The sequence below is a fragment of the Ixodes scapularis genome, unplaced genomic scaffold (assembly GCF_016920785.2).
Source record: "Ixodes scapularis isolate PalLabHiFi unplaced genomic scaffold, ASM1692078v2 PGA_scaffold39__5_contigs__length_11793443, whole genome shotgun sequence".
Classification (NCBI taxonomy): Eukaryota; Metazoa; Arthropoda; class Arachnida; order Ixodida; family Ixodidae; genus Ixodes; species Ixodes scapularis.
Window position 1 is genome coordinate 10,176,939 of NW_024609867.1, and position 121,896 is coordinate 10,298,834.

The 121,896-nt window shown below is 44.1% G+C and overlaps 1 protein-coding gene across 1 annotated transcript; it reads left to right on the top strand.

Annotated features, from left to right (window-relative positions):
- The first annotated feature begins 18,613 nt into the window (after positions 1-18,613).
- Positions 18,614-115,529, top strand: LOC115328068 (parathyroid hormone/parathyroid hormone-related peptide receptor). The gene is made up of 12 exons (XM_040210554.1): positions 18,614-18,766; positions 18,873-19,521; positions 38,346-38,459; positions 48,910-49,034; positions 72,705-72,799; positions 76,991-77,129; positions 99,729-99,885; positions 100,305-100,365; positions 100,451-100,520; positions 104,762-104,853; positions 110,660-110,801; positions 115,479-115,529. The coding sequence occupies exons 1-12, from the start codon at positions 18,614-18,616 to the stop codon at positions 115,527-115,529; spliced, it is 1,848 nt and encodes a 615-aa protein (XP_040066488.1).
- Positions 115,530-121,896: the final 6,367 nt, after the last annotated feature.

The window sequence follows — 121,896 nt, forward strand, 5'->3', positions numbered from 1 at the left end:
CAGAATCATTCATCGCCGTCTACCCACTGTTATTGTTGTTAATAGCCGATGCACACGACGGACAGATCCGCGGACGGATTGATCACGTGATGACATATCCGCGCTTCATCCGTCTTCCAAGCGCATCCACACGAGGGAGACGACGAGCAGACGCCAGCGAGGACGGACCGATCCAGCTCGCCACCCCACAGTGCCGCGAAACTCCAACATCGCACCGTGGCACTGTTAATTGTCCAAGAGAGAAATCGATGTTTGCTACCGCGATTGAGAGTCGTACGCTGCTGTTACGCACAGATCGAGACAAAACACCGGGGCAGGCTTCGCACCAAGCGCCACTAACTTTACTAACCCAAAGCATGACAGTGACCCAGGCATGGGCCTGCTCGAGAAAGCCTCGGCGTAGACGCGACGAAGTTCTGGGCTCGCGGAGGGGCGTTGGGAGATGCCTTCACAGACTCCGCGCTCGTGCACAACACTCAAGCACACCACAGTCACAACTTACAAGAGAGGTCTTGCTCGGTGAGATCCTGATCGGACGTGCAAGAATTACCGCGGCGTGCTAGGCAAAGCTTGACGGGAGCTTCTTGACACGGACCCGGAGGAGTACCGAAACCTGCGTCGCGTCAGCCAGACAAGTTTATGGAGTTTCTTTCACTCTTGGAACCAAGAATTGCGCGTCAAAATGAACCAACTACGCACAAAACACAACAATGCGCCATTTTGTTTTGAACGCCCAGAAGCAAAAAACCAAGAGAACAATGTACCGTTGCCAGACTGAACGCTTTCCAAGTCAATCTGCCGCCAAACGTCCGCGAGTGAAAAGGGCGCTCCACTTTATCAGTCCGCGCCTCCGCGGACGAGGCGCGGATCGCAGGAATCGGTGACGTGCCGGTCACGTGGTACACTATCCGCGGACGAAAATCGCGATTCCGTCCGTTGTGTGAATCGGCTATAAGTGGTATGTGGGACGCGGTCTCGACACGCATTAGCTCGCATCTGCGAAATATTAGAGACCGAGCTTGCGACCACAGGCCAGTAGCTCAGAATTTTTTCGTCTGAGCGATAAGCGTTAAGAATGTGTAAACGGCGAGCGTTTTGCCGGCATGCATGTTTTCTCAAAACATTGTTTTTTTTTTTAAGAGCGAAGCTCTTGAACGCCCGTTTCCGGCTTGGGCGGCGTCGCCGTCGGCGTCGGCGTTGCCGTTGTCGTCGCTGTCCGCCTAACCCCGCGTTGTATTATGGGACGTTTCTCATAACGAGGTCACACGTGACGTCATATGTGACGGCACGAAAGTCACGAGTGACGTCACGAAGATCGCTCGTGAAGGTCACGCGCTTCAGGAGGCCTTTACTAGTGAGGTCACTAGCGTCACGAGTGACGTCACGAGGGAGGAAGGGGGGGAGGAGTGGAGGAGAATGTAGGGAGGAGGAGGAGGGAAGAAAGAGGAGGCTGGAGGAGGGGAGGGAGAGGAGAAGGGGTGGAGGAGAAGGAGGGGCAGACTTTTCTCTCCGTAGCATCCCCTCCTCCTCAAGAGTTACGCTCTAACTTGGCGTTGCAGGTAGTTGTAAACGTCTTTCATTTTTTGTCTTTTTTTTCAAACGCAGAACCAGCCACCATTTCCGATGCAGACGCTGAGTGGGCTTGAGCGCGCCAAGCGCAACTGCCGGGTTAACGACAGCACCACCATCGACATTGGATTCAGCAACGAGGCCAGGCAGAACCTGCATGACATGGAGCTCAATTCCACAGGTTTTTATTTACTCTGGTGCTGACTAGTACCTTGTCGCATGTGTTCCAGAATGTGCTAAATTCGATAAAATTACTAAATTAGGGCTTCCGTTGATAATAGTAGGACAAGATTATTTGCTAAGATTCGCGTTTGTAATCCAAATGGTCTCTGAAAATTGAGATAGACAAGTAGTGTTCACCATAAAGAACATTGCTGCCGGTGAAGTTTGTCATTGAACAAGGATAAGCATGGACGGAGTAATACTTTGGGAATGTAAGGAAAATGAGGATCTAACAAAAAAATTAGGTAACAGGAAAATGTGATTTACGTAATGACAATAAGTGTGCTATTGTGTACACATCAAATGAGTTCATTTTTTCTGCTCTTAAAAGGTTCCCAGAGAAATAGCTTGTTGCTGCATCACCATTCGCTGCACAACCTTGACTGCAGGAACGGCGCAGGTGACGGTATTTAGAAAGTCAGTCTTTCTTTGTGTGGAATATAAGGGTTGACACTTCATTTCGTGGACGTGCTCAAACTTCTTGATATGGCGGATAGAGCTCTGAAAGTTTGTTTTTAATTGAAGAAAAGGCTAATCATAAATAGATGTTAAGAAGAAAAGACGACTGACACTACTGTCATTAGTAGCCAACAAACATGAATTGCTCATTCACTCATTATTATTTACTATCATGTATCTAAGAAAATTATTTTATCTTTTCTTTTTGCTGCCTCCTCATATCAAACATATCATAATATTGCTAAGAGTCGCATGCCTGCTTGGTTCTTGTTCCGTTTTGGTTACCTCGCTCGCTCATGTTTATGGTCTGCTGCGCTTTTATCGTTTACCGGCGACTTGATCCATTAACTAAAGTTTTCATTGGAAATTCACTATTTGTGCATCTTTACTAGTTCCGATTTTTTGCAGGAAGATATTGACAATTTAATCTCGCTGAATGGAACTCTATGACCGAGTCTAGCTTTGGAGTTTTCCAACCGCTAGTAAAAGTTATAGAAATACGCTTGCTGCAGCTTAGTGAATTTATACAATAGAAACTAGAATTCATGACCACAATGATCATACTTGTTTTCACTCCTTACATTATATTTATCGCGAACGCCTTGAAGTTTGAGGGCTGCCGTCGGGACCTTGGTGGAAGAGGCGAAGAATTTTGGAACAGGGCCAGACAAAGGGTCGAAATTTCACCGAGGTTCACGCATCTCCCGCCGGTGCATTGTCGCATTAGGGCTTGTCGCCCAAGCTCGGTCGCGCGCTCTTTGCCCTGAAAACGTGTGGCCAAACGCGGGCGGTTTCACGTTTGCTCGTCGTGCTGCGCCATCTCACGGCGTTTGTCAGAAATGGGAGCGAGTCCTCGACGTACTTGCTCGGTGGCGGGGCGGCGCGGCTCAGACACCTCTCTCTTTCTCCACCAATGGTCTCTGCAAGACGTTGCATGCCACGACGGAAGTGACTAGCACCGACCTTTTATGGGAGGGTTGTCAAAATATGGGCTCTTATAAAATGCACTTTTCTTCCCACCATACTTCGAATATTGTAAACATTGGACAAGGGCAATGCTAGGCAACCTCAGTGTATTTATTGACAAAAAAATCAAACGAAAATGGGACTGCCAGCATATAAAGTTACTATACGTCCTAAGAAAAAAAAAAGTAAGATAGCAACATACCAAAAAAAAAAGTGAAAGCCGTTTTCAACTCCCTGTAACAACGAATTAGAGCGCAGCTCTTGAGGAGGACGAGGGAAGGGTACTGAGGGGAGGGTATAGCCCTCCTCCTCCTCCTCCTTCTCCCCCTCCTCCCCTCATCCGTCCATCTCCTTGTCACGAGGTACGCAAGGCTCGTTCAAATAATCATTTATGTAAAGAAAAAGAATACGAGACCCAATTGAATCCAGGCAATTTGTATTGAGAAGAAAATGAAAAAGGGTGTCTAATAAAAAAGGAACATGAAGATAAACCGAATCGAGGGATATGTACACAAAGCAATATTCACTTGAGTTCCGGTCTTTTCCGTTGGCGGAAGATGCTCAAGGGGTTGCGGATGTAGTTGCCGGGTTCTGGATCGTGGTTACCAAGTTCTCGATGATGGTAACGGGAGCCTGGATTCCGGACGCCGAAATTCCCAATGGCGATCGCTGGGCTAACCCGGACCTGGTCGGCACCACGCTGATGGAGGCTTTGGCCACGGCGAAGGGATCTCGGGATCGGGTTTCTTGGTGTCCTCTCACCGACGGAGCTCCGGCAGCCTTCCTGTTGCCTTGCTTCAGCCCGCAACTCGCTGACTGGTTCTGGTTTGGGTCATGGCACCCAAGCGCCCAGGCCCGGCAGTTCGTCGCGATGGCTGCACTCCGACGACCGTTCGACGACCTCTCCCATTTCTTTTTTTCTTTTTTCTCCCCCCTCGCGCAGCTCTCAGCTTTTTCTTCTTCTTTCATGAATCGACCATGACAATAGCCCCCACCAAAGTTTTTTCTTTCCCCCCTTTACCAGACACACACCAACGAAACAAAAGAAAGAAAAAGACATAGACATGAGTCGATTCTGCACACCAACCGCGGGCTGGCGTCCAGTTGAAGGGTCGTCGGTGTATCCATTTTGCCCACGACAAAACGTTCAAAACGAGATCATTCCTCTCATCCTTCTGCAATCAGAACTAAGAGCCACGGTAAACCAATCAATTCCACATCAAATACGGCTTAAGTAATCCCCTCCGACATTTTCGGACCCCTTAATGTAGTGAACTATAAACTCGTACTCTTGCAAAAGTAGACTCCACCGCAAAATTCTACTATTTGACGTTTTCATTTTGCGAAGATACTGTAGGGGCTGGTGATCCGTTTGAACGATAAATTCTTTGCCATACAAATAGATGTGGAATTTTTGAATGGCCCAGAGCAGTGCTAGCGCTTCCCGTTCGATGGTAGGATAGTTCATTTCCCTTGGCATCAACTTTCTGCTGGCACAAGCAACAGGACGTAGGAGTGTTGAATGTTTCTGCATCAACATAGCGCCCAAGCAGCTATCTGACGCGACTGTACGAAGGATGAATGTCTTTGTCAGGTCAGGAGCCTTGAGAATTGGTCCTTTTGAAAGCTCTCGCTTCAGTTCCTGGAAGGCAAGCTCTTGTTTACTGGTCCAACGGACGTTGTTGGGTTCCTTCTTTTTTGTCAACTCGACGAGAGGCAGAGCCTTCTGTGCGTAATTGGGAATGAACTGACGGTAGTAACCGGCCAGCCCCAAAAATGACCTAACTTGTTTCTTGGTTGTGGGTCGCCTGTATCCCACAATTTTTTCTACGGTTTCTGGTACTGGCGCAAGCTCACCATCCCCTACTCGATGTCCAAGAAATGTGACGTACCTCATCCCGATCTCACATTTGCTAGGCTTTATGGTCAACTCTGCACGTTCTATTCGTCGCAAAACTAGCTCAAGCACGGAGGCGTGTTCTTCCCAGGTGCTGGACGCAATCAGGACATCATCGATGTAGTGTTGCACACCATCCATTCCGCGCAGCACCTCTCTCATTAACCGTGTGAAGGTTGCTGACGCAGTTTTTATACCAAAAGGCATGCACCTAATTTGGTATAAGCCCGAAGAGGTGCAGAAGGCAGTCTTCTCTTTTGAGTCTTCTGATAGCGGGATTTGCCAATATCCTTTTGAAAGATCCAATTTCGAGAAATAGGTCTTTTTTTCCTATTTCTGAAAAGACAACATCGACCCTAGGAATCGGTTCGGCATCTGAGACCAGGATGTCGTTAAGTCGACGAAAGTCGATACATACACGGTAGGTTTTGTCCTGCTTCTTAACAAGCACCAATGGTGAACAGTATGGAGATGTTGACTTTTCTATTACGCCCAGCTTCAGCATCTCGCCTACCTCCTCTTCGATCACGCGCTCCATCGCGAAAGGAATCGGGTACTGTGGTGTATGCACCGGTTCCTGCGCGGTCAGCTGCAGCTTACGTTTCAAGATATCTGTTTGGCCCGGCACATCCGTAAATATTTTTGAATATTTCGCTAGGATGTCCATAACGTCGCTCCTTTGCTTCTGGCTAAGATCGTCGGCTAGCGCGACTTCACTTACTCCCTGCTTACTTCTCAGGTCAAGGCACGGAAGCTGCTGATCAGCCGACGTATCCTCTACAGCTATAATTGAGGACACTTGCTCCTTTGTCTGACTTGTCGTCTCACGTTCCTCGTACCGCTTTAGCATATTTATGTGGAATGTTCTAGTGGTATGCCCAAGGTCTACCTCGTAGTCAACCTCGTTCCTTTTACCCACGACGATGAAAGGGCCTTTTCAATGCATTAGAAGCTTGTTCTTTTTCGTCGGGATCAGGAGTAGGACGCGATCTCCTACCTTCAGAGCCCTCCTTGCAGTCCTTCTGTCATACAACTTCTTCTGGTCCTTCCTTGCCGAGGATAAGCTTTGGTGGGCAAGCTCTAGCGTTCGCTCAAGTCGACTGCGCAGGTCAAACACGTAGTGGTAAGTCGTCTTAAGATTAGTTCCCAACTCGTCTCTCGTCCAAATCTCCTTCAGCAGGGTCAACGGTCCCCGAACATGACGTCCGTAGATTAGATCAAACGGAGAAACCCCAGACTGGCTTGCGGCACTTCGCGGTATGCGAATAGGAGTGGCGCTAAGTATCGATCCCAAGATCGTGGCTTCTCCTGGCACATCTTGGAGAGCATTTGTCGCAGGGTGCCATTATATCTTTCTACTAATCCGTGGCACATAGGATGATAAGGTTTAGTATGCAATTTCTGGATAGACAATAACTGTGTCAGCTCCTTCATCAATCCAGATGTGAAGGTAGCACCTCGATCAGACAAAATCTGCCTCGGCAGCCCTACTCGAGAAAAAATCACTAATAATCCTTCTGCGACAGTGCGAGAATCGCACGATGGTAGCGCTACGGCATCAGGGTACCTAGTGGCGAAATCTACCATCGTCAGGATGTAGCGATTTCCATTTTCTGAGGTAGATGAGAGGGGACCTATAAGGTCTATGGCCACCCTCTCGAAAGGGGTGTCAATAATGGGCATTCGGCCCAGTGGCGCTTTCTTTAGTCTTCCTTTCGGTGCAGCCCTTTGGCACGCATCACATGACTTCACAAATCTCTTAACATCGGCCTGTATCCCTGGCCAGTAAAACGCTTCTAACACTCGGTCAGTAGTTCGTTTTATACCCTGATGTCCGGCCAACGCACTGTCGTGTGCTATCTCGAGGACGTAGGTTCGCAGTGTCTTTGGTACCACCACTTGTTTGAAACTCTTTCCACCCTTCTGTTCATAGCGACGGCATAAAACTCCCTTAGAGAAATAAAAGCTGATTTTAGAACCGTCCTTCGTGCTTTGCACTTGCCCAACTTTGGTTCGGCACGCCTCCAAGGTGTCATCTTCTTTCTGCCGCCTTTTGAGTTCTGTAGAGTCGATGTCAATTCTAGTTTCTTTGCTAGTAGTTGGAGTCACCTTCGTTGCTTTCACTCTATTCGCCGCTGCTATTTCACTAGCGTGCGGAACCGCATCTTCCCTCTCTTTTGACGATTCTTTTCCTCCTCCGGGCATTTGGTTCCTCTCGGTGTCCCATTCGTAGCTTGGTTTGTCAGCCCCTCGTGCTCCCTCAACAATTCCGATAATTACGTCGTAAAGGGGTGCTTCCATGCATTTTACGAGCAAGTCTCCCGTAAAATATGGAGAGCGTAGGCTTATCCTGGCTTCCGGCAAGCTTAAAATCGTTCCATCCACAAGGCACACCACCCCCATTTTTCCAGTGAGCTGGGAATCTGGTATCACGCTGCGTCGGGTAATAACCGTGTTGCTACCGGTGTCACGTAGCACGCTAACCACTTGTCCGTTCAATCGGCCGCTCAAAACAGGCATATTTTCCACCTCCCTAGTCGCCCGGGTTTCTTGCACGACGTTCACCATCTCTCCTTCGTAGCCGTTCTGCTCGGCGTTTAAGTCCTCTACTAAGTTATATGGCATCGCCTTCTGCAAAGGAGGGGGTTCTACAAAGCACATGACGCTCGGCTTATCTTGCCGTTTTCGAGGACAGCTTTTTGTTTCATGTCCCTCTCGTTGGCATGTTGTACAAACCGGAATTTTATGCCTGAATCCACTTCGACACTGTGGAGCCTTATGACCTACGCGCCCACACAAAAAACACTTTGGCCTCATAGGCGGTGGCTGATCTCCGTGATTTCTACTTGGTGAAAATGCTCTCGTCTTCGTGTCGTCCTCAAGAAAGGAAAGGCTTCTCAATTTCTGCGCTTCAAGAAAGCGATCCGCAGTCTCCACCATCGACGCAAGCGTCTGACGATTCCTTTCCTTCAGGAAGGTGGCTACCCTCGCGTGACATTGCGAAATAAATTGCTCTTCCAGCACCCTATCCCGAAGGGCTTCATAGGTAGCAGGAGTCTCGCCAACCTCCATCCACCGGTCGAAATACCCCTGCAGCCGAGCTGCGTACTGTTTAGCTGTCTCTCCTTCCTCGGGCTTAGGTTTTCGGAAGTTTTCCCGGTAACCCTCCGTTGTGAATCTAAACCTCTCGAGAAGCGCTTTCTTAGTCGCTTCATAGTTCATAGAATCCTGGGGCGATAGTCTCCCATACACCTTGAGTGCTTCCCCAGTAAGACACATACTCAGTGCTGTTGCCCATTTAGGTAGTGGCCACTCCTCCCCGCGGGCAATGCACTCGAATCTTTTAAGGTACGCATCAAAATCGTCCCTCCGGTCATCAAATGGGGAAATCAGCTTGCGAGGGCAAAGACTACTCGAGCTAACTCTCTCGCCACCGTTTCCATTCGAATCGGTTACCGCGGTTGCAGACGCTCCGCTCTCGGCTAACCTTATGCGAAGCTGAAGTGTTCGCTCCTCAATCTCCGCCCTTTCTCTCAAGGCAACTCTTTCGACAGCTCTTTCCTTTCTCTCCAGGTCCTTTTCTTTTCGTTCTCGGGCTTGGTGTTCTTCAACCCATTTCCTCAAGCCCTCTCCCTGCAACCCCAGTTGTTTTCCGACGTCAAGCATCTCTCTGTAATCCATTTTCTACTGACGTCTGACCAGTTCACGGAATACTTGTAAGACACAAGCTGCCCAACTTCAATAGGTCTCGTCCTGTCGCGGACGCCAATATTTGTCACGAGGTACGCAAGGCTCGTTCAAATAATCATTTATGTAAAGAAAAAGAATACGAGACCCAATTGAATCCAGGCAATTTGTATTGAGAAGAAAATGAAAAAGAGTGTCTTATAAAAAAGGAACATGAAGATAAACCGAATCGAGGGATATGTACACAAAGCAATATTCACTTGAGTTCCGGTCTTTTCCGTTGGCGGAAGATGCTCAAGGGGTTGCGGATGTAGTTGCCGGGTTCGGGATCGTGGTTACCAAGTGCTCGATGATGGTAACGGGAGCCTGGATTCCGGACGCCGAAATTCCCAATGGCGATCGCTGGGCTAACCCGGACCTGGTCGGCACCACGCTGATGGAGGCTTTGGCCACGGCAAAGGGATCTCGGGATCGGGTTTCTTGGTGTCCTCTCACCGACGGAGCTCCGGCAGCCTTCCTGTTTCCTTGCTTCAGCCCGCAACTCGCTGACTGGTTCTGGTTTGGGTCATGGCACCCAAGCGCCCAGGCCCGGCAGTTCGTCGCGATGGCTGCACTCCGACGACCGTTCGACGACCTCTCCCACTTCTTTTTTTCTTTTTTCTCCCCCCTCGCGCAGCTCTCAGCTTTTTCTTCTTCTTTCATGAATCGACCATGACACTCCTCCTCCTCCCCTCCTCCTCCCCTCCTTCTCCTTCACCTCCTCCTCCTGCCCTCATCCTTCAACCTCCACCCGTCATCTCCTCCTCCTCTTCCCTCCTAATTAATTAATACATAATTAATTAATAAATAATTAATTAATTCTATTTTGGTGGACAGGCATCGCGTCGGGCTACGGCACGAAAGGTCTCTGTTTCGAAGCTGGCCAAGCTTCCTTGGGGGGTGGGTCACTTGACTCGGGGGGCGGGGGGGGGGGGGGTCACGTGACCCCCCCCCCCCCCCCCTTAGCGAGGTCACGGGGCCTTCCCCCTCCCCGAAGTCACCGAAGGTACCCGAGGTCCTCCCGAAAGAACCCAAGGTCCTCCCGAGGTCCTTGGGGAGGGGGGGGGGGGGGGCTTGTGGTTAGGTCGACGTTGGCGGCGACACCGATGCTGGAAACGGGCGCCTAAGACCTGCGCCCTAAAAAAATAGACGAAAGAAGGGAAAGGTGTATAAAACATTTATAAGCAGCAAAATAACACATTCATACTCCCGTTAATGCAACGTGCGTACGATGGCGGCGTATCCTGCTTTAAAATTAAAACATATTGCGGTGATGTATTTAAGAAAGTCGGGAATTCTCCTCGATGACCTCCAGAATGTAACGTATAAGTATAGCATTATGGCATTGCTATCCAGGAAGTGTTCCTCTACCGCAGGTGCTTTTATTACGGATCAGTGCCTTCTGAGGCCTCTCACGTACTCCAAGGTTATGTAAACTGAAGCACATGTGTATATCTTATTGAAAGCCTGCGACAAGACAGTAGCGCAACGGTACGTCTACTAGATGAAGCACTTCACATAAACCACGGCCGGACTGCCATAGACATGTTTTGCAGCAGCCAACCGTAGTTTATCATCAATGTCCACTTATCGAATCACAGCGCTCTGCAGAAGGTTTGGGGGCACAGTCGGCGCTATATTTGTTTACACATGACCCGGAAATTCAGAACACAGGTCATCTTCATGTACTGGCGTAAAGCGCAGCAATCATTTCTATCTCAGCACATCTACTCCATCGGCCAGCGAGCAAAGAGCAATCCGACAATAAGAGGAACGAAAAGTACTTGTCACGTAGATTTTATCAATTAGCAGCACTGGTGAATGTCGTTCCATGACAATTTCGGAAGCGTCTGAAGACATACAAAAGCTTCGTTGGAAGCATCTTCAAGCGAAGATAAGCAGAGAAAGATGCTACTGTATATTTCTGAAAAAAACATTAGGGCGCAAACCAGCTGGCGGTGGTTAAACATTTGACTAAAACTCTCGAGACTGAGACGAGAACGGACGGAAACACACAAAGTCTCAAACACAGCTGAAATTTATTCGAAAACGAAAGGGCTGATATAGGCAACAAATCTTATACAAAATACAACAGACGAGAAAGAAAGAGCGAGAACAAAAGGGGAATGCCGTGCCACAAGCAGTGACCTCCTTTATACACTAAAAATGCATTTTGTTTCAAAATTGTCTACACCGGCAGTGCCCCCAAGAACCGAAAAAGAAAGACGTTTCAAGGATCACTCAAAAGGTACAGTTTTCTGGCGAAAGCCTGAACATTGGAAAAAGACGGGAGGAGCGAACTAAACGACCAGGCATAAAACACAACGCGAACTGATCTTGATAATAAAATAGGACAATAGCAACCAAAACCTACTAGGCCGCAACGAAAGACTTGACCTAACATGCCAAGGCATCAAATTTGTAGGTACCTTCTCTGTTCCTTGTCCAAAGTGAGGAATGGCTTATTTACCACATTCCCATGGTTCACGATCATTATAAATTCTTTTATCAGACGTTTCAGACATCTTTTTTTCTTTTAGGCCTATTGTGGCTCAGTCCCAATTAGGCAGATTAGGCATTCGACTACATGTTTTGACACTTCCCAATTAGGCATTCGACTACATGTTTTCACACTTCCATATGTGAGTGTTTGTTTTTGACACAACGTTTGTGTTCAGTGAGACGATCGTTTATACCGCGCTTGGTCTGTCCTATGTAAGACAGACCAAGCGCGTCCAACTTGGTCCTGTATACCGCTACTCCCTACACAAAACTGACTTCTGTTTTCCTGTATTACTTGCTGCAACTAGCTCTGGCGGAAGCAAACGGACTCGTTCGATTCAGTCTCTTCCATATCTGCTCCGAATGGATGTAAAATTATGCACACTTTGGTGAAAAAAAAAAAAAAATGGAAGGACTACACTCAGTGTGGGTTTAAGAAGACTTTGGCGCTTTTTCTTCACAGAGAAGAGAGAAGAGGAGCAACAACTGATTTAAAACGTAATTATGAGGGTACCCAGTGGCTTCAAAACTGTCAGAGAGGCACTTGAAAGCAGACCCATTAAGGTGGGAACATGACCTTTTCAGAGCACAGTTGCCTTGACTTCGAATAATACCAGCCTTTGCATGTTTTGAGTGACAAAAGTGAAATGGTAGGAGAGGTTTTTTGGTTGGCTTGCCGTATTCCCAGCAAAAACTGGACGAATGTTTCAGCTGTAGATCTAAAAATTGTAACCTGCCCCCCTTCGGTCTATCTAATGATAGACCGCAGGGGGCTAGCTTAACTTCGAATCGGTACTGCAGACGTCCCATTCTCGGGGTTTCCAGTGAAATGTTTAACCGGTATATATTTTGCCGGCGTTGCCGCTCACAACTGCGGAACCCACCATGATACTTGAACTCCGAGCAACACTCGAGGGTCAAATGACGGAAAACACATCCAGAGTACCGCTGAACGTGGGTAGGTTTCGAATGTCAAGGCACCAAATCTTTTTTCCCGAGCTAGATCGAGAAACAGGGCCATGGAAATTCGGCGCAGACCCAGTGAAGACGCCGCAGGCGCATTCCGAGAAAACGAGGGAGAGGAGGAGACCGAGAAGGCCGAGCATCTGCTTGAAATGATGAGTGGGTAGACCTAACCCCAGTGAAAAAGCTATTTACATTGGAAATGTCTTGTGTCCAGCAAACACAAAGGAATAATAATAATAATAATAATACCTTATTTCCCCAGTGGCCCAGAACAACCGTGAGGTTTCGGTATGGTGGCACGAATGTCTACGATTGGATAAAAGAAAAGAGATTCTGCAGTACCTCATGGAGACACCTGTCCCATACATGGTACAGTGCATAGTCAAGATTGCGCTTGAACGTGGTACAATCACTGAAAACGACCAAAGTTGGCGAGTCAACATTGTTCGAAGAGACTTGCATGAGGGTCAATGGTGAGAATGTTTCTTGAAAGTGAGGGTAAAACAAAAAACAACGTCTACAAGATCGAGCACGTGCATGAAAATTCACTGAGCCTAAAGATCAGCGTCAATGTGACCGTTAATTACTTTATGTAAAAATAAAATGTCACGAGAGCGCCTTCGCTTCAATAAAGTCGGTAAACCTAGTTTCTTAAGAATGTCGTCGTAGTCATAATAGAACTTTCTACCAAAATACGTATCCTAGAAAAGGCGAATAAAACGTTTCTGCGCATTTTCTAGCCGTGACGCATCAGTGGCAGTCGGCGAATTCTATGCGACACTACCAAACTCCAGTTTTGCACGTACCAGACATAAGAACAGTCGGACAAGGCATAAATGATTCTTAAAGTCGCATGATAAGCGGTATAGCAAACCCATCATTCGGAAAGAAGAGGCAACAATCTTTGAAACATGATAAGAAAAGGAATGTCTAGTGTCAAAATAGATCCCAAGGTCGCGAATTTCGGTTACTTGTGGGATGGTAGCTGATTTAAGAACATAAGAGTAAGATAATATATCGCGTTTATTAGACATTAATAAGATTTTTGTTTTTTCATTGTTAAGCACCAACAAGTTTGCGGAGCACCTTTCAGATATGCGTAAAATGTCATGTTGCAATACACTGCAATCGTCAAATGATCTTATATTCGTGAATATCTTGATGTCATGAGCAAACAGAACCAGGTGTGAATTATTTATCACTTTTTAAGGTCGTTGATGAATACGAAGAACAGTAGGGGGCCCGACGTTAGATCCCTGGGGGACCCCAGACGTCGGGATGAAAGTGATGGAATAGCTATTTGCAATTCTCAAAATGCTACGACGATCAGTTAAGTAAGTCTTAAACCAGTTCAAAAGCGTCGGCGATACTCCATACAATAAGAGCTTCAGCAATAGTAAATCATGATTAACTTTGTCGAAGGCTTTTGTCATTTCAAATAAACAGTATCGACCTGGCCTCAAGAAAGAACTATAGGAACTGAGTAACCAAGAAATGAACAAAAGTTAGTTTCCACGAAGCGTGCCTTTAAAAAACCATGTTGAGCACTACTAAATTTCCGTCTAAAATAATACGAAACACGAGTGTAGATGACCATCTCAAATACCTTCGAAAAGGCACACAGCAACAATATCGGTTGGTAGTTATTTACGTTATAAACATCACCAATTTATACACTGCATGGTATGACAACATACGTTTTTCAAGGTGATGGAAAAACACCACTTTTCAACGAGAGGTTAAATACGTGATTTAAGATGGGGGCTATTAGGTGTGCACACCCCTTGATAATAAAATTCGGTATCATATCCATTCGCACTGAAAACTTCGACTTTAGTTTTAATATCACTTCTCGATCTTCTACTGTGTCAATAGAAGTGATTGTCAGAAAATCGTGGTAACCAGTATTGTCAGAAGGGGTATAACTCGAGAAGGAATCTGAGGAGTAGCATCCACCAAACTGATCCCGAAAACAATTGGCTACGTCTAGAGGAGACAATACACATCCGGTGTCGCCCCGCGGTCATATACTGTCGCTTCTTGTTTTTGTATGCTGCTTTACAAATTTCCAGAAGTCGTCAAGCTTTCGGTGTAGACAGCTTTCAATTCTTTGCTTATAAAGCTGTTTGTCATACTTGAATAACTTTTTAACTATCGTCCGGTAGATACCGAACTTTGTGTATCATAAATCGACACCGCTTTGCTGATAAAGTCTATGGAAGTGCCTTTTTCTGTATAGTAAGGCGATATGGTATAGTAAGGCGATATCTCAAATGGACGACCGTATTTTTGGAAAAAGAAGTCGAGATTGAACCAGGCCGATGAGGCGCGTGATCGTCAAGGTACTGAGTTTCCTACTCTCTTCACTCCGCTCCCTCAAGGCCGCGAGACGGAAAAGACGCGAGGCCGTTCCCTCTCCTTCTCGGAGAAACACGACGTCAACATTCCTGCCAAATTCGCCTATTTTTTTTTTTTTTTTAAGTACGGTCATCCGTTCGAGATATCGCTGTATGAGTGATGCTTTGGTGTTTGTAGCATCCCGTTGCGTGCTTTAACCGCGTGTTTTGGTGAATCCAGATTTCGGTTCAGCATCCCTTTATGAACGCGAGCCATTTTCTGGGGAGTTAGTGGATTCCGACTCAAAAGAACATACTCCTTTAAGCTTTCCAAAGAACTGGTGATATATGCAACCCTCAGGCCAGACTTGAGGGTTGTTAATCAAGTCAAGTGAAACATTGTCTACAGAAACGTGAAATGAAGAATAGGACTGAAACTTTGTTTTTACCTTCGTGCAACAGATATATCTGCTGCCCAGCAATGGTTCAATCAGAGCGTTAACATCGGCCACAGTCGTGGTCGGGCCACGTCGCGACACAAATAGGGATCTTCAAGCAGGGGCATGGGAAACAGAGGTCACATTTGAAGCTTTTGCGGTTCCCACTGACGGCTTCTGACGGCGTCGGGGAACGACCATGATGAAGCCATCGTTTTCTGTCAAATTGTCGCCCCGTTGTCGTTCGCTGACACCGGCAGAGTCGAGACCCCCCATGTCTTGCCCGTTGGGGCTATCCTTGGCACGCTGAACCGTCGCGGTTGCTGTGCCTCGCGAAGCACGGTGTGCTGCATCATGCGTTCCCGTTGTTGACAGCTTCTGTTGCCCAGCAGATAACGATGGAGTTGCTGTGGCATAGTTCCAGTGCTGCACTGAAGCTTGCGGCACACGCCCAAGAAGCTGTTTTTTCAAGAATCGACACTTGCGAACGGAGGCTGTTCTTGTCCGCCCGTAAACACTTCACCTCGGCCGTTAAAACGTCTAACTTGACCACAATCTTGTCAAAAACACTTGCCAGTACACGTGGGACGACCAGCGGTTCGCCGACGATGCTATTTTCCGGAGATGAATCATCTTCGCTCTCGGAATCAGACCTATCTGGTACAGCTTGCGTGGAGGTATCTTCCGATGCAGCCCGGTTTCGCCGAGTGCAAGCACTGCATTTGTATGCGCTGGAACCTGATGACACGAGCACGTTGTATTCCTCAAGGCCTATGTTCCCTAGTAAAAAAAATCATTTGTATGAGAAATTTCTTGTGTCCAAGAAACACATATGAATCATACAAGATATATAAGAACATATAGGAACATATAAGAACCATATAAGAATTATATGAGAACTATATAAGAATTATATAAGATATATAAGAACCACATAGGAAACTTATAAGAAACTTCCCACTAGTTTCTTATATGGTGCTTGTATGTTCTCATGTATCTTATATAGATCTTATATAGCTCTTATATGGTTCTTATAAGGTTCTTATATGTTCTTATATATCTTGTATGATTCATATGTGTTTATTGGACACAGAAATTTCTCATACAAATGAGAATTTTCAATAGGGTTGATGCAAGCACAATGATATATTGCGTTTGCAGCCGCCACGAGAAGCTATAAATTTCTGCTTGCTGATTATGAGGGTGGAGAAATTTCCACACGCAACCTTCTTTGGCGCCATTTTGAAAAAAAGATGGCCCGAATTATGCGAGGTATATGAGAACCATACAAGAACCATGTAAAACCTATATAAGAACAATTTAAGAAACGTATAAGACACTTCCCGAAAGTTTCTCATATGTGTGCTTGTATGTTCTTATATAGTATCTTATATAGTTCTTATGTAGTTCTTATATGGTTCGTATATGTTTTTATATATCTTTGTCGTGCTACAACAGAAAAAATGAAGCAGAAGAGGAAAACGTCCGAGGAAGCAGGCCGGAGGAGAAGGGGGCGAAAAGAGGAAGGAGAGGGGTTCTTGTTCGGCGGTAACCCGACCAGGTGGAAGCACACCCGGCAACGTCCCGAGGGTGTTGCTGTCGGGTGAAACATCAGCTTGGCGGTGCGCAACCAAAGTGGCAACATCGGGCATGAACGAGGCATTCGGCAGCGATCCGAAGTAGCCGCTGGTGGAAAAGATTATCGACTTCGGCGGTGTCCCGGAGCAGAACATCCCCGACCAACCTTAAGGAACACCCATTAAGGAACGTCACTGGGAACGACTTCGGCGGTGTCCCGGAGCAGAGCATCCCAGACCATCAACAAGGAACAACACTCACCAACAACCAAGCGCTGCTGAAAACAAGACAGCACCAAGACCTTCAGCCACACAAGGACGGACTGAAAGTGAGACAATTTCTGACCTGTATATTTGTGTATAGCTAAAACGTTTCTTATTTTTTGTTAATGTTTTTTAATATATATATATATATATATATATATATATATATATATATATATATATATATATATATATATATATATATATATATATATTGATCAAACGTCACGGTGTGACTGAATTCCTCCTTCGGCGGTTTGACCTGAACCTATAACATCACAATTTGGCGAGCTTGCCAGGATACAAACCGCAGAGTGAGAAAACCAGTTGTACCGGTGAACAGTTCCCAACAAGTTTGAAATGGATTTTGAAAAGATAATGGCTTTGGGAAGCTCCCTCGGACCAACAAAAGAGGAAGCGTTGCATCTTCTGGAGGGGGAACGAAAGCGTGAGAGAAAGGAGAGAGTGCACGCTAGAGAAGATTCCAAACTCGAACATCAGAGGAAACAGCAGAAGGCTGAGAGGGAGAGAGAGGACGCCAGACTGAAAGCGGCACATGAGATCGCTATGACAGAGCTTAAGATCAAGCTCGCGGAAACAGAACGCGCCAGTGGAGCGACAAGAGACGGAGGGAGCGAAAGTCAGTCAAGAGGACAAGGGTGCTTGAAGCAATTGATGCCGCCCTTTGACGAGAAACGCGATGACTTAGATGCCTACCTGCATAGACTTGAGAGGATTGCGGTAGGACAAGGATGAGCGAAGGAGGAATGGGCGACGTCCCTTAGTCTTTGCCTGGTGGGTGAAGCTTTAACCGCATTGAGGAGGATGACAGCAGCTGACTCCCTAGACTATGAGAAGGTTAAGATCACCTTGCTCCAACGATTCAGACTAACTGCAGACGGTTTTAGAGAAAAGTTCAGACGAAGCAAGCCGGAGGAGGCAGAAACTGGACGACAATTCTCTACCAGATTGAGTGATTATTTTGATAGGTGGCTCGAAATGGCGCAGACAGAGAAGACGTTTGAGGCAGTGAGGGACAGGGTGATTGCCAAACAGTTCCTTAGTTGCTGTCATCCTAAGCTGGCCATTTTTCTAAAAGAACGTAACGTGAACGCAGCGCAAGAAATGGCAGAGCTAGCTGACCAGTACCTGGAAGCCCAGGGAAAATGCAATCTGGGTGCTATGAAAGATGGGGGTTGTACAATAGTGAGACCAGACTGCGAAAATAGTAAGGGTACTGGACAAACGGGAGGAGCCCGGAGACCATCGCCTAGATGCTTTCTGTGCAGTAAGGTTGGGCATAAGGCAAGTGATTGCAGAAGCGGATATAGACAAAATCAGGCAGGAGTACGATGCTGGGAGTGCGGCAAAATGGGACACAAAGCTGGACAGTGCGCCAATCACTCACAGAACAAAGCAGCGTGTGTCCTGGACAAAAGACAGAAGGCATCAAAGAGGGACAACAAAGAACAGCAGGGAGCGATAACAAATACAAGATTTGAACATGTTACTGACGCTGACTTAGTACACAATATCGACATAATGATGCCGGTGGTCAAAGGGAGGTTACATGATATTAAGATATCAGTGCTTAGGGATAGTGAAACCAACACAGTACTAGTAAGAAAGAGACTGGCACGAAGTGAGGAGTTCACAGGAACGTCCACTGGGGTTATCCTGGTTGATGGCATTATGAGGGTTATGCCTGAAGCGATAATCAACATAGATACACCTAATTACACGGGGGAAGTACGTGCCGAATGCGTAGACGAACCGCTGTATGACCTCATACTGGGTAACATCCCAGGGGCTAGAAAACTGGACTGCCCGGATCCAGGGTGGGGCGCAAGTACGAAGAAAATACGTCACCAGGGAGATGAAGTGTTTGGCGAAACGCCTTGCAGCATGAGCAAAAAGAACGGGCAAAAGTGAAGAGAAACAATGGCCCCAGCTCAAGGCGCCGGTTATAGAGCTGCTAGAAGTCACAGCTCTTCAATTAACGGGGCAGCAAAAGTCGGATGAGAGTCTGCAGAGGTGTTTTAAAAGTCTGAATAAACGAGTGCGGAAATGGAGATGTGACGTAGCAACGGAATACGTCGTGAAGGATGATTTGTTGCTCCGTCGAGTCGAATTCAGCGACGGGGACGTGAGACACCAACTCATTGTACCAACGGTATTTAGAAAGACTGTAATGGAATTGGCTCAGGATGGAATAATGTCGGGCCATCAGGGGGTAAAGAGCACGGTCGCTAGGGTAGCGGAAGAATTGTTTTGGCCTGGTATGCAAGGTGACGTGAAACGTTACATACGGTATTGTGATGTGTGCCAACGCACTATACCAAAAGGCCCCGTGAAAAAAGCTCCAATGATGAGTATGCCCATAATTGAAGAACCCTTCCACCGGGTAGCGATATATATCATTGGACCAATAACCCCGAAGTCCAGCAAAGGAAACCAATATATCTTGACAATGGTTGATGTAGCCACGAGGTACCCGGACGCTGTGGCATTGAAAACCATTGATACACCGCAGGTGGCAGAAGCTCTAGTCGAGATGTTCTCCCGGTACGGAGTACCTAAGGAGATTCTGAGTGATCGAGGTACGAACTTTACTTCCAATATTGTGAAAGAGATACGACGGCTATTATCCTTTCGGCAGTTGTTAACTACGCCATATCACGCAATGTGTAATGGTCTCGTAGAGAGATTTAATGGTACCATCAAGCAAATGATGAAGAGAATGAGCCAAGAACGGCCCACGGACTAGGATAGGTATATCCCAGCACTCCTCTTTGCCTTTAGAGGAGTACCACAAGCGTTGCTAGGATTCGCACCATTTGAGATGTTGTACGGGCGAAATGTGAGAGGTCCTTTGACCATCCTTAAGGAGCTGTGGTCCAATAAAAGCTTAAACCAGGAGTTAAAAACATCATACGGATACATGATCGAACTCAAGGACAAACTGAAGAAAATATGTGAAGTGGCGCATGAGATCATGGCAGAGGCGCAAACAAAACAGAAAAGGTTCTACGACCGGAAGAGCCAGGCTCGAAGGTTCGAGCCAGGCGACAGAGTGCTCATACTGCTACCCAGTGACTACAACAAAATAACCATGCAGTGGAAGGGACCGTACGAAGTTGCGAGGCGAAAAGGCGATTTAAACTACGAACTGCTGGTTGGCGACAAAAGAAAAACGTTTCGCATAAACATGTTACATACATATGTAGGTCGCGAAACTAGGAATGAAAGTTGAGGTTGAAGACTTAGGGGAGATCACGACGCCCAGTCTAAAAAGGCAACAGGGTGCGCAGGATGTGGTCATCAATCCTAAATTAAGTCAAAAGCAAAAGAAATCTTGCTGACGCGATCGGGGAGTTTGAAGGTATATTCTCTGACGTACCGGGCAGAACAAATGGATTGCAATGCAAACTTCGATTGATGACAGAAGAGCCGTTGTTTGTAAGGCAGTATCCGTTGCCTTTTGCCACCCAGGGTGAAGTGGAAGAAGAAGTGGAAGAGATGCTAAGATTAGGCATCATCGAACGATCCACGTCCGCCTTCAACGCACCCATAATAATGGTAAAAAAGCCTCATATCTCTAATAGGGTTTGTGTTGACTTTCGGCGATTGAACGCAGTCGTAATGGCTGACGCTGAACCTATACCGAGGTCGGACGTAGTGTTTTCAAGAGTCGGGCAAAAAAAATATTTTTCTAAATTGGATCTAGCAAAGGGGTATTGGCAGATACCGATGGAAGAATCAGCCAAAGAAAAGACTGCCTTCTTTACAAGAACGGGCCTTTACCAATTCCGGTTTATGCCTTTCGGACTGAAGACGGCTGCTGCAGTGTTTACCAAGTTGATGAGGTCCGTCCTGGAGGGGGTGCCCAATGTGCATCATTACATTGACGACATTTTGGTGGCCACTGACTCGTGGGAAGACCACTGCGAAACATTACGGCAAATTTTTTAATGTCTCAAGAGGGATCATCTCACGGTTAAGCCAAACAAATGTGAGGTTGGGTTTGACGCGATAACATTTTTAGGTCACAAGCTTGGTATGGGCCAAATCGCACCGAAGAGGGAAATAATAGAAGATTCAAACAAGCATCGGTGCCAAAGACAAAAAAACAGGTGCGAGCCTTTCTAGGTCTTACAGGGTATTATAGAGAGTTTATACCCCGTTATGCAGAGGTAGCAGCCCCACTTACTAACCTCACAAGGAAGGGACAAAGTAACACAGTAGAATGGTGCTCTAAACATGACACAAGCTTCAAAGAGCTTAAAAGAAGGCTGGCAGAACAACCCATTTTGTTAGCGCCCGATGTGTCTAAGCAATTTGTCCTGCGTACGGATGCATCAGACGAAGCTTTGGGAGCAGTGCTGTTGCAAGAGCAAGAGGGCATGCTGCACCCAGTGTTATATGGCAGTAGAAAACTTAGCGCGAGCGAAAAGAACTTTGCGGCTATAGAACGTGAGTGCTTCGCACTCGTGTGGGCAATTGGTAAATATGCTATTTACCTGTACTGAAAGGAATTCGTAGTTGAGACGGACCATCAACCGCTAGAATATTTGAATAAGACGAAACTCAACAACGCGAGGGTAATGAGGTGGAGTTTATCTCTGCAAGAGTTTACATTTAGGATTAAGTATATAAAAGGCAAAGACAATATCGGGGCGGACTACTTGAGCAGAGTTTGATCGACACAAAGGGGTAGGGTGGAATTTTTTGTTTTATATATGGTAATATTTATACGCATGATGGAAGTATACCGTGATACAGTAACGGGTAGAAGTGCTTTAGCTGCGGCAGTGAAATGCAGCTGATGTTCTGGTGTACCTGAAATTGTGAACTGGGTGCGGGCCAGATATAAAACGTTCAGGGTGTGAAAGTGATGCGCAAACTGATGAATCAACACAGGGACGTAAACAAAAAAAAAGGGGGGATGATGCATCAACGTGGTGTAGAAATTTAGTACGACTAAATTCTAGAGGAGGGGGTAAAGGTCGTGCTACGACAGAAAAAATGGAGCAGAAGAGGAAAACGTCGAGGAAGCAGGCCGGAGGAGAGGGGGGCGAAAAAGAGGAAGAAGAGGGGTTCTTGTTCGGCGGTAACCCGACCAGGTGGAAGCACACCCGGCAACGTCCCGAGGGTGCTACTGTCGGGTGAAACATCAGCTTGGCGGTGTGCAACCAAATCGGCAACATCCGGCATGAACGAGGCATTCGGCAGCGATCCGAAGTAGCCGCTGGTGGGAAAGATTATCGACTTCGGCGGTGTCCCGGAGCAGAACATCCCAGACCAGCCTCAAGGAACACCCAAGGAACATGACTGGGAACGACCTCGGCGGTGCCCGGCGCAGAGCATCCCCGACCATCAACAAGGAACAACACTCACCAACAACCAAGCGCTGCTGAAAACAAGACAGCACCAAGACCTTCAGCCACACAAGGACGGACTGAAAGTGAGACAATTTCTGACCTGTATATTTGTGTATAGCTAAAGCGTTTCTTATTTTTTGTTAATTTTTTTAATATATATATATATCTTGATCAAACCTCACGGTGTGACTGAATTCCTCCTTCGGCGGTTTGACCTGAACCTATAACATCACAATCTTGTATGATTCATCCGTGTTTATTGGACACAGAAATCTCTCATACAAATGAGATTTGTCAATAGGAAAGGCTAGCTGCCTTTATCTCCAATGCAATCTTCGAACGGGTTGGAGTGCGGAATGGCCAACTCCTGATGTTCGGCTCCGGAATTCGAACATGTTCGACGAGTGCAGTGGAGACAAAGGCAGCTAAAGCTTCAGGTTGACCCACTACCCACGTAGCACGAATTTCGGTCAAGAAGTGGGCAATGGCTGCCGATGGTCTTTTGGCCAATGGTCAAATAGCGGCCATTCAATGGCCAGTGTTTGTCCGATGGCTGGTAGAAAGTGGCCATTGGTAAATGACCAGAGAAAGGCCAGTCATCGCCCAATGGCTGGCCACCGTCTGGCCACTGGCCAGAGGACCATTGCCAGCCATCGGCCAATGATTGGCGAAATTTGTGCTGCTTGGGCTCGGCGTTCTCTCTCTCTTTGACGACCTCGTCGCGCTCTCAACTTCTCCCCTCCCTCATTCTGTCGGCGCCTAGACTGGAGCGGGCAGCACTTCACTATACGGCGTAACGTGGACGCTGCCAACCATCTGGCAAGGGGGAGTGGGGCTCCCGCTATGGTATCGCACGCTACCAGTACCGCATCACACGCGGTGAGAATTGAGGCTCTCAGGCAGTGGATCTCCAGAATCAACCAGGTGGAGCCAGCATTCTCTGCAGGTTAACACCCCCTTCAAATTTCGAAGGCTCGGAGTGATCAAGTTATTTCGTCTTTGTGAGTCACCAGCACGAAGCTACCCTTCGCTGTATTCCAGTCTCCTCGGCACGCGTCTTTTTTTTTTTTTTAGTGGAGCATTTAGGCGCCCGTTTCGTCCTTGAGCGGCAACGCCGTCGCCGTCGCCATTGGCGCAACCGCGCGTTGCATCACGGGACGTTTCTCATAATGACGTCACACGCGACGCCAGGAGGGTCATGAGTGACGTCACGAGGGAGGAGGAGAAAGAAGGAGGAGGGAGAAGAGGACGAGGGGAGGACGAGGAAAGGAGGGAGGGGGAGGGGGAGAGAAGAGGAAGGAGAGGGGGAGGAGGAGCATACCCTCCTCTTCGTACCCTCGCCTCCTCTTCCTCAGGAGCTGCACTCTGATTCGGCATTACAGGGAGGTAAACGACTTTCATTTTTTGTTGTATATCTTTAGATGATTGCGGTATTTAGAAAAATGACGCATTCTGTATTCTCTATGAAGAAATCAGCCTAGAAATCATTTCGTTAGAAATTGCGCTTCTCTTTGCCATACCAAAAATATACCGACTAATATTGCGTCGTTGGTAGAGTGGTATGATGGTCTTTATGACCATCCATACCAGCTATGGTATGAATGGTGCTGGGCTCGTTTTAGTTTATTCTGGTTTGCGAATGTTATCATGATTTTGCTATTATCTCACATGCCGTCTCGTGACCCACCGGCCTGCAAACGTAATTATTAATTCTAGATTTATTACTTCATGTTCTAAGGAGTTTTAATATACCTATATATCTAGAGGTTGTAACACATATGAGTTTATTTTTATCACCAATTGGCAATGCCCGACGACATTACTCAACCCTATAGGCGATACCTTCTAGGTAAGGCAAACTATATACTTACACAAATTACCGCTACAGGGATCCCGTAATCATATGCTGATGGTGGGCGATAGTTCGTACCACAGCGGGGCTGCGTCTGCGCTTCCTCGAGCATGCCTAATTTATTCAGATTGCATTTTTGTCTTCAAGTTTCTTTGTCTGTAGAATTCGCATAGCACGATATTTTACAAGACGCATGCAGGGTATGAAGGCGATGGAAAAAATAAATGGCGAATGGCCGTAAAAAGCACGAACAAGAATGACGCCGGTGAAGGAAGAGACGCGTTTGGAGGGAGAAAAAACGCCCCTACAATTTCCTTCAACATAATGCCGAGTGGAGCCAGAAGCTCTTGAAAACAAAAACGCAAATGCACATGCTGAAAATGCAATAAAAGCTTTTAGTATAACGTAGAAATGTTAACGCACGTTAGAGATGCATTTAGCGCTTGCGCTTGCATACAAGATGCAAGGCAGTTTTAGAATTGAGTTTCCCCTCCGTGTAGCAAAACCCAAGAATCTAACGCTTAAAACGCAACCAAGATGCCATAAGAATTTTAGTTCGAACAGAAAATACAATTACTAGAAAAATAAAGGTTTTCGCCCCGACCAACATTTTGGACTCGTAATATAGAGTGTCGGAAATAATGAGGCACAATCTAAAATGGGAGCCTTGTTAGTTTAAACGCTTTATATATGAGAATGAAACACCAGCTGTGACCGGGTCGTGTCCGCTTGCGTCGCCTCGGCAAGAGAAGTCTCGTATACTGAACTCGCCATGAAGCATTCGCGCGTTGCAAGCAGCGACTTGCCGTGATCGTTGCCACTCTTGGCGGGTCTTCCAACCACCTTGTGACGTGCATATCCCGTAGCACCGCAACGTCGTCCTGAATTGACACTCGCAGTTGGAAGGGCGCCGCCCACGTCTCGCTCACGACGGGCGCCGAGGCAGCTGCTATCCTGGGAGCCGACATTTTCTAACTGCGCTTGTTTGTCATTACAAAACTCCTCGAGCATCTCGAATCCTCTTCGGAGCAACGCAGAGCATTTTTGCGTATGCAAGCAATAAAAAAATGAAAGGCGTGTAGAAAACATTGCAATGCCGAATTAGAGCGCAGCTCCTGAGGTGGAGGACGGGAGGTTATGCCCCTTCTTCCAATCCGTACCCTCCCCTCCTCTTCTCCCGCCCCCCTCCCATTTAGGCCGAAGTTTTCGCTAAATTTCCAGCTAAATTTAGCGAAAATGTTCCCTCTAAGTTTATCGGGGAAACTTAAACCGCTAAAGATAGCGAAGAAATTTTTCGGTTAAATTTAGCGGGAAAATTTTTCAATATTTTTGGCGGAAATATTTGCCCGCTAAATTTAGCGGAAACTTTTTCCAGCATTATTTAGCGGGGAAATGTCCCATAATGCACCGCGCGGTTACGCCCACGCCGACGCCGATCAACGTGGACACGGGCTCTTAAGAGCTGCGTTCTAAAAAAAAAAAATAGCACATCGAAAAAAAAAAAAAGTATGGCGTTCGTCAAGCACAGACCTCGGTTAGTGTTCTGCGCATGCGAAACAGGAATGACGCTACTCTCGGCGTACGCTATTCTAAATATGGACCCTACTGACTTGCAGCGTTGCTAGCACCCGGACTTAAAGCAAAATAAAGTATTGTGGGGGATCTTGATTCTCTGCTGCACATGTGCAAACTTTGAAGCCACGCTCATGGGACAATAACAACAAAGCGTGCTGCGCTAGGCTAGGCTGCCGTAGCCGAACACCGCGTCCACTTTCGTCTGGGCGTTGTTTTCTTCGGCCCGTGTGAACAAATCAAAATGCGCCGTGCTTTTGACCAGCACCTGCTCGGAAGAAAGGCCGAAGTGAGTCAAACTCGTGTCCTCTGACGACAATTTTTGGGAGATATCCGGCCTATCGTAGTGTAGACAGTGTCAACACCATCTTAATTCACGTAAAGAATTAAGTCTACGAGACTTGTGTCGGGTAAGAGTGCTCCATTTAATTTGAATCCCTCGGCCAATAATGGAATTGAGTTGTTGTTTCAATATTTCGTGCAAACCTCCCATATGCAGAATGCATTAGGGATATATCCGTAATTCCGAGCAGCGTTACAACTTGACGACTTACGGCGTCACGCTATGATATCACGTGGCGTAACGTAGCTCGGTGGCAACGTTCGTACATTACCACAGTTGGGGAACTCCCTCGGAAGGGGTGCCTTCTCTTCCCTCCCCTCCGCCCCCCCCCCCCCCCCCCCCCCCCCCCCCCGCCCCGTCACTTCAGTCCGCTTCCCGTCCTTCGAAGCGCCATCTTAATTTTCGTTTACAAAATTTGTGCGTCATACAGTACGGGGGAACGCCATTTAGAGGCTGCGATTTGAAACATACGTATTCCATAATACGCTGCACTTGAAATAGCAGACGTGTGGCGCGTCGAACGACGGGAGGCGAGTCGAAATCAGAGAGGGGGAGACACTGCTCGTGCATGTAGCGTCTATGAGCTGCTGCGTAACTGAGATAATCTAACAACGTTGCTCGGTGGGACCTACCCTGACGTCACGCGACATGGTCACTAAACTGGACATCACGTTGCACCGAAACTTAATTCCGAACGTCACTCTAACTTTGGAGGTCTGAAAGGAATACGAGGCGTCCAGATACGAGGCTGATCGCGAAACCATCGCCCAGCAACGAATCAGATTCACCGCTAAGACGGGTTTGATTGCTGGCTGCACACGCTAACCTGAATGCACAAAGAGATCACATGAATTACGCGGAGTGGAGGGATACCCGGGGTGTTTATTCGTTCGAAATGCGTGCGGTCAAATAACACAAGTGACGACAAAGGGGAGGAGGTTCTTAAAGGGGCCACGAAATGAGTGTTCAACGTCGTCCTTCATAGCTTGAATCCTCAACTCAAAAACGAAATGAGAAATCGCGTGGTCGTGACGAGCTTGGGCACCTGAGGTGACGACTCCAAGCTCCCACTGTGCTTTTTGAGCAAACCATGAAGCTTGTCATTTTCAAGTGGCGATAAGTATCGTCACGGCACTCATTGGCCACGAACGCGAATTCAAATATTCGTTGACGGATTGATTGTCGACGAGCGCATACGTCCGAGTCACGCAGTGCTCGTTTCCAATGCGTGAGCTAGGTTCGGCTGACACGTGCTTGGGCACCGCGAACGTATCACAGTGAAATGGCGGAGAGCTTTCGATGGAAGAGGGGCACGAAATGACTCGCGATATCTTTAGTTTTGTACAAGAAAGCAGCCTTTAGGCTTTCTACGCTTTTTCACTAGCTTTATATTGGCGCAATAAACGATATGCGATTAGTAACGTCCCAGTTTATCCAAGCCGAAAATTCATTTCATGTTCGCGCCTTTCTGAGGGTCTGGTCGGATGTTGCTCCGCATAGCGCTCCGCCGCAGGTCCGAGCAGTTTCAAGTTCTACAGAACAGTCCCCGAGAGCGGCCTGTAGACGCGCTCTTTTTCTCTTGCTCCCTCGCTGGTGGCTAAAACCTAGCACTCAGGGAGGCGGACATACCAGGGTAAAGTTTCTTATGCCATCAGAGGGATCACAGTAGGGCGGAAAAGCTGGGGGAGTACTGTCTACTCCCCCAACTCTTCTTTCAGGGAAATCAAGATATGGTCTCCCTGAAATCGCTCCCATCGGAAGACAGATCATGCCGCCCTAACGGTGGATCTAGAAAAGGGAGCCAATGTGAGTCCCCAACTTCCAATAATGTTGTAGACACCGTGTAGTGACGTATCTAAACTCCACGACTTCACAACGTGAGTCATGTAACCTAATATCACGTGACACCGCGACTCGGCACCGTGATGTCATCAGACCTGGCGTGGCCTAATGCAAGCTTCGTAACCGAGTGGTCAGTTCAACCTTAGTGGCTCTGACCACGTGATCGATATAGTGGCGCGTCGCTACATTTAGTTCACTTGCTCGTCGCTTCCGTCGGCACAGTTGCGTCTATGACGACGGTCACACTGCAAAACCAAAACGTGGGTAGAAAATCACGGAGAGGGAGGGATCAAAACGCGCGAGGGCGCCAGAGCGCTCAGCTCTTTCTAAATCGATTAGTGGGTAGATGCAAAGCTCGCTATCGTTGTCTCAACTCATTCTTTGAACGCGTTCGAGGGCGAACACCGAATTGCGGACGTCGCTGTTAGGCGCTCGAAGGCCTTTGAAGAGTGAGTAGAGAGAGACAAAGGCAGCTAGCTTTGTGTCTAACCACAAACCATTCCAACCAGAGATTGGGGTTCTTACGTCCGCGGGTGCTCTCTTCTGCAATTCTCCCTCAGTTTTCTTTAACTTTTCTTTAACTTTCACCATCTCATGCGTCCTTGACTGGAATTAAAAGAAAGCAGGCCTAACATTGTGCCCGCAGCTCTTGTGTCAATCGACCCGATAAAACGACTGATTTGGTGAGAGCTATAAAACTTTGAAGCGTGTGGCGGCACTGCGAACATTAAGGCGTGCTAAAATAACGATGCTCAACAACGGAACTACAGCCATTTCGAAAAGTGAATTACGCGAAAAGCTTACGATAAGCAGCGCTGATCTTACAGGACTCAATGCAGGGATAGGAGAATTCAGTGCTGAAATTACTTTTGCGGATTAATACCTGACGCAGGCTGAGTAGCGTGGGGTCATCTATAGGGTGTTAGATTTAGATAGGAATTATTTAAGTGACTCTCCTTAACGTAAACCGCGGAGCTTATTCACCAGATATAGTTAACAATAGTTTTCAGAGAAAAAAATAACAATATCAATGAACTTTTGATACTTTGAGTCTCGAACTTCAGATGAGAAAAGAGGAAGTGATCTCAGTTTCGGAAGCAGTTCTGGGTAACGTTTACGGCAATTATGAGCTGACGTAAAAGCGAACAATAATCCACAGTTACGGGACTTGCGGCTATCGAGACCTGCTAGATATTGCGATATTCTTCATATTGCCAAAAGACAATTCATTCGCAGGCAAAGAATTAAAATGCAGATTTCTGATATATTACAGTGTCCCGCATACCCTAAGCAAAGTTCTGACATCGAATAGCCGTCCAGTAATATCGACGACTTGTAAAAGATTATATCAGCTTCAGGAACACTTCGCAGGGCGTTTCTGTCAAACGTGAATGTGACATGAGTTTTTTTAGAGCGCAGCTCTTAGGCGCCCGTTTCCAGCTTGAGCAGTGTCGCCGTCGGCGTCGCCGTCAGCGTAACCGCGCGGTGCATTATGGGTAAATTTCCCCGCTAAATCTAGCGGAACAATTTCCCCGCTAAATCTAGCGGGAAAATATATCGCTAAATTTAGCGCAAATGTTTCCCCGCTAAATTTAGCCGACAAATTTCCCCGGTAAATCTAGCGGAAAACTTTCCCCGCTAAATTTAGCAGAGAAATTAGCGGTAAAATTTCCCCGCTACATCTACCTGGGAAAAAGCTGAAACATTTCCCCTCTAAAGCTAGCAGAAAATTTTCCCCGCTAAATCTAGCGGAAGACTTCCCCCGCTAAATCTAGAGGAAAAATTTCCCCGCTAAATCTAGCGGAAAATTTTCCCGCTATATCTAGCGGAAAATGTTTCTTGGGGGTCACGTGACCCCTACGTGGACCCCCCTACCCCGAGGTCACGTGACCCCACCAAGGTCACGTGACCTCGAGGGGGGTCACGTGACCCCTCCCTCATGTCACGTGACCCTCAGTAACCTTCTCTTCTCCTCAGGAGCTGCGCTCTAATTCAGAGTTACAGGGAGTTGTAAACGGCTTTCACTTTTTTTTGTTTAACTAGAGTTGAATGCTTTACGTCTGCCGTAAATGTGGACTACCAGCTTTTTTTTTCAAAATAAGAGGTTCCCTACACTTTTTTTATAGAAAACTAGACATCTTTCTGTTCTATTTTAGTATGTGTGCATCAAACTAGAACCACTCTGTAGATCATCTAAATATATCTAAGCTTGCTTTACATGAAACATCAGTTATTCAAAATAAAGAAACTCAATAATCTCCCCATGAGTGAATAACAGCCGGGGATATTTTTTTTTTTCTAAATAACTTTGCTGTTTTTTTTCATTCTTCCTCCACTTTCTTGATCCATGGGAGTAATTTACGATTTGTAAACAATATTTATCGAATCCACGGAAATACTGCAGTATTTCTACAATCATCTCCAAGAAGTTTATCGTCTCGTGTGACACAGAATGCGTAAAAAATTGAACGAATAGCAAAACCAAGTGAAAAGCGAACGAAACTACATTGCAAAAAATGTTTTGAATATTTTTTTCTAATGAATGTGTCACCAAATAAGTAAAATGGGCATGGATGAATGCACAATAGTTTTTGTTATGGCTGTTTAAAAATTGAGGCATGCGAAAATGCATTAACTCTGGCCCACCCGCACCGACCAAAAAATGCATTTCATTGTAGCGGGACAAACTACGACCTTTCATTCATTATTAAGATGAAACAGGGTCGAGGAAAAAGAGCCTTCTAAGCTGTCCCTGAAAGAGGAATAACATTCAGGGCAGTCCACAAAAGACGCCAACATAACTCTCAACGATGAAACGCTGCAGACCACGTAATGCAGCAGCCGTACTCATCCCCCCCTCCCCTCCTCTTTCCTTTACATCAAATGGAAGGGCCATTGTGCAACGCAGCAAATTGCGCGTGACTCGACCCTCGGCAGCTTTGTGCGGTATACAAATGCCGCAGTTTCCTCGTTGACTCACGACCAGAGACAGTTATTCTTTTCGCGAAAGTTTTAAGTTTTCCGAGCAAAACTGTTCTTACGAATGCCTCTGGGAGGCGGTGCCAACGCTCTTTGCAGCACTCATATAAGCGAGGCTTTTAAGAGCTTTTGAGATTTTGCAGAACAATACTCTGCACACGAAGCGCATCCCCAAAACTCCTACCGCTTTAAAGAGAGCCGTGCCAACCTTCCTTAGATTCTCTAAACTGGAAATTAATTTAGGAAGCAAAGGTTTGTCAGGCATGGAAGGACAGCTTGTTGTAACGGTGCAGACAAGGGAATGAAACCAACCGAGTGGTTTACACCTATAGCCGTGTTACTTAGGCCTTTTAGCAGTACAGTGTACATTTTTTTGTAAGCGAAACACAATCCATCCGCTCTGGCAAATACAAAATATAAAAAAATAGAGGACGAAGTGTTGATGAATTATTCAGTGTCTCCTGTTTTGTAGAGGCGTTCTTTTTCTTTCTCGACTTTTCGAGAAAAAAACTGTTCAGTTGCCTGGCTTGGCTTAAAACTCTCCTTTCTCAGAGCAGACACTATTCCGCAAAGTAATCTTTTCTGAAATGTGTATTTTCAGATTTCAGTCCCGTATGTATGTTTTCAATTAGTTTCTAGAATTATATTTACATCAAACGAACAGTTAAAAAAAGTATGGATCCCAACATTAAAGCAAGCAAGGCGATCTTCGTCTTTATATAAAAAGTGAAGACATGAATATGTAAGTACATTATATTTTTCGCTTTGCTCCTCAGCCACGCTGTGTTCATCTGAAAAAAAAGAACAGATTACAACCTAAAAAAGTGGTGGAGAATGGAGAGGACCAGTTAAAACCATACAAATTGTCACGTCTAATATTATACTGTTCATGGCGTTTTATTTTTATTTAAACAATTTTATTTTTAAAAGAATACGTGGAAAATACATTATTGCAGCATATGCAGGTGACTTTTACGGCCAGGGGGACATGATATAGAGGAATAATAATGACTACAAGTCGAAAAATTAACTAACCTGGTTAATTCACTTTTAATAAAGGGAACTAAACCTATGGTTTCAATAAAAAAATAGCTTGCTGAGCGTCATCGAAAAACAATAAACAGTTAAATACAGAACGATTTAGAGAGCGTGGAAAGCACGGTGTTGCTGATCAGAGTTTATGCATTGCATTCAGCGTGTTTCTAATTGGAACCACATATTTATTTTCACTAATCAAAAAGTTAATGTTCAAGTTTTCAGTATTATCCACCTTATCGCAAGGATTGTTTTGCTATAGTATATACCTCTCTCCGTACAACTCACCTGCGCATGCCGCATCAGTCTATCCTTCATTTTTTTTTATTTAATAAATCCGTTAGCATTAAATCAAACATCCTTTATAGAAATGAAAATATCCCCTCAGCATTTTAGCATGTTTTGAAATGTACCGCTAGATTACATAAAGACACGGCTTTGAGTTGCCATGTCAAGCAAAGGTCGCTTCGCCTGCTGCCACGGTAACTTCTGATCCTGTATGGACGTGATAGGTTTTTAGATGCTAATTTATACTCCAACGAAACACTCGCGCGCTTCAAAAGCACGGCGACGTATCATCGGCGAAAGCCAGACCTTCCACAGTTTGACCTAAAGGCCTATGTAACGCAATACAGGCAATCAGTTACAAGAGAACGTAAATGTGTGAATCAGCACCAAGATGAATTGCGGGGTTGCTTTACCGAGCCGGTGCCCTGATCTGCAAGGCTGCGCTGGCATTGCTTGATGCAGTCGACAAGAAAGCACGCGTTTGTCGTAAAACATTGTGTATCCTCCTTAACAGGGCGAGACTTTGTGGCAGCATCGAACAACTTTGTCGAGAAAGAAGTCGAATTTCCCAATAGCATGCCTAGGCAACGTAGCGTGCCTGACAGTTCACAACTCCGCGCTAACGTGCCGAACACGTCGAAAAATACTTGAGCAGCCATAAGGTTTGGCTGAATGATCATGAATGATTAACTGCGTTAATGGGCCTTGAAGGGGCATTAAAGCTCCTGTTTCATGGCGGCCATCTTGACTAAGCCATTTGTTGAACCATTAGATGACGGCACAAATCCATGTGGCCGAAAAAAAGCGTGGTATGGCTCATGGCACCGAAGTTTCTCCTCCGTTTTTAGTTTCCTAATTTCTGCCACTCTCTATCCACGTTGCACATTCACCGCGTGCTCTCGCCCATGTCACGCGGTGTCAAAGCAGCCCAATGTGCACAAGCTGCTAAGGAAGATCAGCTAGCTCAGCCAGCTCATCTATCGGAAGATTTCAAGCTGGGTAACTTTCATTCTTTGAAATGAGCTTCTGATGAGCTCCAAAGTTATTGCCACACGCGTTCGCAAATAAATATCTGCCAGTGATTAAAGATCTTTCAGCTTGCCTGCTCCACATTAAGTGCACTAAAAGATATATATTTTCGGCACAAAGGTTTCGGAGACTCGTTTTTTAAGACAATTGTTGACAAGGACCGTCGACTAGGCACATAGGAAAACTCGCCGATCGATCTATCTGATAAATATAATAATAATATCAAAGCGACTGTTTGTTGCAGAATATTGATTTGCAGGAAGGTTGGTTCTTATTGGTTGAAGTAAAGTGCCTATAAAAAATATGCTTACAAAGAACGGTATGTCTCGCAGTGCTGACTAAGGTATAGTTTTGTTGTTATAGTAGACAGTTTCGAAAACTTTGATAGCTACACTTGATACTCCGTTGCTCCTTTGCGCAAGCATACCCTATTGTTATCAGACTGCCCAAAAAATAGAACGTGTAATAAAACTTCCTAGTGGCGGCGGGGATTTTAGAAATGATGTGATGTATTTCTTGCGCAGGTGAACGGAAAGACACCGTTCTTTTCCTGAAAGAAAACTGTTCATTTTGACTGTTAGTTGGCGCTGCTCGTAAACTATAGTATCGTGTATAACGAAGTAAATATTTATACTCCATGTCGCTGTAAGTCATTTCGCAGTCGACGCCGCAAGCCCATGACGCCAACCAAGTAGCACCAAAAACGCTACGTCACGGAGCTCCTCTTTTAATGCGCATATCAGAACCGGCTACACTAACCAATCGGAGTGCATGCGCGATGAACTTGTGCATTTGAAGTGCATGTTATCGCTTGCGTCCCTTGTATCTTTTGACCGCAACTTGACATCCTATAGCAAAAACTATTTTCAAGAAACAGGTTGAAAATTCGACTTTTTTTTTACATTAACAGTTGGATGGGGATTGAAACGTGACTGGGTGCCACAGAACACAGCAATTTTTCAATGCGCTACAGATATGTTATTGGAGTTCCTGGTTAACAGTTCAACTTACAATAAAATAAAACATTCCATACACTGAGGTATAAAAGTGTGCGTAAAGTTCAAGAATAATACGACAACCTAAAGTATATGATGATCTAGCGAACACTATTTTCTCTTAGCATAATTGAATCATCCCCCTTTCTTAGACATCAACGCCTTGCGCCCATGCACTAAAATAAGAATGTCCTTAAGAATATTTAGATGACAGACATAAAGCATCAATAATCCGTAATTAAGCTTTTGTGCGCGTCTATATTTTTCTTTACTCGGCTCTATAAAGTTTCTTTTCATTGAATCACATAAAACATAGTTCCATTATTGTATCAATTTCGAATTTTCTCGACAAAAAATTAAAATCTTCCTGAGGACTGTAACTGTCAAGTATCATTGAGCACAACTCGAAATTTAATGCTTTCTTCTAAACTTTTTTTTTTCCGGAATGACACAACTTGTTGGCAATTCTCCTAAAGTCACTAGATCGTGGTAAACAAGCACGAAGGTGTTCATATTGTCGTCATCTTGGTCCACTATATAGCCGCTTTCTTCTTGAGCTCTCTATCTTTAGTTCTGGGGAGCCCATTCAAATACGCATGAGAGGTTGTTTTATAAAGGCATTTCTGGAATACCGAGATTTTGTTTCCATACTGGCAAAATAACCGCATAATCACGCCACCAGTACATGCGGTTTGCAGCATATAAGAATACTTTTCCTGTAGTGAAATGAGCACGAAAACAAAATAATAGTGAAAGATCTGTGGGCATAAACCAGATTATTTCATTAATTGCATATACACTACAGAGGACGCTTACATTTACGTAAGCGGTTTCGGTACTATGACAAGCCATCAGAACCTTGGCGCCCCTTGTTCAGAATGATCCTTTCGAAGCTTCAATAGGACCCGCTGCCGATTGCCATGGCGACGTATACCGTTAAGGCAATCAGCTTGAGACGTTTTGGTCGTCCGTATGTCGCTACCTATTTGCGTCCTGCCGGTAGGCGGGGAAGGCAATTGCGCTTTTTTCACGGGATCCAGTGACTAAACTTCCCAAGCTAGAACTTTCCACCATACGATTATAACAGGTGACATGATAAGAATGCTGCATAATCTTGAGTGCTCACAAAGGCATGGGCGTGAGCGCTCCAAGGCAAGCACCCTGAGTGCAGTATGCAATACACTTTGGATACTTCGAGCAGCCTAAAAATGGGGTACATACGTACTTAGCATCGTCCAAGATATCTTCATTTAGGAGCAGCAAGTTTACAAACAACAATAACCGCATGCACATGTTACACATGCAGAGAAAAGCAGTAGAGAGGTAATTAATCACGCATAAGGGAGGAATCATAGCCCTGATCATTTCTCCACCGCCTCTGGTACTCGACAGTTCAAAAATATTCATTTGCAGCTGAACCACCTTCATGATTACGAAGGATACACGTTAATTGCTTTGGTATCCTCAATATTTCGTTTAATGCGTAATATATATATACGTTGAACGAATGTCTACGTTCAAGGAATACTGTAGCTAAACCAGAAATGTTACCCCGCATTACCGTCGCATTCTTTTTTGAACTTTCATAAATAAAGTGAATTTACTGCAACAGCACCTTATTTTACAATGAAGTTTGTATTAGGTCCAAATAAGGGTGCTGAAAGTATAAGTACACGTGTGTACAACTCAATGAAGCAGAATTTTAGCTTTTTCTAGGTGTAAAAGAGTTGTAGTGTATGGCTTTCGAAAGTGTCGTATGCGCGAGTTGTCGTGCGTACGAAACGGTTCACTGTGCAAGGTTAACTTCATCTGCACACTGTCGAAAATTGTGAGTTAAATAGAACTTAAATGGTCGGTTTAAGAAAATGAGAACAGGAAGCGCAGCATAATCGGTATGTTGGAAGCAGCGCCACTTTGCATTCCAAGAATAGAATAGATTAAACTAAAGCAGAAATTTCCGGATTTAGCATTCTCTTTCCTCTGCAGAGGTAAATGGAATGAGGAGACTTTATTACTTTGAAATATTTTTGCCTGCTCGATTTTCTTTTGAACCTAGTTTTGGAAGAATTACCTGGTGTTTGCTGTTGCGGCGCTGCTGCCAGCCAGCACAGAGATGACACCATGGTAATATTGACACATGAGACATGAAGCGTGGGACCGTTCTCGGACACTAAGACACGCAAGCATTCTCCAGACCTCACTTTTTTGCCTACCATAACAAGCTTAAATTACGAAACCGCATTCGCCGAGTAAACTGAGTTGGTTTTGAGGCAAATTTGACGTACACTGCTACTCTCAAGAAAAGATGCCGACGACGCGACACTAACCCTAAGTGCCTTTCGTGCAATCACAGAACACACTGCTTCCGCAATCTGTAGGTCACGGTGATCGTCATGAAAGCAGGTTGACACCTTTATATTGTTTTCATGGACACATATATATTCTCGTGTGCCTCTTTTTAGTGACTATGATTGCTAATATTAATAAATAATAACACTAATACATTCAATTTATAAGCCACACGCATTTACCTGAGGCATTAATTGATCAATAAACCCTGCAAGCATTTAGGCTTGTAGAGCTAAAAAAACATCGCCAATGATTATGTCCGTGCTACGCTCGACGATTTCCTAAACTTTAGGGACCATCAATTCTTCGGCCTCCCTCCGCGTGTCTCTACAAAACTTCAAACATGTTTTCATTATTTTTTAATTTAAATCTAAATGAGGCAACAGAGGGCCAATCACGATGAAAGGTAGCTAGAAACATCAGTTCATTTATAAAACCCGCTTCATTAGATGCCTTTAATTCTATAGTACGTTTGTAATGCAGATGCGCGAAAAACAGTAAAGTCTAATAGGCTGCTAAGTATTATTTATTTGAAAATGAAGAAAATCCCTCGCACACTTCTTCAAATACCTCCTTAGTTTCAAACTTTGAACAGACATTTTATTGTACTTCAATTATCTGTTATCAATTAGGAAACGCCATTACTTGAAGCATTAAAAAATATGTGGGTTTGAAATTTTCGTGGATATAAAAAGGGCCAACAACTACATCTGTAACAAATTTAAAAGTCTAGTTTATATTACCAAAAAGATACTCGGCTAAAAATATATCGCTTTTTAGCAATATTGGGGGGAGGTGTGCAGTACGAAGTGAATCAAACTTGTGAAAAGCCCCCTCCACATCTTCTTTCATTTCCTTCTTAACGAAAAATCATAATCAAATTGTTGTTTGCTCTGATGATCCCTTCAAGAAATGGAAACTGGCGCATCAAAGTTCCATTTCCTCTGATACGACATAAATTATATTACAGGAAAGAGGTTTACATTACTTTTAAAATAAAACCACTCCTTCAAGAAATGCATTCAGAATGATAATGCGAAGATGCAAAAAGCAATAGGGACGTGGCCTTAAATCAACTTTGTCATGGTCTTATTATGGTGCAAATTCAACGTCAAGCATCAAACAAAACAAAACAAAAAACCGGAAACCAGAACAAACATCGCGAAACGCCCCCTTTTTCTGGAGAATTCATGTGATATATTCTCACCATGAAGAGTTGTGAATGGCATGAATGATACACAATATTTAAGTACACAAATAATTGGATTTATCTGACAGTTTTGAGACTGTGCATGCTTTCACTTAAAAAAGTGATAATGTATATTTTAAATTTTAAAAAAAGAATTTTGATAGAAGATATATTTGATAAAGTACGTTACAAATAATATGCATAAGGAAAAATCGAGAAAACCCGAGGTAAATGAAATGATATATTTGTCTGAAAACCAAATTATGCTTTTATACCCTGACTAACGTTATGACAGAAAGGAGGCTAATATATCTAGAAAGTTATATTTAAAAAAAATGACGAAGCAGACCCAAAATGTACTAATCGATTGGAAGACTAGAGGTTTCTAAACTGTGATGTTCATTGTTGTTGTTTTTTTTAACACCCTTTTTCCTGAAATAATTGACACTCGTTTTGTGTTTAAAACAGTAGAGGCAGGGTGTGCAGTTGGTGCTGCGCCAATTTTTTATTAGTTAAATTTTTGTGAGACAGTCCGCCGTGACAATCACAGTCTTGTACTTGGTTCCTCAGGTGGTGACTTCTGTCCTCGGGTCTGGGACGGCATCCTATGCTGGGAGAGTGCACCGGCCAACACGACCGCACGCGCGCCATGTCCGGAATACCTCGACGGTTTCGACACCACCCGTAAGTAGCTGGTACTGAAAGCATTCCTGCGCGTAGGCCGTCGGTTTTGAATTCGAGAGAAGCTGATTCTTTCATCCGATAAAATTCGCATGTTATCCTTTCAGACTTCCCCAACACTTTCAAAACTTACACTGCTTGACAATGTTAGCACCATCAAGAGATGAGTACTTTTCTGGATTTCTGGTTTCTGTACGCAACTTTCTGGGTGCAGAAGGTTGCTTCGTATGCCATTCGATCCACCGAGTGCCCGCTCCCCTTGGCAAGGAGCAGTGAAAACCTCTTACCTGCTTTTCTGAGTATTCGGCGAAGTAACTACGATTTTTCAGTTCAAATTTTCTCTTTCCACTAATCCCACTGAAGACAATAAAGCAGCGTATGCAGCCGTCCCTGTTTATGGTGTGGTTCTGCCTCAACATGTCTGTAAACGGAACACAAAAGCTTCTTGTTTTCCTTTCACAGATCCCCTTCCCCCTTTCACCACAGACGCCACCAACCGTCTGCCTTTGCGTTGGGATAGTTAGAAAATCAAATTGGCTTAGAAAAGCGGGATGAATCACGTTTGTCTTTTAAGACTTAAACTAGGTGGCCCAAGCTACCGCCCGTTCCAAAGAGTGTAGCCATTAACATCCAACATCCCTCCGTCCATCCACATGAACAATGTCATTACGATGCAGAAGGGAAAAAAATATCAGATGGGTTCTAGCGTTCGTTGAAATACGTTTGTTGCTGGTGAAGTGTGCGTGCCCTTGCAAAGAAGAGAAAAATCGACCAGGACACCAGGACAGTCGGAAGGTCTATCATGAGTGGACATACAGGCACTTCTTCATTGAGAATGCATCGAGAAGGCATCAAAGTGCATGTGCCTTGTGTGTCGCGAGCCCCTCGCCGTTCCTGAAGAATACAACGGCCGTCGCCACTGCTACCGCAGTCCGCTGCCAAAATGTGAAACATGTCACACAAATTTTTTTTAGTTGTGCACCCGAGATTTACAGGCAGAAAAAAAAAGAAAGCAACCAGATTCTATGATGGCTTCTTCGCGATAACATTGTCCATCGCCGTATTTGGGAATAGTAGAGGTCGGATCATAATTGCATACAATGTTATACTTTTTGCAGAAAAAAAAAGTAAGTCGGCAATCCAGTAAAGGTGAGCGATACAAAAAATTGTACTCCCTTCAATCTCCTGTGAGCAAAATACATGCTTGGAGGCCTCACGTGGTGAAGTCTCGTTGTCATGATAAGGCAGGTCCCGCCGCTCTCACGTGCTCCCCGTACTCAAACGCTTCGTTTATGACATTTCTTAGAATGGATGCTTGGGCGAGTTGGATATTCATATTGTCGGAGAAGCGCAAAAGTAAACTCCCTCAGGCTGAAAATGCACGCACACCAGAAAAACGGTTACTCACGTCGCGCTGACTTACAACTCAAATTGTATTTTCGTCTTCTTTCTTTTTTCTTTTACCCGTATTAAACTTCTTCGTTCTCTTTTGTACAAACAAATATCAATGTCTATCGCACATTACCTTCGAGAGTCAAGATATAACAGTTCTTTTTCATAAGCGTTATGGATGGACTGCGGCAAACAGTACATAGAACAAACTGGAAGATGTATAAATGACAGATTAAGGGAACATAAGTACAACGCCTGATTAGCGAACTCAGGACTTTTCTCTATATTTAGCGGAAAAAATTTTCAGCTAAATTTAGCGGGAAAAATTTTCTGCTACATGTAGCGGGAAACTTTTTTCGCTAAGATTGGCGGCGAATTTTTCCCGCTAAATTTAGCGGAGAAACTTAACTCGCTAACTTTTGCGGGGAAACTTTACCCGCGATATTTAGAGGGAAGATGTTCACACTAATTTTAGCGGAGATATTAACGTCACTTGACTTAAACACGAATTCAGTTTCCCCGCTAAATTTCGCGGGAACATTTTCGCTAAATTTTCCCGCTAGATTCACCGGGAAAATTTTCGCTAAATTTTCCCGCTAGATTCAGCGGGAAAATTTAGCGGGAATATTTCCCCCCTAAATTTAGCGGGAAAATTTTCGCTACATTTGGCGGGAAGTTTTGCTTAAATTTGCCGCCGAATGGGAAGTAGCAGGAGAGGAGGAGGGGAGGGTACGGAGGAGCATACCCTCACCTCCGTACCCTACCCGCCTCCTCCTCAAGAACTGCGCTCTAATTCGGCATTACAGAGAATTGTAAACGTCTTTCGTGCCTTGTTTACACAAAAAAAACAGCGAAATTGCTCTGATTTCATTTAATGTTAAAACGAAAAAAGCGCACACCATATTTCCAAAACAGTAAAATTCGAAAATGCACAACCATAGGTATAGAGTATATGGGCTGCATAAAAAATATAACTTGTTCACCTGAGTAAGTAAAATAAATATTTCCGAAGCAAAACGCGAACAGGAAACATTTTCGCTTTAAACATGAACCCCTTCCACTATCCTTTATCCTTCAAGAATTTGCTTCGTGCAGAATGTCCACTGTGGCCTACAAAAGGTTAGTACTTCATAGACACTGATTGCCTAAGAAGCGCAGTGTGGGGTAATTCTCGGAAATAGAATTACCGCTCAAATGCCAATCAGAGTGACTCATTGCACAATAAGAACGTCAACTAAGAAATGATATAATGAGCGTTAACATAATAATCGAAGCACTGTCTTCCTTAAGCTGTCAGTGAGCATTGTCGGCCATGCTGACAGCAGTATTGAAGACAAGGAGATTCATAAATGCTAATTTGTTAAAGTCAAACTAAGCATAACTTAATATTTCTTCTTAATAGACTGAGAGCCTTTTTTCATAAACGTTGACGTAACTTGTCGATATGTGCTTATATACTGTGAAATGTATGGGGGTCATTCCTTGTCAAACGTCCCATACGTTGCGCTCGAGCCTTTCCGATTTTTAAAAAATCTTCATGGTCTTTAGCCGCGATGCCCGTAGCCATGCCCTGAAATATTTTTGGCGAAAAAGTTTTTTGATGACATGAGCGCGGTTTGAACTTTTAAAATGACCGCATCATGAAACTAGGCATCACTCAATAATTGATGAAAAATCAGCTTTTTAGTGAAACAACTAAAAGTATTTTTTTGTGAAATTTGCACGGCTTTGGACTTACAATGTGGTTGGGCTTGTGAAGTTATGATTAATTTAGATATTTGTTAAAAATACTAAATTTTTCTGAAAATTTTAACATCTTTGTTATTTTATTAAAAAAATGTCTAATTGCTTCCGGGAGTTAGTATAACTTTTTACCGGCTGCGCTGCAGGTATATAATCAATAAAAAAAAATGTTTAAAACGGCTAAAATAAACATCTGGAACTAAAGAAAAATCCTGAAGTTGCAAAAAAGTGCGTTTTGACGCATAAGCAGCCGTTTATTTCACCCTGAGGTAGTTTAAGTAAAATACAAAATATTTTAGGTTTGGAAGAACGATCGATAGTCCTTTCATTCTGAAAGTTTAATCGAAGTAATTTTTGTTTAAAGCGCGAAGACAATATTTGAAGTTCAACTCTCCCACCACAACCCACGTCACTTAAAGCGTGCGACGGTCTCACGGTGTGCGCACGCAGGTAGAAAGCAGGACCTCGAGTTGTCGGGTACATCTTGGTGGGAAGAGGTTTTTTCTAGTCTTGTTGCTTTATGGCTTTATGGCAAAAACTGTTTTCTCGCTTTGAACAAAAATTACTGTGATTAAACTTTATACAAACAAAGTTTATCGATTGTTCTTGCAAACCCACCATATTTTGTATTTTTACTTGGATCACTCCAGGGTTAAATAAACGGTTGTTTATGTGTCAAAACGCACTTTTTCTGCAAATTCAAGATTTTTCTCTACTGCGTGATATTTAATTGAGCGGTTTTAAACATTTTTTTATCAATTGTATACCTGCAGGGCAGTCGATGAAAAGTTATATTAAGTGCCGGGAACAGTTAGATATATTAATAAAATAACAAAGATGCCAAAATCTTCAAATTGTTTTAGTTTTTTTTTTAAATATTGACATTTTACAAAGCTTTACAAGCCCAACCACACTGTAAGCCGAAAGCCGTGCAAATTTAAGAAAAAGTTGTTAGTTGTTTCACTAAAAAGCTGATTTTTTATCAATTATTGAGTGATGCCAAGCTTCACGCTGTTTTCAAAAGTTCAAACCGCGCTCACGTCACCCAAAAAAAAATTTCGCCAAAAATATTTCAGGGCCTGACTACGGACATTACGGCAAAAGCCCATGAATTTTCTTTAGAAATCGAAAGGGGTCGAGCGCAACGTTTGGGTTTGAAGAAAAGACCGATCTGTTTACGTCTTCGTAGTTCCTGGTCTTTGCAGAAGTTTGTTACATGAGGAGACACTGTTATAAACTTAGCGTTTGTTTTTCTTTTACGTCTCTGGACTTCAAAACCAAAGGGCTATGTAATTTCAGACGATTTGTGCATATTAAGGTTACTTAAATATTTAAGCCTATTATTAATTATATACGACATAAACGTCGTGTAAAAGATAGTTTTCCAGAAGCAGTATTGTTATTTCTTTAAGTGTTATATATCTGGCGTTTGCTTAGGATCTGTTTATAAAATCAAAAACAACACTTCGCTCATCCCGCGCATTACGTCGATAACAATAATAATCCCCTTCTCCAGGGATTACACTGTTATTCTTGTCCATTTCATTTGTTTCATACTGCCCCTTTGTTCGATCAAACACAAACACAGTTCGACCATACACAGGAAATTCTATCGGCGTAACTTCTCTACTTAATTATTAAACGCGCTTCTGGACACTATATTTTACATTACCATGTTAAAAAAACTAAACAAACTACAGTGGATGAATTCTTATTAAACGTAGAACGTTATCTCGGTATCCATGCATGCACTCTTAACTTCAAAACACTTGTTGAACTTTTTCGTTATATCTTCCGCTTTTGCTAGTACTTAAACGTCGTTTATCGGTACAGCTGAGTTTGTTTTTTGCCTCGTCGTCTTTTGTTTTTCGCAATTACTTCTCCTCGCATTTTTTGCATTTTGTGTTGTCTTTTGTGGTTCTTCCGAAAACCTCTTTTTTGACGTTTACGTTTTCCTATTTACATTCAACTTTAAAATCTCCAATGTATGTTAATAAATAATAGCAGCGGATGTAGGAATTTCACAGTACAATTTAAAACAAATGAGGTCGTAAGAAAACTCTGGCGTACTTTGGCTTCTCTATATTTTGGACACTGGAAAGTACTTTTAAGCAATGCCTGAAGGGCTATTCGTGAAAGAAAGATGAGAGATTCTTTTAATCTTATTTTTTGATGCAATGGAGTTTTTCATCGCCCAGTTTCCTTTCTAGTGCGACAGGGGACGATAGTGCTTGAGTTGACCATTCTTCAGGAGCTGAAAGAGTTCTTAGGCCGTCGAAGAACTATTCAAAAACAAAGCTTTGTATAGTGTAGCAGATTGAATCAGTATATGATGATTGCGATTTGGTAGAACAGTAAGAATGGGAGGGACTAGGCGCGTGTGATTGGTTCCTTCTCAATTTCGTGCGCTACTGTCGCATCCACATAAACGTAGCTAGTGATAACAAAGCATTCATTAACATTAAAGAACAACCTATGCAACATTGTAAAACCCTAGACGTCTCGGGTTTTACAATGTTAAAATTTGACCAGCTCGCTGTAATCTTCTTTGTAATTTCTAACCTATACTATTTTGGCGTAAACATGCACATTATTGTTTTAAAACTGCGCCCTTCGATAATGTTCATGTTAGTGTTAAAATAATTACATTGATAGTCGATCTCCATCCGGGACTCATTCCTAACATTTGTCACTCTCGGTTGAATCCCATTACTCTCTGAACCTCTAAAAAAAGAAAAGAGTTATAATTTACGATACCGCTGACTTTTTTGATATACAGGGTGCGGCCGTAAAAACTTTCACATTTGGCACGCCTAGCAAAAATCGAATTTCAAACATACATACCTGAAATTGGGCACACGAACGTCGATTATTCCAAAGTTTTTTGCCTATTTTTTTCAGACATCAACTCTGGAGTAGCGAATTATTAGAAAGATAACAAAAATGGCAGACGTGCATTTCCTATGGCCTATACTGCCTATACCCGCCCGTTCGCCGTCTGCTATCTGGTTCGCGACGCCGCTCCCAGGTGGCGCACTGAACGCAAAAACTCCAGAGCCCTTTTATAAAGGGCTCTGAAAAACTCGGGAAACCCGCTCGAAAGGCTGGTGTCGGGCGAGATAATCGCGATAAAAAGTGATTTGAACCAAATATATGAAGAATTGTTGAAATTACCTGTTTCAAGTCAAGTTCTGACAGATCGTCATGCAAGCAAGAAGACACCATGATGCGACGAGATCATAAATTTATTTACAGCTGCTCGTCTTGTTGACAATTGCGGGTCGCTCTCGAAGACAGCAAGCACCGCTTCAATGAGCTCCTCATTTTTCAGTAGGCTCTCACGTTCACTGACTGGATTCTTTTTTTTACAGTCTTCTTCACTCACAAAACGATCCACCCAACTCAAAACAGTTGGGCGTGAAGGCGGGCGTTTATGAAATGCAGTGCGAAATTTTCGTTGTGCTGTGGCCACCGAGTTCCGCTCCACGTACAACTTGACTGCCTGGGCACACTCACTTGCCGAATATTGTGGCATCGCAGGGCGGCGTGGAAAATATTCTGATAATAACTGCAGAAGACAGTGCAACAAAAGCAATAAATAGGAACAATCAAGATGCCTCAGCAGCGGCACTCTTGATTCCAAAGTTGAGCTTTCACCGGGAACGGACCCGTCAACAGATAAGCAGACGACAAATGAAGACACACGTTCGTCTGCTTTAGAACATATTTTTATTAAACGAGGGAGTCCGCCAGTTTCTAAATTTCAAGTAAAAGGGCATACTCGTTCACATATTTCGGTAAAATCACTTTTTATTGTGATTATCTCGCCCGACACCAGCCTTTCGTGCGGCGTTTCCCGCGTTTTTGCGTTCAGTACGCCATCTGGGAGCGGCGTCGCGAATTAGATAGCAGACGGCGAACGGGCGGGTATAGGCCATAGGAAATGCACGCCTGCCATTTTTGTTATCTTTCTAATAATTCGCTACTCCAGAGTTGACGCTTGAAAAAAATAGGCAAAAAACTTTGGAATAAACGACGTTCGTGTGCCCAATTTCAGGTATATACGTTTGAAATTCGTTTTTTGCTAGGCGTGCCAAATGTGAAAGTTTTTACGGCCGCACCCTGTAGTAGCTCCGGCTTGAAATCTCGAAATATTTTATTAAATATACGCCTTTTACGTGTAGCGCCTATTTTTTGGCTGAATCAGGTTGCCTTGCATAATTATAATCTCAGTAATCGGTGAAAGAGATAAAGGATCAGCTGGTGAAAGAGCGTCACATTTAGCTCGAAAACATAGTCTGTGGTAGCTTCCATGTCTATATCAAAGCTGCGTGGTTATCAAAGAATATTTGTCATGGTGTGCGTGCTCACGATGGGCACCAGTTAGGTGATATAATTCATGCGGAGGGCAAGTTGGTCTGCTTCTTGCGCAGGGGGTAGCGGTGACGTCAGAACGCCGAGCCCTGATTGGCTGATCGCGACCCCCTATCTGAGCGTCGCCTGCTCCTTCTCAACGTCGTCTGCTCGAAACGTCGTCGGCGTCTGTTTTACCTTTCCTGCGACTTTCAGTAGTGCAGAGGCCAGATTCACGAAACAGTCTTACGAATGTGCGTAAGACAAAACTTAAGAACAAATTGGTATTCACGAAACAAAATTTTCGTAAGTTTTGCGCAGGTTACGACAAAATCCTACGACAGCTCCGAAGCTGTCTTACGCACTTCTTACGATAAAATCAGCATGACCGACAGCTTCGCGGTCGCGACGACCCACAAACGTTTATTTTTCTACGTGTGCTTCTCACGCGTCACGACTTCAAGCTGCAAGAAAAAAAGTAAAAATTACTTAGAACAGACCACGGCGAACAGGAACGCTGGTTCCAGAAACACCCGGGAAAAGCTCCAACGGAAACGATTCCACCGAACGCGACCAAGCGAGTTTGGCAGGTAGGCCTAGCAGGAACTCAGCGACTCGGCGACCGTCTGCCTACGACCGGCTGGCGTACTGAATGGAATATGCCCGCGCGACCCTTGTGAGCCCTTCCAGTATTATACTTTGATCACTGACCTCAATTTTAGATTAAGAGGTAAATTTCTTCCTCTTGCTATCCCCTTGTTTTCCGGGGCAACGATGACTGTCGCCGGTGAAAAGGCGGTGAATCTACGACAGACACAGGAAAGGTAATGCAGCCATCGCATCGACCAGCAGACGTAGAGCAGACGACATTAACTGCGTTAAAGAGTGAGGGGTCTCGCCGCACACGAAAGGAGGGAAAAAGTATTTGGGAGGGAACTTGCGGACACTAACACGCTCACTCTTGGTTGTTAGGAAACAAACCTCGGCGCCTCAGAGCACCTCGCCAGTGAGTCCCTTGACTTCTCTCCTTGATGCGCGTCTGCTAGTTGTTAAAGACAAAAACAATGTACCGCTCCAGTTATTTCGTCTGCCCTCTCGAAAAGGCGAAGTCGAGCTCGCTCGTAAAGAACTGCACTTCCGAAAGTCGAACGAAAGGTAAGACAGACGCAGACGACGTTGCGAGCAGACGACGTTGCAAAGAAGCAGACGACGCTGAGATAGGGGGTCGCGATCAGCCAGTTAGGGCTCGGCGTTCTGACGTCACCGCCACTTCCTTTATCATGCGCAGAAGACGAAAATGTGCCCACTTGCGAGGCGTATATGTTAAGATTGAACTTTAGGAGTATGAAAACATGTTCTAGTTGAATACATTGCAAATTCACTCGTATTCTCTTAGCGGTTTTGCGAATTACGGGGGACGTAAGCTTGAGCAATCAGATGGCCTTTGTTGGCCAGAATGGCCTTTGTCGAAACACGTTCTGTGGAAACGTATGTCAGGGAAGTCTGTGCTGTCCAAGGACCTTTTTGATCGTACTCATCATGTTTTGACGTGTAAACAGTGCTTTCCCAAATCAAACACGACTCTAACTAAATGCATGCACATGGGCTAGTTGATGATTTATTCTATAGAATAAAAGGGAAAAAACGACGAACACGCGCCTTTATTTTATAAGACGCTAAAATTCGTATCCAAATGCAAAGAAAATAGGCAAAATAAAACCAAAATTAACCGTATATCCACTTTCTTTACTCTACGGGAAATGGAATTGCATTAACTAAAAGCGTGATTGCAAGCGGGTAGGGAAACACAAAACACTAAGACAAAAATATTAATATTTTTGGTTCAGGGTTTTGGGAAACACCCAATAAAGCACAGCGCCTGAGATCTTGGAGCATTTTTTTTAAAGGTCCACGTACTTAACTAGAACTGTTTATTTCTTCTTTATTTTGTTTGTGCAATATGGTTAACTTAGTCAAATTAGAAAAAAAATACGGCTTGGAAAAAATAATTGATTTTCTTCGCGATCTCGTTGTCGGCTACTGTAGACATCACCGCGCGAGTTTAAGGTCGTAATAAGTAGATTACTGCCCCATATGGGGGGCGGTAATTTATATTTTCATATATTTTTTGGCACGTGTGATATAAAAACATATAGAGCTTCGTCAATATAGTAATAGCTGTTTTTAAAGTGTAAAAATACTTTTATTGGTGCTATTGGGTCGCTTAGTAACTTAAAATAAAATAGCCTTTCTGTAACTAAAGAAAGAAAATAACTTCAAAAAGGTTTGCATCTAACGAGACATCAGAGTTTGGAGTGTCTTCGCTTTATTACCTTCATTTGGCGATATTGCGGACATCTGAGAACGCCGCGATCAACACAAACCTCTTGCCCCTATCGCAACTTTTTTTAATGTATTCTTTGAGCAATACTTGCTTTCGCGAAGCATTTTACAGCCTAAATCCATACCTCAACAGCACGTCAAAAGTCTCTGTTATTCAAAAAAGCATTATGTAACATAACAAATATATCTTGATAACAGACAACTGACCTCTTTTTGCAATATCTCAACTAAAGAAAAAGAAGCTCAATACACAACCCATTAAAATTAAAGCAATTAATTTTACCTTTATCTCGTAAGGCTGCTCTTTTAAACGTCGCAATGAATAAAAAGGCTATGACAAAAAATATTTATTTATTAGAGAAAAACATATTCTGCATGTTTCTGAAGTTAGTGCTTGGAATTATAAGGTAAAGCATCTCTTAACGGCCATTCCTACTTGCTTACGGACCGTGGTTGCTTCTATTTGTTGTATGCACGAAAAGGTCCCATTTTCATTAAAATACCTCCGCGCTTTCCATCTTCGCCCACCACATTACGTGCGTTCTTCGACAGTGAACTCTCGATTCATTGCTTCCAATGACATATATGGCGACGGCCTTCCTACAACGGGTGGTGGGTGCAGGGACTGCGAGCAAGCTGTGCACGGAGAATGGCACCTGGTACCTCAACCCGCTGCATGGCCAGACGTGGACTAACTACTCGCAGTGCTTCCTGGCAAAGACATCGGACAGCCTCTCCATGTTCGAGGCAAGTAGGCGTCTTCACACTATCTCTTATCTTTTTGACGGTCGTCGAAATAAAGGTACGATGACGATTACACATACGATGGCGCCCGCATAAAGGCGATAACTAGAGCGCAACACGAGATGTTGCTATTTTTGTGTTTTTCGCGAACATTGAACGTTATATTCGAGTAGTATTTCGTTCTGCTGGGGCTATTTCTAGTTTTGATACTAGACGCTTTGCGCAAGTGACACGCGTCAGAGGATTGTTTAGCATGTCTGCTTCTCTGACTGTGGTGTTAGTGGACATTTCTGAAACGCCAGTGCCACCATTGACCGCGACGGGGAAGTATGGGAACTGCGAGGGGTGTCCCGCCCTTTAGCCAAGGTAACTCTAGCGTATTCGAACTTTTACATGATAGGTGTCGCACGCTACTGCCCGAGTAGCAGCGCCATTCTTAATACATTCATACATTTAGGCGAGAAAACTATACTCAAGCGTTGTTAAAACCAGATGCATTTTAGTTCATTGCCGAAGGAAAATAGAATGTACCAACTTAATAAACTAATTCCCGTAGCAAAAAGAAAAATAGCTCATTTGATACGGAGTGATATCTCGCTCTTTTGGCGTGTGGGCCAAGCGCGATGGTCCAATAAAAACGCGATAGCGTTATCGGGTCCCGTTCGCATTACCTTCTCCTTCACCGTGCAAGAGTGCCTTGAGTGTCTTATTCTTAGTTGACCCTTAAGCTGAGTCTAAAAACTCCGGCTTCAGTGTCAGCTAACTAGTTTCAGCAGTGCTTTGGTTGCGCGTGCCTTGTGTTGTGTTAGCAAGGGTAGAATGCTCGCACTAAGTGCGGCGATTCAAGTCTCAGCTTAAAAGTGAGCAGAGTATATAGACGGTAGCGTGTCCGGCTGGCCACCGAAGGGTGGCGGGCTCCAATCCCGCCTAAAATTTTAAAAATATTTCTTTAAAGCAAAGTAATCACTTTAAAAATAGAAATGATTTGAGACATGCGGCGACCTTTAATTCGCATTACATGTCATGTTTTATTAACTTTCATTTTACGCTTGACGTCACGTTTCACGCGAGCGTAGTGGATTGTTTGAAATTCCCGCTCGAGGACATGTTGTTGTGACGTCATCAACCCCGCAACCAATTAGAATTTGCGCGTCACGCCACTGACGCCGGCTTTTCTGCGAACCGACCGCCTTAACGCTTTCATGTTAAAAAGAGCAGTGGCCAATCCAGAACGATGGTCCATGCAAAAGAGGGCAGCGGACAGACATGCGGTGATTGAGGGCTCTCACCGTATGTGGGAAAATGACCGCAGCGCAGGACGCTGCAAAGATGGCCGTCTGCCGTACAGAGAGACCCAACGCGAATATAGGCAACGTGGTTCTCGCAGTCGCTACGGTGCTAGCAGCTGACGACGGAGAAGCATCCCTTGCTGTTCCCCATAATGACTCAGGCACCCCGCTTGAGGCAGCGCGCTACTTTCCGGCTACTGCGATCCAGACTCTTCAATGCTCCTTAGAATTGAATGCAGATACTCAGAGGTTACCATCCTATGAGAAAACGGCGTAAAACACTGCAGGATTGAAATCTGAATCTGCTGAATTATCGCGAAAGCGGGAGCGCAAAGTGAAACCGAACGTAAGAATGATGTCGACTTTTCACCTTCTGTACTTCTATTTGATGCTTCTAAAACTGTATAGCTTGTGAATACTTTATGTACTCACGTAAGATAATTGGGAATAAATATGTGGATCGACCCACTCTTTATACTATGACGCTAATACTTTGAGGACAGAAGTCGACCACTTGGAAAAACCTTTTGGGAAAACAACTCGGCATACATGGGGTAAACGGGTAAAACGCTTTTTCCAAGACTTACACTCACCCTTCAGCACCCTTATTTTGACCTAATACACCCTTCTCAATTGTAAAATAGGGTACCGTGGCATTGAACACCCCTTATATTGGAAATGTTTGAAAAGGGTGCGACAAAGGCTGAAGTGAGGCGAATACCTTGTTTGAATTATGTTCACGCGCTTTAGACACGCGCTTTAGAAAGGTTGTTTTCGGGACGATAAAAATAATTCTTGCTTATTCGTGACTCCAACTGTCTATAGTTGGCACCACTCATTTTTTAAAGTGGTGGTCATAGTTAGGGCTGAGGCTGCGTTTTGCTATGCCTGTTACTGAGCTTGTCCAGTGTGCCAGTTTCACTGAGTGACACAAATTATTTCCGCTTATACAAGAAACCTAGTGTGTCATACGCCCAAATAACCTTTCATTGTGAAAAATATCGGCGTTTAGCGCTATATTTGCGGTAGGAGTCACGTACCAATTTAGTAACAAAACTGAAACTAATTATATTTATGAATTTAATTTCTCGATATGGGTGCTAATTTCCGTGTCTCTCCTACACCAACATCTGTTTCATAGCGTAAGTGCTGAGCTGAACAAATTGTTCGCGGAAATTTTATTTTCTCACATACGTGTCCCATATGATAAAATAGGGTACAGAACACAGAGGAAGAGGAAACGACGGGTAGAACGAAAGAGCGCTCACTCAAAACTGATTTATTTTGAAAGAGGAGAAAAAAGAAGCCATAGAAATGGAGCTTACGTTATATCAAATAAAGAGAAAAAGAGAACGAAGAAAATATAAACAGACTGGATTAATTTGAGGCAAGAAAGAAAAGAAAGAATGAACCGTAGAGCACCGCCGTAAAACAAAAAAAAAAGAAGAAAGAAAAATGATAGGACGAATACAAAATACAGAATACGGCAAATTCGCTCGCCGTAGGTGTTGGATAAAAATAACACCTGCTTGGGCACTCAACGACAACGAAGGATGGCTCACGCATTGGTGTCCTGTTTTTTTTTTTGTTTTTGTTTTTTTTTATTTGATAGGCCTCGAGTATCTCTCCGGCAGTCCGATCTTGAAATCTCCCGAGTATAGGTGTGTCACGAAAAGTCGGTGTGCACTGACAGGGGAGACAGTGTGTAGGCAGGTGCCCTCCCACCATGGCGTGAAGGGAATAGAAAAGTTCCCTAAGCCGGTTGTTGAGGCATCTTTCAGTCTGTCCTATGTAGCAACCACCACACGTTAGGGGAATTTTGAACTAACCTTCCGAGCAGGAAACAAACTTGTTCTTGTGTTTCTTGAAGCATGCGGTTCGTGAACGATTGTCAATTGCAGAGCCCACCTTTGCACAGATCTTAGCTAAACTCTGGGGTGCAGAAAATACCACTGCAACATCACACACGTTGGCTATTTGCGTTACTTTGTGGCACAATTTTTTTACACAACTGTTTTTAGTAATATTTTGCCTGCGTTTGCTAACCCCCTTTACCTTTTTTAACAAGGACTCCATAACCTCTATTAGGACTGCCTGAAGAAAACCAGGGTTTTCAAGGTGTTTAAGCTTAAATCTACAACTGTAATTAACAACATGATAGCTCGACTTTGCCAGGGCCGAGCCTGGAACGGAGATGGCTATGCCCCTTTTGACAAGCTTAGAATAAGGGGGTCTGTAATGCAGAATGACTTTCTTTGACCTGGGAGAAAAGGGCCAGCATAGGTGATAGGCTTTTGCCGATAACGAAAGATGTAGAAATCGCAAGGTCGCATTCTTGGGTTGCTTCAACGTAAACTTTAGACCTGAACCGCACTTAACAAAAGTTTCGAATACTAGATATATAACATCACCTTCGCCCCTTTCTCGCACTCAATATAAAAGTCATCGACATAGCTAAACACGTTTTATACCGGCAGGGAACTGAGAGACTCGAGAATACTTTGATCAACCCTGGGCAGAAGAAATGTTGCAGTACCAGCTAGGTCAAATCACTACTTTACTACGTGTCCGATCCATGCCTTTAAAACTATTTTATAAATGTTAGGTATTTATTTAAAGGCAGGGTCTTTCACACATCTTAGAAGTAACACCAACCATTAAATGTGTTGAAAATATGCTTTGATATTTTTTTAAGTTTTAGGGGATATTTTTTTACTCAGGTGAGTATCATGTGAAATAATGAGCTTCGGCTTAATGGGTTTGGGGCATTTAGGTGATTAATTGCTTTGTCATTATTCCCGACATAAGATTAACTGAATCAATCCAAAATTTACAATATTACTCCACATGTTATGAGTTTAAAATAGGATCACAAAACGCATAAACTAAGAAAAGCATGTTCGTACTGCGAAAAAGAAAACGGAATCCGAGTCAGAGAAGATATGTGTTTCTGTTCTTTAAGGCAACGTGAGACCGATGTGACAATATTATATGAAGTATTTATGTCTATTTTGATAAAAATATCAGTTTTTTCATTTGCTGAAGAGAAAACTACATGGTACCTTTCTGAAATGTATATTATAATTGATGGCGTATTTTTTAAATTGTGGCATTTATTGAAGGGACCTACTACGTTACCACATTCTGTATTAATAATAATACAATTAAGGTGCGTAATTTTTCAAGCTCTGGTATAATTCGTTGCCTGTGATCCAATTCCAAACGCGCGAACAACTATGGCAGTCCAAAGCTGGCAAATTATCATAACTGCTGCCAATTGCATCATTTTAATAAACAAGTTAAAAATATAAAAAATAGTGTAAAACCAGACATTATTCTAGCTTATCTGAGAAGTGTATCTAAGATGACATTAATTGTGAGTAAAGCATATTGTCACATATTACAATTGATGAGGCGATGCATGGTAACTGAAGGAACTAAACGTTTAATGGGGCGAACTTTTGCCCGAAACAAAAAGGAAACAGAAGATACCAGTAGAGCGTCGCAGGCGTCAATGACGGCGTGACAGTAGGATTGCACGCTGTGGCGAGACTTATTCCGTCTCGGCACGCGGGGCCCTTTATGTAAGCGCGTGGGATTCTGGAAAAGTTGGCGTAGAGGGTTCGGCGCGGAGAAGATTCGGACCTCGAACAAGCAGCATGATTCTCGTATTTACCAGAACACAAAATTGCAGGAATTAATAAAAGACACGTCGCTCCCAGCAATCGAACCCTGACGCTTCGCTTGGGAGGCAAACACGATAACCGTTAGGCCACGGCCCCGCTGCCTATTCGGCCAGCTGCGCGCGCGGCATTACTCCCCCCTTTAAAAAATGCCTCGACCCGATGCAACGCAAAACAAGACATAGCAAATAAAAAGAACGGCAAACTAAAGAGTCCTTTTGGAACACATAAGGTCCACAGTCCTATGGAGCGTAGTACGGCTTCAGGCGCACGACGTGGACGATTTCAGATCGAGGTGGGCGGCGCGATGATGTTCTTGTTCTGTCGGGCATCACCTATTAGTTCAGATCCCCAAGTCGACGAAGCACTTTGTAGGGTCCGAAGTAGCGCTTGAGGATTTTCTCGCTGAGACCATGGCGGCGAATGGTGTCCACACCCACACACGGTCTCAGGGATTGAAGCGAACGTCGATCCGGCGAAGGTTGTATCGGGTAGCGTCCACGCGTTGCTGATCTTAAATTCGGAGTCGGGCGAGCTGGCGAACTTTTTCGGTTCGTTGAGCACCCACCTGGGCGTCGGGGATCCCATCGTCACTGGTTCGTGGGGTAGCATTGCGTCGAGCATGATCGTTACTTTTCTGCCATGCACCAGGTGAAACGGGGTTACACCTGTGGTCTCTTGCACCGCCGTGTTGCAAGCATACGTGACGTAGGGTAACATTTCGTCCCAAGTCGTGTGCTTTACGTCGACATACATAGATATCATGTCGGCGATAGTTTTGTTTGGTGGTTCTGTTAGTCCATTTGTCTGTGGATGGTACGCAGTGGTTCCACGGTGGCTGGTGCTACTGAGCCGAAGAATTTCTTTTGTCAGCTGAGCCATGAACGACGACTTACTGTCTGTAATGAGGACTTGGGGGCGCCGTGCGGGAGGACAATAGACTCAATGAAAAACTGGGCGACTTCAACAGTAGTTCCTGATGGAAGGGCTTTTGTTTCGGCGTATCGCGTGAGATAATTTGTGGCGACGATAATCCAGCGGTTTTTCAACGTTGATGGCGCGGAAGGGCCAAGTAAATCCATTCCGATCTCCTGGAACGGCGTGTATGGAGGAGCAATCGGATGCAGAAACCCTGTCGGCTTCGTCGGTGGTTTCTTGCGTCGCTGACACTCGTGGCATGACCGAGTTTAGAAGTGAACGGTCTTCGGTAGCCTTGGCCAGTAGAATTTTTCCCCAATCCTGGCGAGCGTCCTGCTGTAGCCAAGGTGCCCAGCTGTTTGGTTGTCGTGGCTGGCTTGGAAGATTTACTCTTTAAGGTCGGCAGGGACTACCAGCAGCCATAGCGAGCTGTTGTCTCCGAAGTTCTTGTAAAGTACACCTTTTCGGAAGACGAAGGTCGGCAGGGGTCTCAAGAAGACACGGGGGATAGTTCCCTTTCGTCCTTTGAGGTGCTCGATTAGCAAGCGCCACTCAGGATCGTCTCTTTGAAGTAGCGCCATCTCGTCGGTGTTCACCGCGCACAGGAAGCACTCGTCGTCATCGTCGTCGCTTCTACCGGGGGATGTCTCGACAGGGGCTCTATACACGCAACCGGCGTCGCTGTGCTTGCGGCCTAACTTGTAGACCACAGTCATGTTGAACTCCTCCAGTCGGAGGCTCCATCGAGAGAGAAGTACTGAAGGATCCTGTATTTTTGCAAGCCAGCAGATCAAGTGGTGGCCCGTTACAACGCGGAAAGGGCTCCCGTATAAGGACGGGCGAAACTTCGAGATTGCCCAGGCGACCGCAAGACACTCCTTTTCATTCGTAAAGCGATTTCTCTCCACTTTGAACAGTGTCCGACTTGCGTAGGCGATGGCTCGCTCGGTGCCTCTTGCACTTGAACCAGTACCACGCCAAGTCCTTCGTTACTTGCGTCTGTATGAATCTCGGTTTCTGCATCTTCATTGAAGTGTCAAAGAACAGGAGGCGTCTGGAGCCGTTGCTTCAGTTCGTCGAATGCGTGCTGCTGCTTCTCAGCCCATTCGAACTTCTCGGCGTCCTTCGTGAGTTCTTAACACGCACGACTGGAGAGTTCCAGCACCTCCAACAAAATGACACGAATGACAATTGATGAGGCCATGGTACCTGAAGGAACTAAGCGTTTAGTGTGGGAAAAATGTGTCTAAAACAAAAAGTAAACAGAAGATAACAGTAGAGCGTCACGGACGTCGATGACGGCGTAACAGCAGGATCGTACGCTCGGGCGAGACTGACGCCGTCTCGGCACGCGGAGCCCTTTTGTAGTCAGCGTAGAATGTTCGGCGCGGAGAAGATTCGGACCTCGAACAAGCAACATGATTCGCGAATTCACCACAACACGAAATTGCAGGAATAAATAAAAGACATGTTGCTCCCCGGAGACGAACCCTGACTCTTCGCGTTTGAGGCAAACACGATAACCTTTAGGTCACGGCCGCGCTGCCTACTTGGCCAGCTGCGCGCGCGGCAATATACTGCTATCACAGTCGCGACTTCTCACCAGCCAAAACTTCCAAGTTCGCCGCCAATCCTTTTGAACGTAATTTTCCGAAATCAGGGGGAAAAAAAGAAAGAAAAAACAGATTACGTATTTTCTTTTATTCAAAACTTTACAGAACATTTATTTTCTTTAATTTTTATGCGCCTTCGTTTTGATGGCCTTAGGCTTTCCAGTTAGAAGGAACGCCAACCCGCTTGAACACCCGCTGTCTGCAGAGCGTTTCGTTGGCATTGAAACACCGGTGAAACAGTAGTGAGTTTTAGTATCGCGTATACGAGCGAACGTAAGCACTGAGTGTTCGAGATAGAATGGCGTCTTCCACACTGCGCGTGTGCGAAACTCAAAATTCGCTCATGGCGACGACGCGCGCGCGAAGCGTGGAGCACACAACTCGAGAGCTAACACACAATGCTTGCGTTAGCTTATAAAGACAAAACAAAAGCTCTACTAAGGTGCAATCCCGTACCGGCCCTGCAACACTACATTGGGGCAGTGAAGAGTGTTGTTTGCACTCAGGAGTGATTGTTCGCGAGTCAGGATTGCGAGCAGTTCCGACGTGGCCGCTGAACATAGAACCGGGGTACCTTCACCAGAGCGCTTACCGTTTCCGCCGTGAGAGGGCGAACACGAGGTGGAGATGCGAATAATTTTTTTTACTTGAAGAGGCGTTTTTTTTAACTTAGATATCCTATGCATTAAACGTAATATTGACGACAACAAAGCAACATTGCTGTATTCTTTGTAACTGTGGAGCGGAGCACTTTTGAGTGACTGAGTTCTTGACTGGGGTAAGGTGGGGCAATATAATACTAAAAATGTTAATGTGAGTTGTAATTTTAAATTTTCGATTAATATTAAAAAAACAGCATGGGGATACTCTTAGATGTTTTGACACTATTTTCAGTAAATATTACATAACTGGAGCAAGCGAAATATTAAACAAAACAACAATACAGTCACGTCTCGTTTATATGGACCCGTTTAATATGAACGCCCCGCTATATGGACACCATTTTCGAGGACAAACTGGGGAAATACGTGCATTGTTGTCGCGTTATTATGAACAACTAACATTAATGGCGATTTTTGTGGGTGAAGAAATCTGTCCGCATTGACGAGACATCACTGTATCTGAAAGTCACCCCATGTCTCATTTTGTCCCTCCTTGTGGGGCAAAGTGAGACAACGTTGTGGGGTAGAGTGAGACACACCTAATAAACCTGGTATGCGTTCAGTTGTCGCATTAAGAAAAGTTTAAACGTACCCTGCCAGCTTTAACGCACTCCCCATAAGCCCAGTCCTTGCATTCCATGCACTCGATCCATACGGAATGCGGGGTTGCTTGGCTCCAAACTTCTTTCACACCAGGCTCTGCCAATTTATTGTGGTATGCACCGCAAGGCCCGCGATCGCTGAGATACTACGCGAATGGTTGTGGGCATGACTAATAATATTTTACTTCGGTTTCACGTTCTTTTTCTTAATGTGTTTTTTTTCTTCTTATGAAGAAAAAAAATGTATGTGGAACGCCAGTCCTTGGATGCTTTCGCCATCAGCTTTGTCATGTGGGAAGTGGACTTTAGCACAGTGCTTCTTCTCCGACCAGCTTCTTCTCTTTTTTTGTCCTACGTTAGGTATGTTCTTGAAACTTGCAACATCGAAAAAAAACGCACCTTCTTTAACCCAGCCGTTCTTTGCAGAGCCGCTGCTCTTCACAATCACCGATCTGTTTGGCTCGCCTTGACGAGCGTTTTCTGTACGCCAAAAGTGTGGCAGCAGTGCGAAGGGAGTTACGCTGTTCCTTTACAATTTCAACAACTTTGCTCATGTCATTTTCGCCCCATAAACCCCGAGTTTTTTTTGTTTTTTTTTACTTTTGTATCATCCTAGACGCCGGCAGAAAAGTATACGGCTGCACCCAGGAGACTCGTGCGTTCTGGACATGCGCCTCATAGAATATTAGATTATCGTGTTTTGCCTCGCGCGTATCCTGTTACATAAATAATTATTTCGTTAAACGCTGCGACCACAGATTGCTCTAATTTGGTTCACGCGCAGATGATAACACGCACCATTAAAATTAATACTTTCCTTGGAAAATCATGTGGTGCCAATCATGGTGCACGTCTCTAAGAGTAACCTCGCGCTGAATTTTGAGCCTTTTTGGAGGGGAGCAGTGTTGTGCACGTTCCTCAAAAAGTGGAACGGAAGCTCGTTCCTCGTTCCTTTTGATTTTTGGAACGCGTTCCCGTTACAAGTTACATCTGTAAGAAAGGAACTCGTTCCCGTTACACTTAAAATATGGAACGTATCGTTACATATACGTTAGATTTGTATTTAGCTAATTACCATATTTAGTTAGATTAAACAAAGTTTAATTTTTTTCATCGATCTCAACAAATGGCAACATACGAATTGAATGCCGTGATGGAAGGACATAAAGAGGAAGGACAACAAGCGGAAGCAAGGTTTAATTAGTTGTTATATTCACTTTTAAAAATCTCAGCGTTTTGCCTTATTCATGTTTGTGGTGGGCTATGCAGACAAGCCAAATCTACTGTTACAACAAACTTACACGTTTCAATCTAGCGAAGTTATGTGTTCGAACTCAACAACAGTTGTTTCGTTTTACGTTCTTTTACGAAGGGCACACATGGACAACCTTTCGTGCCGGAGTCAGGCTGAGGACTGACGTCTCGTTTATTAAATCTAAAACGAAATAAAAGAAAGGCGCCTCTGGTACGGGGCGCTCAGGTTACGCGCGAAGCGGCGGGACGGGGCTCCGCGCGCGAACGGCTGCTCTCGCTCGGTCGCTTTGGACTTTGGAGCTCGCTAGCGTCGGCGCGTCGCCGACCTCCATAACATCCCTCTTTCTAAGGGAGCTTCGAAGAAGTGCCGAAGCGGTCTGGTTCTTTTACACACCCGCCGTGCCGAGAATGTTTGTGGGAGGTGTCGGCACACGTTTCCTCGGGCCTCGTGGTTGTTTCGGGGAACACTTCGATGCGTTGTTTATCTTGTTCGTCGGGGAAAGGAATTAAATGCGTGCGATTTCTTCGGATCTCTTGACCCTCGGACGTTATCCAGTAAGATCGTGGTGTATGGGCCTTGTTCTGAACAACTCCGATTCGCTTGAGGCCAATGACCCAAACTCGCTCTCCAGAGCCGAGTGGATCGAGTTGATGCACTCCGTGTCGCCGGTCAAAGTATTGCTTTTGTCGGTTCCTGTTTTCTTGCTCATAGCGACGCAGTTCTCTTTGGTCGGGTAGCTTTGGTTCCAGGAGCTGAGTGGCGATCGGTACGGTTGTACGCATCCTTCTCCCCATGAGAAGTTCTGTCGGACTGTATCCGTTGGGCAGAGGCGTTGAACGGTAGATGATGAGTGTCTCGTACGGATCTTCCGTTTTGCTGAGTGATCTCTTTATGATCTTCACCGCAGCCTCCGCCATCCCATCGCTCTGCGCGTAGCGAGGGCTTGATGTGATGTCCTTAAATCCGTAGGTCTGTGAGAACTTTGTGAATGCTGAACCCGTGGTTCCCGCAAACTGAGGACCCTTATCAGACACCACTACTTCTGGGATGCCATGCCTCGCAAATATCGATTTGCAGTGCATTATTACGCACGCTGCTGTGAGGCTTTACAGTCGGGCAAATTCGGGGTAGCGAGAGTAGTAGTCGACGACGACCAGCCACCATTTCCCGTGAATAAAGAAGAGGTCCATCGTCACTCTCTCCCACGGTCGACTAGGAAACTCTGACGGGATGAGGGGAGCTTTCGGTTCTGGCCAGTTTTAATGCACTTTTCGCAGTTCTTGACCAGGCGCTCGAAATGATCGTTTATCCTCGGCCGCCACACCGATACATTTGCCCGTGCTTTGCATTTTCCTATGCCCATGTGTCCTTCATGAAGTTGTTGCAGGATATGTGGACGGCAGGATTCTGGTACCACTATTCTAGAGCCATTCATGAGAAGGCTGTTTTGCACGGCAATGTGATGACGGTACTCGTAGTACTCTTTGAGGTCTGTTCCGAGATCTCGACGATTTGGCCAACCTTTATGGCTGTAGCTGGCGAGTCTTTGGCAAACAGGGTCTTTGTTTTGTTCTGCTGTTATCCATTGGAGACTCGTTTGCGTTGCCGGTAGGGTCGTCTCTATGTGTAGAATGAAGCAATCGATTTCTTCTTGCATCTCTCTGTCTTGCCGCTGTGGCAGAGGGCTTCTTGACAACGAGTCAGCTGCTTGGAGTTCCTTGCCCGGAACGTGGACAACTTCGAATGAGTAGCGCATTAAACGCATGCGCAGTCTCTGAAGCCTTGGGGTTAGGTCGTCCATTGACTTTGATCCGAACAAAGAATTGAGTGGTTTGTGGTCGGTTTCCAGTACAAAGTGCGTTCCCACGATGTAATCTCGGAATTTTTCGCATGCCCACGTGAGTGCCAAACGTTCTTTTTCGATTTGGGCGTACCTCTTCTCTGTTTCGGTGAGTGTTCTGGACGCATAGGCAATGACGCGATATAATCCATCCTCCTGCTCTTGACGCAGCACTGCTCCCAGGCCGTAGGATGACGCATCTGCCGATACAATCGATCGTTTGTTGGCGTCGTAAACTCCGAGAACGGGGCAGGTTGAGAGGATTTCCTTCCATTTTGCGAAGGCTTTCTGCTGAGGATGATCCCACACGAAGTCCACTTTGGAACTGAGCAGTGACGATAATGGATGCAGTAGGTCAGACAGGTGAGGCACGAATCGTCCTAGGTATGTCGCCATACATATGATGCGCTTGACTTCTTGCTTTGAAGTCGGTATGGGCATCTGTTTCACTGCGTTGACGATTGTCTCGTCTGGACGGACACCATCGCTGTCTACTTGATGACCTAGGAACTTGATACTTGTCACTCGAAAGACGCATTTTTCCTCGTTGAGCGTGAGTCCTGCTGATGAGACTCAGCTGAGGACTTCTCGCAGACGTTGCTCGTGCTGCTCGGACGATGACGCCCATATCAAAATATCGTCCATGTGGCAAAGTACTCCTTCCACTCCTTGGAGAAGTTGTGTGATACGTCTCTGGAAGTGTTCCGGTGCTGACGTGACTCCGAATGGTAGGCGATTAAAACAAAATCTTCCAAACTGAGTGATGAATATCGTCAGGAGTCGTGACTTCTCGTCTAAAGGGATCTGCGAGAACCCAGAGTTCGCGTCCAGCTTTGAGAAGATCTTGGCTCCTGCTACCCTTCCCAGCGTGTGTTCCACTGATGGGATAGGGTGATATTCGCGCTGAATGTGTTTGTTCAGTTGTGTGAGATCAACACAAATGCGAATTTTGCCAGACGGTTTGGGGACGATGACCATCGGCGCGCACCATTCAGTAGGTTCTTCTACTGGAGAGATGACGTCTTGCGACTGCATGTTTTCTAGCTCTTTCTGCGTTTCTCGATACAGCGAAAGCGGTACTCTTCTCGGTGATGCGATAGCAAACGGCGTCGCGTTAGGTTTCAGCTTGAGAACGTGAGCACCTTCGAGAGATCCCAGTCCTTGAAATAGGTGAGAGAACTCTTTCTTCGGTTCGCAAGCTTTGTTTGCAGTCATGCAGATTTGAGGGCAAAGCCGAAACTTTTCGATAGCTGGCTTACCCAAGACAGGTTTGCGAAGTCCTTTCACGATGTAAACTTCTTCTATAGTGCTTGTTGCCCACGGCAGTTGAGCTTCATCCAAGCTGATCCCATGACTTTAAGGGGTCGTCCGTCTGGACCATGAAGTCGGCGTTGGGGCTCGAAGAGCTTGTGGCACTTTGCGAAAACCTTTTGAAAGATGGCAGCTGGTAACACCGTTTCGTCTGCTCCAGTGTCTATTCGGAAAACGACAGGAGTTTCGTCGACGAATATCTCGATGTTCCATTTCGCTGTTTGAGGAGAAGCTGCAGCTCCTACGAATCCTTGTTCGTGTACGAGGGAGTTCACGGTAGTTGAAGATTTGCCGACTGTTGCAAAATGTCCCTTTTTCTTACACCTGTTGCAGCCTGCGTTCTTCGCCGGACATACGCTCCTCGGGTGAGCTTCTCGGCCACACCAATGGCACGGTTTGCCTTTTGGTTGGGGTGTCGCGGTCTTCTTAGTAGGAGTTCGAACATTTGAACCTTCAATTCCTCGCTGAGAAGGTCTTGCTGCTGCTGTCCCATTTTTGGCTGCTATACGGTCAACGTTGGCATCCTTTTCTTTTGTTCGTCGGAGTTCCACTTGTTGCTTCTTAATCGATTGTCGCGCAGCATCAATGGCCTTCTGTAGGTCCAGATCACGATCCAGTTGAAGTTTTTCTGAAGTCCTGCTGTCCCGAAGACCAACAATCAGCCTGTCGCGGATCAATTCTTCCTTCAGTGGTCCATACTTGCACGTAGTGGCTAATCCATGGAGAGCAGTGACGTACTCCTCGACGGTTTCCGTCTCCAGTTGCGATCTTGTGTTGAACATGGCTCTCTCATACACCACGTTTTGTCGAGGAATGAAGTAACGTTCGAAGTTCTCCATCACCTTCTCGAAATCTTGGGCCTCGGTGTCGGACAACTTGAATGTCTGCAAGACGTCTTCAGCTTGGGGTCCCATGATGTAAATGAGAGCGTCGACTTGGTGTGATGATGGTTGAGATGCCAGTCCTGATGCACTGTGGAAGCGCTTGAATCTCTTCTTCCACGCCGGCCATTCGTTAGGTGTAAAACTGAAGGCCTCGGGTGGCGAGATGCGAAAAGTTGCCGTTACCGTTTGTTCGGTAGCACCGTTGTCGGCAGAAGTTGATGGCTTGTCCATTGTTCCTTCGTTTGTGGTCGATCCTGCGCTTTACTAATTATTAGAAGACTCGCGGAGCGATCCCACTTCTGACACCATGTTTCGTTTTACGTTCTTTTACGAAGGGCACACATGGACAACCTTTCGTGCCGGAGTCAGGCTGAAGACTGACGTCTCGTTTATTAAATCAAAAACGAAATCAAAGAAAGGCGCCTCTGGTACGGGGCGCTCAGGTTACGCGCGAAGCGGCGGGACGGGGCTCCGCGCGCGAACGGTTGCTCTTGCTCGGTCGCTTTGGACTTTGGAGCTCGCTAGCGTCGGCGCGTCGGCGACCTCCATAACACAGTTGCTTCTCGATGTTGCTGTCCGTAAGGCAAGCAAGTGGAAAAGAGTGTAGGGCTTTTGGAGGGTCAGTCTGGAAAATTACCAGTCTTTTCTCGTGAAGGTCGAATTTGTTGTTCAGTTTAAAGGTGGGAGAATAGGAAAGAGAATGAAGGAAAATTTTTGTGCATCTAGGCAATGTTTGGGATGCAAGGGTGCATTTGTTGTCTGGTAATCTGTTCTTTCAAAATAGCTAGTTTTTTTTTTTTTAGAGGTTTAGTGATGGTTGTGGTCGGCCTTAGATTTCCGGGTGTATCATGATTCGTGGGAGCAAAGAAAGTAGCTGAGTTTGAGACATCCTTTTTCTGCCTTCTCCTCCGACAAAATGTTTTGATCTCTTTACCGCAGTCTCGGGCACTGAAAAGAGAATCAATGCCCACTAGCCCTCCTGCGCCCTACTGTCACCAAGCGAAGACCCCACAAAATAAACCCTAAGTAACAAAACATTTAACGAGATCCTGCTGTCCGTAAATATATTTTTATACTTTTTTTAGAATTGTCCCCTTAGAAGTAAAATAAAAATTACCCCACTGGACAAAGCAAAGGAAACGCTGTTCCTTTTTCGGTTCCCGCAAAAATGTAACGATTTCCCGTTCCAGTTCCACCGATGAAAAATGGAACGGCGGCGTTCCTTCGTTTCTCCTAAATGGAACGCGTTCGAGGAACGCCGTTTCTTGGAACGCCGTTCCGTACAACACTGAAGGGGAGTAAGCACCGTCAACCTCAACTCCGCATTTATTTACTCCCGAACATTCTTGCTAACAGTTATCAATGTTTACATGTGCAAAGTGCACAGGCCGTGGCACCTCCATGTGAAGTTTGAACGCACACTGAATGCTTCTCCAGGAGGTGGGCGGCTCTAAACACAAACTGTCGCATTTTGCGCCGCGTCTTATTTTGCCCCACTTTACCCTATTGGAGGCGGAAGAATAGTCATTAGAGTCATGATCCCGCGCGTGCGAAATCGATTACGTCTTTACCTTCTTTTTTGTGCCTGTGAGAACTGCATCTGATGCTTTTTTTTGTCAACTTGCTTCTTGAAACTACCCCTCGAATGCTGCTAGGATCGTCAGCATCCTTAGGGTCCTGGTGTAGCACCCACAGGGTGTAAGCGTCTGTGCAAGCTAACTTACATACTTAAAGGTGCAAAACATTTGAATGGTTCTGCGGTGTGTATGCCTTTTCTGTCTCTCCCTGGATAAAACCATCCTTCATATTCAGTAGGCACCTTATATACCAATGAACCAATTAGCTCACCTTGAAACCGCCACAAGTGCGGCATATATTTTTTTTAAATTTTGTTCGGGACAATAGATAATGATGTTTACTGCTGATTCGAAGTAGAGTATAAAACCTCTATAAACAATTGACAAGTATAAATATTATGAACACAAGCATAATGCATAAACACTCTGACAATCGCATAACACTCCGAGATCACAGGTCTGCCTTATTGAGTGGCGTTGGTTAATGCCATTTGCGTTAAACCCTTGTGGTGGAAACAGCAAAAAATAAAATATTCGCTGATGCTCTCTTAAAAGTGTAAAAAAATATGGAACTTTGAATCCTAAGTTGTAAAAATACACTATGCCTATTGAAGATTAGACGAAAAAACCACAGATCATAAGTGCATGCTCGTGCCTGCCTCGTTAACATGTGCGCAAACATGTGACACAACTCACATGTTCAATGTTAGAATTTATAAATGTAGTAATCTCGCTGTACTTAAAAGTGTCGAAAATATGCGATCCCAAAAAAACACAATTCAAGTACATCACGTGTTTTGCTTACCAAGATAATTTCCCCAAAAACCAAATGTTTCGCAGCGAACATCTTGGTCTGTGCATGCCAGTGCTCATTGTGGTAAGCCCCTTGCTTATTCGGGAGACACTGACTCTCTATTTTTATTTCTATATGTTACTTGAGAGTAAACATATTCCGCAGAAATCTGCCTGGTTGGGTGAGAGTCAAAGGCCAAAATTGTATCTCCAACCAAAATATTAAAGGCAACCCGACGTTACAAAACCAACTCTGTTTCTTCTTCTGGGACGACTGAATGCACGCGGACACAGCAGCAGCTCGTAACGTCTTCGTCTTCAAAAAAGAAAACAAAACAAGAGAAAAGGAAAAAAAATTAAAAAAATGAGAAATTAAGTAATTGAAAATTTTTTAAATAACTTCTTATTATGCAGATGGTCGTCTCTTTAGCTTTTCCGTCAGGTCACGGAGGCCATGCGCCTACACAGAGGGCAAAGCGCCCAGCGACCTGTTTAGGTTTCCTGACGTGTGCTGGATTTGCTACAATTTCAATAAAAGTCTTCTTCGAAAATTGGGCTCTGTGTCCACCACGTGCGCGTTCGCGAAGTAACTACGATGGTCTAGGTTGTCACAATGTTCGGTGATGGCGCTGCGCTCACTGTCAAGCTTCCGCACGTCGTTTTTGTGTTGGCGGATACGCTCGGGAAGGTTCTTCGTCTCGCCGATGTAGGTCGCGGGGCACTCTGCACAAGGAATGGTGTAAACCACGCCCTGCTCTCTTCCTTTTGGTAGACGATCTTTCGGTCTTGGCATATACCTTCCCAGTCTGGACGTGGGCTTGTGGGTCACCAGAATACCTTCCTTTCCCAGTACTCGTGCGAGCGCTTCGCTGGTTCCCTTTACGTAGGGAACGCTGATGCGCGCGACTCGATGGGGCTGTCTTTCTTTACTGGCATCTGGTTTTGTGTGGCAAGACCTTGGCGTCAGGCGATGTGCTCACTAAAGCTACTAGAGTAGCCATTTTTTTGTAGGTCTTCAATTATGGTATTTTTGTCCTTTTTATCGGTTTCCGACGATCAGATAGTCATTGCCCTACGCAGGAGGGTCGAAACCACTGAGATTTTATTACTCGTTGGATGGTTGGAGTCAAAATCGAGGTAGCGTCCGGTGTGCGGTGGTTTTCGGTACACCGCAAACGTCAGATCCTGTCCTTGTCGGTTCACCAGCACATCCAAGACCGGAAAGGTCCCATCCGTCTACATTTTTCAATTTCCTAATTTCTCCTTTTTTAATTTATTTTCCTTTTCTCTTTCCTTCTTTTCTTTTTTGAAGACGAAAAGGTTAGAAGCTGCTGCTGTCCCGCGTGCCTTCAGTCACCCCTGAAGAAGAAACCGTGTTGGTTTCGAAACGTCGGGTTGCCTTTCAAATTTTGGTTGGAGATACATTTTCGCACTTTTTTATTTTACATGATTCCTGAAGCCTGCGGGCTAAGTGCCGATGTGTCTGCTTGATTACGTGCCCCTATGCTTGAATGTATAATAAAAATACATAAGGCATACTTACTGTACACTGGAAACGGAAGAGCGACTTCTTCGTATTCGACAGCAGAAAGTTTTTTTGAACTTGCTGCTCGACGCTCCCCTAACCTGCCTTGACAGGAGGAGCCTCCATCATCTCCAGTCACACTTAACTTCTTTGCACTCTTTTTAGTATAAATGGCTTGTCCCATTGGAAGCACCCTTATTTAGGTTTCGAAACACTCTGGAAAAATGGTGTCATTCCAAACACCGTGAAAAAAGGCGTATAGTTCAAACACGCTACAACTAGTGCGTTATGATCGAACACCCTATATATAAGGCGTCATTTTCGAACACCTGAAATTATGGTGTAATTTTCTAACACAACAAAAAGAGGATTGTGATAAGTTTCTTACACATTTAGTAATAGTGTGTGATGCTGCGGAACACATGTCATAATTGGTGCACTTAATCTAGTCAAAACCATAAGGGGCAATGCCCATTGAATAAGGTATGATGAATCTAAGGACCGCTTCCACTGACCCATAAAGTACGTCTGAAAGTATACTTAAAGAATTTTAACCACTTTACTATTTTATTTTAAGAACACTTCATTACTTGTAGATAAAATAATTTGTAACGGAGTGTCTTTCACTTTTGAATGAATATTGAGCAAATAAAAGAACAACGCAATAGCTCATAACATGACAGGTAATGAACTATTGCTTACCGAAGGTCTCGTTCAATGATTGTGTAAATATCCGCACGCGAGTTGTCTTCTCAAAAGAAAACACACGTACGCACGCATATACACGCACACGTACACACCACTATTTTTCGTTCATTGTATGTAATCCTCCCTTAGCTGCGTCTCCAAATTCAGGCAATGTCAGTTTACGATATTCAAGACCTTACACAAGATAAGTCGTGACTGTAGTATCGAGATGTTCTGACTATCTCGGCTCACAATAAAGTAGAAGATTTTCGCAAACTCAAACGAGTAATTGTAAAGTCAACGATGACTGGCCCAGTTCTTTATGAACTCTATAGGTGTATCGCGCACAAGCGTATGAGCAAACCTGATGAAACCGCATAGTGCAGGGCGGGTTCACTTTTCTAGTAGAAGCATATCCACAGCCTTCCCTTCGCTAACCAACGCTTGTTGAAAAAAATGACCCTAAAACTCACATCTAGCACCCCACCCTCTTTAGTCCGTTTACCTTACATTGCTTCCCATCAGACCAGCCCGACAAGATAGCCCAAACAATAAGCAAGGGCCGAGCGAAGGGGACGATCCCACATCCGCTTCTCCCAGAGGTGAGCAGTGGTGGATATTGCCTCCCGTTAACTCCCATAGTACGCTGAAAATATTGGCACGAATGACAAGGTGAAACAAAGAATAACTGGGGAGTCTGAAAAGTTTAATGGGGCCGAACTTGTTCCCAAAAATAAAAAAGGGAACAGAGGTAAGCAGAGCGTCCCGGGCGTCGAAGTCGGCGTGACAGCAGAGTCGAACGCTGGGGCGAAACTGACTGCGGCTCGCCACGCGGAGCCATTTATGTACACACGTGGGCTTCTGGAATAATCGGCGTAGAAGGTTCAGCGTGTAGAACGTTCTGACCTCGAACAAGCAACACGTTTCTCGAATTTACCAGAACGTTACCTTAGAGTCAACAAAAACGCGTCCCTGCACTCAAGATTCGAACCCTGGCTTTCTCCGTCGAAGGCACGCGCAATGTACATTTGGCCACGAGCGCGCTGCCTGGTTCGTGAGCTGCGCTCGCGGCATGATATCACCTCATTCTATTGTTAAGCCCCGAGACGCGTAGAGCCCAAGTTCACGTGACAGATCTTTATATTCTGATAGACCAAGTTATCCCGCAGCAAGCTTTGTGGTTCATTCTTCCTTGAAGAAGAATAGCCGTGTAGATAAAAAATGAAAAACAGAGAAAAAACACATTTCGCAAGTGGTTTTGGCGTCAAACGTTCGTAAGCCTGTCGTTTTGAGACATGAATACTATGATGTCACTCTTGGGTGAGTGCTACATTTGTAGTCATTTTTTCGTTCATTCCGGTCGCTCTCTATGCGAGTCACCTGTCCCTGTAACGTTCAATTTTTTTAACTTGTGTCTTTTATGACGATCGTTATAGCGACACATATTCAAGTTGTGCGGCCTAAAAGGCTGCATTGGTTTCACACTCTGTAAATTTGCTGCGTTTTAATGGAGATTTTATCGACACGTGTAATTGCCACGCCAACCTCATTCTGCCATCGATAATTGGCGGAACCCGAATGCTCTTGATTGTAAACAAATGCCAATACATAGCGAGAAACTGTTAACGACGGATAGTTAAAATCACTTTCAAGGTAAGAAAGGCAAGCAGGAGCTTCAAATATCCGCCCCCCCCCCCTCCCCCCCCCCCCCCAGCACGAGTGTCATAGGTCATACTTTGGTCGTACCTACGACAGCGCTATGGCATCTCGTGCGCGAGTTCCGAAAGCACGGCGGAGGCATGCTGTTCGAATAACATGCCTCGCTCTTCTCAATCTGTCATTGTCTATAGTGCCTTTTCACCCCTCAAATAAAGGAAAAAGACTTCAATCGAATCTAGCAACCAGGTGGAAATGGGTCATTGGGAGCTCTTTCGAAAAAAATCGCCGATGTTGTATTTGCGCCAACAGTGTTGCACTGTGACTGTTCTACATTGTAAGCGAGGACGACATCGGCGCTGTTTTCGTATTTTACTTTCAAAGGACAACGTCGGGCACCATATTTTAGCACATCTGTTCATGTTCCAGATGAGAATTCCGCACCACATTACTAGTTTAGACAACAGTGTTTTAATTATTCTGGTATCTCGGTATCTCTTTTTAGTTGCTTAGGGGTAAAAAGGTGTGTCCAAAGTTGGTGAGCATAGGCGAGTGACGGACGGGGAGACAGACAGATTTTTACGAACAAATAACAAAAAAACTCAACACAATAAGTTTAGTTTTTTTGAAAACATGTATTTTATACATTGCGATTGATTACGGAAGAATACAAATTGAATTACAGCGAACTTTGCCGCAGGAAAAAAAAATAAATTGATGGGTTGAAAAGTTAAAAAAGATATAATTGACTACAAGTAATTGGTTACGTATTAATTTTAGATCATTACGGTTAATCAGTTTCTGATTATGTTTAATCAATTACGTTTTATTCTAAATTTTTAATATTTCAATTAGTTTTTTTCTGGGGTAACGTTCGCTGTAATCGTAACTTGTTACGTAGAAGCCTCATTTAATAGTATCACCATCACACGCTTTTCAAACGGTCAAAGTGCAGGGTGCACAGAGTTCGTACACCCGGTGAACACCATTCCAATTACTGCAGGATGTATGAAGGGGTGTACGAAGGCGTAATTTTCAACTGCACGCAAGTTGCGTGCTTCCTAGTCCCCCCAGAAACATACATCGTGTTAAAAGTGTGTACGAAGGGTGTTCGTTCAAAAACAAACACACTTTTTACACCAATATGGGCGTGAAACATGTTTTATTTGTAGCCCACTGTAGCTTTTGAAATATCAAATTATAAAGTACAACTCCCTAACATAGCATGAAATGCGTAACACGCGTGGTTTGTGCTGGTCGTACTTTCATATAAAATGCATTACTATTGTAATACCTTCAATTTCAAGAAAACCTTTTTTTTTTCCTTTTGAGGTTTTGTTTCAGTCTCGGAAACGCAAAGAGAAAGGCGACCCCTTCTTGAAGCAGACTTGAGGGCGTGTCTCAAAGCCAAATACACACTGACGTGCACTACTGACATCAAAATAAAGTAACACACACAAGGTCACCTAAACAATACGGACATAAATTCCATCTGTGGAAGTGAGGTTGAAAACAGACACGTACCTGTCAGTTCCCACCCGTCTCGGGAGTCGTGTTGTGCGCACCAGAGTACTCACGTAGAAAAACGTTGAAAGCAGTCAAAGTCGCCACAACGGTTGAATTTCCGTAATCTTTGAAGTAACTCAGATTATAAGAACAAGCTCTGACAGAGACATCCCAGGAGAAAAGCGTAGCCAGATATGGCGGTGCATGTTATACTAGAGATGGGTCACTCAGGAGCGAGCCGGATCTTCTGAGCCGCTCTGTTTAAAGAGCGAGTGAGCCGTGGCTCAGTAAAAGTGAGCGGCGGTTCTTTTGGAAGATGGTTCTCCCTCGTTCGGTCAGCCGTGCCGAGTCTCGAGTCAAAGCCGGGACAGGGCTAGGCATTGGACGGGTACTTTGCCGGGTGCGATTTACACGCTATCTATAAGTTTCGTGGATCTTAAGTACTTTGTTGAATTACATTTTTGTGTTGTACTTCAAATTATTTTGACATTATTTTGTATGGATGCGCATGTATATAACTGAATAAAGTTGAAAGAAAATTCATGATTTTTGTTCTTATTTTCACTAAACTCATTTTTGAAGCACCACAAAAACAGAAAACCTAAAGTAATGACGATGAAGTTGTTTTTTTTTTCTTGAACAATACATTGCATTCTGACTTCTAGAGTATCATAAAATTCTACCCCCAATATTACAAAATAAGGGGTCATTCCAAATAAAAAATTGCGCCTTTAAATTAAGAAATTGATAAATTGATTCTCCATACACACTGAAAGTACCTATAACATGGCTATTGGGGGGATCGGTGGCCGACTGGTCTAGCGCACACCAGCTCGGAGCACGTGGACCGAAAGCTCGCGCTGCAGAACCCGGGGATCCTGGGTTCGAGCCCCACCCCTGCCCGCTTCGATCTGGATGAGCATCGTACCGGCGTGCGGTCGTGTATCACTACTGCGTGATGCACGTTAAAGACCCCGGGCTAGCGGCTGTACCGCACTGGCTAAATTTCTCATCTACAGCTGGGAGACTCGTCGCCCCTGTGAGGCAGACCAAGTTCTAGGCTGTATAAACACACACACACAACCCAATTTTTTAACATGGCTATTTACTTATGCATATTTTTTTTAATACCAAATAACTAGACTGCATAGCACAGGTTGCAGTGTAACCTTCCATATGCAGTCTAGTTATAGGCTTTGAAAAAAGGATATATTCATGAGTAGAATAGCAGTATTATAGGTAGTTCACTACTACTTTCGATGCGCCGCACCACCACACGATGCACGATCGGCGAGAATCGTGAGATATCGTTCGAACGGCAGCGGTCAACGAACGGTACCATACGTGGACCCGGCCACCCGGTTCCGACAGTACGGTTCGGGACAACTACGGGCACGGCTCAGTGAACGAGAGAGTGCGGACTTTCTCTCTCCCAAACAACCACGGCTCACTCGTTCTTTAAAGGAGCGGCTGAAAAAGATTCGGCTCGCTCCCGGGCGACCCAGCCAACGAAGTGAGCCGGTGAGCAGTTCAAATGTGCCGGTTCATTTCGGTGAGCTGAGCCGTTCCGTGCCACTCACTGAAGAGAGCAGTTTTGCCTATCTCTACGTTATACCTTGCGCAAGCATTTACTTGTGAAGTAAAGTAAAAGCAAGCATTTACTTGTGAAAGCAGGCACCAGGGCAATGTGAAAACCCCGGTTCCGCAAGTATTTTTGCAATGCTTTCGATCTTTATATTTCAGTGACGCGCTCTTATTTATGTTGATAATATGGAATCGCAAATAGTATTTTTCATTCAATATTAAGGGGGAATGATAAACTGATTTTCGGCTTAGCATTCCTGAGAGTTATAATGATAGTTTCTTTCTGCAGCCTCACCTCCCGACCATCAAGCTTATTTCGAAGATTGGCTACACAGTGTCCTTCATCAGTCTCATCGTTGCCTTCATCATCCTGGCTTCTGTCAAGTGAGTCAAAGCTACATTTCTTTGCTTTAAGAAATATAACTCCCATGCTCGTTTTTTTTTTTTTTTTCACAAATCGATTTTGCGTGTAATTTTTACTTTCATTAACCGGTCATGCAAGTGAAGAAATCAGATGCTGAATGAGAGCGGCATCACCAGCGAGAGGAACTTTCTCTGCAAATGAGTAGTTCTCACGGACGAATCGCCGGCTTGGAGATATGTCAACGTTAGCTGTCGAATTGAGCGGTTCCTTCTCTTGACACCCCTAGGGAAAAAAGTAGCCATTTCTACATATGCGACTAATCTCTTTAGCGAGAAAATATCGTCAAAAGGACACTTTTATGCCCCAAACAGGTATTGTTTGTACCGGCAAAGCATCCTTGCCTCCCTCCTCCAAACAGTTGAGTCACCCATCCGCAACGGAAAATCCTCTCAATTTCGTCACGTGATGAACGCTCGGGGAAGAAATCACCAGACTTTCTCCGTCGTGTAATTACCGCTTTCAAATATCTCCGTAACCTTTCATGGCAACCGTTGCCTCCAATTAAGCCGATGGACGTTGCGACGCTGCGGCAAATTGAAAGGCGCATAGAAAACACAAATAATGGTTTTCCTAACTTCCGGCAAGTATTAATGCCGGCAATATAAAAACAGGATTTTATGGCATTACGGCATGGCCGTTTTAGCAGCAAAGACTTTGGTGGAATTTGCGTGTGTGGGTACGTCCGGCGAACTCCATATCTATATTACAACTGTTTTCTTCAAAAGAGCGCGGGGCTCATTATATCGGACGCGACCCTTCTCGTCGTTTATCAGATGACAAGGCAGCGTGTCGCCGCAGTGCCCATATTTTTCAAACAAAGAACTGGAAGAGAAGCTCCTCAAAACAAATCTTTCTGCTCGCCATGATTCGTGCTTTCCTTTTTGCAACTCAGCTCCTTTCCAGCATTTGCTATTTTGAAGTGGAAACGTTTGGTCGTTGACGGAAAGCGTACATATGCTACATTCCTTAAGCGACAACAGACTGTAGAGGTTTTAGAATGTGGGCTAGGAACCTTAGCTATTGGCAGGGAGCTGCAACCCCTGTGTCCTGAGCGGCTAACATTAAAACTATACCCGAATGGGGACAACAACAAGAACGACGCAGCGCTCAGCTGTCGCAGCCGAACGCTGTTGCACCGTTTGGCTGGAGGTCGTGCTCTCCTGTCGTCGGAGAAGGGAATCTTTTTCAGCCACTCCGGCCTACGTCAGTAATACAGCATGCACCGTGCATGTGAGCAGCACCTGCTGAACAGAGAGCCCAAAGCGAATAAAGCTCGCATCTTTTGGCGACTGCTACCTATAGAGATCCAACTTAACGCGCCCGAAAACCGTCGCTACGTTTACTGCCAACACTTTTTTTATGTTACACTGTCCACCGCGCTCCATCCAGATAGCTCACGTAAATAATGATGTCCTTGGGCCTGATTATATTATTACCACTAACGAACTTTATTTTTCATTTCGATACATAGATGGAAGAAACAAGAGGAAAAAGCTGTGAGAACAGCTTAACGGAGCCCCTTGCCCCTTCCAGTGGTACATACAGAAGTCAAAACAAACCAACAGCGAAAAACAACGAGAAAACCAACATAACAAAGTAACAAACAAAAATCAAACAGGTTTCATAAATCGATTCATTCGTTTTCGCCCCACATTAGTTCAGTTCGTAATTCCTGAATTGATAAGCAGATAGCGCTGGAGAAAAGAAGCTGGACAGAGTGCCGCTTCTAGTTCAATCCCCTCGCAACTGATTGAAACGACTTGTCAGCTAGACAGCTTTCTTGATTCTCAATGCGCAGAGAAACAGGGGGTTTTGGAGACCAGGGCACGTGGGTATTTCCCTGAGTTTTGGTTGGAACGATTAGTGGGTAGACCGAAAGCTAGCGGCCGGTGTCTCCACTGCACTCGTCGAACGCGTTGCTACGCAGAACGTAGAGATCCGACGTTTAGCTTTCGCGTTGTAGCGCGTTCCACGAGTGGATTGGAGACAAAGGCTTAAGGTCTACCCGGCTGTCATTCGAATCAGAGCTCGGTGTTCTGACGTCCCCTCCCGTTTCCTCCTCTTTCTCATTTTCTCCGCATGTAAAGATGCCCCCAAATAAAAAGAAGGCAGATAAGCCATGCATTTGTCTTAATTCCCGACATACGTAAAAAATCATTGAATGAGCCTGTCTACTTTAGTTTTGTTTGATTTGCTCCCGTATGAGTACTTTTCTTCGCCAACGATGAATTGCACCTTGGGGATGGTGGACTCTGTCAGGTGATACGCGTCTGAGATTTATTTCTTCGTCCCTTTTCCCAAAATATTGAAACAATAAATTTAGTGAACTTATAATTATCAGGTTGCAAAAATTGTTCAAAAATATATTTTACTTTCTTTTTATACAAGCCAATAAGTTAGTCATTTTTTAAATAAGAAAATTCAATTAATTTTATGGTTCATTCACGCTCTAAAGTGTAGCAACATGAAATGATTAGAAATTGCAGTCAAACTTCGTTCAAATACTTGTATTTTTCAGGAGTCACGCTACTTCGTACGTTATGAGAAACCGATGTGCTAAAGCGCCAAACATTATTAGGTCGTCTGTTTTGTCCCCTTATGTGTTTCTTTCGTTTTAAGTCAATGTAGATCGCCAACACGCTAAAGTCTTATTTTATCACCACTGCGATCTTCATGTCATGTTTTGTCCCGCTGGCGAAAGCTGTGTCGTTTGTTTCGTCCTCTTATGTGTTTCTTTCGTTTTAAGTCAATGTAGATCACCGACACGCTCAAGTCTTTAATGGTCTCCAGTGTCAGTATTTCTGCCAATGTAACATATAGCTGGTTCAAATGAAATAATGTATGAGGTATTGTTCATATGAGATATTGTCATTAGTAGCACAGAGCTGGTTGATATGAGGTATAACATAAAGCCGCTTCATATTAGGTAGGTTCACATGAGATTATCTGGAACAAACTTAGAAACAAATGTCAGCATTGAGTTGTGATGTTTGTAGTGTACAAACCTCTGGGCTTTTTATTTTTTAAGTTAAAAAAAAAACAATGAACGTTTACTCCCAGCCCGAAATGTGGTGCTAGATCACCGAACCAAATGGTAGCGTCTCAAAGCTATCATTCGTTTGATTGAATATGAAATTGGGGGTACCGGTCGAAGCACGGGCTAACTTCTTCGTGGAATATGAGAAAATTATAGAACTAAATATGGCACTGGTAAGCGTTTTCAGCGAACGATACCACTGTATCAGTTTGCACACGTGTGAATATTTCCTTTGCAGAGTGAAATAATAGTATTATTAATAATCAAGAATCAAATATCAAGAATAAATTTTATTAGCTGTCCAGGGACGTCCATGTGGTCTCGGTACTGTCACACCGAAACTTACACACTACAATAAAAATGAGAAAAAAATAATAATAGCAATAATAATAATAATAATAATAATAATAATAATAGTAGGTTATTTATCATGTCAGTATGGTTGATATGAAGATAAAAAGCTGACCGAGCAGCTTGACTGGTCTTCAAGTACAAAGAAGGGGTAAGAAAGGTGAAATAAAATAACACAATAAATTATACCAATATACAAGGTACTTACATCATAAACGTAACCAAAACCACAAGCAAATTGACAACAGTAAACTTCACCTACACTAAGACTTAAAGAAATTAGCTTGAAGACGCAGGCGAGCGGGTGACGAATCATTGTAGAAAATCCCAGATACAAGGAGCTGAAAATGACAAGAGTCTAAAAGGGTGTTGTTCTTGTCCTTTTTAGCTCCTTGTCTCTGGGTTTTTCTACAATGACTAAGACTTAGTCATCAAAAAGCTGAACACAAAAGAACAAAAAATTATTAAAATTATTTTAGCATATCTTAGTACCAAACATAAAGAAAAGAAAAGCTTTCCATGCTTTTGTATTATGCAGGAAGTTCAGTGTACCTGCAAGTGTATATACCAAAATAAAGAAGGGGATGGCTATTTAATAGCGATGGCAATAAATATTAAATACCAGAAGCAATCTTCTCCAGAGTTGTTTGGAGGTGTAGGTATTGTTAAGTTATCATTATATCTTGCAGAATTACTAAAGCTTTTTATCTGCTATTGGGCCAAATTCGCATTCCGCGACTTTTACCTTGTTCCTGTGCTTCAGGAAACTGCGGTGCCCTCGGAATAGCCTGCACATGCACCTGTTCCTGTCTTTCATCTTGCGCGCCCTTGCAGTCTTGGTCAAGGACGCCATCTTTGTGGACGGCATTGGTCTCAGCCCCAACATGGACTTCAGCCAGGACGTAAGTACGAGCAGCACTCCCGCTGTGAACTTCCAACTCCGTCCCTTAACCTCATTTTTGCGTTGTGTTCACCTCGGGAATGGCTAACCTCATTTGGCGGCCTGTGGTCCACATTGATTCGCAAAAAAAAGGGACGATAATACCCCAAACAGAGGAAACACAAACGCTCTTACACACACTTATAATATTCTAATATATCTAACGCAGAAAATGAGGCAGCTAAGATTTATCCGTAACTCTGACAGGTCAAAAAAGTTGCGCACACAGAAAGTAAACCAATTTGAACGCGGCAATTTTTTTTCTCACTATAACGTGTCTTGAATCTGGCGCTAGTAAAGTTGTACCTTGGTTTTTCCCAAGTTGGAATAGACACATTCTTCGGCCGCCATGTATGATACTATTGAATCGTGCGCCGCACACCAAATCGCGCTCGGTGTCAACATACGTACCGCATAACTGAAAAAAAAAGAAAAACAATATTTCGTTTTTTTTTTAGGTCACAGTGCTCCGGCCACTGTACTTTGCATAAACTTTGGTCGATGGATCCAAGATAAAAACAAGAACCTCTTTGCCTATCATACCAGTCACATGCAAAAGTCTCGTAAAAGCATGACCAGCCTTCAAGAAGTGCCGACGGTATCAAAAGCTGGATGAACTTAGTTCCTTGTCCTAAAAAACGACGTGACCGTTGTTGACAAGAGCGTATCTTGACTCTGAATGCCCGGCATATTCATGTGTCTGGGAGACGACTGCTCTCAAGTCGGAGGAGAGCTATACAGACTTGCAAGTGTAAGGATTCACCATGGACAAGAATGGTTCCGACTCGAGATGGAAAAATATGACTGTATCTTAATCCTACGAGTAATGTCGGGAAACGAGTTACGTTCCGCGTGTTTTGAATTGCGCTGGCTTGGGCGCTGCTAGGAGTCTGGCGCCACCCTCGCACTGGGCGTCTCGCCGTTTTGCCGGTTTTCAAGTTAACGTGACACATTAAGCCAACCCATTGAATCAGATCAGGTGTCTAAGTCACTTGAAGTCGTACCGTACATCGGAACGTCAAAACGCCCCGAGAAGGCTGGGAGTGTGCCACAATTTCTCGAATGGTCGGCAGGTTATGGGTTATTCGTGTATAATCTATCATGTTACTTCACAATTATGTCTATTCCTAGCGTTTCTCTAGCTTGTATTATAACGAAACTGTTGAGGTGCGCATGATGTCAATATTATATTATAGTTGAGATAACTCCTCAGATGATAGCGGAATTGCTCACCTCGGCTTAATGTTAATCAGCATCACGTAGTCGAGCACCACTCTGGGACACAACCTCAAGCAGTCGTAGAAGTCACGTTGATCGCAATCTTAAAAAATGCTGTTGCTTTCCTCTGTACTCATTTACGTTATAACCCTTGCTGAGACCTGATTCGGAGAGCGAAGCGTGTTCAGTGCCCGGGGCCCCAATTGCTGTGGCCACAATTTCGTGCCTTTTATACAAGCGCACTCGAGTTTGTCGAAGGATCGGCGCCAGCGCTGAGGCAGATCGAGTGCTCGGTAAACATAGCTGAGTGCTTTCCACATCGGCCAATTCCTTCGCTCGCCGCGTCGACGATGTATTTCGAATTAACGTGGGAGGGACTTTAAGGTGAGAAGCTGTCTAGGCCCGAGAAAGGCGGCGAAGGAGCTGTCATAACGCGATCCAGAAGTGTACTTTCATTTGTCATCTTTGCCTGCCAACCTCTGCATTTTCCGGGCCGCCTGCTGGAACTATCGCGGAATAAATGCTGTAGAAGACACCGATGAGAGGTAATTAATTTTCGGTAACACCTAGTCAAGTTCAGTATCATACTCTTAAACGTACAATTATATTCATTTTTGCAAAAGTAATATTCCTGCCGCGTGGCAAAGTTAATGCCATTTCTATCGAATGAGAGCATGTGATCAACGAAGAAAGTAGACGTAGCAGAGCGCGTTGAAAACTACAGAAAACACAGAAAGAATGAAACACGTCAGAGACGAATAAACACACATATAGTTTTTCAATTAGCAACGAAGATTTATGAGATGCCCATGACACTACGACCGTGAACTTCAAAATATTGAACGAAAGAAAACGATAAGAGAACGAAAATTCAACGAAGATAATGAAAACGAAAATGCTGGAAATTTAAAATAAAACCAAATTGCTCACAAAGTTTAAAATACCGGAATAAAATTATAGGACAATAATGGAAATTAACACCTAAAAAAGGGGGAAGAGGAAGAAGAAGGAAAGGAAGGAAATTAACCTCTGAAAAAAGGGAAAGAGAAGAAGAAAAACAAAGCAGGAGAAGGCAAAATGAATAATTCATCAAAACAAGCTTTTACGATACTTCTGGCGCAAGGAACTCCAGCTCTTTGGACGATAACGCCAAAGAAGGCTCAGAAACATTGTTCGCGTCGTATCTGAACTTAAACACCTCAATTATTTTTGGGCCCACACTTTGAAAACACCAATTGCTTGACTCACACAGAGATAAGTGTAGGGCGCGAAATAATTGCTGCACAATCTTCACGTGTGCCTCACGTGAGACTGCCGCCAGAGATTTTATCCGTTCTTGAGTACAAAAAAACGTAACCATGCAAATATCCGGAGCCTGTCTTGCGTGGGTCACTGTATTTGTGATTATCTTGTGAACACCTTCTAGAGGAAGGTCCGTGGTCAGTCTAGCGTCGCATTCGCCTTACTTTTCGCACCTCCAATAGTGTACTCAAACCTTTTTTTTTCTTTCTGTCAAGCACGTAAACAGAACTGTCTTCGCAACCAAGTTTCGCTTTTCCCTTCTCGGAACACATAATTACGTCTTCGTCCATGTCCCTCCGAATCAGTGAAATAACAACTGCAGCACATTGCTGCTTCTCTTGTACTCTAAACAATGGGCAGCACTGTTTTTTTTCCGCTCCCCAATAAGAGCTGCCCCGTACGACTCATATGCTTAGCTTTACGACAGATAGCACAATAAGAAATTTTACATCAGTTTTATGTACATTGATAGTGGTGTGTTTGAAAAACGAGCTATAAATGCTCGTGTCAATGGAACGTGCTTCGGCGTAAAACGAACAAAGTGGAAATGACAAAGCGCGTCATTTATTTTTCGCCGTTTGTAGCTTTCGGCGTTTGTCTTTTCGGCCTTCTGATTTCTCCACGTTGGGTCATTCCATGTCAAACGTCCCAGACGTTGCGCTCGACCCCTTCCGATTTATAAAATAAAATTCATGGCTTTTTGCCGCGATGTCCGTAGCCATGCCCTGAAATATGTATCGCGAAAACTTTTTTTTATGACGTGAGCGCGGTTTTAACTTTTAAAAACAGCGTGAAAGATGGCATCACTCAATAATTGATGAAAAATCAGCTTTTTAGTGAAACACCTAACAATAGTTTTTGCTTAAATTTTCACAGTTTTCGACTTACAAAGTGATTGGCCTTGTGAAGTTTTGTTTAATTTAATTTTTTTTTAACTGAACAGTTTTGAAAATTCTAACATTTTTTGTTATTTTAATAAAAAAATGTTTAGTTGCTCCCGGGACTTAATAGAACTTTCTACCAGCTTTCCTGCAGGTATATAATCTGCAAAAAAATGTTCAAAACCGCTCAAATAAATATCTCGCACTAAACACAAATCCTTACGTTGCAAAAAAAAAGTGCGCTTTGACGCATAAACATCCGTTTATTTCACCCGTAGGTGGTTTAAGTAAAAATACAAAATATGGTGCGTTTGGAAGAACATTCTATAATCTTTTAATTCTGAGTGTTTAATCGAAGCAAATTTTTGTTTAAAGCGAGAAAACAATTTTTGGAGTTGAACTCTCGCACCACAACCTGGCGTCGCTTCTTAACGCCTTTTTACCGCATAGCACGCCACCTGAGACGATAGCTGAAGTAACTAGGTCCAAAGAAAGAACGGAGTTTTCTGCCACTTCCCCTTGTCCGTCTTTCCGGCTGCAAGGGAAGAAACGGCGGCTATCGTGTAATAATCGAAGGTGCCGCCAGCGCGTAGCAATAGCAGGTCCGTTGTGCCATTTGTACCCGAGGGCGGCTCGAAACGCGATGCCTAAACGACGGCGACTTCTCCGTGCCATGCCAAAGGTCCCACGGCCACCTCCGATTCCTAAAATAAAATTGATGGCTCTTCACCGTAACGTTTGTGGTGCCTCTCTAACATAATTGTGTGACGAAAATCAAACTTCACGGGGTGATGGCGGTTTAAACTGGTAAAAGGGGGGTGGAACCCCCCTTTTACCAGTTTAAACTGTTTAACTTTACAAAAAGTAAGATTTTTACCAGTTTAACAGTTTAACTTTAAAGTTTAACTTTAACTTTAAAAGGGGGGTGGAACCCCCCTTTTACCAGTTTAAACTGTTTAACTTTACAAAAAGTAAGACTTTTACCAGTTTAACAGTTTAACTTTACAAAAAGTAAGATTTTTTTACGAAATACTGAAATATGTTTGCCGAAAAACCATGCGGTATTCGAATTGCTATGTAATAAGGATCATGGTCGTGGAATTTGGTATGCTCGAAGCCGTTTTAAAGAATAAGGAATATATGAGCATTTCAGCATATTTTTAGTTTTGTTACAAACTACGGCTTTGCTGTATGCGACTTTAAATACTCCTATTGACAGCCCTGTAGGTATACTGTACACAAGAAAAGGTTTCAGGCCGTACGACTAAATAACTTGCAGAAAAAAAATTAGGGCGAAATTGCGTTTTGCCGTTTGAAGAACCGTCAATTCTGCCTTGAGGTGGCCCAAAGAAAAAATGCGTAACATGGTGACTTTTACAAAGGAGGTTATTTCCCTTTGTTTTTGTAAGTTTGATTAAAATAGTTTTATTCTAAAGCAGAAAAAAAAAAACATTTTGAAGTTGAGCTTTTGCGCCGCAACCTGGCGTCGTTCGTTGAGCCACTTCTCTGCGCAGCACGCCACCGTCGAGCCCGGCAAAGCGTGCGACGGTGTCACGGTGTGCGCACGCAGGTAGAAAGCAGGACCTCGAGTTGTCGGGTGGATCCTGGTGGGAAGAGGCTTTTTTCTACCCTTGTTGCTTTATGGCTTTTCTTATTTTGACCGTTTTGCGCGGCTGTGTCCTCCTCTGGTCTTCCACTGTCTTGATATCAGCAAGTGCTTAGCGCTGTCAGGTGAGAGCGTCCACTAATAAGCTAGCTGTTTCTTACGTACACATCGCAATCACTCTCTGTTCTCGACATCAGGACAGATGTAGACAGCAGCACAAAAGTCCCGTGAACAAGCAATCTCAAACGACGAGGCAATGTGGTGTTAACGAATGCGCACAGTTGGAGGCTCACGCCTCCATTGTGTTTGAATCGGCTTTCAGACGGCTAATTCTCGCGTCGCTGAACAGTTCCGCTTTTCCTCGCTGTATGCGTGACAGCTAGATTTCGAGACGATATTATTGCGTTTGTTTTTCTTTTAGGAAAAGTCCACGTCAGCGGGTGCCGCCCCTATTAGGCATCGCGTTTTGGACCTAATCGTGTCAGCGATCGTCGCAGGTGGCCTGCTGTGCGGCGAAGAGGCGTTAATAAGCGACGCCGAATTGTGGTGCGAGAGTTCAACTTCAAATATGGTTTTCTCGCTTTAAACGAAAATTACTTTGAATGATCTTTCAGAATAAAAAGATTATCGATTGTTCTTCTAAACCCACCATATTTCGTATTTTTACTTGGAGCACTTTAGTGTGAAATAAACGGCTGTTTATGCGTCAAAACGTACTTCTTTTTAAATTTAGCAATTTTGTTCACTGCGAGATATTTATTTGAGTGGTTTTAAATATTTTTATACTTTATATAGCTGCAGGGAAGTGTGCAAAAAGTTCTATAAGTCGCAAAAGAAATTAGATATTTTTGATATAATAACAAAAATGTTAAAATTTTCAAAGTATTTAGTTTAAAAAAATATTTAATTTAAACAAAACTTTACAAGCCCAACCAGATTGTTAGTTTAAAGCCGTTTAAATTTGAAAAAAAAATGTTGTTGGGTGCTGCAATAGAAGCAGATTTTTCATCAATTATTGAGTGATGCCTAGTTGCACGCTGTGTCTAAAAGTTAAAACCGCGCTCACGTCATCAAAAACTTTTTTGTCGCCAAAAATATTTTTGAGCGTGGCTACGAACATTGCGGCAAAAAGCCATAAATTATTATTATTTTTTTTTATTTTTTGTATTTTTTAGAATCGAAAAGGGAGTGGGCGCAAGGTCTGGGACGTTTGACATGAAGTCACTCCATTTTGATTTTTTTGGCATTTCTATTTTTCGACGTTCTGAAGTTTGGCCTTTTTATAATTCGGCCTTTCGATTTCTTGTGATTTTTATAAAGACCCGTTGCAACTGTCCACGAAGCTGTTCTACAATTTCGAGATAAAGAAGGCCAAGGTTTATAGAAAAAAGATAATTTGTTTGACTTACGTAAGTTTATATCTGGATACTTTCAAGCGACAGTTTTGCCACTTATTTGAACATCATCAATAAATTGAGGAGCAATACTTGTTACTGATAAAACAGTCCATGCTATCCCTTCAAATGGCTAACGCATCATCGGGTTCTTGATCTGCAGTAATCGAAAGCCTCAAAAACGCAGGGTGTGTCGAATCAAGTGCATCTGATTATCGCTTCGAAGCCAATGAAATTGCTGCGTCCAGCAATAAGACCGCCGGAGGACTAATGACGAAACATGAGGCGTGGACATATTAAGCCGCGCCTTCCGGTTTCAGAGCGCAGCTCATAAGGACCGACCACATTAGCGTCTCGCTAATGTGGTCAGGCTTGCCGCGCGACGCTGGCCGCCACAGGCTTCCAACCAAAACCAGTTTTCTCCTTCAGCGGCGCGACGGACGGCGCCGCACAGCCAACCGGTCCTAGCGCGGGTTGGAGCTCGCTGCTCCTCGCAGCAGAAGCCAATGGGAGGTGGTGTAGATAGTGACGTTCCGATTCCACGGCGACGAGCAAGCCGGTTCTCCGCATTCCAAGGGAGCGTAGCGTTGTTTCGTTTCGTCTGCTATCCCAATTTCCCCCAAATGCCTTTGCCAATGGAGCGGCTCCTCGAAGCTGTGCGACTGTTTCACTTTTTATATGACTAGATGCAGTCAAGCTACCAAGTTAAGGACGCTAATAACAACCGCTGAGAACTTACAGAAGAGGAATTTCGAATCACAGGCGAGTTTCTGCGTGGAACTTGTTGCACGTCGAGTGTCTTTTGACGGATCTCATGTTGATCTGGTGACACTCTCGAAAGTGTCCTTCATCTCTGGCGCGCCGCCGGGGCAGCAAAGCACTGGCCTGTCCTTCAGTATTTCGGTAGAACCAACTCGGCCGGGCCCAAAACCTGCGCCTCGTTCCCTTCAGAGCGTGGTGATGTCGCAAGATCAATGAGCAGGCTAGGCTAATCACATTCACGCTGATCACCATGTCATCATGGACACGTACCATGCAGGCAGCGAGTGCGGTTTCGATGCTGATATATGCCAAAGATGAGAGCCCAAAACGGAAGAATCTAACGAAGAGCGAACGACAAAAGAGCGGGAAATCCGTCAGGGCGCGATCGCGAGAGCCAGTGCTGCAACATGACGTCCGCAAATCGGTGGACAATGTGGACTCCCAGCGGTGCCGACCGGCGGCGCCGTTCGCGCTAGTGTTGTCAGGCCTTAAGGCGCCCGTTTCCGGCTTTAGAGGCCTTGGCGTCCGCGTCGCCGTCGCCGTCGGCGTAACTGCGCGTTGCATTATGGGACGTTTCTTATAATGACGTCACATGTGACGTCAGACGTCACGTGTGACATCACGAGGGTCACGAGTGACGTCACAAGGGTCATGTGGGAGGAGCAGTAAATGGAGTAAATTTTTCCGCTATATATAGCGAAAAAAGAATTCCCTGCTAAATTTTACGGAAAATTTCCCCACCAAATTTAGCAGAAACATTTCTTAGCGGCGTCGCCGTCGCGTAACTGCGAGTTGCATTATGGGATGGTTCGCCGCTAAAGCTAGCGGGGAAATTTTTCCGCTAAATTTAGCGGGGAAATTTTCCGTCTAAATTTAGCACGGAAATTTATGTCACGTGACCTCAACACCAATGCAACTTCCTCGCCAATTTTAGCTGGAAAAAGTTTCGCTAAATTTAACCGCTAACTTTAGCAGGAAAATGTTCGCTAAATTGGTCGCTAAATTTAGATGGAATATTTCCCCTCTAGATTTCGCGGGAAATTTAAGTGAAACCTCCCGCTAAATGGGAGGAGAGCGAGAGAGTAGGGGGAGGAGGGGCCTACCCCTCGCTTAGTATACTCCCCACCTCCTCCTCAAGAGCTGCGCTATTATTCGTCGTTACAGATAATTGTAAACGTCTTTTATTTTCTCAAATAGTCGTTGCGCAACTTTTCATTGAGATAGCGAGCTGTTTCATAGTAAAAAAAAAAAAAAAAAAAAACACTTTCAGCCTTTCCACTTTGGTGGAGAAGGAAGGCCAGCGAAGCTGTACTATTTTAGGAATGAAGTAATGACCGGCCGCAAGTTGGCAAGCCAGAGTGGAAAGGCCTCCAAAGGTTGCAGCCATCTATAAGCAACGGCGGCAACCAGATAACCGGCAAGCCGGTGTCTGGTTGCCGCAGTCGCTCATAGACGGCGGTAGCTGTCCAGGGTTCTGTGTCAACAGATCATTTTAAGACGAACACGATCCTAGGGAAACCAGCCTTCAACAACTCCGCTGTAAAAATGATTCAATACATTCCGCTGCTGTAGACGTGACAAAAGTGGCGGTGTAGTTTTATTGGCGGTTGCTGACTACTTGGATTCTCGCCCTCTCATTGTAGCCTGTGAACTAGGGATGTTCGTGTTTGCGTTTCTTTTAAACGTAAAGAAACGAAAATGGGTGTATGTTAGCAACCTCCCCCCCCCCCCCCGCCTAGCAGTCGTTCATTTGTGAATTTGTTACATAACTGCATTAACCAAATTACCATCCAGTATGCAGGAGTGCCAATTATATTAATGGGTGATTTAAATCATCCCAACATTATCTGGTCTAATGTATGTCCTGTTTAAACCTTTTCTCATCTGAAGCTAACGAGTTTATTGAACTCTGTTCTGATTTTAACTTTTCTCAACTTGTCTCGGAGGCCACTAGGGTTACAAACCTTTCATCAACTATAATCGATCTCGTATTAAGAACGCATCCGAGCGTCATATCATCACTAACGTATACCTGCCATGTCTCAGTGGCCCATTCAGTTTTTCACCTTCCTTTAAATGTTCAATTCGTAGCGCCTAAAATTACATTTTTTTTTGTTTAAAAAATAATTATTGCCGGAATAATTTACCGGAATAGGAACCGGCACATTCCCGCTCCAAGTTAAAGCGATTGCAAACTTGAAGTTGAAACGATGAACACAAAAGAGGGACAAAGCGAGAACCAAAAATACGGAATTAAAATTCCACCAGAGAACCAAACAGAAGAGAAAAAAAATCGGACAGCGGAAAAAAAAAAACAAAAAAAACATAATTCGAGGATTTTCTCTTGTATGTTTTATCCATTACTGCAACAATGTACCTTTCTCTGACAGTCTGACACTCACGGGAACAATCTGCGGAGAACGGTGATAATTCGACCCTGACTCATGCCATTCAGTCATGCCATTCAGCGCATCGTTAAACATCACGAGAGAGACGCGGCCAGTGCTGTGTTATGAACTGTTTTATATGGGTATTCAATATTTATTTAACGTGAACTCCGGATATAGTGACTCGGGTGCTAAGTAAAACGATTCGTTCAAAATGCACATTATAAAACCGGTACAAAATAGAATTATTGCGTCTAAATATATTGATCAAACGTACATTAATTATCTTGTCGGCTGAACCAGAGATACTACTCTTTTTCTGGGACTTCATAGAATAACACTGCGTTTTTCGTTTCCTACTGTTGATTGCAAATAAATCAATCTGGTGTCACTGAACTTCATACAAATCGCGCAGCGCGAAAGTATTTTTCAAAGTAACTGAACTACATTTCTGCGTATTTGTGCTCTACTGTAGGTACTCTGCAGTAATTGTAACTTGAGGAGTACCTAAAATACATTATGAATCAGGGATTTAGTAACTCACCTTAAATACTTTCCTCCAGAATCATGTCCAACACTGGGACTATTGCTCCCCAAGGAGCCGGACATTTTGACTACGGTTCGGTGACAGCGAGTATAGTATTTTGACCCTTTTTGTTTCCTTCGTAGCAGTTTTGAGGAATAGGCACCCTTATTACCTTCAAACTTCACTCGGTGTAATTTTAGTCTTTCATAATACCAATCACTTCAACTCCTAAGAATTACGCTGGGCCCATTCCCACTCCGGGAATGCCTGAACCGTTAAATTCCATTCCTCTAATCCCTAAGCGTGGTAAATGATTTGTGAGCACTAAATATCGTTGCGGGAAAAAGCAGCACAATTCTGACGTTATCGAATGTATAGACATCTGAAAAGATATGCAAATCTCGTCCCAAAGCGTTGATTCTGCAAAGCCAAGCGGCGGTCGCAAAACGGCCTCGGTGGCAGTTCGTGCTGCAGATACCGATTACGCAATGAAGCGTAAAAGGGTATTGTAGAGGTGGTCGCAATTTCGTGCGTCGCCACGTTTTCTCGCTCTTCGTTTTAAGATTTTGTTTACATATCCAGGTACTTGCTCAAGTAATGAAGTGGACATTCCGGCCAGTTGGTTCATTGCAAACGAAAAACAGCACCCTCCGTCTGTGTCCTTGTGTTTTTTTCGGGATGTTTTTTATTTACTTGCTGAAGCTGTAGTTTTTCCAACACAGGCGGGGTTGTGTCTTTCTCATGGCGGGTCATTGCCCGCAAGTCTTCCCTTAACCTAAGGGCCGTTGCAACATGACACAAAAAACAGTAAAGCCAGCTGAGCCCCTAAGTGCACTTATCAAGGGGCAGGCCCTTTCGTAAACTAGACGAAATGCCATGGTGATGGATCTCGGGCGCCGGACATGCCAGCGGAGACCACGGATCATGTTCCATTGGTTGTGGAGGCTGGCTGTGGGGGTTGCTAGCGCGACAGAGGTTTTCGTGCAGACGTAAACGCAGCACTCGGTGAATTCCCCGGGGCGGTCTCCGTATTCTGGAAATACAGTGCGATCTTTCGCTGCGCTTGTGCTCGAAAGACGCAGATCTGTTGTGTCTGGTATGTCTTTCTCTATCTATTAGCTTTGACGTACCTAAAGCGCCGTTCGCACTCTTGCGACCGAGTAAGACCGTAAGAGACCTGACCGGGTTTTAAACCTTTTGCGACTTCTTAAGACCGGATGCGCTGCAAAGGAGTTAATCTTAAGAGATCGCAAGAGGCTTAAAAACCGCTCTGGGCATTCTCGGTCTTACTCGGTCGCAAAAGTGTGAACGGGCCTTAATGCTCACAATCCGCGGTTGTGGGACGGTTTTCCCCGTGATGCACGTCCTGGCGATTGTTGCTGGAATAATCGTAGTCTATTAATTTTATCCAACCATAAACAAACCAGGGCTCGTGTCTCAATGTTTAGGCTCGACATGGTTAGAATCAGCGAACAACGTTAGGAAGCTTTTGAAGAAAACAGAACACAGGAAAGACGCCGAAGTTTACAAATCAATATACCTTCCAAAGGGAAGAAAGAACATGACACAGAATATACAGCGACGTGCTAATGGCTAGCGAACTCCGGAACGCGAGGCGATAGCTTTAGACCTTTAACGCTTTATAAAGGATCTTCCCTCTTTGTGATAAAGCCAGTGATGGCTGACTCACGCAGCGCTCCCCCAAACCCTGTAAAATAAACGCCTCATAAATTTCTCTGGTAAGTTGTTTCTTATATCTACTTATGAGGCGTTTCTTATACAGGGTTTGCGGGAGCGCTGCGTGAGTCAGTTATTAGTGGCTTTATCACAAAAATAATTATCCTTTTTAAGGCGTTAAAGGTCTAAAGCTATCGCCTCGCGCTCCGGAGTTCGCTAACCATTAGCGCGTGCCTGTATATTTTGTGTGATTTTTTTTCTTCTTTTTTTCGAAGACATGTTGAGTTGTGAGTTTCAATGCCTTTCCTATCTTCTGTTTTCTTCAACAGTTCCCTAACGTTGTTCGCTGATTTTAATCATGTTCAACCGATACCAACTAGCCCAGCTCACCACTCTTCTATGCTCACTGGTTAGGCTCTAGCCGTTAAACGTGTCCTTGATAGATGACCTTTAGGCCTCCTGGCGATGGTGGTTTTGCCCGCACCAGCGGTCGAGAGTACGTCGGAGCATGCATTCAATGGGATTCTAACTAGACTGTGTTGCAATGGGAAAGGGTTTGGCGCACTTTCATAACCCCCGACGTAACGGAAAAAATGAGAGGCACATCTAATCGTCATCACCCCACCCCACTCACCTTTTTACACCCCCATATTTAACCATCGTTACTGCACTCTAACCCACCCCACTGTCCAATTTCCCTCACCGTTATTTAATCATCGTCACCCCAACTCACTCCCCTCTTCTCGAGGCTCCACACCAAGTGAGGTTACCAAGCCAGACGTAAAAGTCAAATAAAGTACGTATGTAAAAAAAAAAAAAGTTGACAAATTCCTGTAATGCGAAATTAGAGCGCAGCTCTTGAGGAGGAGCAGGGGAGGATATACCCCTCCTCCTCCTACCACACCCTTCCTCATCCTCTCCCCTCCTCCTCAACTCACATACGTTCCTGTCACACACAGGGGCGGCGCTGTATATCAGAACAACGTGAGCCAGTATGGCACTTTTGGCGCTGCGCGTGCCTGTGGAGTGAATGGTCCCGCATCCGGAAAAGACGGGCGGCGTGACTCTGTCCCTGTCGGGTAGCACATGCCCGGTCTTTTACTTACGTTTGCTCACGACAGCCGCTTTGTAGAATGTCGGGGAGTCATGTATGCATCATCTTTTCCGCCTACGACGTTTCAGTTTTGGCTGCTTTACTAAAGGCACAACTTTCATTCTCGAAAGAGCACGAGCCTTTCAGACAATCAATCCGCCAGTCACTTTGAGTGTAATGAAGCTGTTTCAAGAGCAACTTTGACCGTGCTTTAGCGGTGCTCCAGCAAGTCGTAAGCATTAGCTGTAGATAGGCGCAGCTGACCTAAGAACCGAGACAATTCCATTCCCACTTCATTTCGGGCAGAGTGCATCCAATTCCATTTCTATTCTACTCACCCCAACGCTGCCACTATTTCATTTCGACCCTTCTCCGCGGCAGCGGCAGTGCGGCATGACTACGAAGTGATTCCAACTCAGGAGAGGGAACTACGAAACACTGCTGAGTAGCACGTGCTATCCTCCGAAATGCGATTCACTTGACACGCCCAAGTTTACTAGGGGACACTTCCATACATGTTCCTGTAAATAGTTGCTTTCTGGTTCTCCCTACTGGGCTGTTTATTTTATGTTCACGTGCAGAGCAAGGTTTCTTGTGATTATTTTTTTTTTAGAAAATAGCAATTGTTGACGGCATGAGAAATGTTTTGCTTAAGGAACTTATATATGGGTTTACTCCTTCGTTCTTCTTGAAACGAGAATCTATATTGTTGAATCTCCCGCTCTGTGGTAAACACTGAGGTATATATATGTAATAAACTAATTGAGTAATAAACTATAGAAGATAGTTCACGTTCCGAATAAAACAAATTCTTTTAAGGTTACTTGAAGTTAGTGATGCCATGTTGCGTGCCGGAGGAGCCGCTTGTCCTCGTGCCCTGACCGCAAAAAATGTAAATTAAAAAAAAAAAATATATGCTGGGGGCGAGGCATGCAAATATGAACTATGGTTGAACACATCAATTAGTGTGCCTTCGTTGAATACTTATACTTCATAGTGCATGCTACAGTTTGCTACACGGTACGAAATTGCGTGATCGATATGCGGGGAAACAACCAGGCACTTAAAAGAATAATGAGACCTAGAGCGTCTGGGGAAAACTCTTCAAAAATATTACTTGTTCCAAGATATTTAGATAATAAATCAAGAGCGCGTGTATTTTTGGCGCCTATCCGGTCCGATAATGAGACCGTAGAGTTTAATTTAATGATGGATGAAGAAAGAATAAACAATTAACACTGGGACAAGACAACCAAACCTTTCAGCTAGCAACAGAAGATTAAATATTCCCACAGCGAGCAGCCGACTAAACCCAGGAGGGAAAGGTTGTGTTTTTGCAGTGTTAAATCTTTATTCTTTCTTCACGTATCACTTGAACCAACACGCTCTTCTCCCAAGCAGTTTAATTTAATTCCATTTATTTCACGCATTGTTCCCTCAGCGCTCGAAGACATTTTAGAGGTTGAAAGCAGAAAACGATTGACAAATATACAAAAAAACTTACAGGTTATGTACAATAAAGAAGCATAATATTATTAATGACAGTTCCAAAACGTTCGGTATCCGTAAGGATAGCAATTGTGGTTCCAGTCCCGGGATGCACGGTGATAAGTGATAAATGAAGCGTTTGCATCGTCAAAATTTGGGACTCCGGCCTCGTGCTGATGATTGAGGTGCGAAGACACACACGCAGGAAAGAGGAGGGGGGGGGGGTGATTAATTGCTTGCATAGGATGAAATTAAAGTAACTTTTATAAAATGATCGATGCGTGAGGAATCTTTGGCGGTTGCGAAATGAAGCAAAAGACAGGGTGGTTCTCATGCTGGTGGTGCTTGCATGCATGGGTAGTTAATAAGAATAAAACGAGCAGATCTGTTTTCGAGAAATTCCAATGCCAGAATGACAGTTTCTTGTCGGGGATCCCGGAGAGAAGATAAACACTAAAGCTTTGGACGAATTCGGGCTGTATAAATGAGAAACGTTAATGAAACGGATGCCAAGCAAAAATTACGTTTGAGGAAACGTAATCCGAGATTAGCATTAGCGTTTATATATAAAATATGGGTTTTCCATGAACGGATAGAAGCTATGTGCACATCGAAAATACTTCTTCGACGCTACTGACTCTATAGGGGCTTGATTGAGGAAGTAATAGTTCCTCTTATGATACTTGTGAGACACACGCATGTACAGTCGTGTGCGATATGAAGGTGAACGCTGGGCCGTCGACCCCTCCGTGCTATGAGCGCCATGACGCGGCTGCCTTGGCAGCCACGTCACGGCGCTGATAGCACGGAGCGGTTGGCGGTCCGGCGTTCACCTTCAAATCGCGATAAGAAAGTGAAGCGTCACGGCAGCCGCGTCATCGCGCTGATAGCACAAAGCAGTCGACGGTCCGGCGTTCACTTTCATATTGCCGGCGGCTGTACTGGCATTTGTTAGTGCGGCGATTCATAGATCATAGGCGACATTAACGGGAGGCGGCGTTGACATCGGACTAGAGTATAGCTATACCATATTGACCTTGCGTTTCCGGTAAATAAAAATATCGCCAGCGAACATACACATATATGAGGAAATATTGGTTGGAAGGTCGGTAATATCAATGATAAATGAAATCAGCGGCTCCGAAACAAATTCTTAAGTAGCACGGGAAGCAACAAAGACACATGAAGAGTTACAATTATTGGCAGTGACAAATTGTGACCAATTAGCTAGAAAATATTAAATTGATTCAAGAACGTTAGTATCTACGTTAAGCTATGAAGGTCTGTGAAGGGGAAATTGGTGAAACACTTTATCAACAATTTTAGCAAAATGAGAAAAAATGTAGTCTGCCTGGGATCTACGGTGAATATCACGGATTATGAAGATCACGGGTGAATGACACGAGCGGTGTTTCGCATGTGTATGTTACTAAAAGCCCATGTTGACTGGACTAAAAATGTTGCGATATTAAAAAATTGACAAGGTGAAAGGCAATGAGATATTCGAGAACCTTGTAGGGGTCCCTGGTTCTTCAGATTGGGATGTAACTATCAAGGAATGTTTATCGCCAGCCTTAAAAATGAATACCACGTTCCCTGCCTTACAGTCAGAAGGCATATCAGCATTTTGGATTGATTTTTGCACATTTTGCTTAAAAGACAGGAAAAAAACTTTAGTATCTTTAAGAAACGTAGAATTAGAAAAAAATCGAAAAATCGTAAGGGTGCAGGCGAGCTGGTGAATATTTGAGAATTTGAAAATTTGAGCTGAGTTTGAGACGTCGTCCGGTCTATTTTCTGTCCCTTCTACGATTTGATGCTTCTTCTCTACCCCAGTATCAGGTTATTTCAACATGGTTGAATTAGCCCCATTCAATCCCGCTGAACATATCAATCTTAGAGTTTCGATGGTATGAGAAACAACAACTTGATCAAAAAATAGGATCTCCACAAAAAATTATCAGCTTTGTTCATCGGCAAGTTTTATAAGATGCTGTCGCTAGTGAATGATACAACTAAACACGCTATTCTATACTTTTTCACATACATTGCTGGAGAGATTATTGTCGACTGGGGTTTCAGGTGTAAAATTTGAATATACTTTTTATTCATAATATTCGCGAAATGGCTTAGAATTGTTAATGAGCATTGTAGACAATTATTCAGTGAAACCTGTTTATTTGGCCTCTTCGATGGGTTTTATCAGTGGGATGAAGGGTTGAACGGTGTTGACAGGTGATGAAATTCGATGGACGAAACACGCGGTGATGATAATGCAGTAAATGCAAAGGGGCAAGCGAGCTGGACAAGAATGACGAAAATAAACCCTGGAAAAGGGGAACAAAGGGTACAAAGGAGAAGCACGGATATCCAAACACAGCTAGGTGACTGGTGCATGACCAAAAAAGTCCACCTGGTCCTGTTATTCAACCATTGACCTAACCAGTTCCAGTGCAGTGCTTTACCAACTGAGCTAACCAGGATTTAGATGTCAGAATTTGAAACGGGTTTTATCATCTGCCACCAGTCTAACACAAGCAAGGGCGGATGGCCTGCATTTTAAGGTTATTATGATAATTCAATGAATGCAAAGGTGCAAGCGAGCTGAACAAGAATGGCGAAAATAATCCCTGGAGAAGGGGAACAAAAAGGGGGGGGGGGGGGGCAAAGGACGAACACAAACCTCCAAGCAACGGTAGGTGACTTGTGCGCGGCTGAAAAAATCCGCCCGCTCCGGTTATCGAATCTGGGACCTCCCTATTTCCAGTGGCACGCTCTACCAGTATATCTAACCGGGAGTTAGACGTCAGTAGGGCAAATTGGTTTTATCAGGTACCACCAGTCTAACACCAACAAGGATGAACGGCCTGCATTTTAGGGTTAATATTGTAATGTAATTAATGCAAATGTGCAAGCGAGCACATTTGCTGGAAAAGAATGGATAAAAAATTAGACGTTTCGAAATCTCTAATGCGAAATTAGAGCAGAGCTCTTGAAGAGGAGGAGGGGAAGGTACGGAGGGGAGGATATGCCAATCCTGCTCATCCTCTCCTCCTCCCTTCCTTTTTCTACTCTTCTCCCCTCGTCCCCCTTCGTCCTCGATTTCTTGATTAAACACAGCCTCAGAACAACAAGGACGAAGAACGAGTAAAGACAGGACAACGGCTGTTACCAACTGGCCCAAATCACCACCCTACCCAATTTTCTCCTCCTCCTCCGTATCCTCCCCTCCTCTCACAGTTTCCCCACTAAATTTAGGTGGAAAATTGACGCCACGTGACCGCGACACCAATTCACTTTCCCCGCTAAATTTAGCGGGTTAAACGACGTAACGTGACTTTGTGTCACGTCACCCATGAACAAATTCAGTTTCACCAATAGTTTTAGCTGGAAAATTGACGTCACTTGACCCCAAAACCAATTCAATTTCCCGCTAAATTTAGGGGGGCGGTTGCGGCGACACCGACGGCGACGCCGCTATACACGGAAACAGACGCCTAAGAGCTGCGCTCTGAAAACTACTAAGACACTTAAGACTGCTAACATGTAGGAATGCGAAGGCATTCGTATGCGTAGCGTATTCCTACAAGCTGCGCGCCGCGCTGATCCCGGCCGGGGGACCCCTACGGAGAATGCACGGGCAGGCCGGGTGTTTTGCAGAGCCAAGCCACCCTTTCCCTCTAACCGGCAGCCGTGCCGCTGCGCCATGGAGAGGGCTTCTTTGGGGGGTGGCGTTCCTTAAAAGTATGCCGCGCGTCAGCCAATGGAGGGGTTATTTACAAATTCAATGCTACAGACTACAGACCTCTTTTTATGGGCCAGGGGAATTTAGGTGCCGTTTGGCGCAGCTTCAAAGGCTGACAACGCCGGTTCGCCTCATGGGACAATTATTGCTTTCACATTAATAATCTCTGGTGAAAGGATGTTTACGAAATAGGATCTTTATCTATTTGAGAGGCGTTGGAAGTGCCTGTTAAACCACATGAATCGTGAACTTTGAGGAGCCCTTTTTATGGCAATGTGTTTGTTGGTTATCAAGCATATTATTTTTAGAAATATTGCAGTTTGTTTTACTCGACGATTTAAGAAGTATATTAAAAATGTTTAAATAAAAGAAGTGGAAGGGCATGGTTAGTTTTCACATTGTCAGCATTGGCATCATCCTGTATTTTCTTTGAGCGTGTTCATCGAAAAATACAATATTGGTGCTGCAATCTCTGGGTTGGTTGAGAACAAATACAACACGTTTACTGTTAAAGATGTAACATTGTGTTTAGTATCTAGTTAATTAAGATTAAGATATATACAAAGGCTAACAAAGTAACTGATCTATGATGAAGAATAAATCGCACCTGGAATATCGTCTGTGTAAATATTAGAAGCATAATTGTTCTCCAAAGGTAAAATTGGCGAACTCGGAAAGCCCATTACAACGATACTTCAGGAGAGGCGTAGAGCTCAAACAAAGATGACGAGGATAAGGATATCCTACAACAAGCGCTCATAATCCTCCGTTTATTGTTACTGCCTATAAACACTCAAACAATTTCGAAATCACTGATTGTGCTCAAGCAAAATCGCTCAGTGTCACCTTCTACGGCAATTGAAACACAACCACCGCACCAGTCCTGTTTGTCGTTTCTGTAAATCTTGTATTTGCTGGGTCCTTCAAACACTTCATAGCGACACACTTCCCCAGAAAGCCAAGTGTTCGTTATAACAATGACGTAATTAATTATACATAGGAAACACAAATGAGCACAATTTGTTTCATTTTTTAATTACACTTTTATTATTTGAAAAACGCACTCAAACATCTGTCGCATGTGAAAGAAAGACACTTTCCCTCTCGGCGTGTAATTCTACGTTTGGTGGCCGAGATGGCCCACTTGCAAAAGGTGAATTAAAATATTATAACAAACAAAAAGTCGCGTCCACTACTGGTAATGCGACGGGACCAATTCCGTACGCACTGTTATTATCCGAATCAAAAGCATAGCGTCTATTGTAAATATGGATTCATTGTGGCTAAATTTGAAAGTCGTGTTTCTTTTTTCGCCAATTCTGATCCCTTTTTTTATGCATGACGTGTTGCTACCGAGTAATCCTCTTTCACTGTAACGTGATTTGTATTTAAAGATAGTCTGGAAGGCATAATATGGTATATTACTTTGTAGGAAGCGAATTTTAAGATTATTAGGCGATACTTTAGCTGACACAGTTTGCCGATTCTTTGGGCCTTACTAATGTCTTTATCCACTACCTGAAAACGCAGCGACCGCCTAATCATGTTTAAAATTATTTCCTGTGTTCGTGCCCCACTTTGAAATACAGTCAGAAATTCATAAGATTAGATATCCCACCTTGAGTGATTCTTTGCATCATATAGACGGAACCTCAGAACCCAGTTGTCTTTCTGCCCATCTTCAGTCAAGCTTAGTGTCACGACAGTTTCTTGCTGAAGTTGAGTCATGGTAGTAATTGAAGGTTTAACCTCGAACAGTCGCGGGTTTTATATCAGTTATAGAAACGTTGATAGATTCCTGGTTGTGCGTAGCTTCATTTAGTGACGTGTATATTCATGCCTGCGCTCGTTTCATTCTAAGCAGGAGTTCACTAACGTATTTCAGCATTGCATGCATTTCGTTAAATTGCTCGAGTTTTTCTACACTTGTTAACCCCTTGATTATACTCGACGTACCCATAAGTCTCGAGGAGAAGGCCTTCGGCATCAGCACAGTACAATACAAAATGGTGTCAGGGAAGGGTATGAACTTGGGCTAGTTGATCATCCCCATTTCCGAGGGTAAAAGTGTTAAACCCAAAGGACAACTAAGAGAAACCAAGAACACAAAGCGCTTGTTGTTCGTTTGCTTTTACTTGACTGTTGTTTTTAACGCCTTTACCCTAGAAAATACTGGTGTCAGAGAGCACTTGTGAGTACGCAAAGAGCGGTAAACAGTCATCGCCCCTCTGTTTAGAGTTTTTAGAGGGTATCGAGAAAGTTTAACGTGAAACGAGGTGAATGCAAGAGGTCTGGCCTGTCTACGTACTAGAGTACTTGAGGATACTTTTACTCACTAGGAGATTTACTATCTACGTAATTTATAAATATTGAATGGTGAATACCTTGTGTCCTTCTTCCTAATAAAAGAAGAATTTACATAGAGAAACCAATCGTCAGGTCAAATATCTACAGGTGCGCTCAGGCAAGGATATATTCCGCTGTTATGATAGCGATATTCTAAAATAATAACACTCTAGCAAATACAAAAAATTACTATACCCAAATAAGAACATGTTTATTCGAAGTAAATAAAAAAATGTTTTGTATACTATAGTAACCGACAGTTTAGCAAACGCAGTGCGATGGTTAATATGTTCGCGTCTTTTGCTGTGTGATTTTTTATTCCCTGTTCTTATGAGCTAAAGCCGCAATCACAGAGGTGGCTCAACAATATTAACATGCCCCGGATCCAGCAGGCCCTGCTTTTCCTAGAGGGAAGCTGAAGAGGTGCTTGAAAAGATTGGCAACGACCTTTCCCTTCAAAGTCCTAGTGCATCAAATGCATTATAGGGAATTGGCGGGGGAATCGGTGTTTTACGTGACGTATATTTCTCCGCTAAATTTAACATAGAAAGTGAATGGGACTTTGGGTCGTGTGACATCAGGTCACGTGAGGTTTATTTTTTCCTCTAAATTTCGCAGGAAAACTGCATTTGTTTCTAGGTCGCAAAGCGTGGAAGTTCCCGCTAAATTTAACGCGGAAACTGAATTGATGTTTTGGAAACAAGGCGTGAATTGTCCCGCTGAATTTAGCGGGGAAACTGAGTTGATCTATAGGTTCCGTGCCGTTGATTTTCTAAAGGTCTGTAGGTCAAGTGACGTCACGTAACGTCATGTGAAGCCACTTCCCCTCACTAAATTTAGCGGAAAATGCGCGGACGGAAGGGCGGATAGACGAACGCACGGAAGGAGGGAAGGACGGACAAACTTTTAGGATTAGGAAGTGGCGTTAAAAAGCACTTCTTGTATTAAAATCGAGTTAGAGGTGAATTTTAGCATATTTGGTTTTGTGAATTGGAATATCACGAGCATTTCAACCAAATGCATATATAAGACTCAACAAGAAAACGAAAAACAAATTGCTGGGTTCGATGTCACAACGAGGGGTCTCAACTGCCTTGCGCGTGCCCCTTGTGAGGGAGAGTGCGCAGCGCTTTTTGAGTGCACGGGTAAGGTTTTCTGAAGGCGCGGAAACGTTGAGGTATCTGTATACTACGTCATGATTCCCTCCTCACACCAAGCGCGTCTGGAAGGACGGGCTTCAGCGCTATCCTGAATGCCCCGCTTTGGCTACTTGGCGCGTCAGTTTGAGATATGACTGGTATTCCAAAGAGCCCGTGACAAATGTGTCCCGAGCGAGTATACACGACTGACTAACCTCCACTTTATTACCTTCTCTTATAGCCAACATTGACTCGTATTCGTACTCGTGAATGCCATATGAATATGATTTAAGCGTTTTTTTTTTTCTTAAATGCGGAGGTGTTTTAATTTCCCTCTCAGCTGTCCGTGACTCTAACCACACTATGCGGCCAACAAGGGTTAAAATTTGTGTCTTTGGCGTATCGGCACGCCAGTAAGAGCCTGCCAATCAAAAGGCAACATGGATAATGCCCAAGCAACGCAAGATGACGAGATGGCCAAGCGCGCGTTTTCATTTGTTGAGTTCGGGGCAAGCAAGAGCACGTGGTAGCCTTTAGGGGGTGAACAAACGCACTAGGTGCTCGATCAAATTAAACTTTTCAAATAGTGACCCATCACCCATTGAATTCATGTGCTTGCTATAGCGGACCAAATTCATCGGAAACAGTAAATGATCCGTGATACTACGCTTTTTCTTTGGGTGATGATAAGCTTAGCCGGGGATAGGGAACGCGCCAAAACAATAGCGCCGTGACAATGAACTTTTGGCGTTGCATGTAGGGCTGCGTTGAATTGTAGCGTCGGGTGCGGATACATTTAAAATGAAATAGAGCAGAGTATTGCATTTCGCCTGATTGCTAAAACCACTTTCCTGGTCATTCAGACACATATGCCACACGGTGTTCGTGTCTGCAAATGTTAATTAGCTTTTCTCTGCGAAATGCTCACTTTATAGTAAAAAGCGTGTCGTGAAAAAAAAAAAAAAACTGACATATCGCTTTTCTTTCTGCCTTTCAGAACGCGGACTGCAAGGTGTTCACGAGTTTCTGGCACTACGTGCTGATGGCCAACTACTGCTGGATCCTCATGGAGGGACTGTACCTGCACAACCTCGTCTTCCTCGCCTTCTTCACGGACAGTTCGGGGATTATAAGATACGTCGCTCTTGGTTGGGGTAAGTTATATTTTTCTTATGCTTACTACTCCAGTGAATGTATCTCTCACTTATTGTCGTTGACAGATTAGCCGGTGCTTCTCGTATCTCTGAATCCTCGGAAGGATTCAGAGTATTGCACTTCGTTTTCAATGGCCTGTCGAGCGGATTTGCTTTAAAATAGTAGTATTCAGATACGCCAACTTTTAAGATATCTCTAATCAAGCGTCATCAAAAGTTGAACACCTCTATTGAGAAAGGTTTTTGAGTACATTGCGCTTCGAATTTATTCAAAGATCAGTGTAAAATATAGAAGGTCAAGTGTGGCGGTTACTCTTATCGTAGTAAGTATTTATTAAATTTTCTTTAGACGCCATTCGCCAATTTGTTGTCGTAATCACCACATCGCAACTCTGAAAAGTTTTGTATAAAACTTGCAGGGCTTCCGATACTGTTCCTTGTTCCTTGGGTAGCGGTAAGAGCAACGCTTGAAGACACGTAGTAAGTATATGACACCCAAACTGTTTTTGTCCAGTCGCTGTTTTCGGAAAATAATGCTGGTTCTTGTTCCCGTCTGCCACTTCAGTTGCTGGACAACAAACGACACGAAATCTTACTTCTGGATTATCCGAGGACCTATCACGGCGTCGATAGTGGTAAGACTGCTTTCGACCTTAGAAATAATTGGAGAAATTTGCTTGATCGCGTTGTGGACTCGTTTGCGCTCTCTTCCAAAATGAAGCACTCTTTTCTTAAAGTCTACCACTCTCCTGCGCAATGATGCGGAGAATGGAACATATTTGAATCGTAATTAAGGCAAATATTTAGGCAGGGAATGGGTGGCCGAGTCTGTTTGCACACCACAACTCGAAGCACTAGGAACAAAACTCTTACCGTTGCGGATCTATACCATTACACTGCCCGTTTATATCGGAATAAGTTTCGCACCTCCGCAAGGTCACGTAATTACTATTGCATGATGCTTGTTAAAAACGTTATTTTTCACGTCCGCCGAAGTCACCGTACTCTCGCAGGTCAACCTCGGATTGCCTTGGCATCTAACAGAAAATGGGATCTAGCTTTGCAAAAAAAAAATTTAAATAAATATGTCTGATAGCTGTTGACAATTTGGAACGCACATGAAAAGAAAAACGCGAGAAGCTTCATAGCGCAGCGGACGTTTTGCTAAGAAGTTTAGTTTTTTCAGAGTCAATCAGAAAGGACATGCGAGGAACTATTATGAACATGTAACGACAAATAAAAAACTTAACGCCGGAGCAATGTTTGTAGCTCATGCATTTTACTCCGTATATTATATGTGTCGCCACACATAATTTATGCATCTTCCAATATAGGGATAACTTTAAAAAAACGTGTATCCCTACACTATTTGTTTTTTAATTATTTTAGTTTCGTTTCACAAACGTGGCTTTTTATAAGGTTTCGTTATTCTAAACATTTATTTTCTAGTTCCGTCTATGCTTTTAATTAAAGAAATAATAAGATTACACTCTTTCATACGCCTCGGTAAGATAGGTGATCGGAAAGGTGCACTGGTGCAATTCTTCATCTTTACGCAGTTGGGTGGTGTTCACTAAAAAGAAAGACACATATATTTTGACTTATTCATAACACACATTCTAAAATTAAGCAGGCGACCCTCACACGGATTTGTGTAGCCCTCGAACTTGAAATATTCATTGCACAGCATGATGGGTGGCATTTAATAGAGTGACATTCAGGTGAAGCCGGACTATCATTTTTGAACTGAGTGAGTATCTTGTATGGACATGTGTTTGCTGTCTTTAGGTTTTCCTTTTTCAGATAAAAAAAAGGATGTGTCCCAAATCGTCGACCTTTTTATATATTGACTGTCCAAACACTATTTCTTAAATAAGACTATATAAACAATGAACCACCATAAAAAGCATTGCATATAAGAAATAAAGAGTCAAATTGAAAGTTTGGCTATTATTTACATGAAGGTGTAATATGAACTAAAAAACAAGCGTTCATTTGGTCCATTTATAAAAGTAGGTAATGCCACCTCCCGAGTATTTCACCCAGTGGGAAAAAAAATTGGTTTCCATAAACAAAGTGAGGCAACAACTGGGCAGGAAAATTGTGTCACATTAAAGGCTACCAAGAAACTTGAAATATATATTTCAGTTTTTTTGCAATCAGGTATTATTCTCGTCTCCGCGCAGTGCGTAATTTTTCAATGATCTGAAGGTAAGTGCGCAAAAACGATGGTGTAAATTAAATATAATTACACATTTAACAATCTCGAGCGAATGCTCTCGAGCATTGCACTTGGCAGAGCCAATTGCTGCAATCTAAGGCATGTACTCAGCGAAAAATGAGGCTGATAATGTGTCTGATCCTCGACAAACGACCTGCGATGTGACACTTAGCACGGTGAACCTCCATGCTAAGTGCTATTATTATAGAAGGTTTTCTAGTTTTGCTGAAGGAGGTCGTGAACCGTTTTTTTTTTCAACATGCTCTGCTAAGTGCTAATTTGGATTACCGGTCATCTATTACGTAGCCCACGCGCATTCGTTTTTATGCGAAAGCATTAACTGTCCCATGGAGCGAGCCGACGTCATCACCTTTGAAACCGCGCCAAACTGCACCACCTTCAACTCTTTCTCCAAGTGAAGTCAGCTCCTAGCGATGAACCACACGAAAAGCCTAGACAAGGGTACCTAGTTTCCCCGATCCCAAAAGAGCGGAGTTAAGCTGATGAATTTCGGCTTCGGACCCATTGGCTGGCGCGCGTCGACGGGGCTCCCATCGACCGCTCCGCGTAAGGTTCAACGACGGCCGCCCCATGGCGCTGCGTGTCCGCGAGGCAGCGGCTCCACCGCTCCACGCCCAAGGTCAGCGCGCTTGCTCGACCGTCGACGAAAGAAGGGAGCGGAAGGGCGTCGTACAAGCTTTCGCATTCACGCCATATAAGAAGTGCTTAGGTGTACCTAGAGCCTTTTATTGCCTGGATTCCTTTATTAGTGTAAAACGACAATTTCAATTTTCCGGAGAGCTTGCACCTCGATTCTACGACTACGTCGCAACAAGACAGCCAATCGGAAAGTTTTGATTTCTGACTTCACGCGTAAAAGTCAAAGGCGACCAGATACTTTCCTCAGATGCAAGGTATGCGATCGGCTGGGCCTCCCCGAGCTTCAGCGTCGTTTAATCGAGGGCAGCCGACTTTTCGGCTTTGTGCATTATGCGGACACTCCCTCTGTCGACTACGAGACCGGCCATCAGCCGACGGCGGCACCAACAGTGAACGCGTCGCGAGCTCTCTGCAGCGAGGTGCTTGCGGTTCGACGGGACGTGTCCGTTCTTTCTCCGGGTCAAGCCCTCGCCGTCCTTCGATGTTCAAGTCAATGTCCCGGTTTGAAAAAGATCGAAACAGACGTAACCCTGGCTCCTGCCAATGTCGTTTGGGCCATCGGAGCCAAAAGCTGGAAACCAGGCTGCTCTTTACTGTGGGTCGTCTGGCAACTTACGAAACCGAATGTCGTTCACTCTATCGTACCTTGTGCCTACTGTCTCACAACGCACGCGGTCTGCATGGCGAGTGCTAGGGCGCGCACTCAACACACGCCAACGACGCAGAGCACACACCATCACCTAAGCCTTTCACACACAGAAAAGGCGCAGCGATCTTCAAACGACAAGAGCCGACGTAGCGATATGTTGCTGGACAAAATAAATCTCGGATGTGTTTCAAAACAAAACTTAGTTTTAGAACGCCAGTAAATGCGTTCCTATTTCTATAACTTCCTTTGTTATTATTAAAGCACAAAATGAAGTACACTAGATCCACAACCTTACACACGTATTATTGTGACGTTTGTTCCTCAAGCTGGCCAACCATGTCGTATGGTCGTTCCAGGCAACCGATGAAAAACGATTTTCAAACATGTTCTATAATATCTGAACGCAATACTTCGCCGCGATATTTGGAATTTAGGATGTCTGAGGTCTCAATTTTACAAAATTAGGCCTGTGAATATCTATTTTATTGCACGACCCCTTTAGAAATATTATTTGCCCCGTAATTCGCCGAGCGATCCCTCCGTAGGTTTCTGCGATTGGCTCTCTAAGTGCTATGCGAGAGAACAGAAGTTCCATATGTCTTAGAGTGTCCGAGACACTCCGAGTGTAGGGTTAAAACTTTGTGGTGTCCTGCTTTTTTTTTTTTAGCCTTTACTTTTTCGCAGTTTTAAAAAAGCGGGGACAAGTTCCTCCCGCATTGTGCTCCACCTTTTCCACTTCAGTGAGCGAACGTTGGATTGACGGTGGGAGAGGAGGAGACTACACTCGCTCATCTCCAGCGTCCCCTTGCTTTGCGGGAGGAACATGTCGCGCTATTTTTTAAAGTGCCACTGAGTATGACCTCGGGGCATTTCGTAATTACGTAGTTTTGCACGCTTTTTTATGTATTTAGCAAAGCGAAAGTGTGTGCTCCGGCTATCGGAAGAGGCAAGAGCACATTGCAAAGAGCGACTGCAAATGTTGGTATCCGAGTTTTATTATAAGTCAATTAAAACAAAGTTTGCTCTATATAAAGTAACAATATATAAATATTTTATGAACGTAATCATTTATTTGGTCAATTCATCGAAGTGCAATCAAAAACAATAGTCGGTTTTACGAGAAGTAGGTGGCATGGTAATTCGGATGTTCATCACCTTACAGTGCACATATAATACAATTTGCTTACCCAGCTTGTTATAGCATAAAAAAACATAACGTAAAAATAAACAAAATCTTAAAACCAATGCTCTTACAAACTCTTTCCGAGATGTATGAACAGCATCAGCCACAGGCAATCATTTTGTTTTGGTATAGTACTGTTGCCCGTATTTCTGATTTATCGCAGGTGAACTTCTTCCTATTTATCAACATCACAAGGGTACTCTTTGTAAAGCTGTTCACCACCCAAACCCACCAAGCGAGGAAGTACAGATACAGGTGAGACAAAGTGCTCCTTCTAGAAAATATTATGGACAACCTCAACATACTTCCATTATTCAGGAACTCCCTGCTTTGCCAACTGAATTTAAAGAATGGAATACAGCACAACAAAAGCGGTACTAACAGTATTGTATCTTAACCTGTTGAAAAAAGTGGTAATTTAGATGGGATACTGACCGGTCTTGACTGAATGATGTTTCAAACTCTCCCACTCATGTAAACAAAATTCCGACAGGCGTTTCTAGTTCATTTATCTGTCCCCACGTGGCGTATTCATCTTTAACTTTTATGCTCAGTGCAAAATTTCGCCACACCGGAGTGTGAGCCGAGTAAAAAATAAGTAATTTTAAATATATAAAAAAAGAATGAAATAAGCTACGTCTTGCGGTTACCGCATACTGATAACTTTATCGTTATCCCTTGCCATTCCATGGCGATACGGCGTTCAAAAGAAGAACATCGGAACTTCTAAACTGTTTCGCAGAAGTCATCGGACCAGGGAATAATACACAGGGTATAATTAGTGGTTGATTTCGAACAGGACGTATTTAAGGAGGAATTGTCAACTTACCTATTTCAGGGCCTAAGTATTACACCTTGATATATAGGGTGTCCCAAGTCACCAGGCTCGATCTAAAATGAACCGTAAAACTCGACGCTTGCACGTAGCAATCTGAACCTTTTGTTAAAAGTGCATTTCACACGTCGTTTTCTCTTTTTTTTTTCTTGTAAGATTGCAAAGCGTAGCTTCCTTTTTGTAAAAATAGTGCCAAAACGCTTCCCAGGTTAAACGGCGGACGGCAACGCAAACGACCGAGTCGAGTTGCGGGGTGCGTTTCACGCGCGTATTCATAGATGGCGTCGGACGCAGCATCCGAAGGTGCAGCTGACCAGCAAAAGAAAGCAGACGGCACACAGGCGAAATTCGTTGGCAGCAAAAGCGCCATCGTTATGCAGACGCGTTTTTTTTTTTACTTGAAGTTTTGTTTTTATTGTCCGCAATAATGTTTTAACTAAAGGTACATTACAAAAAGATTATGTTGATTAAAAAAAAACAGGTTGGTTGTAAGCGCTTTCGATAACGAGGTAGCGTCATCTATCAGTACGAGCTCCAAAAGGCTCCCCGCCGCTCGACTTGGTTGCCTGTGTCGCCGCCCACCGTTGACCCTGGCCAGTTCCTTGGCCATATGTTCTACAGAAAGGGAGCTACGCTTTCTAATTTTACAAGAGAAAACGACCGGTGAAATACACATTTGACGAAAAGATTAGATTTCTACGTGCAGGCGTCCATTTTTACTCCCCATTTTAGATCGAGCTTGGTGAGTTGGGATGGCACAAAGTCTTAGGGATGAAACGCGGTAGTGCGCTAAAGTTAGCACTCGTGCAATAGCTGCGCAAGGCTGCCGGAGCACAAACGCGGATGATAATTTTAACAACCCCGTCCATCATGCCAAATTATAAAAAAAAATATAATAATAACGCATACAGAGTAAATTAGAGGTGGTTGGGCCATTTTGGCGTATTTCTTTTCATTTTCTCATTTTGGTACCCGCGCTACGCAAGAGAGCGTTTTGAACCTGCTGCGATGAAAAATCCTATAAAATGAACCATTTTTGTGAAAGCTTGTCTCGAGGTGGAGGCTATTCGACTGTTCTCGGGCATTTCTCTTATCATTCCAAATTCGGGCTCGCGTTCGTCATTCAGGAACCTTTTGAGATCGGGCGAATTCTTGACTATTGACCTATCACAAACTTTATGGCCCTCAACTACATGCTCCTGCTATGGCAAATTCTTTAAGATGAGTCTTCTTTGAGAAAACGCGTCTTGATTTGGACATGGTTTGACTGTTTTTAGGCATTTGTCTATCAATTCAAATTCGGGCACCCGCGCCTTGTCCGGGGGAGTTTTGAGATTTACCGAATTCATATCTGGCGAAGAAATATCAAACTAAATTCCTCCGACTACAAGCCGGTGCTATTCTTAAATCTTGGGCTTCAGCCCTCTTCGAGGAATGTTATATTGGAATGTCATGTCGGATATTCCAATACGCTCGTCTCTTGACTTTCTTCTCTGTTTGTGTGCAAAACGAAAGGGATAATTAATGTAATAAAAACATTTTGATCGTGCCTCAATATTTTTTTTTTTAACTTCGGAATATTAAGTTTAAAAGAACAATCATACTCTCATAGATCGATTGTTCACGGCAGTTCTCCCAATCCTTAGAATAAAATGCACTTTGTTGTAATCAAATTACATTATAACTCGGGAAAATGGTTTTTAATGCGTTTATAATTTTGTAGGTCGTAATATAAAACAGCTGGGTTTGTTCGCTACTTTAGTGATGTCAGTAGTAGAATGCTGGAAATGATCTTAAAAGTCTAAACGAAAGCAGATAAGTCTTATTTTGCGAATTGGTCTCAAGATCCCAAGAAAACAAATTTTTACAAAAAAAGTAAATTGTACACATTATTTTATAGATTCTTCTGGTTTATTGCAGTTAAATGAGAAATATTATATTTTGTAGTATTTTTAAATTGTGCTGGTTCAAACTTTGCTGTTTCTCTAAAATTTGTGTGAGGTGCCTCGGAAATGCATTTTTCTAGACACGCAAAACACGTCTTAGACACTAAACCAAATTCCATATTATTGCGGAGGTATGCTTTATAATTTATGCAATCATAATGAGCTCTTCTCGGACAAAGAACGAACTGTACACTTTAATTAACTTCGACACTATCCGTAGTGGCAATATGTCAAAACGTTCATTCGATGGAGGAACGTGCACTTTATACGTCCTCATCTTGAAATGTTGGCACAAGTATAGTGGTATACGATAGAATGGAGTAGTATCACGGCAAATTGTTCAAAGTGTAGCGTTTTGATGTCATGGCCATATTTTTATCTTAAGTGAATAATCTCCCATGAGAGCGGTGCCGAAACCAGCTAGCACAGTATCGCACATGTTTTTGGGGATGTAAGTTCTACAGAAGAAAGGAATGTTGCACAATGTCACCCTAATAACTATATTTAAGATCTTTTTCCACTTGATAAATAAACTCAAAATAAAAAAAATGGTTTCCATGTATTGAATACAAGGACGCAAACAGGCGGGTGAATACTTAGCATGACAAAGAAAACCTGAGACCGCAGGAGACCCCGAAACTATCCAGTGAATGAACCATTTTTAGCCGAAGTCCCGTTTTTTTTTAGGCTTAATAATCACCAGTTTGCTTGCGCCCTTACATTAAGTTTATTAATCCTACAAAATGTAAACCTCGCCCTCCTTCCCCATACGTTATTCACCTATTTTAGTGTGTGCACGTCGTTCGTACCCACAGACTTGCGATTTCGTCAGTGTCTTAATGTCGATTTTTCTGCGCCATCATTTATGTAATAAATATTGAAAAAAATCAAGTTGAAAGATTTTTGATAAAATCGAATCAGTGTTGCTATTTCACTAAATGTTTGCACTCCTTTATTTTTGACTACCAATCTTTGGTGACCAAGCAAACAACAGTCAAACATCGAACGCTTTGGGCGTCCCGACGAAAAATGCAACCTGCAGGTTCGAGGTAACACAAGTTTTTTTTCAAAAAGAATACAAACATAAATGGAAAACGTTTTTTTAGGCATGTGTGGCGCAAATCCTAAAATTACCACTCAAAGACACATCTTCGTGCGAATTTAGAACAATTGACATCATCGCAGGCTACAGGACCTTTTATTGAGGCAAAAGGCCCCCAAAATATTGGAAGGATTTGACTCCGTTTCTAAGATTGATCGAATCAGTGAGAACCTGTAAAAAAGTACTATCTAGCCTAGCTACAAAAAGGAATGACATACTAAAACATGTTTTTTTTTTATTTTCAGAGTTTCTAGATTCGATATGCTTTAAACAGAAAACGCTCAAACACAGATCTTGCAAACATGAGAATTGGCAGAAAACGAGGAGAACGTGTGAACTGAGAAAACAAACTCCAAATTTTGTTTAATTTCTTTCCGTGTACACTGCCCCTGTCTTTTTAGAATGTGGTACACCTGGAAGCAGTACGGGCTGACTCTAGGTATTGGGTGAAGTGATGAGAATTCGCATGCACGCATTTTAGGTGCGTAGCAACCGGGTTTTACAAAATTCAAGCTCACACGTCTAAGTTGGACATCTTCCAAATTTGTCTTGTGATTTCATTCATCTAATCAATCTTGTATCTACCCCATCTCGGTAATCTAACCTACATCACTTCAACGTTTTACCTCTGAGAAAACATCAATATTTTACTCCGCTGATACACCAGGGGTCTAACCTGAACGTAGCGCATTGATTAGCCTCTTTCTCGGCATAGGCCTTTAATCGGAGACTGCTAATCACACAGTGCATCAAAAATTTAAAAAAAAAATAAAGAAAAATGGATGAGTGAAGGCATTGGGAATACGCAAGCGAGCTGGGGATTCCGAGACATAAATAAAACTTGTGTCTAAAGAAGGAGATAGAAGGCACATAGAAATAAGAGGACAGGCAAATACCCTCGATGTTTGTGTGCGCACCTATTTCTTTCTTTTATGTGTCTTCTTTCTCCATTATGTAGAGTGTCAGGTCTTAATTTCTATTTAGAGTGAAATAGTTCGTTCATGAGTTTGGTGGGTGAAATGATGTGCACTCTACGTGTTACCTAGATAATGTTGGTGGTTGTTCAGACCATACTACTGTGCACATTCCATAATTGATGCGCCCGAAGAAAAACAAATAGCATTCCTTAAGGAAGTGATGACGTGAACAGCTCAAAGTAACTTTATGTTTTTCCTTAAGTATACATAGGACACTTCATACACACCAGAAGCTAAACAAAAACTAGTGTAATTATTTAGTGAAGGAATGTTTTTACAACTTCCTGTGGGACACTAGTGAGAGAACATTGTCCCATTAATAAAAATGTTCCATTAACAATTTTCTTTTGTGTTTCTACCTAAAGCCGCTTACTTGTCTACATCCAATGCACGTGTTGGTGCTGCGATGGTTTGTAAAAAAAAAAAAAAGAAGAATATAAATCTGTGTTTACGTCTCACACGTCCTCGAATCGGGTGGCTATGCTGAGGCGAGATTGAATGCGTTTTTTTTTTGTATATATAAATGCCTGTAACTAGCGCATTGTTAACAATAAATATATAGGAGATGCATGTTCAACATAGCACGTTAGAGGTTCCTAACCTGGCACAAGCTTGGCAATGAGACCTACCTTGGCCCTAATACGGTTTTTCTTTAATGCGTTATTTTGTGCCACAAAACTTTTCCTTGGCATTTCTATAAATTCTCTGTAGCTCACCCCTGGATTGCCAGTCACACCCAAGCCAAACATACCATGCATGAACAGAAGAGGTAACAGTGAATCCTAAACCTGACACATATCCTGCAATTTCGACCGAAAGTTACCACACAAAAAGAAAACCGCCAAAAGTGAAGCCGATTTCTGGCACTTGTTCGGCGATTTAGGCGCAAAGATGCCGGATAACAGCCGATCTAGCGTCAGTGAAACCTAACTTCGTTACTTATTTCATGAATTAGGGTCAAAAACCCAGACTCTAGTAAAAAAATGACAAGTTTTTTTTTTACTTCCTTTAGGATTTTTTACGCTCTAGATGCCCAGACAAAACGAAATTTTGCATAAACAACTATGCTGCCTGGGTAGTAACATATACCGCTTTCTATCGCCATTGTGATGTTGGATTAAGCACTCTGGATGGCCATGACAACATTGATCTGCCATCCACTAATTCTTCTCTAACTAATCTGATTTTGGCGCCACTACAGGAAGTGGTTCAAGTCGACGCTTGTGCTGGTCCCTTTGTTCGGCGCCCACTACGCCTTTCTCCTTGGAATGTCCTTGGCGGCAGCGGGCGACCTGCTTGAGCTGGTGTGGCTCTACATCGATCAGCTGTTCTCTTCATTCCAGGTGACCTGTTTCTAACAGTGCAGTAGTTTTCCTAACGCATGCAAAATGTCGCCGCCGAATAAATGAAATGAAATGAAATGAAATGATACGTTTAAAAATAGCGAAGACGAAATTGCGCGCCTATTTTTTAAAGAACTCGTGGCGGCGTTTTCTAGTCTCTTGAGCCAATGGCCCAGGCGTTCCATGTTTGTGTTTCACTTCCGTCCACGTTATTATTTCCTCTTCGCTGTTTTCTAAAGTGGCTGACAGCTTAGGGAGGTCAACTGCGGTCAAAAATCGAACCAAAATAAATGACAGATAGTGCTTTAGTGGCACGAAATATAATCCCAGCCGCAATATTACGTTAAGTGGAAACCATGTTCTTCAGTAAAATCAGTATTAAGACGCGACCAGTTGCGTTTTTGCTGGAGGTGAGCGGTTTAGCTGTTAGTTTATCAACACTGGAATATGACATGCAGATGGTGCTTTGACCCTTTTTCACGTGTTTTTACCTCGTTTTGTAAAGTAGTGAATAAAGCTGTTTCCCGCGTTTTCCTTTTTTTTTTTTTGTAAGCCACGCCCAGTGTTTAAGACAACACAGGGCTGCTCATATTCAATATTTTTTGTTTTATAAATTGATGCCGCTATCTTCCTTTCTGCTCCGCGAAAATAATATCCTTCGGACACGCCAAACCCTGAGTTTTCTAGCTCTCAGTGTTTATATAGAGTGCCTGAAATGTCATGGCTCGATCTAAAACGGGCAGCAAAATCGCCGCCTGCACGTAAAAATCTGAACCTTTCATCACAGGTGTATTTCACAGGTGAGTTTCAGCTTGTAAGGTTACGAGGTGTAGCTCCCTTTCTGTAAAAAATAGGGTAAAATAACTTGCCAGGGTCAACGGCGGAGGGCGATGCGGGAAACCGAGTCCAGGGGGGGGGGGGGGGGGGGGGGGGGCTCGATTGATGCACCTATTGATCGATGGGGTCAGGAGCAGCGTCGGCAGGTAAAGTCCACCAGTGAAAGAAAGCAGAACAAGCAGAAGAAATTCAGCGGCAGCAAGATCACAGTCGTCATCTAAAGGCGATTTATTTTATTTTTGTTAATTCAAGTTTTGCTATCATTGTCCGCATTTATATTTAAACCAAAGGTACACTAATAAACGATTATTTTCACTTTAATAGACAACGATAGTTGTGGGTTGTCTCTATATTATTTTTTTCAAAGCAAGCCGGAACTAGAGTTTTTTTTTTATAGGCTTCCGACGGGATCCATATATGCGCATCTCTTTTTCACGTGCCGCCACGCCACTCTGCGCCGACATCAATCATGTGAGGAGCAAAGGATCCCGCGCCGTGCAGGAAAGTCGCTTCGCCGACGTTGCACACGTCCCTGCGCATGTTCCCCTGCTTTTGCCTCCTTCTCCTTTCTTGTTTTCGCCGAATTCAGACACGTGACCGGCTGCAATCGACTGAGCGCGGCCCCAATCGACTGAGCACGGCCCCGACGGGCGCGAGGAGTGGCTTTCCCGCATAATTTAAGATTTCTAGATGGCTGAACGCGCAACTCTGGCTCCTGTAGAGAGCCTATACAGAAACTCCAGTCGGAACAGGAAAGTAGCGTCATCTGTCGATACCTGCGTGAAACACTCCTTGCCACTCGGCCCGGTCGTTTGCCGCGCAGTCTTCCGTTCACCCCGGCAAGTTATTTGGCCCTATCTTTCACAGAAAGCGAGTTACGCCTTCTAATTTTACCCAGTAAAACCCAGCTTTCATATACACCTTTGAAGAGAAGCTTAGATTACTACGTGCAGGCGCCGATTTTTACGGCCCATTCTAGATCGAGCCTCGGCATTTCATACACTCTATATTATCATTAACAGTTGAAGGAACGTAGAGCACGCGGCCTATTAACTTCAAGTTCCTTGCTTCGTGTTACGTCTTCTGGCGTTCTTATCGGCTAATGCCTGAATTTCCCTGGTACCGGAGTGATAACTAGATCCCTGGGAATGGCCATGCCTTGCGTTTCTTACGCCAGCGAGACAAAGATGGACTTCAACACTGTTCAGACACAAAGCATTACACTTTGTCCAGAAATTATACTGCTTAACTCAGGGACGTCGGATGCGCTAAAGCAAATGCAGCGTCTTCATCTATAAAAATTAAGCAGTCTAATCTTTACGTCTTTATAGCGCTTGGCTTTCTCATTATTAACGCATCTGTCTGTGTTTGTGCCAACTCAATTCAACGAGAATATATCTCTGCGGCACTTAGCTTTCAAAAGCTGAAGTCGTAAGACGAAATTAAAACGCTAATTGGGTCATTTTTCATGGTTCGTTTTTACAAGAAAGCTTAGGCGCTTTTCAGTTTGGCTGAGTTTAAAGCTGACTGCAGTTCCTACAGTTTTGTATTGTCAGTTTCATTAGGGTACTTAAATTGGGACTCAACTAAACGTAAACTGCTTTTAGTTCAGAAAGAAAAAAAACGAGTGGGGGTTGTTACAAAGCATGGGGTGAACCTCACTCTTACATGTTATCTGTCAATGGTCATCTAAGCACGTCGATGACGGAACTTTCGTTGGTTTTACGCTCCGATCTGGTGCTGACCTGCTTTTGACCTGCCGGAGGTGGCGAGACTGCTGACGAATATCTATTTACCCGACTACGTCGCTTCTACTAATACAATAGAAATAAAACTTTAGACACCTAATTTTTAAGGTAACTACATTCAAACTTTCACGATATATTCCAATTGAAAAACATTCTCACCTTCCCTTTATAGCAATACTCCACAAAAAACAAGGATGAAGCAAACTAGAAGAATAAGACGTCGATATTGTTTGCGTCTAGTCTGTCTCACCATTGTTTTCTGGTGGGTTTGTTTGTTTCTTCCTCGTTTTTTGGCGCAAACTTTACAGGGGAAAAATGTATTCACCCAAAGAGCATGGTTAAATTACCAATTATTTTAAAAACTGAATATAGGTAATATAAATAAATTCAAAATAACTTCAGATCATAGGTAATCCCATTTTAATAAAGGTTAATTTATAAAGAAATTAGAATAGCTTGTATTTACTTTTGAATATGTCAGGCCGACATTGATCCACTCTCCATTTTTTTTTTAATTGACGTCCAGGACAGTCGCCTTCCATGATGACGCGTTGGCTGTGATGTCTTCTGCTAAACTCAATTACTAAGTATTTTGGTGTTCCAATGACGCAGCCTGTTATAAACGGGGTCTCCTGTTCTCAAAACAAAATTCCAAAGCAAAAATTGAGAAACACCCCAAAAGCATTCGGTCAGATCCGGCCGAAATCTTGGTCAACTTCTCCCAAAAGCACAACGTAAATCCAGACTCCCTTCCGAGTAGTATTCTTCGGAAACTCCAAAATAGCGTAAGCTATCGCCTTTTATTTTTGAGGTGGCCGGATGTTGTTGAGGCAGAAACGCCCCGTCAAGAGAAAGGACATGATATCTTTCGAAGTAAAAGTAATCCTAGCGTTTGAAGACCCAAAGTAAATATAATCCTTGATTTTTTTTTTCGGCTTAAAATTTTAAGAGGAGGGGCCTATCTCAACTGAGAAAAAGCATAGGAAAGAACAATAAAGCATCTTGTGTGCTCCACGCTGCAGTGTAGAGGGGAAAGGTTTTAGTCTGTCGACGACAACATGAAAACGCGGTGTCAACAATGAATCGTCGACATTTTTGTTTTGTTTGTTAACGTGTTTTTTTTAGGTATCTCCGCCCAGAATCTAATGGGTTATCTTCACATTTTCGTTAGTATTTTACCTCCGTTTTCTACACTTTTCTTACAACCATACATCAGGCTTTCCGCCTGTGGGACCTCGTTGGTGTGCTATATTATTTTAACTCAAACTCTTACTTTAGGCAACATTCTTCAATAAAAATAATTTTCAACTGGTTTTCTTTAACCTCTAAAGAGGGGATACGGCTATCTTAAATACTGAGTGAAGGTTACTATAGAAGCTATCAATAAGGTGCTTAGATAGGCCAGTTGGTACGTTGCAAAGGCTATAAAGCGCCGAGAAAACACGGACCGAGACACGAAGAAAGCGACGATACAGGGCGCACTCTGAACTGAAGTTTATTTGTAAAAGTACTTGATATTATTGCCAACGGGAACGCAAAGTCATCAATCAATCCCTGCCCAGCTCACGTTTTAAATACTAACACTCATCCGAAAACAGGGCCTACAGGTTTCGCTGATGCACTTGTTTCCCTAGCCGTAATCTCAAAATCCTCTTGTAGTTTGCATGACGCCTTGTTTTTGTATTTCGCCAATATTTGCATTTTCCTGAATGAAGGGGCGCAAGAGAATCTGCTGCAATGAACGGCGAGATGCCGTGACGGTGTGGTCCTAAAGGAAGGTGCGTGTTCGCGGGTCCGATCAACACATTTGCCTGTTTGCCTTTCATAGCTTAACCCACACGTCATCGGAATCTTATACACGACGCCAGTCGTGCGATCTGTGTACTTCTTCCTACGCGTAGCGTTGCACGGGTCTGTGGTCGGCTGGGGATCATTGATTCAGTCCCGACATACTTCTTTACCTAATTTTAAATAGTTTATTACATTACTTAGTTTCAGAAAAGTGTGGTCATCATATTTGTACTGAAGTAATATTGTGATCTCTGTTTTGAGATCCGAAAATGACATTTGTTTTGTCTTTCTGCATTCGCAGGGATTTCTGGTGGCGACGCTCTACTGCTTCCTGAACGCCGAAGTGAGCTGATTCGCAACCCACTGTTTTTAAGCTGTCCAAAGCAAACTATGCAATTATATTCATTTCGCGTGCGGCTTTATCTTCGAGTTATAACATAACTTTCGTTAATTGTCTGCACAAGGTTAACCCGGTATCACTTCATTATTGTTTTGAAGAACTGTTAGCACGAGAAACGTCTTCTCAATAACTAAGCTATGTTCTAGAATAATTATTAGGATTCGCCACGGTCATAGTCATGTAGACTGACTGATTAGAGCAACACATTCTAAAACAAAACCCAGTAGTATTTACTAGGTAAAAGCAGTAACTGCTGGTTACTGCTTTGGTTTGAACTGCCTACCCAAGCAGTTCAAATTTAGCCAGTCATTGGCCAATGGCTGAAAATGTTGCTTTGACCGGTGACCAGACAGTGTCCAGTCATTGGCTGATGACTCGCCTTTCTTTGGACAATGGCCAATGACCACTAGCCATCAGCCATCGGCCAAGAATTGGCCAATGACTGGCCACTTTCTCGCCATTGGCCAACAGAACAGATCACCAGCCATCGGCCAATGCTTGGTCGAATTCCGTTTTGTTTGTGTAATAACTGTATATAGTAACGGTCAAGCTACTAACGGTTGGTAGGTCAAAAAACTATTAAGGTTTACTAACCAACCTGGTATCTCACACTCCATTTAGCTAATAACCAGCACTAACTCGCACAAGACCCAGGCGGTGCTAGTCAACGACAAATTAAAAATTGACAAACAATACTATTATTGCTGGGATAGACTATTTCCACGCTGTTTACATGCAGATTTGCACAGGCATTATACCTTTAACACATACAAGAAATTCGAGCACATATGACACTCTCACAACACACACGCAACGACAGGGTAACCCAATCGCTGTTCCCAATGGATATCCCTGCGTCTTTTATACTGATCATTTTAAGAAAGTCGGTTGCTCAGTGGCCACCTCGTCCGTGAATGATATTAACAGTTTTATGCTGCTTTAGACCCAATATTGTTCTCTAGTATTGTCGCTAACTATTCCAAGGGATGTACATCTTACTAATAAGTAACGGTACACAGTGTTTTTTCGCGACAGCCTATAAAGCAGCGTTCTCATTGATCCCAGCAGCCATACACTCGCTCCCCCGCATAGCAGCTGCAGTTACTACCTGTCGCGCGTTTGAGACGGTAAATAGATATTAAAAAGGTAGTAACGGTCAGAAAGAAGGAAGTAACAGCTGCATTCACTAACTTTTTACTTTCTCTCGCACATTTGAGGTAGTATATAGTTTGTAAAATGTTGTAATGGTCCGAAATAAATATTAAATATAATAAATAAATGAAAGGCTTCGACAATCGTCTGTGACGCGGAATTAGAGTCCAGCTCTTTAGGAGGAGGAGGGAAGGCTTCGGAGATGAGGGAATTGTTTCGAGAGGAATTTAGAGGAAATTGTGGGTCAATTTTCTGCTAAATCCTCCCGCTAAATATAGCAGGAAATTTTACCCGCTAAATTTGATGGAAAAATTCTCCTGGTACGTTTAGCGGGGAAATTCCCCCACTAAATTTGGCAGAAAAGTTTTCCTTACAAGTTTATCAAAAAAACTTGGCGCAGAAATTTTTACGCTAAATTTAACATTAAAAATTGCACGTAAAGTTTGCCGAAAAATTTCTCCGCTCGAAAAACATGTGCGGAGATATCCTCGCGAAATTTAGCGGAAACATTGTCCGCTACATGTGGAAAAACTTCCCCGCTAAGTTTAGCGGTAACATTTCCCGCCAAATTTAGATGCCGTGTGACGTTATTATGGGAAACGTTTCATAATGCAACGCGCGGTTACGCCGACGGCGACACCGCTCAAGCGGGAAACAGGCCCCTAAGTGCTGTGCTCTATAAGTTAGTAACGTCTGAAATTACTGGCTTTTTTGTTGCGTTTAACGAAGAGTGCAGGCACTTGGCCTTCTAGACTGTAAAAGCAAATCTGCGAAACTGGAGAGGATCTCACATTTTATGGTTTCGACATTGAACATTGATTTATTTTCAAGCAAGACGTAATGTATGTTGTAAAACACGAGGACTGAGATCAACGATGAACAAATAATGGAGACTGGAAAAGCGCTAACCATCCAGTGGCCATTGAACAGAACAGAAAACAAAAGTTAAGCATTTTATAAGCAATTTAGTTGAAAATCACGCCACCTCCTGTCCTGGTCTTCCTTCGTATCTTTAGCGTTTCTTGGCGCATTATTCGGTAATGCTACCCTAACTCGAGCACAAGAATAGTTTGGCGCAAAGCGCATGTTATGTTTAGTGTAAGCATTGTTCCAAATCTGATCAAGCAATAGCCCCACACTGTCCTCAATCCATGACTTTGATATACACGAACACTAGCTCCACTTCAGCTCCAGCAAGTGCAAAAAATACTGCTAGCGCTTCGTTATTTACGCTGCAATAAGAGCACGCTGTTTCCAAGGCGGATGTCTCATTATTCAGTTGTCCATTTCAGGTGGGTGCCGAAGCACGTGCCGCCATGGCGAGGCATCGCCGGACGTGCTGCTCGGACGGACTTCCGATGCGGGTGAACAAGGAGCAGGGCAGTGATCGGAACGAGCCCAGGGTCCGTCTGTCACTGCTCACGCGCTCGCTCACGCTTATCGCCACGCTAGAGGAGCGGCCACTTCCGGCCAAGCAAGACTTCGATATACGTAAGCGACAACTGTTTTGTCTTCCTTACGCGTCTCAAAGAAAACTATGTTGCTTGCCATTGATGTCTCGAGGGATGCTTTATTTTGCCTTAGTGTGTAACATGTGAATAAGGTCAGCTCTTGCGAAGAATGACCAAAACCACTTAAAAGTGCCTTCATCGCTCATTTTTCGCCTTGTATATTGGAACTAATATTTTCCCCAGAAACCACGAATAAAAGATGCCATTTTTTACTCGAAGCGAAGTACAAGAAAACAGAACGGCCGCGAGCAAAGAAAAAGAGCAATTTACCCCCTAAAATTGTTCTATGCGCGTGTCTACTGTACTTCGAGGCGCTTTGCCCCAAGTGGGGAAAGACAGTTACGCACAGTGTCGTAACTGTGTAACGCAAGAAATCTTGCAGGGTCTCTCAAGCGTAACGCAGATGGACTAGACCTATAGTGGAGTGCCGTTGAACTGCATAGAGCAAAATGGACAGAAGCAAGTTATCTTGATTCAGCTTTTCCCTTCAATTAAGAAAACTAGAGTTGCATGTTATGAGATTAGTAATTTTAGTAATTATATATATATATATTTCTACGATAATAAAGGGAAAGAAGAGGAAGACGGCGGGAACTGAGAACGGGACGGCTCGACTGAGTGACTGAGGAGAATTATCGCTACATCCGGATGTACCACATTTGTGACGACAACAAAATCATGTAGCAGTTGTGTTGCCTCTCCAACCAGTGGCAAGGACATTACGCCTGCGGATTTTAACACGGAACCATTGGCAGAAAGCAGCTGGATGGTAGTTGCTGCCTTGAGATTGGTTAGCAAGCTTGCTACAACTCGGCTATCATTAACGCTCACTGCGGACCCAGTGTCCACCAGAGCACTAAACTGCTGGTTGAGTTCCAGAATGTGTATAGACACACATGGTGGTGGGTAAGGTTTAGGCATCTTTACTGATGTTTTTGTTTCTGCAGTTATGCCTAAGGTAACGTTGGGGACTGGATGAACTACCAGCGAGCCCTGCCCCGATGGCTCGCGGAAGCGTTTCCCGGGCGGGAAGTTTCATGGGGTTCATTCGGGCACTGTCGAGCAAAATTTCCGATGCGTATCCAGCGGAAGCAATAATGCGGCTGCGACGACTCGTGGTGCTTCATCATGGAGAAGGTGCTGATCGCTGTAGTGCATGCTGCCCATTCCGTAGAACGAAACGCGGCTTTCGTTTCAACTGCTTGGACTAAAGCTGATCGCAGGGTCGTTGGGCGTCCAAGGCGTACAATTTGTTGAATCTGGACATCCCCAATAGCGTCCAGAAACGAAGCGGTAGCCAAAGTACTTATGGTGTCGGGGGAAGAGCTTGGAAAGAAATTTCGTGCAAGACGTACGATGCTGGCTGCGAGCTCTGTGAAAGTCTTGCCAGAACGTTGACGGCGAGAGCGCAGTTCCGCATAGTGAAGTTGTTCAAGGCGAGAGTCGCCGAACCGAGCGTCCAGGGCAGCGATTAAGGTAGGGTAGTCGTGAAGGAGGTCTGCTGGGATGGTCTCTAAGATTTCGACTGCCTCTCCCCGGAGGTAAGATAACAGGGCTGAGATGTTCCAGCCGTTGACTTCTGCGATCGTTTCAAACTCCTTCTGATATGCTTCCCAGGAAACTGTTTCGTCAAATGGCTGCGGTTTCAATAGAAACGTGCCGTGTGCCGCACTACCCTGAGGAGCCGTACTGCCTCGGAGAAGTTGAGGTGCGGGCCCGGCTTGTTGTAGTTGATTTCGGAGGGCCTGGACTTCCAACTGTAACTGGCGTACCTGGACTTCCGTGGGATCCTGGTTGGCAGCGCCCAAAGCAGATTTATCTTCCAGGTCTCGAACGTCATCATCGTTGCGGTCTCCGGCGTGGGAGTGAGAGCGGGTGAGAGGCATATCCCACCGCTGCCACCAAGACTGTAACGATAATTCTCCACAGTCACTCAGTCGAGCCGTCCCGTTCTCAGTTCCCGTCGTCTCACCATTTCCCCTCCCCCCCATTTCTCACCCTTGCAAGTGGTGGAGGTGCCTTAGATCCCCAACCTCTCGCTCCCCTCCAACTCTTCCACCACATCGCTCTGGAACTTCGTAGCGGTCGCAAGATCACCACTATGGCTGAAAAACCCCAAACCGGCGTCACCATCCGCGCACCGCCTGCCGCTCCAACCACCACAGCACCAACCGTCAAGAACCGGCAGCGGTACCCGCCACTTTTTGCGGGCACACCAGATTCCGATGTCCACGACTGGCTGAAGACCTACGAACCGGCAAGTCTCCACAACCGTTGGGATGACTCTTTCAAGCTCGCGAACGTTTTTTTCTTCCTCATAGAACGCCGCTCTGAAATGGTTTGAGAATCATGAAGAAGAAATTAACTCGTGGGCGCTTTCAAGGCCACTTTTGAAAGCGCCTTCGGCAAGCCAGAGCAGCGTAAGCAGCAAGCAAAGGACAAGTTGGCTAGCCGCTATCAGGCAAACACCGAGTCATCCACTTCTTACGTTGAGGATGTAGTGCGGCTATGCTCCCGCGTTGATCCTGAAATGCCAGAAGATGACCACTTTCGACACCTTTTTAAAGGACTTTCGCAGGAGCTGTTCACCATCGTTGCGCCGAAATCTCCTCCAACAGTATAGCAGCTCATTGACGAATGCAAAAAGTATGAAGAGCTGCAGAGTGCCCGAATCGCTAAGGCACCTTTCGAGCGTCTTCCCGAGGTGTGTCTTGCCACCGCCTCCAGTACCGACATAGCTACATTGATCAGGACAACATTCAGCGATGAAATACGTCCTTACTTCGCTCATTTAATACCAGCCGCTGCTCTTTCCCAAAAAATACCACGGGTGAAATCTATGCAGCAAGTTGTCAAACAAGAAATCCGCGCAGCGTTAGGTCACCTTGCCCTACCAACTGCCACTTGCCCGCCAGCACCATCGGCGCCTCCACTTATTTTTTTAATGCCCTAAGACTCATACCCCCGCTATTGCAAGCCTGTGGTTCAACAGACGCCCCAATCTTCCTGGCCTTGTGGGCCCCGTCGTCGAACTGAAATCTGGCGAACCGAAGATAACCGCCCCATCTGTTACCATTGCCACACACCGGGCCATATCGCACGCTACTGCCGCCATCTAGTAGACACTACAATGTGCCGACCCTTAGCGACGGGCACTTCCTGCACCTTCCGGAATGAGGCGCACCCTTCTGACGATCGACCCGATCCACGTACTTCTTCGCCGATAACCATCGCCCTACCCTCGCCGCCCACGCTGTGTCACTTCTTAACGCCGTTGCCGAATTTACCGAGACGTCAAGCTAAAGCCAGCAGTCTCTGCGAACACCGGAGGTCAGACTGCACTCTCCAATCTCGACAAAAACCTCCTTCTGACAGCGCAACGACTGTTCAAGTTAAAATTCACGGAAAAGACGCCTACATCCCTAGTGGATACAGGGGCCGCCAAATCATGTATTGCCGAAAATATTCGTCGTCGTCTACGAAAAGTGCTCACACCAGCTGACGGACGCTTGCCACGGATGGGGAACGGGGAACTGACCCGACCCCTCGTATTTTCAACCCTTTCAGTGTTTCTTGGGGGTAGCCGATACACAGTCATCTTCAGAGTGTTGGCGAACTGTGTCGCTGACTTAATCCTTGGGTGTGGCTTTCTGACA

Excerpts from the sequence above, each read along its gene's own strand:
- LOC115328068 (XM_040210554.1), top strand. The coding sequence starts at position 18,614 with ATGAGGGTTATGCCTGAAGCGATAATCAACATAGATACACCTAATTAC. Across the intron at positions 72,800-76,990 it reads ATCATCCTGGCTTCTGTCAA|GAAACTGCGGTGCCCTCGGA; the intron begins GTGAGTCAAAGC and ends CCTGTGCTTCAG. Across the intron at positions 99,886-100,304 it reads ATACGTCGCTCTTGGTTGGG|GGCTTCCGATACTGTTCCTT; the intron begins GTAAGTTATATT and ends TAAAACTTGCAG.